This window comes from Thalassophryne amazonica, chromosome 5, assembly GCF_902500255.1.
Source record: "Thalassophryne amazonica chromosome 5, fThaAma1.1, whole genome shotgun sequence".
In the NCBI taxonomy this organism is placed as follows: Eukaryota; Metazoa; Chordata; class Actinopteri; order Batrachoidiformes; family Batrachoididae; genus Thalassophryne; species Thalassophryne amazonica.
The window spans coordinates 58,601,935-58,745,526 of record NC_047107.1 but is presented as its reverse complement, the minus strand read 5'-3'; the positions used below and the strand labels follow the sequence as shown (position 1 = coordinate 58,745,526).

The 143,592-nt window shown below is 41.6% G+C and overlaps 7 protein-coding genes and 1 long non-coding RNA gene across 13 annotated transcripts; 5 read left to right on the top strand and 3 right to left on the bottom strand.

Moving 5' to 3' along the window:
• Positions 1–7,336: 7,336 nt before the first annotated feature.
• On the bottom strand, positions 7,337–9,555 carry LOC117510606. Its single transcript, XM_034170395.1, has 3 exons — positions 9,030–9,555; positions 8,722–8,727; positions 7,337–8,526 (listed from the first exon to the last, which is right to left on the bottom strand). The coding sequence occupies exon 3, from the start codon at positions 8,477–8,479 to the stop codon at positions 7,355–7,357; it is 1,125 nt and encodes a 374-aa protein (XP_034026286.1). The 5' UTR covers positions 8,480–8,526; positions 8,722–8,727; positions 9,030–9,555; the 3' UTR covers positions 7,337–7,354.
• Positions 9,556–24,342: 14,787 nt separating this feature from the next.
• Positions 24,343–37,888, top strand: LOC117510605 (Rieske domain-containing protein-like). Of its 3 annotated transcripts, none has more exons than XM_034170394.1 (4): positions 24,343–24,386; positions 34,848–35,080; positions 35,248–35,282; positions 37,304–37,887. In XM_034170394.1, exons 2-4 carry the CDS (start codon positions 34,876–34,878, stop codon positions 37,589–37,591), a joined length of 528 nt encoding a protein of 175 aa, XP_034026285.1. In that variant the 5' UTR covers positions 24,343–24,386; positions 34,848–34,875; the 3' UTR covers positions 37,592–37,887. The 3 variants fall into 3 exon arrangements, with proteins under 3 accessions (XP_034026285.1, XP_034026283.1, XP_034026284.1); XM_034170392.1 differs by lacking the exon at positions 24,343–24,386 and adding an exon at positions 25,096–25,221 and having other exon boundaries at positions 37,304–37,888; XM_034170393.1 differs by lacking the exon at positions 24,343–24,386 and adding an exon at positions 34,132–34,774.
• A 2,340-nt stretch (positions 37,889–40,228) lies between these two features.
• Positions 40,229–42,695, top strand: LOC117510604 (general transcription factor IIH subunit 3-like). The gene is made up of 5 exons (XM_034170391.1): positions 40,229–40,293; positions 40,361–40,440; positions 42,070–42,176; positions 42,255–42,397; positions 42,574–42,695. Exons 1-5 carry the CDS (start codon positions 40,284–40,286, stop codon positions 42,669–42,671), a joined length of 438 nt encoding a protein of 145 aa, XP_034026282.1. The 5' UTR covers positions 40,229–40,283; the 3' UTR covers positions 42,672–42,695.
• A 10,740-nt stretch (positions 42,696–53,435) lies between these two features.
• Positions 53,436–67,331, top strand: LOC117510603 (Rieske domain-containing protein-like). Of its 3 annotated transcripts, none has more exons than XM_034170390.1 (4): positions 53,436–53,476; positions 63,982–64,214; positions 64,383–64,417; positions 66,448–67,328. In XM_034170390.1, the coding sequence occupies exons 2-4, from the start codon at positions 64,010–64,012 to the stop codon at positions 66,733–66,735; spliced, it is 528 nt and encodes a 175-aa protein (XP_034026281.1). In that variant the 5' UTR covers positions 53,436–53,476; positions 63,982–64,009; the 3' UTR covers positions 66,736–67,328. The 3 variants fall into 3 exon arrangements, with proteins under 3 accessions (XP_034026281.1, XP_034026279.1, XP_034026280.1); XM_034170388.1 differs by lacking the exon at positions 53,436–53,476 and adding an exon at positions 54,158–54,311 and having other exon boundaries at positions 66,448–67,331; XM_034170389.1 differs by lacking the exon at positions 53,436–53,476 and adding an exon at positions 63,139–63,908.
• A 1,897-nt stretch (positions 67,332–69,228) lies between these two features.
• Positions 69,229–81,891, top strand: gtf2h3 (general transcription factor IIH, polypeptide 3). Its single transcript, XM_034170386.1, has 13 exons — positions 69,229–69,452; positions 69,520–69,599; positions 71,245–71,351; positions 71,430–71,572; positions 71,751–71,813; positions 76,274–76,303; positions 76,411–76,439; positions 76,528–76,602; positions 76,695–76,748; positions 81,190–81,258; positions 81,340–81,475; positions 81,556–81,592; positions 81,679–81,891. Exons 1-13 carry the CDS (start codon positions 69,443–69,445, stop codon positions 81,743–81,745), a joined length of 900 nt encoding a protein of 299 aa, XP_034026277.1. The 5' UTR covers positions 69,229–69,442; the 3' UTR covers positions 81,746–81,891.
• Positions 81,892–88,451: 6,560 nt separating this feature from the next.
• Positions 88,452–92,067, top strand: LOC117510601. The gene is made up of 3 exons (XR_004560761.1): positions 88,452–88,463; positions 90,252–90,255; positions 91,635–92,067. It is a non-coding gene; the product is annotated as an uncharacterized LOC117510601 (long non-coding RNA).
• Positions 88,819–92,017, bottom strand: psmd9 (proteasome 26S subunit, non-ATPase 9). Its single transcript, XM_034170385.1, has 6 exons — positions 91,879–92,017; positions 91,685–91,784; positions 89,535–89,728; positions 89,352–89,453; positions 89,162–89,250; positions 88,819–88,981 (listed from the first exon to the last, which is right to left on the bottom strand). The coding sequence occupies exons 1-6, from the start codon at positions 91,993–91,995 to the stop codon at positions 88,954–88,956; spliced, it is 630 nt and encodes a 209-aa protein (XP_034026276.1). The 5' UTR covers positions 91,996–92,017; the 3' UTR covers positions 88,819–88,953.
• Positions 92,068–94,352: 2,285 nt separating the features above from the next.
• On the bottom strand, positions 94,353–136,288 carry LOC117510598 (rab5 GDP/GTP exchange factor-like). Of its 2 annotated transcripts, XM_034170384.1 has the most exons (10): positions 136,278–136,288; positions 122,183–122,205; positions 117,201–117,403; positions 116,331–116,458; positions 103,778–103,929; positions 103,576–103,645; positions 103,350–103,485; positions 103,165–103,259; positions 102,807–103,063; positions 94,353–94,762 (listed from the first exon to the last, which is right to left on the bottom strand). In XM_034170384.1, the coding sequence occupies exons 3-10, from the start codon at positions 117,356–117,358 to the stop codon at positions 94,355–94,357; spliced, it is 1,404 nt and encodes a 467-aa protein (XP_034026275.1). In that variant the 5' UTR covers positions 117,359–117,403; positions 122,183–122,205; positions 136,278–136,288; the 3' UTR covers positions 94,353–94,354. The 2 variants fall into 2 exon arrangements, with proteins under 2 accessions (XP_034026275.1, XP_034026274.1); XM_034170383.1 differs by lacking the exon at positions 136,278–136,288 and having other exon boundaries at positions 122,183–122,370.
• Positions 136,289–143,592: the final 7,304 nt, after the last annotated feature.

Here is a 143,592-nt window from a genome sequence, read left to right as displayed (position 1 = left end):
TTTATCCCGAATTTTAGAGCAAAATGATAGATTTGATATCGGCCTATAATTTTTCAATACACTAGGGTCAAGATTAGATTTCTTAAGTAATGGTTTAATCACTGCAGATTTGAAACATTTAGGAACAGATCAGAAGTTAATGAGAAATTAACAATTTCCAGCACAGCCAGCCCAAGAATGTCAAACAGCTTTGTTGGTATCGAATCAAATAAGCAGGTTGTGCTTTTTGTAGACGTTACGAGTTTCGGCAGCACGCCTAAGTAACACCTTAGTGGTAACACCCACCTCAATAGCAGTGTGTAGTGGCTAGGTTAAGGCATGCTGGGATATGGTCAACCTAATGTCTTCCATTTTCTTCTCGAAGTAATCCAAGAAGTACTGTGCTGAAAAGGGAGAGCGACTTACAGGTGGCTGTCCATCAATAAGTATTGCCACCTTGTCCAACAAGAACTTTGAGTTATGCTTGTTTTTAATCGATCAAATCAGAGTAATAGGCCGGCTTTGTGGCCAGTAGTGCATGCTTGTAGTCTAAAATAGCATCATGCCACGCAAGGTGGAATACTTCTAATTTAGAGCTATGCCATTTCCGTTCTAAACCTCTAGCCTTCCTCCTGAGGTCACGCAAGTAACCAATGAACCAAGGCAACTGTGCTTTAGGAAGGCATGGTTTTAACAGAGGTGGCGCAATCTTGTCAAGTGTAGTTTTGAGCACTGATTTTAACCTATCCACAAGACTGTCTACTAATTGGGCATTCTCCAAATGTGAAGCGAAGATACCAGGCAGTGTAGCCTCAAGTTCAGTCATAGTTGAGGAGTTAATGCGTTGCCGCAGTAATAGACAAGGTTATTGTTCTACTAAATGTGGCAGCAAAATTGTAAACCTAATAAGTGAGTGGTCGGGAACCACCGATGGAAGAGGTGTGATGTCAATATTCGTGACAGCAATACCACATGCGAGAACCAAATCCAGGGTATTTCCACTAATGTGCGTCGAGTCCTGAATGCATTGCTGGAATCTTAATGATGAAAATGATTTGGAGAGGGGACCAAAGGGCTTATTTATATGAATGTTAAAGTCACCAATAATCAAAATGTTATCTGCAGTAGTTGACAAGTTAGAGATGAATGCATCAAATTCATCTAAGAATTCAGAGTATGGGCCTGGGGTCCTATAAACAGTGACAAAATAGCACAACTAATTTCCATTCTTCTGACCCTGGCAATAGGTAGCATCACAAGCAGAGCAGAGAATCAGATGCTCAAATGAATTAAATAAAAGCAACACCCCCGCCTTGCTACACATCATGAGGGACGTGATTAAATGTCTATGCCGGTGGGCAGGCTTCATTTAAGGGAAGGACAGCTGTAGGTTTCAGCCAGGTTTCACATAACCCAATCATATCTAAGTGATGATCCATAATTAGATCATTAAGCAACAATGATTTTGAGGGCAGTGATCTGATGTTAATGAGACCCAAACTAAGGACCTCAGTGGGGTTGACAGTTGGACTGTTTGAATTTAGGGGTGATTCCAGAGTAACATATATAAGGTCCCTGGAAGTTGGTTTAGGTTTGAGACTTTCCAAGCGGACTGTAGGTAGTAGACACGAAATATTCAATATTGCTGGAACAGCCGGCGGACCATTCTCAAATGGTAAATGGACTGCATTTATATAGCGCTTTTCCATCTGCATCAGATGCTCAAAGCGCTTTACAAGTAATGCGTCAAATTCACCCCGATGTGAGGGTGCTGCCATACAAGGCACTCACTACACACCAGGAGCAACTAGGGGATTAAGGACCTTGTCCAAGGGCCCTTAGTGTCAGGATGTCAGTTTTTGTCTGGTTTTCTTTTCATGTTTTGGTTTATTTTTGTCATGTTCTTGTTGGGAAGGTGTCGTAACACGGACCCACAACAGGGGGCGCTAATGAATGGACAATGGATAAGGGAAGGAGTAACAATTTAATGTTGCACAAGAACACAACGTAATATAAACAAGGGTACTGCCAATCATACACAAGAGGACTGCGGGCAGGCTCGAAGATAGGAGACCTCGGATGAACGAAGAGCCGGGACCCACACCGCTTCTACCACCAACGGCCTGAAGAACACCGAAGCCGCCAAGCCCTGAGTCCCCAGGTGGTCTCTGTCCTCCGTTGTCGGCCCTGGTACTGCTGGCAGACAGAAACAGAAGGTGGTGAGTGTGAATCCTCACACCCAGCAACCTTGATTAATGAGTCGTCTTGGAGGGAGAACCTCCACCTCCAATCATACACACGTGCAGCTCCGGTTTACCACTTATTGGTTTTGGGATGTGAGGCGAAGTCGTCGCAGTCACACCAAAACACCAAAAATTCCAGATAAGGAATATCACCAGGAAAAACAGCTGCAAAACAGATCAGATTATTATTCGCAATAATTACAGCAAGAGGTTTACCTTGAATCGTAGGAGATTTCTCGGCGAGGAGGTGGAGTCGTCGCCCGGCCTTTATGGTGATGATGATGATGAGATGAATGAGTGACAGCTGGTGTTGAGGATGATTGACGGTTGTCACTCCCAGTGGTTCTGGCGCCCTCTTGTGCTTGAAGCCCGCACTCCAAGCAGGGCGCCATCCGGTGGTGGTGAACCAGCAGTACCTCCTCTTCAGCGGCCCACACAACAGTTCTGTTACTTTCTGGTTTGTTTATTCTCTTGCTGGGTTTTTCCTGCTTAGGGTTTTCTGGCTCTATCTTTCTTGTCTGTCTATCCTGGTTCTTGGTGGTGGGCATTTCCCTCTCTCTGGTCACACCCTCATTCTGGTGCATTCCACGCACACCTGCTTTCAATCTCCACCTCATCACCTGGGTGTATATAAGCTCCTCATTTTGCTCTGCTCCTTCGCCAGATTGATGTGCCTAGTGCCTTCTCTCCGGCTCTGTTTGTGTATTCTCAACCTGCTTGCCTCTTGTGTGTTTTGAGCACCTGCCTGTATTACCGACCACGCCGAAGCCTGATGTTCCATGTACTTCTGCTCTTGTTGGACTGCCTTTTTGTGTACCGGACCCGTTTACTGCTTCAGTAAACTGTTTTTACACTCAGAGCTCTGTTGTTGAGTCCTGCATTTGTGTCCAGCCTTCCCGTTTAGCCAGACCTGATATTTAATGATTTTCCGATGAGGCCGGGAGGCTCAATTTCAATGTCATCCAATGTCATAATGGGTATTAAGTTTGCAAAACATATCTGTGATCTGTGATTTTTAAGGACACGTCTGTGAAGCAGGCCACAGTCTCGATTTCCGGATTTTTTTTTTTTTAGACTATGTCTCTCACAGTGGACATGCACCTAAGATGAAAATTTCAGACCCCTCCATGATTTCTAAGTGGGAGAACTTGCAAAATTGCAGGGTGTTCAAATACTTATTTTCCTCACTGTGTATATATATATATATATATATATATATATATATATATATATATATATATGAGATTTGCTCAAAATGTGAAAAGAAAAAAGCTGACAAAATTTGGATGTATTATAGTAATATTTATTGGTAGCTCAACAGCTCCAAATGAGGATAATTGGCTCATAAACCGATTTTGATTACCAAGGCCACTGTTACTAGAGATGCGCACAGAAGTGCGGTCAGCCCAGAGCCCAATACAATGTGGACTCAGGGGTTGTCAGTGTGTGCGCGCTGTTTTGCATGTGGGCCTCACACATGCACACTCTGTAGCTCCCACAAACATTTTACCAGTTTCATGACTAATCTGTTTAACAGCGCACTGAATAAACTGTCCCTGCATGTCTCCACGTAATTTCCAGTCTCACTAATTTAGAAGATCTTCACTTAGCCTGGAAAAAGACTCTGTTGCTCTATAAAAAAGCCCTCCGTAAAGACAGGACATCTTACTACTCATCACTAGTTCAAGAAAATAAGAACAACTCCAGGTTTCTTTTCAGCACTGTAGCCAGGCTGACAAAGAGTCAGAGCTCTATTGAGCCGAGTATTCCTTTAACTTTAACTAGTAATGACTTCATGACTTTCTTTGCTAATAAAATTTTAACTATTAGAGAAAAAATTACTCATAGCCATCCCAAAGACATATCTTTATGTTCGACTGCTTTCAGTAATGCTGGTATTTGGTTAGACTCTTTCTCTCCGATTGTTCTATCTGAGTTATTTTCATTAGTCACTTCCTCCAAACCATCAACATGTTTCCCCATTCCCCAGGCTGCTCAAGGAAGTCCTACCATTAATTAATGCTTTGATCTTAAATATGATCAATCTATCTTTATTAGTTGGCTATGTACCACAGGCTTTTAAGGTGGCAGTAATTAAACCATTACTTAAAAAGCCATCACTTGACCCAGCTATCTTAGCTAATTATAGGCCAATCTCCAACCTTCCTTTTCTCTCAAAAATTCTTGAAAGAGTAGTTGTAAAACAGCTAACTGATCATCTGTGTTGTGTGGGCTGCCAGAAGAGGAGGTACTGCTGGCCCACCACCAGAAGGCGCCCTGCCTGAAGTGCGGGCTTCAGGCACGAGAGGGCGCTGCCGACTCAGGAACAAGCCGTGGTGACAGCTGTCACCGTGAGAGCTGTCACTAATCTATACATCTGGTATAAAAGCAGGAAGACACCTCCACCAAACTGCCGAGATATCATCTTCATCTGGAGGTACTGCTCTCAGCCTTTTTTTTTTTTTGTGAGATTTATAAATCTGTGATTGTGAGTGTTTGCAGGAGAACCGGTCGTTTTTGTGGAGGCTGTGCATGACGGCGCTCCTTTTCCTCTGAGACCACTGCAACGTGTTGAGTGAGAGGTGGAGGTGGCATTCCCACCATTGTTACTGGGTGTTCACACACCCACCCTTTGACTGTCTTTTGCTTTCTGCCAGCAGTACCAGATCCGACACGCCGGAGAGGTGGCCACCTGGGGACTCCGGGACTTGGCGGCTCCAGTATTCCTCGGGTTCAGGTGGCGGTGGAAATCGTGTGGTTCCGGTTCGTTTCCTGACGGGCGTCTCCTATCGTCGAGCCTGCCCACACGACACCTTTATTAATTGACTGTTGCACATTCTGATTCTGCTGTGTTTGGTTGTGACATTCACACCAGTAAAGTGTTATAATTTGACTTCTTCCATTGTCCGTTCATTTACGCCCCCTGTTGTGGGTCCGTGTCACTACACTTTCCCAACAATCTGCAGAGGAATGGTCTATTTGAAGAGTTTCAGTCAGGTTTCAGAATTCATCATAGTACAGAAACAGCATTAGTGAAGGTTACAAATGATCTTCTTATGGCCTCAGACAGTGGACTCATCTCTGTGCTTGTCCTGTTAGACCTCAGTGCTGCTTTTGATACTGTTGACCATAAAATTTTATTACAGAGATTAGAGCATGCCATAGGTATTAAAGGCACTGCGCTGCGGTGGTTTGAATCATATTTATCTAACAGATTACAATTTGTTCATGTAAATGGGGAGTCTTCTTCACAGACTAAGGTTAATTATGGAGTTCCACAAGGTTCTGTGCTAGGACCAATTTTATTCACTTTATACATGCTTCCCTTAGGCAGTATTATTAGACGGTATTGCTTAAATTTTCATTGTTACGCAGATGATACCCAGCTTTATCTATCCATGAAGCCAGAGGACACACACCAATTAGTTAAACTGCAGGAATGTCTTACAGACATAAAGACATGGATGACCTCTAATTTCCTGCTTTTAAACTCAGATAAAACTGAAGTTATTGTACTTGGCCCCACAAATCTTAGAAACATGGTGTCTAACCAGATCCTTACTGTGGATGGCATTACCCTGACCTCTAGTAATACTGTGAGAAATCTTGGAGTCATTTTTGATCAGGATATGTCATTCAAAGCGCATATTAAACAAATATGTAGGACTGCTTTTTTGCATTAACACATTATCTCTAAAATCAGAAAGGTCTTGTCTCAGAGTGATGCTGAAAAACTAATTCATGCATTTATTTCCTCTAGGCTGGACTATTGTAATTCATTATTATCAGGTTGTCCTAAAAGTTCCCTAAAAAGCCTTCAGTTAATTCAAAATGCTGCAGCTAGAGTACTGACGGGGACTAGAAGGAGAGAGCATATCTCACCCATATTGGCCTCTCTTCATTGGCTTCCTGTTAATTCTAGAATAGAATTTAAAATTCTTCTTCTTACTTATAAGGTTTTGAATAATCAGGTCCCATCTTATCTTAGGGACCTCGTAGTACCATATCACCCCAATAGAGCGCTTCGCTCTCAGACTGCAGGCTTACTTGTAGTTCCTGGGTTTGTAAGAGTAGAATGGGAGGCAGAGCCTTCAGCTTTCAGGCTCCTCTCCTGTGGAACCAGCTCCCAATTCAGATCAGGGAGACACACACCCTCTCTACTTTTAAGATTAGGCTTAAAACTTTCCTTTTTGCTAAAGCTTATAGTTAGGGCTGGATCAGGTGACCCTGAACCATCCCTTAGTTATGCTGCTATAGACGTAGACTGCTGGGGGGTTCCCATGATGCACTGTTTCTTTCTCTTTTTGCTCTGTATGCACCACTCTGCATTTAATCATTAGTGATCGATCTCTGCTCCCCTCCACAGCATGTCTTTTTCCTGGTTCTCTCCCTCAGCCCCAACCAGTCCCAGCAGAAGACTGCCCCTCCCTGAGCCTGGTTCTGCTGGAGGTTTCTTCCTGTTAAAAGGGAGTTTTTCCTTCCCACTGTAGCCAAGTGCTTGCTCACAGGGGGTCGTTTTGACCGTTGGGGTTTTACATAATTATTGTATGGCATTGCCTTACAATATAAAGCGCCTTGGGGCAACTGTTTGTTGTGATTTGGCGCTATATAAAAAAATTGATTGATTGATTGATTTATTGACAAATACTGAACACAGGGAGACAATTGGGGGCTTATTAAGAAGCTCTAGTTTCACCATCAAGAAACAAACAAAAAATAATAACAACAACTGCAACAAAAAACATACTGGAATGCGCACATTTCCAAATGTGTCCGTGCTGGTTTCATTCAGAACAATTATGCAAATGAACTATTTACTCGTCACACACGTGCCAGATGGGGCACGAAATGTGGGGTGATACGGCGGGGTGGGTGGGTCTGGGGGTCAGTCTGGGGGGGTCATGGTTAGGGGAAGGGTGCTTTTATATCAACCCATATAATTGCAAACACGTGGGTGTGTTAATTGCTCATCAGTGTGTGTCTGATGTGCACATCACTCTGATGACTTCTTGTTTTCACACAAACGGTTCGCAGCATCACCTCTACGTGTCAGCAGTGGACCAATAGCTGTAGAAATGTGCGTACGCCAGCCAAGATTTTTGCATAATGCGTCGCACATTTCCACGGTCATTTCACTTTTGATACATCTGAGCGTTAGCATGGAGACTGACGTACACCACGTTTTTGTTCGTACGCACGCTTTGTACATGAGGCCCCAGATCATGACCAAAACAAAAAAGCTTACAAAAACACTTACCTATTTCATAAAACTGGTGTGTGTCATACATTTCTTTCTTTGGCTCTGGACAATTATTAGCTGCTGTGATGTTGGAGGTGGGAATGTGGTAGTTCTTTGCTTCCGCAAGCTCTAAAAGAGAAAATTCTTCATTCTTTTCCTTTACAACATTTCTTTCCATCTCTGCATATGACAAGTGCTCTTCTTCCACTTCTGTTGTGTAATCTGCACCTGTTGCTTTTACAAGAAGACAGATGGAGGTGATACTCTGTTCCCCTTGGATGAAAGAACATGTGGCAGCTTCTTGGTCCACCTGAAGCAGGGAAACTCTGAGAGGATCCATGATGCTGTTGGTAGAATCTGAAACTATTTCAGCTTGAGGTGAAGCAGACATATTTGGATTGACCTCTGTGTTGCTGTGGACATGAGGCTGAGCTAGATTTTCAGAAGAATTTTTGAGAGTCAGCCGACATTTTACACCCATCCTGTGTGGCTGGAACAGTGGGGGAAGAAGCATTTGATACTTCTCTTTGACCTGCATTCTGAGTGAAACGTGGTCCCTTCTTTCTGGTGCTGCTTGACGACACCTCCTTAACAGGGATAACATTTTGTAGTGGTGGTGAGAGGATGTTGGAGGTGCAATTGCCATGTTTAAGAGATTATTGGCTTTTTGTGGGTTTAAGACAAAAATCCCTCTGTATGCATCTAGGACCTCTTCCAAACCATTATACAACACAGAAGGACCTGAGAGGTGAGGAGAATGTTGGAGAGAAGGACAGGGGGATAGAAATGTAGAGAAAGACAAAGATGCACAAATAGAGGATGAAGGCAAATGAGGTTTGGATGACATGGATGAGGAAGGCACAAACTGCTGCAACTGCTGGTGATACCTTCTCAGATGATGGTCCCTTTCTTTATACTTTTCCTCAGACACTGGTAAAGCCCTTGTCTTTGCTCTTTCCCCTTCACAGTGTGTTTCTGACCTGCTTTTCAACTGTCTGCTCCATTCTCTACATTTCATTCCTTCGCCTCTTGCCACTTCAAAAAGACTTTTCCATTTTTCTTTTTCTCCACTTTTGTCATGTATTGTGTTTGCCCTCTATTGTAAATGTGGGGTTTTGGTTTTGGATTTTGTTGCTTTTCTGGCTGGGGGTGCTTTGCTTGGGTTTTTCTGGTCTGTATGTCTCTTGGCTGCCTTCTCTGAGCTTGGTGGGGGGCGGTTCTTTGTGATTGGGTCACGCCTTGTTCTGGGTCTTTCTGCACCTTTTGCTGGGAGTATTTAAACACCACTGGTTGCACCGGGTTTTTGCCTGATCGTTGTGCCCTGTGCCATTGTTTCAAGCTCTGTACCTTGCTCTGTCTAAGTCCTGCTTCCACCTTGTGTTTTGACCACCTGCCTGTATTTTTTGACCACGCCTTTGACTGACGTTTTGGATCTGTTTGCTTTTCTTGGACTGCCTTACTGTGTACCGTACCCAGCTAAGCCTCTCAGTAAACGCTTCCTTGAACCAGAGCTACTAAGTGAGTCCTGCATTTGTCTCCTGCCTTCTTTGTCTGACACTCCTGATAACTTTCTCCTTGACATAGAGATGAATTACCTACACTGGGGATCTTCCAAGAGTGAAGGTCCTCATCTGTAGATTGTCCAATCACCAGTCCTGCCCTATCATTCTGGTCATTTTCATCAATTATTGAAGAAATCTCAATTTTGCCACATGTTTATCTTGTTTTCTTACATTTCTTTGCTCTTTTCTGTTTTCCTTATTACCCTTTCCCAGGAAAGGGTAATAAATCGAGTTGATTTGTGTAATTTGTTGAATTCCAATCCTTTCTTTTTCTCTTGCAGTTCCCTCAGTTGACCGACTTGTCCTGGGTGTGGAGGACAGAATCTTTCCTACCTCGGACAGCATAGCTGCAATTGGCCCAAAGGCCTGTGGCTGTTCATCCAGCTTTGGCTTTTTAGAGGGACTCTTTCCTCGTGCACCAACATTACTGACACCACACCTGCTGCTGTTGCATCTGAACTGGTTATGTTTAGGTGATTGCCTTTTCTTCCTCCTCTTGCACCTCCTTGTACCCTTAATTCCTTTACCCTGTAGAACATGTAAGCAGACATAACATTAAATCACAGTCCCTGATTATTACATCTGGACCCAGTGACACAACTACTGAAAGAGAAAGGCTTGGTACTTGTCCGTTTTTCATTTTTCTTTTTATTCAACACCTCTGTCTTTGTCTACCACTGATTCAGTAGTTGAAAATGAGTGTAAGAGGAAAAAACAAACTGTACAAAAATAAAACTGAATTTGGATGCAGTCACAGACCAGTTTCCTTATCATAACGATTTCAGTCATTTTCCTTGTTCCAAACAGCTAATAAATCTTTTCAGCTGCTTACATTGCATTCGATTACATTAGCTTCGGTAACGCCTAATCAGCTAACTGAAAGTTATCTTTTATGAAGCTAAACCGATAAACCACCCAAAAATTTATTGGAAGCTATAGCTAACCGATAACTTTCAGTATTGTCTCTGGTACACTTGCAACTACTAACAAGCAGATTTTGAATTTTAACACCACAATCGCTTCTGGTAGTGTCAAAGGTGATCACAAACTCAAACAATGAGTCAGCACTTGTGTCTTTGTGCACCCTGCCCATTGCTGGAAGCTCCTGTTTATTATGTATTTGCAGCAATGAAGCAGTTGAGAGGAGCTAACCTCAACTCTACAAAACAAGGTCATTATTCCTTAACAACATATAGCAGTCCCGCCATGGGGCAGAGGTTTTGGAAAATAAAGCTGTTTTGACTTATGGTTTTGATTTATAAATCAAATTAATCTGGATAGAATATAACTCCATTAATGTCAATTCTGTCATTTGTACAAAGTTAAAATACAACATGTATCTTTTAATTTTAAATAATGCACTAATTCTGAAGTTTTGTAACAAACACAGACAGATGCCAAAGGGATTATCGGTAAAATGAGCCTCCGCTAACACTGATTGGTTGACTCATTCATTCTATGTAAAAACCAACATGTTAATGTGAGGTGTGTGTTGGTGTTTACATATAAATGTGCTTTTGTAAAATATGCCATTTTTTATTTGTAAAAAATAAAAAATTGCAAAAGCCAAAAAGTCAAGTTGTGATTAGACAACCGTCTGATATAACCAGGGTCAAAATGCATAAAACACTGCCATCTACTGGCGCCCAGACGCTCAGACCCTAACCCATAATCCTTTGTGCGCCAGAGAGTTGCTGCAGTTTAAACAGCACAGAGTGAAAACACATGATGACAATTTTAAATTAACATTATACAACCAAAATGTACATTTTTATGCTTTTCATCCGCTGCAGCAACTCTCTGGCGCGCAAAGGATTATAGCATATCTCAATACTTAGGGCAAATACTGCCATGAACACTACTGGCCAGGAGATGGCAGTAGAGACCCTGAAAACTTGAAAACCACAGACTAAAGTGCTCATGTAACAGGACGCAGAAAATAAAAAGCAGAGACTTAACTAAGAACAGAACTCACCATGTGGCTAAAGTATAAAGGAAATACAACTAATGACTACAGTGAAAGGCAGAGTGCAAACACAATGAGAAAATAAAAAGCAAAGCCTAACTAGAACTTACTTGACACAATAATAGAATTAACAGATAATACAACAAATGATCAAAACAAAGCTGACAAGTGATACAACTAATGATTACATGTTGAAAAACATTGCGGCGGGGGGTGGGGTGGGGGTATGGCTAGAGTGCCTTTATTAGAGAGTGGCGACATGACGAGTCGAAAAAAAAAAACGGTCACGTGACTCGGTGGCATCTTGGGGCAAAAATAACATTGGCTGTTAATGTGTCTGCATGTAAATCCAGCTATCAATGAAAATCCCAGGTTTCTGTGCATTTGGATGCACAAATAGTCACAGCAAGGGCTTCAAGATGCACAGATTTCCTTCAGATCCAAACAGAAGAAAAATTTGGGAAAATAAAGTGTGGTAATGAAGCCGACATCATCATCAAAGCTTTGCGAGGTAGGTAAATTTATTGTTCAGTCCCATGTACAGTAAAACTCAACTAAACTGTCGTTGTATAAACCAGATATTCGCAGTCACCGGAGAAAAAAAAGTCCCAAAGTTTTTGTATTGTTTTTCATGTAGTAAACACCGTACATGATGGATTTTGTATAATGGATTCTTCACTCACATTGGATAAAATGTCCCGTCCAATCACAATGTATTTCCATTAAGAACTCCGAGCAGTCTGGACGTGCACATGTACAAATTAAAGTTTAGCTCTGACACTTGCCGATTTGCTTTTTCAAACGATTTTCAGACTCGGACCCACACAGCCTGATGTGCACCTGTTAACTCAAACACAAAAGGCTGTGATTTGACACTGCTTTTAATCCTTCATCTGCCATCATATTATATAGTGCGCATGCTGATAAATGGATCAGAAAATCCGCATCACATTTACAGCACGAAGTCGGTAAAGAGGAAACTGTACAGCTTACCTTTGATTAGGAGGTGATGATTGTAGAAAGAAAAGCTTGTTAAGGGTCAAATTAATCCAGAATAAAGCATAATCCAGCGACGGAGAACTTTAACACTGTCACACAGGTGATCGCATGACACAGAGTTAAAGAGCTGCAGCTGCATAAATCAGGCTTTAAATAATTAAATAAATCATCATAAATTGTAAATTTATGTAAATTTCATAGCTTAACTATTTTTATATTTATTTTGATAGCACCTGTACCTGGATGTGTTGCTGTATGTAGTTAAATGATTAAAAAAATGTTGAAAACATAAAAGGTTCATTCAGTAGTTCAGAGCAGTTACACCCAAAATGGCACCATGTTCTGAGTTGACGCCACTCTCCAATCAAGGCACTCTAGTTATGGTTAGAAGAAGGGAGAGGGTTAGTAATAGTAAAATAAACAAAACTGCGTCACGAAAATGTGACTTATTTTGTGACGGGAGCACGTAATAAAAGTTTTCGTCACTGATTATGTATGTATATAGTATATAAATAAAATCAGTAGTATAATGTGTGCTCTTACCTAAGTAAGTTTAATTTGTCTGAAAGGTGTATAGGACTGCGACTGATCAAGGCAGCGGATACATTCTTTGAGCTGAGGAAAGAAAACAAGTGAGAAAGCTGACAAAATCCTGCCATAACTATAGAAATGTGTGACTTTATTTGGTACTGTAAAATTTTCTTATAGTCAACAGACTTTGGTTGATGTCTGCACCCTCCATACGACTCTGCTTGTCTGGCTCTTTGGTATCTGATGCCCTCTCACTTCCTGCAAGGTCCACAAACCACATCCTACACACACACACACACACACACACACACACACACACACACACACACACACACACACACACACACACACACACCAATGGTTTTTGTGTTCAAATTATGAAAAATAACATTAAAGAACACATACACAATGCAGACAATACATAAATATTAGCATCATTTGGACAAAAAACTCTTTTCCTCAAACTTGACTGTGTTTCAGCAACCAGGGAATCTGTAAACACCTCACGAAGACACACACACACACTTCTAGTTGAGTTGTTCTAGATAAACAGCACTGAGTTTTTCTGCCACACAACAAACCTGGTGCTTTAATGAGCACGGTAAAAACTAAAAGGGAGCTAAATAAGCTACAAGAAGCATGCATTTCTGCATTAATTCACCTATTGACAAATAGGTGCCATCATAACTAAGTAATAGCTCCAAAATATGAAGTTTTCACAAACCCTCAATCCTCTTATGTGGGCCAGTGGAGGTAAATGTATAAAATAGCATGTCTATGTAATAAACAACATTTAGTAACACAACAATTCAGTAAAGAAAGTTAGCTATTGCCCATTACCTACCAAATGTCTGCTGGTTTGGACTTCGAATTTGAATCTGAAGTAAAGCATGGGAACGAGATGAAATTGGATTCACTCCACTCACTCCCTGTGTGCGTTCTTTTATACCTCATGAAATTACCTTTAATGTGATAAAAGCAACCAGAGGAGAAGGGGCAGAGGGAAGAAGGAAGAAAGGGATTGCAGTTGGTGTATTTCAAAACTAGTGTGGATCATAATTTTTCTCTTGGTTCATATTACAAATATTTTAGATGCTTCGACTCCTGCAGGTTCATCTGTGTACACCCCTCCCCCATTATTCCCTCTCAAACGTCTACAACACTCCATAATGACAACATGAAGTTTTTGAAATTTTTTCAAATTTATTAAAAATAAAAAACTAAGAAATCACATGTACATAAGTATTTAGAACCTTTGCTAAATACTGTGTTGATGCACCTCTGGTAGCAATTACAGCCTCAAGTCCTCTTGAATATGATGCCACAAGACTGATGTACCCCTCCCTGAGCCTGGTTCTGCTGGAGGTTTCTTCCTGTTAAAAGGGAGTTTTTCCTTCCCACTGTAGCCAAGTGCTTGCTCACAGGGGGTCGTTTTGACCGTTGGGGTTTTACATAATTATTGTATGGCCTTGCCTTACAATATAAAGCGCCTTGGGGCAACTGTTTGTTGTGATTTGGCGCTATATAAAAAAAAATGATTGATTGATTGATTGATCTTTGGGCAGGTTTGCCCATTCCTCTTTGCAGCACCTCTCAAGCTCCATCAGGTTGGATCGGGAGCATTGGTGCAAAGCCATTTCCAGATCTCTTCAGAGATGTTCAATCGGATTCAGGTCTGGGCTCTGGCTGGGCCACTCAAGGACTTTCACAGACTTGTCCTGAAGCCACTCCTTTGATATCTTGGCTGTGTGCTTAGGGTCATTATCCTGCTGACAGATGAACAGTCACCCCAGTATGAGGTCAAGAGCGCTCTGGAGCAGGTTTTCATCCAGGATGTCTCTGCACATTGCTGCAATCATCTTTCCCTCAATCCTGACTAGTCTCACAGTTCCTGCCACTGAAAAACATCTCCACAGCATGATGATGCCACCACCATGCTTCACTGCAGGGATGGAGACTGGTTTCCTCCAAGCATGACACCTGGTATTCACACCAAAGAGTTCTATCTTTGTCTCATCAGACCAGAGAATTTTGTTTCTCATTGTCTGAGAGTTCTTCAGGTGCCTTTTGGCAAACTCCAGGCAGGCTGCCATTTGCCCTTAACTAAGGAGTGGCTTCCATCTGGCCACTCTACAAGAAAGACCTGATTGGTGGATTGTGGCAGAGATGGTTGTCCTTCTGGCAGGTTCTCCTCTCACCCCAGAGGAATGCTGGAGCACTGACCAACCAACCATTGTGTTACCTCCTTCCAAACTCTGGCTCTTAACCGTACTAGAGAGACCTCTGGTTTATATGCTGAAAACCCTTACTTAGTTGTGGCTCATTGTAGCTGGCAACTGGCTTTATCGGTCCAGTTAACTCTGATGTATGGAGTGCAGACAGGCAGGCACATGTGTTGCAGTTTCTTACTTGAATTTGACCTTTATTCTCACTGTCGACAATACATGCATTTCACAGCATCAGGGTGGTAGCTAGCTATAACTTCTGAGCCAACTAGACACAAGCGAAGTGCGCAACGCATCTACGAATGAGTGGGTCAAACAGGGTCAAAAATTTCAGCTACCAAACACACACCGCTACCACTGAATTTTGTATACAGTAGCATTAGCGGACTGTGAGAGTTAAGGCTTACAGGGATTGTTTCAAAGGCTTTAAGCCTTAAGCGACGCATACAATAATGACAGGTACACACTGTGCTGTTTTCAAATGCTCAAACGGAATTTATAGGTTTGAAAGGTGGCTGAAAACACACGATTACAAGACTTCGCTGAGTCCACCCAAAGACGGAAAGAAGAATAAATGCGGTTGTAAACCTCCGTTCATTCTATAGTAGAGAAGAGAGCCTTGACGTCTTTCACGGGCATCCCTCCCAGTCACTGGTTCAGATATGTCGATGACACATGGGTTAAAATCAAGCAACAGGAGGTTATGGACTTTACAGAACACATCAACTCGGTGGACTCCAATATCAAGTTCACACCTGAGGATGCCAGAAACAACCATTTAGCCTTCTTGGACTGTGATGTTACGATTGGAGAGAACAGGCAGCTCCAGACAGGGGTTTACAGAAAACCCACTCACACTGACCAATATCTGCTCTTTGGCTCAAACCTCCCCCTTGAACACAAGCTCGGGGTGATCAGGACTCTTCAACACAGAGCCCTACAGGTGCCCACAACTGCAGAGGGAAGGGCTAAAGAACAACAACTTGTCCGGAAAGCCCTCACATTACATGGGTACCCACGATGGTCCCTGGACAAAGTGCAGAAGTCCCAAAGAACAAAGAGACCAGATAGACAGGAGACGGAGACAAGAAGAAGAGGAGTGTCTCTCCCTTATTTAGCAGGAGTAGGGGAAAAACTACAGAGGATCTTCAGACAGCACAAAATCCCAGTTTACTTTAAACCTGTTAACACCTTGAGACAGAAATTAGTTCACCCTAAGGACAGGATCCCTAGTTACAAACAGAGCAATGTAGTGTATTCTATCAGATGTCAGGAAAACTGTAACGAACAGTACATAGGTGAGACTAAGCAACCTTTACACAAAAGGCTATACCAGCACTGTAGAGAGGGTGCCAGTGGACCTCAGTCTGTAGTTCATCTCTACCTTAAAGACACTAACCACACGTTTGAGGACAAGGAAGTTAAAATCTTAGCCAGAGAGAAGAAATGGTTTGAGAGAAGTGTGAAGGAGGCAATCTATGTGAAACAGTTGAAACCCAGCCTCAACCGGGGAGGGGGTCTGAGACATGCTTTGTCCCCTGTTTACAATGGGGTACTCAGATCAAAGCAGTGTCAGTCTTTTGTTCATGGTAATGAGTCATTCACGCCATCAGGAGAGGCGGCAGTCCCATCGTTAGGAGGGACAGCTACCCTGTCATTAGGAGGGTGCTAAATGAGAACAATAGGTGCTAATTAAAGCAATTGTTTAGTCACTAGCCAACAGCAATCTGCCTCTTGGTAGGAGGGGTCTGGTTAGGTTTCAAACTCCAGCTTTTGTGGCTTCTGTTTGTTCTTCTCGACAAGGGTCAGACAGAAGTCAGACTACCAGATCAAGAATTTTAGCTGAGGAAGCTTCTGTGATTTGAAGCGAAACGTCCTCGCGTCAAGCAACCCAGTCCAGTCGAAGATTCAAGCTTCTCTACTATGGAAACCACCTGGACAACTGAGAGCCTTCACAGAAACATTCCATTCATTCTACACAATTTCCCCAGAGAGAAGAAAGATCCAGACGGACGTAAAAGATTTATTAAAATTGTAACTTTCTTGCACACATTTATTTTGTCAATATCCTGAAAACCGTGCCAAATTATGATGTGGTTGATGGCGCGGTTTTCGTGCATCGGCTTATGACTGTAATGTCACGCCATGAATGACATGGCATGTACACTCAACAAAAATATAAACGCAACACTTTTGGTTTTGCTCCCATTTTGTATGAGATGAACTCAAAGATCTAAACTTTTTCCACATACACAATATCACCATTTCCCTCAAATATTGTTCACAAACCAGTCTAAATCTGTGATAGTGAGCACTTCTCCTTTGCTGAGATAATCCATCCCACCTCACAGGTGTGCCATACCAAGATGCTGATTAGACACCATGATTAGTGCACAGGTGTGCCTTAGACTGCCCACAATAAAAGGCCACTCTGAAAGGTGCAGTTTTGTTTTATTGGGGGGGAGGGGGGATACCAGTCAGTATCTGGTGTGACCACCATTTGCCTCATGCACTGCAACACATCTCCTTCGCATAGAGTTGAAGAGAACACATCTCCAACGTGCCAATCGCCAGCGAATGTGAGCATTTGCCCACTCAAGTCGGTTACGACGACGAACTGGAGTCAGGTCGAGACCCCAATGAGGACGACGAGCATGCAGATGAGCTTCCCTGAGACGGTTTCTGACAGTATGTGCAGAAATTCTTTGGTTATGCAAACCGATTGTTTCAGCAGCTATCCGAGTGGCTGGTCTCAGACGATCTTGGAGGTGAACATGCTGGATGTGGAGGTCCTGGGCTGGTGTGGTTACACGTGGTCTGCGGTTGTGAGGCTGGTTGGATGTACTGCCAAATTCTCTGAAACGCCTTTGGAGACGGGTTATGGTAGAGAAATGAACATTCAATACACGAGCAACAGCTCTGGTTGACATTCCTGCTGTCAGCATGCCAATTGCACGCTCCTTCAAATCTTGCGACATCTGTGGCATTGTGCTGTGTGATAAAACTGCACCTTTCAGAGTGGCCTTTTTTTTTGTGGGCAGTCTAAGGCACACCTGTGCACTAATCATGGTGTCTAATCAGCATCTCACTATCACAGATTTAGACTGGTTTGTGAACAATATTTGAGGGAAATGGTGATATTGTGTATGTGGAAAAAGTTTTAGATCTTTGAGTTCATCTCATACAAAATGGGAGCAAAACCAGAAGTGTTGCGTTTATATTTTTGTTGAGTATAATATTGTAATATTGACATGTTCTATAAACGAACTGCATGCATGCACATCTCACTGTATGTCTGTCAACTTATCAAAACAAATGTGACACCAAAGAGGTTATATGTGAGATCCACCTTCCATGTAGTCATTACGAAACCGGTGGAGTAGCGATTTCTCATCCCTGCTTAGCAAATATTCTGCAATATCCACAGTTTCAGACCCCGGACTTCGTCTAACCATTTGTCAGCTGCCCTCAAGGGGTCAGAAATATGTTTGTCTCCAACTATCAACAAGGACTGGTGGTCATTTTCGACAGAAGCTCTCTTTTCCTCCTTTGTCAGCACCAACGGTAGTTTCTGTACCGACGCAGTATACACAAGGGCAGCCAGCTCTTCTTTCCGTTTCTATCTACTGCCGTACGCAGTCCTGGTTGTAATAGGCAATTCGCAGAGATTACAAAAATGCTTTAAATTGTCAACTTTCCAGCGGTTGAAATGCACTACGCTTTCCACCATCTTTGAATGTGGATTGGTAGCCGAAAAATTTAGAGTACCCATAATGCAGCGGAGATTGTCCATCAGGTTGGTGAGTTTCAGCCCTTGGTGTGGGTGTTCAGGCGTCTCTGTCCGCTACAGGGGTAATCTGTTTGCGGAATCTCTGTGATGCTGCGTTCGGACCATCCGCTCGCTTCCACGAGCTGCACTTTGTGCCAGAAGTTGGTTCACTGCGTGCCTCATTCATTAAATGGCTCATTTACCACTATGGGCTATTTTGTCCTGAACCCGAGAAATATCCCATGAGCCACAAAGGAAAATAAAATATTGTGAAAATACTATGTTTTGCTTCCTTGTGTTAGTCCAGCAGTTAAGGGATAGAATCGTGCACTTTTTTACAAAAGCGCCAAACTTTGTCCAGGGACTCTTTAGGTTATATTAAGTCACGTCAAAGTGGGAGACATTTGATTTTAGCCCTGTATCCTGCTTTTTTAAAAGGGTGTTTGCATGGTTATAATACAGTGTATATTTGCTATTCATATGACAATACGATCATATGGTTATTATGTACGGGGCCAGTGATCAAGATTGGACATTGTTAAGCTGGAGAGAATGGCTACTGCAACTAGTGCAAAGCTATACTGAGCTTATGTGATCATGTATCGTCTGTCGTGCGGCGTCATACGTCGTCATACGTTGTCATACGTTGTCGTACATCCTTATACATTAGCAGGGTGGTATGTTTCAAAATGGAAAGGGGTACAGGACTCATTTCAGGCCTGTAGGGATCTTTAACAGGTCTCTACCTCTGAGACATAAAATTAGGTCACTGTGATCTTCCTAGCATGAAAGCTGTAGAGAGTAGTTCATTAAAAATATTCATGAAACATTGTGCATATCTAGGAAGTTTGCCAACCACGTATTTACAATGTTTCAGTTTAAAATATGGTAATAATCATCTTAATACCAATAACATAAAATAATATGATAACAACAACACTAATAATAATAATGGTTATGGCCATAAAAACAAAATTGAATTCTTGTAATTAATAAAAAAGCATTTCTTTCCGTTCAAACACTGTTGTTATTTTAGAGTGTAAATATGTTAGAGTGCATGAGTAGCATCTTTCCTTTGCCCTACGCTCGCAAACAGCTATATTGCATAGGTATATTGATATTCACAATGAGTTAGACAATATTTAGTCACTTTCCCTAGATTAACACTTTTTCTAAGAGTGTAAGCACACTGAAGTACATTTGAAGCATCCCTACTTAGCCTTAATACATTTTTCATAACCTTCAAGTTTATATTATGAACTTAAAAAGACATTTGGATAAGAGTTTGTCATGAATTATATGCTGTAGAAGGCTGAAAATGGTTTTTCTCTTAAACCCAAGTTTTTAGATTGTAGACGTTTATGGATTCAGTGTCTCCCGATCTTATATACTTCAGGACACTATAAAGTACCTCTGATAAAGTTTTAGCGCTTTTTTATAAAAGTGCATGATTCCCTAAAATTTGTCCCTTAGCTGCCGGACTGTGTTGCGGCACCACGTGTGTGTGTGCGTGCGTGCATGTGCGCGCGACGCCACTTGTCCTCAAATAATACTTTTACGGTTTGTATTTGTGTATGTTACCTGTACGTATTTAATTAAAAGTTAAAAAATAGTGTGGAGAGTGAAAGACTGTTTAGCTCAGTGTTGTAGATAAAAACAAAAACAGGCTCACAGCTGATAAAGCAGAGAAGCTGGTTTTCATCAAAATAAATCTGCCCCTCACATTTTCAAAAAAGGCTTTTAGTGCTCACAGACATAAATAAAGTTAGTGATGGACAGTTTCAGTTCAGTTATTGGTGTATATTTTGTAGTGCTGAAGTCCACAGGTTACATTTCAGTGAGATGTCTGGCAGCTTCATGTTTGTTAAGAAACACAATTAATGTTAAAAGACAAGTTGTCGTAGTCAAAAAGTGATGTTACATGATTTAAGTGAAATGTCTGCAAATGAAAACAAAGCTAATGATATTGGTAGCAGTTACAGTCAAAAAGTAAGGAACAAATGATGAATAAAACATGTTTTCAAAGTCATCATAAAACTGTAATAATATCATTAAGTATTCGTATCGGTACTCGGTATCGACGAGTACCAAAATGTATGTACTCGTACTTGTACTTAGTCTGGAAAAAAGTAGTATCAGTCCATTCCTACTGTCAACTGTTGGACCTTATATGCAGACTGGTGTGTGCCTTTCCAAATCATGTCCAATCAACTGAATTTATCCCAGGTGGACTCCAATTAAGCTGTAGAAACATCTCAAGGGTGATCAGTGGAAACAGATGCACCTGAGCTCAATTTTGAGCTTCATGGCAAAGGTTGTGAATACTGATGGGCATGTGATTTCTTAGTTTTTTTTTTTTATCTGCAATTTGCTGTAACATAACAACATGCGGAAAATATGCACAATACATTAAATACATCTGTCAAACACAGCTAGACCCAACACACAACGTCAAGCTAAATACCTAAATGGAGTGGCTATACGCACAACCGATGGGTCAATAAAGTAAATTCGCGAGCATATACGCACAACCACAACCGACCAATGAGCGCGTTTGTAAGCTCACTTCTGATTCAACGCAGGGGGGAAAAAGGCGGATATTTTCTCGCTGGCTGGATTTGCACCCCGCGGAGGGGCTGTGATCTAAAGCGGTTCTGTTTGGCTCGTCACACCCAGGGAACTGTGTCAAACTAACACTGTCTTACAGCCAACAAGCAGCATTTTGTTCACAAACTGTTTCGTCATCATTAACAGGCTTCCATTCAAAATGCATATGAAGTTTGTCTGTTTTGATCCATTGCGGTGTTTTCGCAGTAATTAAAGACGACGCCGTTAAATGTGTCCAACATACACCGCAATAGAGCCTTAAAAAGTGGTGTAAAAAATGTAGTTTAGATGCACAAAACGTGTCAAATACACGATCATGGTTGGGCGAATAAGATAAGACATTATATTTATCTGCCCAACGGTTGGGAGAATAAGGTAAGACATTATATTTATCTTCTCAATGGTTAGGCGTATAGCCTTTGCCATAAATAATAACTTATTAACTGTAAATTTGTGGCTAGCTGCAAAGAAAGTTCTCTTGCACGCTTAAAAAAAATCGTCAGAAAACTTAACGAACGACGTTCCTTTCCTCTAAATAGAGCACCGATGCTCATAGCACTGGTATGGCTGTGATTGGTCCATCTGATACGTCGGCCGCTATTGGCTATCACGCCGCTCTGTGATTGGCTGTGGCGTAACTGTGGTACCAGTGCTGTTGTAAAAAAAAGGCTGCAGCCAATCAGAGAGCGGCGTATCTCAGCCAATCAGCAAAATGTCAGAATCCTGACTAAAAGTCACGTGACCATATAACCCGATACCGACTCCTTTGGAACCAATTTACGATGCTCATAAAAGCCATTAATTTTCCACAAAGCTGCTTGCTTGATTCGTATCAATGTTTCTGCACACAAATGTCTCCATAACAACCAAAACGGTTCAGATTAGGACCTTCTGTCTCGCCGTGGGTGAGAACAGTGTGAAGACAAAACCACGAAAAAAACAGGATTATTTATTTATTTATTTATTTTTTTTAATAAGGGCAGCAAAGTTAAAAGCCGGTAGAATAATGACAGACACAAAGTAATCCCTCATAATCTTAATGAGAAACTCACAGGCGAGAGGGTCCCAGTAAACACATAGATAGATAGATAGATAGATATTAGTTCATACATGATCTATCTGCAAACTATTCAAGCATTCCCATTTCAACAAAAAATTAATTTGACAACCCTTTATTAAAGAAAGTAAGGTCCACTATGGAAATAAGTATATCATATTCTTATTTATTTTTTATTGTTAATTATTTATGACAATTGTTTACTGTACAGATGTTTATTTTTATTTTAATTATGTTGCAATCCGAATTTATTGAAATGTGTATATCTGAACTGTGATGCTGTTATGAACAAAATTAATCAGTTCAATTGGACTTAAATGGATTATCAAGTTACAAAACGCATTAAAACATTTTTTAATTATTTGTAGGTATACTGAGCAGTACGTGACAACACAAAAACAGCAACAGTCACCGTTAACATAGGTACATATATATTACTTTGGCATGAAGGTTATCCAACAGGACAGCCCCATGTGGGGAGAAAAAGAATGTGAAATATGCAATTATAGTAAATGCATATTGGAATATTTAGAAAAATCAACCAAACCAAAGCAACCCTTATGTGGCTGAAATAAGTGAAAAGAAGGTGATCTTAGAGTGGACTACACGATAATGGGTATATGAAATAGGCACTGATACTGTGAAAAGATTTGCGATTGACATAATCACCCTTGTGCTCTCCCAGGGGTGCACTGACTGGGATTTGCGTGCAATCAATGGCTCCTATTACTCTTGGGAAACCTAGGAGAAATTGTCATTGATAAGCCCCACTTCGCCTAATTAATGGACTTGCATTAGACCTATTTTGATATTAGTAATTACCCGCGATTGCATAAAACCTTTCTTTGATTTGCATTGCGGATAAATGGCCAGGGAAAACGACAAATGCATCCAACAGTTTAGATAGAGCAAGTACTACCTTGCGGATCATATGACATACAGTATTCTTGCTCAGATGTTCAGCATCACCCATGGAATACATAAATTGTCCACTGGCAAAATATCTAAGCGCAAGGCACATTATCTGCTCGATCGTCAGGGCATTGCTACGATGGGTGATGTTACAGACTTCTGGCCCGATCAGCTGACAAAGAAGACAAATTCCCTCGGCAGAGAATCTATATCTTTCATAGATAATATCGTCCGGGTATGTCAGCGGATTCCAGGTAGGCCGGCATTGTCTTCGGAGTGACTGAAGGTGGATGGGCAGTACTTATAAAGGGAGTGGTTAAGCGAAAAACTCAAGCTAACCTAGAACATAACCTGCTCGGAGCAGGTTTGGCACGCAGCGTAAATTGCCATGGCAGCATACCTCGATCAAAACCTATCCACCTTTCGTAGTACGGGTTAACCGGAAAGTTACTCCACACGTCATCAACTTACTCCCGAAGTTACCCTGATAAGACAGTAACCCCGCTTCGTAGTGAAGCAGCAGGACCTTCGTGGCCGGGACGACGGTGGGGGATCGAACCCACGCGGCTCGCACCAAAAGACCGTTCCTCTACCAGGTCAGGCAAAGGGGAACTCCCCATTAGCCAAGCTAGCGGGAACGTCTTTTCAATTGGGACCCGGGACTTTCATCCCGCTACAGTAGTACAGGTCCCTGGTGACAGTGACCTTGTTGAACGGGTCCACTTCTTTGCACTTTAAGAACAAACTCTTCAGCCCAAATGAGACACTCACAAGGAATCAAACACCAATAGTTTCATAAATGGCTTCTCTGTGAATTGTCATTGAGAAGTGGTATGTAAAAAAAAAAAGAAATTACTTATTTTGAAAAAATGAATACCGTTGCCACCGCCATAAAACCTCGTAAACTTACGAGTAATAAGGTACACTCCCAACCACGTGATGGCGGTGCTGGATTATAAATTGTTATGACAAGCCCTCGTCGAATCCGTAAAAGAAGAGGAGACCGGTTGGAAAAAACAACACAAAAAAACCCAAAACAAATGATAGTACAGTCACTTGCCCAGTTCCGGATCACTGCTGTAGTTTTTGTGCCGCCGAATCTCGTAATCAGCACGAATAAGCTAATACTTGGTACCAATGGAAAGATTGATGTTTTGTCTACAAACGACCACAAGCTCGACCGGATCCAGCCGTCCTTTTGATCAGCAGAGGAATCAAAACATCCCGGTGTGCGCGCTTTTTCTGACTCACTCATTCCTGCAAGTTTTAAAGTAACGATCTCTAAAACGTAGCAAAGGTGAGTTAGCCGTTCGGTGTTTTTTGGTTCTAGAGTGGGAAAATACTTACTTGGGTAGAAAATGTCAGTGTGTTATGTCTTGCTGTTTAATTGCTGCGCGCATTTATCTCCGACGCGAAAATCTGCCAGTTCCGGATCACTGAAGCAGCAGCCTCGTGTCTGTAGTTGTGATCCATGTGGACTTTGGGGGTCATCTCAAAATGACGAATGGGCATGAATGTGGGGGCTTTTACTTTTTAATTCGGGAGAAATCTCACCTCCACACTTCATTTTTTTGCTCGTAAAAACGTATAACGGCGCTTTTCGAAACGAAGTAAATTATCATTTAATAAGTATTATTTCTATCACTTTGTGTTCAAAACACATTCTCGGGCACAGTGTGTATCATTCTGCATTAGAAGCGCTCCAGCCAGATGCCAAGAATGAAACCAAAGTGACGCAGTGTCGTGATCCGGAACCGGCAAAAGTGATCCGTTTCTGGCAGATGTTTGAACCACACATAATGTGGCTTCACACTTTAAGTAGAAGCGCTACTCCACCCAGAGTTTTTTCAGCTAAATAACATCCAATACCCAATACAGCAATACACAATTAAAGGACATTCAGTTGCATTATGGCTCCGTATAGCGGGACTTTAAAAAAGATGATCCGGAACTGGGCAACCGTCTGTAGCGTCTCTCTCATTGGCCAATATAACTCACGTGATCATTTAGCTACGTCGATTGGACGGAAGCAGACAGTCGGACGGATACGTGGCGGGGTTTTTGAGCGAACAGCGTCGTCCTTAGAGCTCAGTGTTTTGCTGTATGACAACACGGTTTCAGTTGCATAAGTGGTAGGAAATTTAGGAATTCTGATTACTGTAATTGGTTGCCTGTGGGGTAAGAGGGAAGTGGTTGTGGGGATATCCGCCGACGGCCTGTATAGGCCCGGTACTTCGGTGTGCCAACACCACTTTTCTTCTCTCTCGCCTGTGTGCTAGCGTTAGTGTATTTGATTACCTATGTCACGTTTAGGTCTTTGTGTTCATCATGCCTCCTCATCAGGGGTGGTGACAGGGACAAGTTAAAAGTATTAGGAAAACGGGAGAGATCAGATGTTTGGGCGATGCCAGGAATTTGCTATTGATCCGATACCAAGTAAATACAGGCCCAGTATCGCCGATATCGAGACCGATACTTTTTCATATTAAGCTTCATAGATCCAAAGGATCCAAAAAGACCTAGGATAGAATTTCGCCAAACACTGTACGTGACAACAAAATACTTTATCACAATCAACATTTTTGTTTAAAAAAAGGCTGGGCTATTCGCATGGCAGCTGTGTCCATAACTCTCATTTGGCTATTCGCACGGCAAGACTCTGGTACGTATATTCGCACGGCAAGACTCTGGTGGCAAAACTTGGAATTGCTTGTATAAAACAAACATACTGCATTCAAGCTGTCATAACTCATTAATATTTTTCGATTTGATTTTTTTATTTATTTTATTTTATCTTTATTCGGCCGTGTCCATAACTCTATCTCAACTGTGAAGGTCTTGCTCCTAATGCTGCAACTGTGGGGAAGTCATATGGCATCATCTAAAGTGTGTACTAATTTCATAAAAGCTAAGCAAATTCAAGAGGTCAAAGAGCAACACAAAATCTCATATGCTGATGCTGTAAAGAGGGTGGAAGGAGGGGTCCGTCCCGTTGCTGCAGCTGGCTGTGCTGTGAATGAACCTGTACTGCACCATACGTCCCCAGCCGTACCAGAACCCCAGAACTGTTTTGTGGTCCATAAGGAGGCTTTTCTGGCCTTTATGGTTGATATAATATATGGAGCTAGAGAGAGAAAAGGTCAAGATCTGATATTATCAAGTGTGTAACTGAGGCTGCTAACAGATTTTTGGGGCTCAAAAACTTTGCTCCCCAGACACTGCGTGAGTTCATGAAGACGAGTCGGGTGAGCCTAGTTGAAAGGGAAGTGGAAATGGAAGGGGATGATGTAGAAGATGGTGCCTTTTGATGTGTTTTCAATTAGGTTGTTTAAAGTAGACCTGCATTGAAATAAATGTCAGATTTCGGAAAGAAATAGCTGATATGTATTTATAAGACCCTTGTGAATGCAGTAAAGTAAATCTGTAAGCCCAAATTTGTAATTCAGCGGAGAAATCTCGTTTAAAAATGACAATTTGCAGCTAAAATTTAGCCCTCTGTGAAACAGCTTGTACAGCTGTATCATATTCCATGACGTCAGGGACAAGATGACGCGCTCCAGCCTTCAGTCCGATCCGCATTGAAATGATTTTATCTGTTAGTAATGTTACTTATACACGTCCTGGTTTCAACATCCAAAAGTAAGCTGCAATTAATGTGAGATACAGATCTGTGTGCTCAGATCAGCAACGACATCGACAGCGGGCGCCGTTCTTCCTCTCCCGCTCTCTGCCTCCACTGCGGCTTATTAAGTCTGCGGGCTCGATAACGAGCTCGTTAACCGCCGACGCGGGCCACTCACACCGCCCGTGTCTGCTTTGCAGCCGGTGTTGTGCTAGATTCAGCGCACAACACCGGCTCACCTATCTGTCTACTGAATGGAGCTGCAGCACACTTGGCACAAGTCCTGAGACTACGCTCGCTGTTTTAATGCGAAGTGGCCGGTACACCCTGTTGCTGCAAGGCAGACTTCTTGCGGCCAAATCCACAGCACCGCACGTCTCGGCAATCGGAGCCCCAGAGCTCCATGGACGCTGAGAGAGGTTTATATATTTTTAATGGACTGGGATTCTTTGCGGGTCTCGCCTCCATATCCTGCGATGGTACCGGAGGCGAAAGACAGTAGATTTTCATTGTGACACCACTCAATCAAATGGGCGTATGAAAAGTCCCCCAAAATAATTTCAAGCACAAATAAAGAATGTTGTACTCACCAAACGTGCCGCAAGACAATATGAAGTTTTTAAAAAAGTAGATCCTTCTGTATAAGACAAGGAAAAAGGTGCAGATGCAAACTGACGTAAACCCACAAATACAATTGGCGCAATGCATGCTGGGAGAGGGTCTTGTCCGTGACGTCTCGGCAGCGTCCATGATGAGAGGACAATTTGCGGAGGGCTAAATGTTAGCTGTAAATTTGTCATTTTCAAATGAAGATTTCTCCGTTGAATGCAGATCTGGGCTTGCAGATTTACTTACTACATTCAGAAGGATCTCGTGTAAATGTAAGTCATTTTTTGTTCAAAAAATCTGACTGCCATTTTTTTCAGTGCAGGTCTCTTTTAATCTCTTTCTTATGGTTTGTATTTGCAGTGGAATGCAGGAAGCCTCACTGCAAATGGACAGGAATTCAAGAAATTATTAGGGACTGTCAGTCAAAGCCGGATTTTATTTGTGTCCAAGAAACATGGCTCAAGCCTAACCTTGATTTTTGTTATACCAGGTTATGTGTGCCTCCATAAGGACAGACCTGATAGGATTGGTGGTGGATGTGCCACATTTATCAGAACAGGTATCCAGTACAAATGCTATGAGCGGGAGGGGTCATTTGAGTGTCAGATAATTAAAATTTGGTCTAATGGAGGTTGGTTGTCTTTGGTTAATTGTTACAATCCATGTAACACCGTTGATTTTAGCAGAGGTTGAGGATATTTTAGCAGAACTGGTTCATCTGTGGTGTGGGTGGGGAATTTTAATGCCCACAACCCATTGTGGGGAAGTCAGGAAAGGATTCAAATGGGGCTGTAATCGAAGATTTTCTCGAGGTTGCAAACTTAGTAATTATGAACATGAGTGCACCAACTCGATTAGATATCATTCAGGCAAGGATCATGTCTGGATCTTGCGTTTACCTCACTAAGGCTGGCACAGGCGGGAGTTGGGAAGTGTTGGAGGACTCACTGGAAAGTGACCACTTTCCCTGTCCTCAGCCGGTTCAGTGGGTCAGTGTCAGTGGATCTGGGGAAAGAATTGCCAGGTTTAATTTTTCCTCTGGCTAACTGGGCTCGAATTCAGTGAGGGTACAGCGGCAAGTGTAGAAGGCATTGATAGTGATGGTTCAGTGGATGAGTTGTGTGATTCCTTAATGATTATGAAGTTGGCATCGGAAATAATCCCTGTAGGAAAATTTTGGAAATCGTGCTATCGTTCCTTGGTGGAATAAGGAGTGTGATAGGGCAGTGAGAAAAAAGAAAACAGGCTTTTGCTAGGGTGCGGAAGTACCCCCCACACTGGAAAATGTTGTTGAATTTAAGTGGTGTCGAGCAATGGCAGGAAACAATAAAAGCAGAAAAGAAAAATATGCTGTAGACAGTGTTGTAGCCACCCTTGGTCCAGACACCCCCTGTTCAGCAGTTGTGGGGCAGGATCTACCGATGTCTGGAAAGTATGTGAGCTCAGCCATGCCAGTTCTTAGTGATGGGCATAAGGAAGCACTTAATTGTACAAGAAAAGGCAGACTTGTGTGTTAAGACCTTTCAGGATGTTCATAAACTCAAGGTATCTAGGAGAAGACATGCTTAGGCTAAGGGAGGTGCTGCTGGTGGAGAACAGGTTTAATTAGCAGGAATACCGAGACGGATAGCCCGTATAATTTATATTTGTCTTATAGAGAGTTGAAGATACTATTCATGCTGGTGCTAACACCACTCCAGGGCAAGATGGAATTTGCTATAAGCTGTTGCAGCATCTGGATGAAGGGACAATGCATGGAAATTTTAGCACTGTTTAATTATATCTGGGAGGAAGGACATTTGCCAAAAGCTTGGAAGCGTGCTATTGTGGTCCTGATACTGAAACCAGGAAAGGATCCGTCCTCTATCCTCGTCTTACAGGCCAGTAGCATTGACATCTGTGTTGTGTAAGGTGATGGAGAGGATGGTAACCAAATAGACTTGTGTATTTTCTTGATACCCTTGGTTTTTATTAATTACCAGAATGGGTTTAGAGGAGGGAGGAGCACTATCGATTCAGTGGCAGTATTAGAAAGAGATTTAGGAGAGCTATTATAAATAAGGAGGCTGTACTTGCTGTTTTCTTAGATATAGAAAAAGCTTATGATAGTATGTGGAGGGAAGGATTACTTATAAACTAATGATGCAGGGGTCCGTGGGAGATGGTTTCATTGGATTAAGAATTTTCTAAGTGGTCGATCAATTCAGGTAATTGTGGGAAGTGTGCTTTCAGAGCCAGCAGGAATAGATAGCAGTACTCCACAAGGGGCAGTTATAAGTCCCATCTTATTTAATGTTATGATTAATGGTATCTTTGAAAATGTTGATAGTAGGTTTGGCAAATCTCTCTTTGCTGATGATGGCGCCATCTGGAGGAGTGGGAGGAATTTTAAATGTGTTTTCTCAAACACAAAAAGCCTTGGACCAAGTTGTGCAGTGGGCAAATAAGTCGGGGCTTAAGTTGTCCGTTGAAAAAGTAAATTTATGATTTTTGGGTTAAAAATAAAGATTCCATCCGAGAGCCTCTGCATGTACGGCTCATCGATTGAAAAGGTTAAAGTTTTCAAATTTTTAGCGGTGTGGTTTGATGAAAAGCTGATCTGGAAAACACATATAGGGAAAGTAAAAAACAAGTGTGAGAAGGTAATTAACATCATGAGAAGTCTGTCAGGCAGTGGATTGGGGAGCAGAGAGATGCACCTTATTGCAAATTATAGGGCCATGATTAGGTCCATTTTGGATTATGGGTGTGTAGTTTTTGGGAGTGCTTCCAAAACAATATTGTGCTATCTGGACCGTGTCCAAGCCAGAGTCTTGAGAGTCTGTTGTGGGGCCTTCAGGACTACACCTGTTCCAGCTCTGCTTGTGGAGATGGGAGAGAGCCCTCTACAGTTAAGAAGGGGAAAAACTGGGGGTGCATTATTGGGTTAGGGTCACTGGGTCCAGCAGTAGCTTAGCGGCTAATGTCTCCTGGATGAGTGCGGGGAGTTCAGCAGGAAGCAGGAAAAAAGCAGGGTTTATTAGCCATATTGTGAAGGTAGCAGGCACTATGGGGCTTCAAAAGGACACTGTTGTGAGGTTAACGTGGGCCGTCAGTGCCATTCTGGCGCTTGCCTGAGCCCGAGGTAAATGTTGAGCTGATGGGCATGAATAAAGGAGCTGCTGCTTGGCACCTTGAAGTGTATTTACGTGAGCAGGAGGATTCTATTCTAATTTACACCGATGTGTCTGAAGGACGACAATCACAAAAACCTGGCTTTGCGATGTTCATTGCTGAACCACAAGTTATAGAGTGTGCATGTGACTGATAACCTTTCTGTGTTCTCTGCTGAGCTTCTTGCGATCTTGTGGGCGGTGCGGTGGATAGAAGAGCATCGGTCCACACACTCCATTATCCTCTCTGATTCTGCAGCTGCATTATTGGCCTTTAGACATAGGACATCTGAGGCGTGCCCTGATATACTGTTTGAGATTTTGTGCTGTCTCTGACAAACTGAGAACAGGGACTCTAGTGTCCTGTTTGTTTGGGTCCCTGGGCATTCTGGTGTTGTAGGAAATGAGATAGCTGACGCATTGGCCAAGAATCACTTTGCAGAGGCACTACTGACTTTCACCTTGCACTGGGGAAGCACGAATGTTATAGTATATGCAGCAGATATCTCCAAAATCAGTGGCAGGAAGAATGGAGGGGGAGCACAGGGGTAGACTTATTTTTCTTCGAAGCCATATTATGTGTGGTGCAAATATTTGCCAGATCACGACACTCTGTGTCACTCTGGGGACATTCCTGGCATCTGGCTGGAGCCTAGCACTGGTACCACAGTCTTATACAAAGAGACTGGTAGCGTGTTTTTGAAAACATGGCTGTGATTGGTCCATCTGATACGTCGGCCGCTATCGGCTATCACGCCATGCTCTGTGATTGGCTGTGGTGTAACCGCTGAAAATGTAAGTTGGTTCCACTCCTCCAGAGACTGTGATACCATAAGTTGGTTCCACTCCTCCAGCCAATGCAAAGGAGTTGGTATCGGGTTGTGTGGTCACGTGACTTTTAGTCAGGATTCTGACATTTTTCTGATTGGCTGAGACATGCCGCTCTCTGATTGGCTGCAGCCTTTGTTTACAACGTAGCACTGGTACCACAGTCTCTGGAGGAGTGGAACCAACTTACATTTTCGGCGGTTACGCCACAGCCAATCACAGAGTGTGGCGTGATAGCCAATAGCGGCCGACATATCAGATGGACCAATCACAGCCATGTTTTCAGAAACACGCTACCAGTCTCTTTGTATAAGACTGTGGTACCAGTGCTAGTGGTACCAGTGCTATGTTGTAAACAAAGGCTGCAGCCAATCAGAGAGCGGCATGTCTCAGCCAATCAGCAAACTGTCAGAATCCTGACTAAAAGTCACGTGACCAAATAACCTGATACCGACTCCTTTGCATTGGCTGGAGGAGTGGAACCAACTTAGCTGGAGCCCTTCTAATGCAGAATGATACGCACTGTGCCTGAGAATGTGTTTTTAACACAAAATGATTATAAATTATACTTATTAAATGAGACTTGACTTGTTTCGAAAGGCACTGTTATGCGTTTTTACAAGCAAAAAATTAAGTGTTTTTAAATACCTTCAAACCTGCATTATTTGGTCCATATATGGTCAGTAAAAAGTTGCTAATTGAAATAAGTTTGAGATTCCTCTGCTGATCACAAAGATGGCTGGATCCAGTCGAGCTTGTGGTTGTTTGTAGACAAAACATCAGTCTTTCCACTGGTACCAAGTATTAGCTTATTCACACTGATTACAAGAAACACGGCGCAAATACTACAGCAGTGATCCGGAACCGGCAGTGATCCAGAACTGGGCAAATGACTGTACAAAAACATTGGGACTTTTTTGTCTGGTGACTGCAAATATCTGGTTTATACGACGATGGTTTAGATGAGTTTTACTGTACAGTAGTGTTCAGAATAATAGTGCTATGTGACTAAAAGATTAATCCAGGTTTTGAGTATATTTCTTATTGTTACATGGGAAAACAAGGTACCAGTAGATTCAGTAGATTCTCACAAATCCAACAAGACCAAGCATAAATGATATGCACACTCTTAAGGCTATGAAATTGGGCTGTTAGTAAAAAAAAAAAAAAAGTAGAAAAGGGGGTGTTCACAATAATAGTAGCATCTACTGTTGACGCTACAAACTCAAACTATTATGTTCAAACTGCTTTTTAGCAATCCTGTGAATCACTAAACTAGTATTTAGTTGTATAACCACAGTTTTTCATGATTTCTTCACATCTGCGAGGCATTAATTTTGTTGGTTTGGAACCAGATTTTGCTCGTTTATAGTGTGCTTGGGGTCATTGTCTTGTTGAAACACCCATTTCAAGGGCATGTCCTCTTCAGCATAAGGCAACATGACCTCTTCAAGTATTTAACATATCCAAACTGATCCATGATGCCTGGTATGCGATATATAGCCCACACCATAGTAGGAGAAACATGCCCATATCATGATACTTGCACCACCATGCTTCACTGTCTTCACTGTGAACTGTGGCTTGAATTCAGAGTTTGGGGGTTGTTTCACAAAACTGTCTGCGGGCCCTTGGACCCAAAAAGAACAATTTTACTCTAATCAGTCCACAAAATATTCCTCCATTTCTCTTAGGTCAGTTGATGTGTTCTTTGGCAAATTGTAACCTCTTCTGCACATGTCTTTTATTTAACAGAGGGACTTTGCGGGGGATTCTTGCAAATAAATTAGCTTCACACAGGCGTCTTCTAACTGTCACAGCACTTACAGGTAACTCCAGACTGTCTTTGATCATCCTGGAGCTGATCAGTGGGTGAGCCTTTGCCATTGTGGTTATTCTTTTATCCATTTTGATGGTTGTTTTCTGTTTTCTTCCACGCGTCTTCATCGCGTTTTCTTCCACGCGTTTTTGCCCATTTTAAAGCATTGGAGATCATTGTAGATGAACAGCCTATAATTTTTGGGCCTGCGTTTAAGTTTTCCCCTCTCCAATCAACTTTTTAATCAAACTATGCTGTTTTTCTGAACAATGTCTTGAACGTCCCATTTTCCTCAGGCTTTCAAAGAGAAAGCATGTTCAACAGATGCTGGCTTCATCCTTAATAGGGGACACCTGATTCACACCTGTTTGTTCCACAAAATTGCCGAACTCACTGACTGAATGCCACACTACTGTTATTGTGAACACCCCTTTTTCTACTTTTTTTTTACTAATAGCCCAATTTCATAGCCTTAAGAGTGTGCATATCATGAATGCTTGGTCTTGTTGGATTTGTGTGAATTACTGAACCTACTGGTACCTTGTTTCCCATGTAACAATAAGAAATATACTCAAAACCTGGATTAATCTTTTTAGTCACATAGCATTACATTATTCTGAACATACTGGTACATGGGACTGAAACAATAAATTTACTTCTCAAAATTTGAAAGTCTTTCCATCCCACACAGCGACTTTATTTTTCCAGTTTTTTTTTCTGTTTAGATCTGCAAGGGACTCTGTACATCTCTGAAGCCTTGCTGTGGACTCTTTGTGCATCCAAATGCACAGCAACCGGCAATTACAGCGAATAATAACTAACATAGCTGGATTTACATGCAGACACATTAACTAGCCACGTATTTTTTGCCCCAAGATGGTACATGACTTACGTGAACGATTTTTTTTTTTCTGAACTCGTCTGTCGTTACTCTCTTTAATAAAGGGACACAAATCAGACTGCGCCACCGGTGTGTCTTGCTGCTTTCGAAAAGTTCTACTAGTTGCACCAATGCATAGTAGAATATGGTACCTTCCTGTATGCAAATTATCAAAAAATGCTAGCGGCAATTATCGGTACCATTTCCAGTTTTGTAGCCCATATCCCTTGAAGCAGTGGTGTCCAAAGTTCCAGAAAGGGCCAAGAGGATGCAGGTTTTCTTTACAGCCACTGACTCCACCAGGTGATTTCACTGATTAACATCACTTTGAGCAGATGGGATGAGTTCATCAGTGAAATCACCTGCTCCCCCATACTGTATATAGCCCTGTTACAATAAAATGTGCAATTCATTTTCCAGAAAATGTTTTAATACTATAATGTTTGATGTTTAAGATGTAATTTACAGAACTTGGTTCGGTGAGATGTCAAATGAAAGTTGAGCTTTTCAGACCTCGTCCCATGTCCTACAAGAACCAAACAAATTCATTATACACTGTAATATCAAATAATTCTTGAAGAATCGTATATCCTAAGAATTGTGAAGTGTATCAAATCTGCGCTGAGTAATTGTGATAATATCGAATTGGGAGATAATTGTATCATCAGATAAAGATCTCACAATTTGTGCACATACTCTGTTGATTGAGGCAAAAGTCAACCGGACATACTTCAAGTTAGAAGACACTCTTTGTAGTGTTATTGGGAGAGAAAAGGTAATTAACTCCTGAATCTGGAGCATTTAAATGTCTTGTATTTCTGTTTTTTACTTATACTTATCTGTTGCAGGAAATTGCTGGACGAAGTCTCCTGTAATATGTCTCCTGAGGAGGACACGTCTCGGATGTCCACTTCTTTCTCATGCCCTTCTCCCTCCTTCCTTCCACCTGACTCCCACTTCATTGGGAAAAAGGAGGAAATTATACAGGCCAGACGTGTGACAAAGCTGGTGAATGGATGCAGAGACGTGCTGGTCCTGTACCACCAGGGACGGCTACATGCCATGGACATGCGCTGTTACCGTAAGCTCTGTCTTCATGCTCTGTATCAACTTACTGGACTGCACAGATAAGCTGTGACATTCCAGATCTTTTTTTAAGTGTGACATTTCTGCGTTGCTCCACTAAATATTTGATCAAGTACAGAAGAAAATCTGTTGCTGATGCTCTCTTTTTCACCGACTGTGTAGATTCAGGTGGTGTATTAGAGCATGGAGACATTGAGGTGAGATGGCATCTGTTGTCTGTGTAAAATAGGATTAGATTGCAAAAAGAAAAATATTGGCTGTAGGTACACAGCCAAAATTGTGAAGATTCTCTAACAAACAGTAACCTTTTTAAATGATCACATTTTATTATGTTACAGCCTTATTCCAAAATGGATGAAATTCATTTTTTCCCTCAAAATTCTACACACAATACCCCATAATGACAATGTGAAAAAAGCTTATTTGAGATTTTTGCAAATTTATTAAAAAAAAAAACTAAGAAATCACATGTACATAAATATTCACAGCCTTTGCCATAAAGCTCAAATTGAGCTTAGGTGTATCCTGTTTCCACTGATCATCCTTGAGATGTTTCTACAGCTTAATTGGAGCCTACCTGGAGTAGACTGAGTTGATTGGACATGACTTGGAAAAGCACACACCTGTCTACATATAAGGTCCCGCAGTTGACAGTGGATGTCAGAGCACAAACCAAGCATGAAGTCAAAGGAATTGTCTACATATAAGGTCCCGCAGTTGACAGTGGATGTCAGAGCACAAACCAAGCATGAAGTCAAAGGAATTGTCTACATATAAGGTCCCGCAGTTGACAGTGGATGTCAGAGCACAAACCAAGCATGAAGTCAAAGGAATTGTCTGTAGACTTCAGAGACAGGATTGTCTCAAGGCACAAGTGCGGGCAAGCATGCAGAAACATTTCTGCTGCTTTGAATGTCGCAATGAGCACAGTGGCCTCAGTCATCAGTAAATAGAATCAGTTTGGATCCAGTAGGACTCTTTGTAGAGCTGGCCACCCATCTAAACTGACCGATCGGGGGAGAAGGGGTGACCAAGAACCCAATGGTCATTCTGTCAGTGCTCCAGCATTCCTCTGTGGAGAGGACAATGATCTCTGCAGCAATCCACCAATCAGGAATGTATGGCTCGTGGCCAGATGGAAGACATTCCTTAGTAAAAGCCACATGGCAGCCCGCATGGAGTTTACTAAAAGGCACCTGAAGGACTCTTGGACCGTCAGAAAAAAATTCTCTAGTCTGATGAGACAAAGCTTGAACTCTTTGGCTTGAATAGCAGATAGTCATGTTTGGAGGAAACCAGATACCATCACTACAGTAAAGCATGGTGGTGGCAGCGTCATGCTGTGGGGATGTTTTTCAGTGGCAGGAAGTGGGAGACTAGTCAGGATTTATGGGAAAGATGAATGCAGCAATATACAAAGACATCCTGGATGAAAACCTGCTCCAGAGCGCTCTTGACCTCAGACTGGGGAGATGGTTCATCTTTCAGCAGCATAATGACCCTAAGCACACAGCCAAGATATCAAAGGAGTGGCTTCAGGACAACTCTTTGAATGTCCTTGAGTGGCCCAGCCAGAGCCCAGACCAGAATCCAATTAAACATCTCTGTAGAGATCTGAAAATGGCTGTGCACCGATGCTCCCCATCCAACCTGATGGAGCTTGAGAGGTGCTGCATAGAGGAATGGGCAAAACTGCCCAAAGATCGGTTTGTAACATCATTCAAGAAGACTTGAGGCTGTAATTTCTGCCAAAGTTTCATCAACAAAGTATTGAGCAAAGGGTGTGAATATTTATATACACGTAATTTCTTAGTTTTTTTATTATTATTTTTTAATAAATTTGCAAAAAAAAAAAAAAAAAAAAACATTATTATGGGTTGTTGTAAGTAGAATTTCGAGGGGGGAAAAATGAATTTCATCCATTTTTGAATAAGGTCGTAACATACGAAAAATTGGATCAAGTGCTGTGAATACTTTCTGGATGCACTGTATACTTTTTACTTACAAAATGTAAAGACCTATTAAAAAAACCCTGTCATAGGACTTTATTTGCTCTGCACAATTATATGTTGTTGAAATTAGGTGTATGGATTTGAAAGCTGAATTTTTTAAAAAGTAAGTATTATATACATTTTTAAATAATTATTTAGAAGATTAAATATATATATTTTAACTGCTCCTCTTTCGTGTCATTAACTTGATGCTGTGCTGCTGTCAGGAGTTTGATGGACGGCTTTGCATTGTGTGTCCGTGGCACAAGTACAAGATCACGCTGGCAGAAGGGGAGGCGCTTTACCAAGCTGTGGACAATCCTGGGGCCAAACCCCTGCAAACTCACTGGCGCTCCAAAGGGGTCAAACAGAGAATTCACAGGGTCACTGAGGTCAGCGGGGATGTGTATGTAACACTGAACAGTTCCACTGAGGTCATCGAATCTGATACATACCAGACTGAGAAGTATAGGACTGCCTTTCTCAGTCCCCAGCTACAACGTACGATGAAGTAACATAGGACTGGTCTGTGATTAATATTTTTAAACTGAGCTATACAGACATTTGTGTGTGACTGTGCGTCATTTCTTCTTGGATTTGAGTTTGCTTCCTGTCTTCAGCAGAATTTTGATATGTGTAGTTTTGTGCTTTGTTTTGACTGGTGGCTTGTTCACTCTTACAAAATCAGACAATAGAGCATTGATTCAAGCAAGTCAGTTTGATATCATTTAGTAAATTAATACAGGATGCTTCTCAGTACACAGTAGCAAAAATAAATTGTAATCACCACATAATTACTTAACTAAAAACACTGCTTATTTTTGTCTGAGAATATTTTATTTTTTAACATATTTTGTATCTCAGCCTCTGTCATTTTACAAATAAACAAATTATGATCACAGAGGAAAGGAAGACTTGTCATAACACTCTTAGTTGATTAGGTTTTGGAACTTGCACTCACTCATCTTCAGCCACTTATCCGGGATTGGGTCACGGTGGTTTTGGAAGTCATTGCTTCAAATTTACGTATTTAAAAAAAACAACTTTATTTTAATGAGTATTGTAACTCGTACATACGAGGTCTATTAGAAAAGTATCCGACCTTATTTTTTTAAAAAAAATCATATGGATTTGAATCACGTGTGATTGCGTCAGACATTTGCTGAAAGGAAAGAAAATCAGGCAACACTTTGAAAACAACATGGAATGTGCTTTGAAAAAAACAGCATCACTGAAATATGCTTACAGTTAAGAAAACACTTTATTAATCGCTTGAGTGGAAATTACAACAGGACAAAAGGATAGAGAGTGTGGTACGGAAAAATAAATATAATAATGCGGTATCTAGTCCTGTAGAGATAAAGATGATGTCTGTAAAACAATAATGGATGTTTCTGTAATTTGAGGACCACGGTAATGAAAATACACTCAGGGCCAAACAATACTACCTTAGTTCATTTTGCTTCAGATGTTTTACGCCTCAGCCCACCTGCAGCGCTGTAACCACATTTGCTGTACATCCATGCTACTTATGTCCGTCACTTGCAACAAATTTTCTGCAAACTCAGTTAACAAATTAATTCCACATTTTTGGGGATTTATTTATTTCAGGTTTGTATTAAAACCTATTGATTTCAGGATTAGAAGGATAAGTTCCATGGATGATTCCTTTTTATCCAGTAAAGTGTTTATGAGCATAACAACTGATGCTGTACCTACCTACATTACATAGACTGATGCCAAGAACCTTGTTGCTTTTTGGGTCAGACAATTAGTTCTCATGACTGAAAGGTTTTATTTTTTTCTCTCTTTTTTTGCATTAAAATAAACTTTGTAAGCAACAAATATTTAACATGGGCTGATGTGTAAGTTGTTTGCTCTATTAACCCTTTATTTCCCCTCCAGTGAGTTACTAAATTTTATGGTATCCTCAGGAGCTGTGCTTTGCTGAGGTAAAAGTTAGCATTTATAAGGTAACTCTTGCTTTGGATCATAACACAATTAACACACCAGTCAGTTTTTCTGTCCACTGATATTCACGAAAGACCATTTATTTATAAGACATTTATAAGTGTAGTTAATTCATATGAATAACAAATTAAACCTAATCTTAATAAACATTATGCAACAAAAGTGAGTACGGCACCTCTCTCTGCAATATCACTTAAATGTCTAATGGTTCAAAACTGTATCACTGCACAATAACTGTCTCATTTGACAGGTAGAGTTTTTCAATTAAAAATAAATACATTAGGCTATACTGAAACTACAGGCCCCAAAAGAGAAACTCGTGCAATGGATTGCCATCAGAGTGTTTGTTGTTATTATTATTATGGCTTTTGCGACTGATACAATACTGTGCACAGAACATTAATTGCTATTACTATGTCATCCATTGTTATTTAAACTACCCAGTGTCACAGGTTCATGCACAAACCTAAGTTTTGAGGTTTGTCACAGTAACTCAACTGCAGCAATTTGTTGTTAGATGCCATCCTGTGAAAAAGCAATATGGTATCAGCCATATATATTTTTAAAGACAGATTAGTGTGGGTTGTAAGACCATTTACAAGTTACTGAATCTATCTCAGATTTTATTTAAATCAATCAGCAATCAATAGAATGTGTGTTACTATGAGTTACGTTTAGAGCAGGTTCACTTCAAAGACAGTGACAGAACAAAGGTTAGTGAGGGAACCCTCCAAGACACATGACATGACTGGAGGAGGTCAACTTTTGTCTGTTGCCTTACCACAAACAACTTCAAAGTGAGCGGGACAAAGGAAGCCGTGCTGAAAAAATGTGGCAGTTTGTCAGAGGGCACAGAGTTGATTTGAGCCCAGATTTAATCCGTTTTTATTGTTTGCCTTATAAAAAATATCTTCATCCAGTTTCAAAACTATTCATGCATACTCCAGCCCAGGCGGTGGCGACAACGCGCCAGTAAAGTTGTTTTCAAACTGCGAATTGGCGGAAAAAGGAAGAGTGGCGGCTTGTTAGATGTTTGCTAACTGAAGAGCTAATTGTTGTTTCCCGATAGCAGTAGCTGTGTGCGCTGTATTGAAGGTTAGACATTTAATAAGAGCATATGGCGATCTCCAGTTAGTACCGTTTATAAAGCGATGTCCGCGAGCGTGCTGAGTGACTTAAGTCCAAAGGTTGAAGCTCCGAGATGACTTTGGTCTGTGGTTTATAGATCCAGCTGTGATGGCATCAGGTAATCTGAACTGCTGCTTCATCGAGTCATTGTGTGAGCACGAGTTTAATAAGTTGGTTGTTTGCAGAGGAGGAATTCAGTCTGCTGGTCATCGTGGTGGACGTCAATCCGATGTGGTGGGGACAGCAAGCTCAGCGCGAGCCCCAGGTACGTCAGCACAAACCATGCATTTCTGTTTGTTCATAGTTTAAAATGCGTTGATGCAACAAGGGTTTGGATTTGGGTCTCATATCACTTTTATGGCATGCATGAACATTTGCCCAGCACAGGGTGGCGACCACTGAGACCTGAACCGAGATTTGAGCTCATTCAGCGGGTACTAATCGGCACTCACTCATCTTCAATCGTTTACTCTAATGGGGCATCGCAGTGATTTGAAGCCCTGTGGGATATTATGGGATTTGACCACTTCCGAGGACAGCTTGCCAGTGCGCAACACAAAGACATGAAAAGATGGTGTACGGTTTTGTTTTTGGCTGCAATCACTGAAGTACTCGGGAAAAGTGCAGGTTTTTGGTTCCCAGTGGAGAAGGGAAGACAAGGCAAATGGAGAGGTTGTGTCTGTAAGTTTTATCAAGATTTAATGTGAATAATGATAATGGGGCTGTCCCCAGATGTACAATATTTGCATCATATGCTTTTATTTAAACCCTTTATTGCCCGCCCTCAAACGAGACTACGTTGCTCAGTTAAGGGTTGCGGGGGGAGCCTATCCTAGCAGTCCTATGGCATGAAGCGGGGTTCGCCCTGGACAGGGCGCCATTCTGTCGCAGGGCTACATATAGAGAAACACATTCACACCGCACGCACAGCTATGGATATTTTTCTGTTTTCTTTATTCCACTATTACTGTCAACTTGTGACTGGTGGTCTAAGATGCAAAGTTTCTCCAGTCACAACCTCAGAAGCCTATAACTCCTTCAGAGTTGTCATGGGAGTCTTGGTGGCTTCCCTCTCTGGTCTTCTCCTTGTAAGGTCACAGCAGCACGGTGGATTAGTGGTTACCACTCTTGCCTCACAGCAAGAATGTCATGGGATCAATTCCCACCTGTGGCCTTTCTTGTGGAGTTTGCAGTTCTCTCCGTGCTTCCATGGGTTCCCACCGGGTGCTCCACCTTCCTCCCACACTAAAGACATGCAGGTTAGAGGAATTGTAAACTTTATAATTATCCTGGTCACCCTTGTAAAAGATATCTCGATCTCAATGAGACTGACCTGGTGAAGGAGTGCCTGCTCCAGACAGATTTGCCATACTGTGTGTGTGTGTGTGTGTGTGTGTGTGTGTGTGTGTGTGTGTGTGTGTGTGTGTGTGTGTGGTGTGTGTGTGTGTTCTGTGCGGTTTGTGAACTTGGGAGGGGGGATTCACCTCTCCTGAATCTGACTACCATTTCTGGAAGCACTTTATATTGTTTGTTCATCACTGTACTTATCTTCTATATTTTTATGAGATATCACATTCAAAATTCAGCAGAGGTTAATGCAGTAAAATACAATTTTCTTAATAAAGTGGAGAACAACAGCATTCAAATGTACACAAGCTGAAGTTTGTTTCCTCTTAAAGTTTAATTAATTGCTGTATTTGAAGCCTCTTTCCAATTAAGACTCCTCCAAGTCAGTTCTGCACATGAACATTTTGAGGTTTTAAATTAACTTAAAATGAAAGCCCACTGGTGTCTGAATGTTGGCATCCTGTGTGTCTGTACAAATTCTGGTACCTGAAATGTTTGTGGTAGACTCTAACACCATCCACTATCTCTCCCCACCTCCCAAATTCAGTTCACTCTATCCAAATGTTTGGATGCTGTCATGGTGATGGCTAACTCCCATATGGCCATGACCAGGACAAACAAACTGGCTGTCATTGCTAGTCACTGTCAGGACAGGTAATGTGTTCATACAGTTGGCACATTTAAACATTGACTGTCTCACTGAATGTGCTGTTGTCTCCTTTATGGTGTCAGTTATTTTTTGTATCCCTGTAAGAGCTGGAAAGCTGAGGAGGCTAGTGCTGATGATGTCTCCTCTACTAATGATGGAAAATATGAACTCCTATCAGTTACCAATAATGTAATGGCTGAGCAGATCAGGAACATTTTGTCCAAAAGTAAGTACATTTCTATTTCTAAATGTATTTTTATTCTCTGCTTGAAAATGTTGCTTTCACATTTAGGGCTCACCTTCACTGACTCTGTATTACAACAAATTTTACATGTAACTGTTCTTGCAGTTAATTTTTTTCTTATGGCCTTACACAGTCTCTTTATTGGCTTGTGATTACAGCTGAGGTGAAGGCAAGTTCTACAGACACTTTGTTAGCTGGATCCCTTGCCAAAGGTCTTTGTTGTATCCTTTCGTTAACTCTTTTCTTATCATTGTGATCCATGTCTCATGTCCATCCTTGGGGGGGTGCCTGGAAGAAAACATTACATCTGGCTAAATCAACCTGTGAAATTGTGGCAATTCTCAGAGTTGGAAAATTACAGGTTGTGTCTGGCATACTTCCTCCCTTTTCAGTATCAAACAGTGGATTTCTGTGTTGGTGTAATGACGTGCAGCAGTGTTTTAATTCTAACAGTCTATCACAACATATTAGAGTTGAAAGCAAATAAGAAAAATAATGAGTTCTTAGTGCAGACTGCCAGCTATGAAGATAAATCCTTCAAATCTGGTGAAGTGTAGGGATTGCAATTAAGTGTTTGAACAGAGCTCCAAAGGAATATAATAGTTAAAATAAAATCTAGATCTTTTACCTGCTCGGTTGTGAGTGTAACCGCTGTGAAATGGTGCACTAGCCAGTGGTCAAAGTGTTTTTGGTCCTTTTTAAAAATGAGTGATCACACCCAAAAGGTGCTGTCATTTGTGTGTCATTGATCCAATTTGGTGTCCTTACCGTCAGGCTGGTCATCTGTACTAAAAGTCCATTTTCATTATTTGCTTTAGTCTCCCAATATGCTATGATGCAACTTTGTCAGTGTCCAAATATAGTGGAGCTGTGCACGCTGACAGGTGCTGAATCAATTATCATATTTAAAGACCTCATAATATACACCATGTCAACAAGCTAATACAGGTCACATGATGGGATTTCACAAAAATAGAATTAGGGATTGAAATCAAGAACTTGTTTTTTTTTTTTTTTGTTTTTTTTTATCCATTAGGATTGTTTGCCTCACACGTTATTACTTCCTCTCATCAATGTCAGTGCACAGTTCTACAATGCAAAGGTGTACACGTGAATGTCAGATGTGACATCATCATGTCAAACTCTGCATCTCCCAATAAGGAAAATGGCTCCATTGACACTGAAAACCTGTTTAGGCCAACATTTTCCACACAGAAAATTGATCAGGAATCCAAAAGAATAGGACCAATAAGCAGAATCAACAATGGCATTGATACAGATAAAAATGTATCATTTCCCATCCTTGGGTAGAAATCCAGGACAACAGAAATAGTGGGGCTCAACCAGTCCTATGTACAACCCCTGGCAAAAATTATGGAATCACCGGCCTCGGAGGATGTTCATTCAGTTGTTTAATTTTGTAGAAAAAAAGCAGATCACAGACATGACACAAAACTAAAGTCATTTCAAATGGCAACTTTCTGGCTTTAAGAAACACTATAAGAAATCAGGAAAAAATTGTGGCAGTCAGTAACGGTTTTTTTAGACCAAGTGGAGGGAAAAAATATGGAATCACTCAATTCGAGGAAAAATTATGGAATCATGAACCTTTATTCTCACTGTCGACAATACATGCATTTCACAGCATCAGGGTGGTAGCTAGCTATAACTCTGAGCCAACTAGACACAAGCGAAGTGCGCAATGCATCTACGAATGAGTGGGTCAAACAGGGTCAAAAATTTCAGCTACCAAACACACACCGCTACCACTGAATTTTGTATACAGTAGCATTAGCGGACTGTGAGAGTTAAGGCTTACAGGGATTGTTTCAAAGGCTTTAAGCCTTAAGCGACGCATACAATAATGACAGGTACACACTGTGCTGTTTTCAAATGCTCAAACGGAATTTATAGGTTTGAAAGGTGGCTGAAAACACACGATTACAAGACTTCGCTGAGTCCACCCAAAGACGGAAAGAAGAATAAATGCGGTTGTAAACCTCCGTTCATTCTATAGTAGAGAAGAGAGCCTTGACGTCTTTCACGGGCATCCCTCCCAGTCACTGGTTCAGATATGTCGATGACACATGGGTTAAAATCAAGCAACAGGAGGTTATGGACTTTACAGAACACATCAACTCGGTGGACTCCAATATCAAGTTCACACCTGAGGATGCCAGAAACAACCATTTAGCCTTCTTGGACTGTGATGTTACGATTGGAGAGAACAGGCAGCTCCAGACAGGGGTTTACAGAAAACCCACTCACACTGAAATATCTGCTCTTTGGCTCAAACCTCCCCTTGAACACAAGCTCGGGGTGATCAGGACTCTTCAACACAGAGCCCTACAGGTGCCCACAACTGCAGAGGGAAGGGCTAAAGAACAACAACTTGTCCGGAAAGCCCTCACATTACATGGGTACCCACGATGGTCCCTGGACAAAGTGCAGAAGTCCCAAAGAACAAAGAGACCAGATAGACAGGAGACGGAGACAAGAAGAAGAGGAGTGTCTCTCCCTTATTTAGCAGGAGTAGGGGAAAAACTACAGAGGATCTTCAGACAGCACAAAATCCCAGTTTACTTTAAACCTGTTAACACCTTGAGACAGAAATTAGTTCACCCTAAGGACAGGATCCCTAGTTACAAACAGAGCAATGTAGTGTATTCTATCAGATGTCAGGAAAACTGTAACGAACAGTACATAGGTGAGACTAAGCAACCTTTACACAAAAGGCTATACCAGCACTGTAGAGAGGGTGCCAGTGGACCTCAGTCTGTAGTTCATCTCTACCTTAAAGACACTAACCACACGTTTGAGGACAAGGAAGTTAAAATCTTAGCCAGAGAGAAGAAATGGTTTGAGAGAAGTGTGAAGGAGGCAATCTATGTGAAACAGTTGAAACCCAGCCTCAACCGGGGAGGGGGTCTGAGACATGCTTTGTCCCCTGTTTACAATGGGGTACTCAGATCAAAGCAGTGTCAGTCTTTTGTTCATGGTAATGAGTCATTCACGCCATCAGGAGAGGCGGCAGTCCCATCGTTAGGAGGGACAGCTACCCTGTCATTAGGAGGGTGCTAAATGAGAACAATAGGTGCTAATTAAAGCAATTGTTTAGTCACTAGCCAACAGCAATCTGCCTCTTGGTAGGAGGGGTCTGGTTAGGTTTCAAACTCCAGCTTTTGTGGCTTCTGTTTGTTCTTCTCGACAAGGGTCAGACAGAAGTCAGACTACCAGATCAAGAATTTTAGCTGAGGAAGCTTCTGTGATTTGAAGCGAAACGTCCTCGCGTCAAGCAACCCAGTCCAGTCGAAGATTCAAGCTTCTCTACTATGGAAACCACCTGGACAACTGAGAGCCTTCACAGAACATTCCATTCATTCTACACAATTTCCCCAGAGAGAAGAAAGATCCAGACGGACGTAAAAGATTTATTAAAATTGTAACTTTCTTGCACACATTTATTTTGTCAATATCCTGAAACCGTGCCAAATTATGATGTGGTTGATGGCGCGGTTTTCGTGCATCGGCTTATGACTGTAATGTCACGCCATGAATGACATGGCATGTACACTCAACAAAAATATAAACGCAACACTTTTGGTTTTGCTCCCATTTTGTATGAGATGAACTCAAAGATCTAAAACTTTTTCCACATACACAATATCACCATTTCCCTCAAATATTGTTCACAAACCAGTCTAAATCTGTGATAGTGAGCACTTCTCCTTTGCTGAGATAATCCATCCCACCTCACAGGTGTGCCATACCAAGATGCTGATTAGACACCATGATTAGTGCACAGGTGTGCCTTAGACTGCCCACAATAAAAGGCCACTCTGAAAGGTGCAGTTTTGTTTTATTGGGGGGGAGGGGGGATACCAGTCAGTATCTGGTGTGACCACCATTTGCCTCATGCACTGCAACACATCTCCTTCGCATAGAGTTGAAGAGAACACATCTCCAACGTGCCAATCGCCAGCGAATGTGAGCATTTGCCCACTCAAGTCGGTTACGACGACGAACTGGAGTCAGGTCGAGACCCCAATGAGGACGACGAGCATGCAGATGAGCTTCCCTGAGACGGTTTCTGACAGTATGTGCAGAAATTCTTTGGTTATGCAAACCGATTGTTTCAGCAGCTATCCGAGTGGCTGGTCTCAGACGATCTTGGAGGTGAACATGCTGGATGTGGAGGTCCTGGGCTGTGTGGTTACACGGGGTCTGCGGTTGTGAGGCTGGTTGGATGTACTGCCAAATTAGCGCTGAAACGCCTTTGGAGACGGGTTATGGTAGAGAAATGAACATTCAATACACGAGCAACAGCTCTGGTTGACATTCCTGCTGGTCAGCATGCCCAATTGCACGCCTCCGTCAAATCTTGCGACATCTGTGGCATTGTGCTGTGAGTGATAAACTGCACCTTCAGAGTGGCCTTTTTTTTTGTGGGCAGTCTAGGCACACCTGTGCACTAATCATGGTGTCTCATCAGCATCTCACTATCACAGATTTAGACTGGTTTGTGAACAATATTTGAGGGAAATGGTGATATTGTGTATGTGGAAAAAGTTTTAGATCTTTGAGTTCATCTCATACAAAATGGGAGCAAAACCAGAAGTGTTGCGTTTATATTTTTGTTGAGTCTAAATATTGTAATATTGACATGTTCTATAAACGAACTGCATGCATGCAATCTCACTGTATGTCTGTCAACTTATCAAAACAAATGTGACACCAAAGAGGTTATATGTGAGATCCACCTTCCATGTAGTCATTACGAAACCGGTGGAGTAGCGATTTCTCATCCCTGCTTAGCAAATATTCTGCAATATCCACAGTTTCAGACCCCGGACTTCGTCTAACCATTTGTCAGCTGCCCTCAAGGGGTCAGAAATATGTTTGTCTCCAACTATCAACAAGGACTGGTGGTCATTTTCGACAGAAGCTCTCTTTTCCTCCTTTGTCAGCACCAACGGTAGTTTCTGTACCGACGCAGTATACACAAGGGCAGCCAGCTCTTCTTTCCGTTTCTATCTACTGCCGTACGCAGTCCTGGTTGTAATAGGCAATTCGCAGAGATTACAAAAATGCTTTAAATTGTCAACTTTCCAGCGGTTGAAATGCACTACGCTTTCCACCATCTTTGAATGTGGATTGGTAGCCGAAAAATTTAGAGTACCCATAATGCAGCGGAGATTGTCCATCAGGTTGGTGAGTTTCAGCCCTTGGTGTGGGTGTTCAGGCGTCTCTGTCCGCTACAGGGGTAATCTGTTTGCGGAATCTCTGTGATGCTGCGTTCGGACCATCCGCTCGCTTCCACGAGCTGCACTTTGTGCCAGAAGTTGGTTCACTGCGTGCCTCATTCATTAAATGGCTCATTTACCACTATGGGCTATTTTGTCTGAACCCGAGGAAATATCCCATGAGCCACAAAGGAAAATAAAATATTGTGAAAAATACTATGTTTTGCTTCCTTGTGTTAGTCCAGCAGTTAAGGGATAGAATCGTGCACTTTTTTACAAAAGCGCCAAACTTTGTCCAGGGACTCTTTAGGTTATATTAAGTCACGTCAAAGTGGGAGACATTTGATTTTAGCCCTGTATCCTGCTTTTTTTAAAAGGGTGTTTGCATGGTTATAATACAGTGTATATTTTGCTATTCATATGACAATACGATCATATGGTTATTATGTACGGGGCCAGTGATCAAGATTGGACATTGTTAAGCTGGAGAGAATGGCTACTGCAACTAGTGCAAAGCTATACTGAGCTTATGTGATCATGTATCGTCTGTCGTGCGGCGTCATACGTCGTCATACGTTGTCATACGTTGTCGTACATCCTTATACATTAGCAGGGTGGTATGTTTCAAAATGGAAAGGGGTACAGGACTCATTTCAGGCCTGTAGGGATCTTTAACAGGTCTCTACCTCTGAGACATAAAATTAGGTCACTGTGATCTTCCTAGCATGAAAGCTGTAGAGAGTAGTTCATTAAAAATATTCATGAAACATTTGTGCATATCTAGGAAGTTTGCCAACCACGTATTTACAATGTTTCAGTTTAAAAATATGGTAATAATCATCTTAATACCAATAACATAAAATAATAATGATAACAACAACAATAATAATAATAATGGTTATGGCCATAAAAACAAAATTGAATTCTTGTAATTAATAAAAAAGCATTTCTTTCCGTTCAAACACTGTTGTTATTTTAGAGTGTAAATATGTTAGAGTGCATGAGTAGCATCTTTCCTTTGCCCTACGCTCGCAAACAGCTATATTGCATAGGTATATTGATATTCACAATGAGTTAGACAATAGTTAGTCACTTTCCCTAGATTAACACTTTTCTAAGAGTGTAAGCACACTGAAGTACATTTGAAGCATCCCTACTTAGCCTTAATACATTTTTCATAACCTTCAAGTTTATATTATGAACTTAAAAAGACTATTGGATAAGAGTTGTCAGGAATATATGCTGTAGAAGGCTGAAAATGGTTTTTCTCTTAACCCAAGTTTTTAGATTGTAGACGTTTATGGATTCAGTGTCCTCCCGATCTTATATACTTCAGGACACTATAAAGTACCTCTGATAAAGTTTTAGCGCTTTTTTATAAAAGTGCATGATTCCCCTAAAATTTGTCCCTTAGCTGCCGGACTGTGTTGCGGCACCACGTGTGTGTGTGCGTGCGTGCATGTGCGCGCGACGCCACTTGTCCTCAAATAATACTTTTTACGGTTTGTATTTGTGTATGTTACCTGTACGTATTTAATTAAAAGTTAAAAAATATGTGGAGAGTGAAAGACTGTTAGCTCAGTGTTGTAGATAAAAACAAAACAGGCTCACAGCTGATAAAGCAGAGAAGCTGGTTTTCATCAAAATAAATCTGCCCCTCACATTTTCAAAAAAGGCTTTTAGTGCTCACAGACATAAATAAAGTTAGTGATGGACAGTTTCAGTTCAGTTATTGGTGTATATTTTGTAGTGCTGAAGTCCACAGGTTACATTTCAGTGAGATGTCTGGCAGCTTCATGTTTCTTAACAAACACAATTAATGTTTAAAAGGACAAGTTGTCGTAGTCAAAAAGTGATGTTACATGATTTAAGTGAAATGTCTGCAAATGAAAACAAAGCTAATGATATTGGTAGCAGTTACAGTCAAAAAGTAAGGAACAAATGATGAATAAAACATGTTTTTCAAAGTCATCATAAAACTGTAATAATATCATTAAGTATTCGTATCGGTACTCGGTATCGACGAGTACCAAATGTATGTACTCGTACTTGTACTTAGTCTGGAAAAAAAGTAGTATCAGTCCATTCCTACTGTCAAACTGTTGGACCTTATATGCAGACTGGTGTGTGCCTTTCCAAATCATGTCCAATCAACTGAATTTATCCCAGGGTGGACTCCAATTAAGCTGTAGAAACATCTCAAGGGTGATCAGTGGAAACAGATGCACCTGAGCTCAATTTTGAGCTTCATGGCAAAGGTTGTGAATACTGATGGGCATGTGATTTCTTAGTTTTTTTTTTTATCTGCAATTTGCTGTAACATAACAACATGCGGAAAATATGCACAATACATTAAATACATCTGTCAAACACAGCTAGACCCACACACAAGTCAAGCTAAATACCTAAAATGGAGTGGCTATACGCACAACCGATGGGTCAATAAAGTAAATTCGCGAGCATATACTGCACAACCACAACCGCCAATGAGCGCGTTGTAAGCTCACTTCTGATTCAACGCAGGGGGGAAAAAGGCGGATATTTTCTCGCTGGCTGGATTTGCACCCCGCGGAGGGGCTGTGATCTAAGCGGTTTCTGTTTGGCTCGTCACACCCAGGGAACTGTGTCAAACTAACACTGTCTTACAGCCAACAAGCAGCATTTTGTTCACAAACTGTTTCGTCATCATTAACAGGCTTCCGATTTCAAAATGCATATGAAGTTTGTCTGTTTTGATCCATTGCGGTGTTTCGCAGTAATAAAGACGACGCCATTAAATGTGGTCCAACATACACCGCAATAGAGCCTTAAAAAGTGTGTAAAAAATGTAGTTTAGATGCACAAAACGTGTCAAATACACGATCATGGTTGGGCGAATAAGATAAGACATTATATTTATCTGACCAACGGTTGGGAGAATAAGGTAAGACATTATATTTATCTTCTCAATGGTTAAGGCGTATAGCCTTTGCCATAAATAATAACTTATTTAACTGTAAATTGTGGCTAGCTGCAAAGAAAGTTCTCTTGCACGCTTAAAAAAAATCGTCAGAAAACTTAACGAACGACGTTCCTTTCCTCTAAATAGAGCACCGATGCTCATAGCACTGTATGGCTGTGATTGGTCCATCTGATACGTCTGCCGCTATTGGCTATCACGCCGCTCTGTGATTGGCTGTGGCGTAACTGTGGTACCAGTGCTGTTGTAAAAAAAAGGCTGCAGCCCAATCAGAGAGCGGCGTATCTCAGCCAATCAGCAAAATGTCAGAATCCTGACTAAAAGTCACGGGACCATATAACCCGATACCGACTCCTTTGGAACCAATTTACGATGCTCATAAAAAGCCATTAATTTTCCACAAAAGCTGCTTGCTTGATTCGTATCAATGGTTTCTGCACACAAATGTCTCCATAACAACCAAACGGTTCAGATTAGGACCTTCTGTCTCGCCGTGGGTGAGAACAGTGTGAAGACAAAACCACGAAAAAAACAGGATTATTTATTTATTTATTTATTTTTTTTAATAAGGGCAGCAAAGTTAAAAGCCGGTAGAATAATGACAGACACAAAGTAATCCCTCATAATCTTAATGAGAAACTCACAGGCGAGAGGGTCCCAGTAAACACATAGATAGATAGATAGATAGATATTAGTTCATACATGATCTATCTGCAAACTATTCAAGCATTCCCATTTCAACAAAAAATTAATTTGACAACCCTTTATTAAAGAAAGTAAGGTCCACTATGGAAATAAGTATATCATATTCTTATTTATTTTTTATTGTTAATTATTTATGACAATTGTTTACTGTACAGATGTTTATTTTTATTTTAATTATGTTGCAATCCGAATTTATTGAAATGTGTATATCTGAACTGTGATGCTGTTATGAACAAAATTAATCAGTTCAATTGGACTTAAATGGATTATCAAGTTACAAAACGCATTAAAACATTTTTTAATTATTTGTAGGTATACTGAGCAGTACGTGACAACACAAAAACAGCAACAGTCACCGTTAACATAGGTACATATATATTACTTTGGCATGAAGGTTATCCAACAGGTACAGCCCCATGTGGGAGAAAAAGAATGTGAAATATGCAATTATAGTAAATGCATATTGGATATTTAGAAAAATCAACCAAACCAAAGCAACCTTATGTGGCTGAAATAAGTGAAAAGAAGGTGATCTTAGAGTGGACTACACGATTAATGGGTATATGAAATAGGCACTGATACTGTGAAAAGATTTGCGGATTGACATAATCACCTTGTGCTCTCCCAGGGGTGCACTGACTGGGATTTGCGTGCAATCAATGGCTCCTATTATCTTGGGAAACCTAGGAGAAATTGTCATTGATAAGCCCCACTTCGCCTAATTAATGACTTGCATTAGACCTATTTTGATATAGTAATTACCCGCGATTGCATAAAACCTTTCTTTGATTTGCATTGTCGGATATAACATGGCCAGGGAAAACGACAAATGCAATCCAACAGTTTAGATAGAGCAAGTACTACCTTGCGGATCATATGACATACAGTATTCTTGCTCAGATGTTCAGCATCACCCATGGAATACATAAATTGTCCACTGGCAAATATCTAAGCGCAAGGCCACATTATCTGCTCGACTCGTCAGGGCATTGCTACGATGGGTGATGTTACAGACTTCTGGCCCGATCAGCTGACAAAGAAGACAATTCCCTCGGCAGAAGAATCTATATCTTTCATAGGATAATATCGTCCGGGTATGTCAGCGGATTCCAGGTAGGCCGGCATTGTCTTCGGAGTGACTGAAGGTGGATGGGCAGTACTTATAAAGGGAGTGGTTAAGCGAAAAACTCAAGCTAACCTAGAACATAACCTGCTCGGAGCAGGTTTGGCACGCAGCGTAAATTGCCATGGCAGCATACCTCGATCAAAACCTATCCACCTTTCGTAGTACGGGTTAACCGGAAAGTTACTCCACACGTCATCAACTTACTCCCGAAGTTACCCTGATAAGACAGTAACCCCGCTTCGTAGTGAAGCAGCAGGACCTTCGTGGCCGGGACGACGGTGGGGGATCGAACCCACGCGGCTCGCACCAAAAGACCGTTCCTCTACCAGGTCAGCAAGGGGAACTCCCATTAGCCAAGCTAGCGGGAACGTCTTTTCAATTGGGACCCGGGACTTTCATCCAGCTACAGTAGTACAGGTCCCTGGTGACAGTGACCTTGTTGAACGGGTCCACTTCTTTGCACTTTAAGAACAAACTCTTCAGCCCAAATGAGGACACTCACAAGGAATCAAACACCCAATAGTTAATAAATGGCTTCTCTGTGAATTGTCATTGAGAAGTGGTATGTAAAAAAAAAAAGAAATTACTTATTTTGAAAAAATGAATACCGTTGCCACCGCCATAAAACCTCGTAAACTTACGAGTAATAAGGTACACTCCCAACCACGTGATGGCGGTGCTGGATTATAAATTGTTATGACAAGCCCTCGTCGAATCCGTAAAAGAAGAGGAGACCGGTTGGAAAAAACAACACAAAAAAACCCAAAACAAATGATAGTACAGTCACTTGCCCAGTTCCGGATCACTGCTGTAGTTTTTGTGCCGCCGAATCTCGTAATCAGCACGAATAAGCTAATACTTGGTACCAATGGAAAGATTGATGTTTTGTCTACAAACGACCACAAGCTCGACCGGATCCAGCCGTCCTTTTGATCAGCAGAGGAATCAAAACATCCCGGTGTGCGCGCTTTTTCTGACTCACTCATTCCTGCAAGTTTTAAAGTAACGATCTCTAAAACGTAGCAAAGGTGAGTTAGCCGTTCGGTGTTTTTTGGTTCTAGAGTGGGAAAATACTTACTTGGGTAGAAAATGTCAGTGTGTTATGTCTTGCTGTTTAATTGCTGCGCGCATTTATCTCCGACGCGAAAATCTGCCAGTTCCGGATCACTGAAGCAGCAGCCTCGTGTCTGTAGTTGTGATCCATGTGGACTTTGGGGGTCATCTCAAAATGACGAATGGGCATGAATGTGGGGGCTTTTACTTTTTAATTCGGGAGAAATCTCACCTCCACACTTCATTTTTTTGCTCGTAAAAACGTATAACGGCGCTTTTCGAAACGAAGTAAATTATCATTTAATAAGTATTATTTCTATCACTTTGTGTTCAAAACACATTCTCGGGCACAGTGTGTATCATTCTGCATTAGAAGCGCTCCAGCCAGATGCCAAGAATGAAACCAAAGTGACGCAGTGTCGTGATCCGGAACCGGCAAAAGTGATCCGTTTCTGGCAGATGTTTGAACCACACATAATGTGGCTTCACACTTTAAGTAGAAGCGCTACTCCACCCAGAGTTTTTCAGCTAAATAACATCCAAATACCCAATACAGCAATACACAATTAAAGGACATTCAGTTGCATTATGGCTCCGTATAGCGGGACTTTAAAAAAGATGATCCGGAACTGGGCAACCGTCTGTAGCGTCTCTCTCATTGGCCAATATAACTCACGTGATCATTTAGCTACGTCGATTGGACGGAAGCAGACAGTCGGACGGATACGTGGCGGGGTTTTTGAGCGAACAGCGTCGTCCTTAGAGCTCAGTGTTTTGCTGTATGACAACACGGTTTCAGTTGCATAAGTGGTAGGAAATTTAGGAATTCTGATTACTGTAATTGGTTGCCTGTGGGGTAAGAGGGAAGTGGTTGTGGGGATATCCGCCGACGGCCTGTATAGGCCCGGTACTTCGGTGTGCCAACACCACTTTTCTTCTCTCTCGCCTGTGTGCTAGCGTTAGTGTATTTGATTACCTATGTCACGTTTAGGTCTTTGTGTTCATCATGCCCTCCTCATCAGGGGTGGTGACAGGGACAAGTTAAAAGTATTAGGAAAACGGGAGAGATCAGATGTTTGGGCGATGCCAGGAATTTTGCTATTGATCCGATACCAAGTAAATACAGGCCCAGTATCGCCGATATCGAGACCGATACTTTTTCATATTTAAGCTTCATAGATCCAAAGGATCCAAAAGACCTAGGATAGAATTTCGCCAAACACTGTACGTGACAACAAAATACTTTATCACAATCAACATTTTTGTTTAAAAAAAGGCTGTGGCTATTCGCATGGCAGCTGTGTCCATAACTCTCATTTGGCTATTCGCACGGCAAGACTCTGGTACGTATATTCGCACGGCAAGACTCTGGTGGCAAAACTTGGAATTGCTTGTATAAACAAACATACTGCATTCAAGCTGTCATAACTCATTTAATATTTTTCGATTTTGATTTTTTTATTTTATTTTATTTTATCTTTTATTCGGCCGTGTCCATAACTCTATCTCAAACTGTGAAGGTCTTGCTCCTAAATGCTGCAACTGTGGGGGAAGTCATATGGCATCATCTAAAGTGTGTACTAATTTCATAAAAGCTAAGCAAATTCAAGAGGTCAAAGAGCAACACAAAATCTCATATGCTGATGCTGTAAAGAGGGTGGAAGGAGGGGTCCGTCCCGTTGCTGCAGCTGGCTGTGCTGTGAATGAACCTGTACTGCACCATACGTCCCCAGCCGTACCAGAACCCCAGAACTGTTTTGTGGTCCATAAGGAGGCTTTTCTGGCCTTTATGGTTGATATAATATATGGAGCTAGAGAGAGAAAAGGTCAAGATCTGATATTATCAAGTGTGTAACTGAGGCTGCTAACAGATTTTTGGGGCTCAAAAACTTTGCTCCCCAGACACTGCGTGAGTTCATGAAGACGAGTCGGGTGAGCCTAGTTGAAAGGGAAGTGGAAATGGAAGGGGATGATGTAGAAGATGGTGCCTTTTTGATGTGTTTCAATTAGGTTGTTTAAAGTAGACCTGCATTGAAATAAATGTCAGATTTCGGAAAGAAATAGCTGATATGTATTTATAAGACCCTTGTGAATGCAGTAAAGTAAATCTGTAAGCCCAAATTTGTAATTCAGCGGAGAAATCTTCGTTTAAAAATGACAAATTTGCAGCTAAAATTTAGCCCTCTGTGAAAACAGCTTGTACAGCTGTATCATTTCCATGACGTCAGGGACAAGATGACGCGCTCCAGCCTTCAGTCCGATCCCGCATTGAAATTGATTTTATCTGTTAGTAATGTTACTTATACACGTCCTGGTTTCAACATCCAAAAGTAAGCTGCAATTAATGTGAGATACAGATCTGTGTGCTCAGATCAGCAACGACATCGACAGCGGGCGCCGTTCTTCCTCTCCCGCTCTCTGCCTCCACTGCGCTTATTAAGTCTGCGGGCTCGATAACGAGCTCGTTAACCGCCGACGCGGGCCACTCACACCGCCCGTGTCTGCTTTGCAGCCGGTGTTGTGCTAGATTCAGCGCACAACACCGGCATCACCTCTCTGTCTACTGAATGGAGCTGCAGCACACTTGGCACAAGTCCTGAGACTACGCTCGCTGTTTTAATGCGAAGTGGCCGGTACACCTGTTGCTGCAAGGACAGACTTCTTGCGGCAAAATCCACAGCACCGCACGTCTCGGCAATCGGAGCCCCAGAGCTCCATGGACGCTGAGAGAGGTTTATATATTTTTAATGACTGGGATTCTTTGCGGGTCTCGCCTCCATATCCTGCGATGGTACCGGAGGCGAAAGACAGTAGATTTTCATTGTGACACCACTCAATCAAATGGGCGTATGAAAAAGTCCCCCAAAATAATTTTCAAGCACAAATAAAAGAAATGTGTACTCACCAAACGTGCCGCAAGACAATATGAAGTTTTTAAAAAAGTAGATCCTTCTGTATAAGACAAGAAAAAGGTGCAGATGCAAACTGACGTAAACCCACAAATTACAATTGGCGCAATGCATGCTGGGAGAGGGTCTTGTCCGTGACGTCTCGGCAGCGTCCATGATGAGAGGGACAATTTGCGGAGGGCTAAATGTTAGCTGTAAATTTGTCATTTTCAAATGAAGATTTCTCCGTTGAATGACAGATCTGGGCTTGCAGATTTACTTTACTACATTCAGAAGGATCTCGTGTAAATGTAAGTCATTTTTTGTTCAAAAAATCTGACTGCATTTTTTTCAGTGCAGGTCTCTTTTAATCTCTTTCTTATGGTTTGTATTTTGCAGTGGAATGCAGGAAGCCTCACTGCAAATGGACAGGAATTCAAGAAATTTATTAGGGACTGTCAGTCAAAGCCGGATTTTATTTGTGTCCAAGAAACATGGCTCAAGCCTAACCTTGATTTTTGTTATACCAGGTTATGTGTGCCTCCATAAGGACAGACCTGATAGGATTGGTGGTGGATGTGCCACATTTTATCAGAACAGGTATCCAGTACAAATGCTATGAGCGGGAGGGGTCATTTGAGTGTCAGATAATTAAAATTTGGTCTAATGGAGGTTGGTTGTCTTTGGTTAATTGTTACAATCCATGTAAACCGTTGATTTTAGCAGAGGTTGAGGATATTTTTAGCAGAACTGGTTCATCTGTGGTGTGGGTGGGGAATTTTAATGCCCACAACCCATTGTGGGGAAGTCAGGAAAAGGATTCAAATGGGGCTGTAATCGAAGATTTTCTCGAGGTTGCAAACTTAGTAATTATGAACATGAGTGCACCAACTCGATTAGATATTCATTCAGGAAAGGATCATGTCTGGATCTTGCGTTTACCTCAACTAAGGCTGGCACAGGCAGGGAGTTGGGAAGTGTTGGAGGACTCACTGGAAAGTGACCACTTTCCTGTCCTCAGCCGGTTCAGTGGGTCAGTGTCAGTGGATCTTGGGGAAAGAATTGCCAGGTTTAATTTTTCTCTGGCTAACTGGGCTCGATTCAGTGAGGGTACAGCGGCAAGTGTAGAAGGCATTGATAGTGATGGTTCAGTGGATGAGTTGTGTGATTCCTTAATGATTATGAAGTTGGCATCGGAAATAATTCCCTGTAGGAAAAATTTTGGAAATCGTGCTATCGTTCCTTGGTGGAATAAGGAGTGTGATAGGGCAGTGAGAAAAAGAAAACAGGCTTTTGCTAGGGTGCGGAAGTACCCCCACACTGGAAAATGTTGTTGAATTTAAGTGGTGTCGAGCAATGGCAAGGAAAACAATAAAAGCAGAAAAGAAAAAATGCTGTAGACAGTGTTGTAGCACCCTTGGTCCAGACACCCCTGTTCAGCAGTTGTGGGGCAGGATCTACCGGATGTCTGGAAAGTATGTGAGCTCAGCCATGCCAGTTCTTAGTGATGGGCATAAGGAAGCACTTAATTGTAAAGAAAAGGCAGACTTGTGTGTTAAGACCTTTTCAGGATGTTCATAACTCAAGGTATCTAGGAGAAGACATGCTTAGGCTAAGGGAGGTGCTGCTGGTGGAGAACAGGTTTAAATTAGCAGGAATACCTGAGACGGATAGCCCGTATAATTTATATTTGTCTTATAGAGAGTTGGAAGATACTATTCATGCTGGTGCTAACACCACTCCAGGGCAAGATGGAATTTGCTATAAGCTGTTGCAGCATCTGGATGAAGGGACAATGCATGAAATTTTAGCACTGTTTAATTATATCTGGGAGGAAGGACATTTGCCAAAAGCTTGGAAGCGTGCTATTGTGGTCCTGATACTGAAACCAGGAAAGGATCCGTCCTCTTCCTCGTCTTACAGGCCAGTAGCATTGACATCTGTGTTGTGTAAGGTGATGGAGAGGATGGTAACCAATAGACTTGTGTATTTTCTTGATACCCTTGGTTTTTTATTAATTACCAGAATGGGTTTAGAGGAGGGAGGAGCACTATCGATTCAGTGGCAGTATTAGAAAGAGATATTAGGAGAGCTATTATAAATAAGGAGGCTGTACTTGCTGTTTTCTTAGATATAGAAAAAGCTTATGATAGTATGTGGAGGGAAGGATTACTTATAAAACTACATGATGCAGGGGTCCGTGGGAGATGGTTTCATTGGATTAAGAATTTTCTAAGTGGTCGATCAATTCAGGTAATTGTGGGAAGTGTGCTTTCAGAGCCAGCAGGAATAGATAGCAGTACTCCACAAGGGGCAGTTATAAGTCCCATCTTATTTAATGTTATGATTAATGGTATCTTTGAAAATGTTGATAGTAGGTTTGGCAAATCTCTCTTTGCTGATGATGGCGCCATCTGGAGGAGTGGGAGGAATTTTAAATGTGTTTTCTCAAACACAAAAAGCCTTGGACCAAGTTGTGCAGTGGGCAAATAAGTCGGGGCTTAAGTTGTCCGTTGAAAAAAGTAAATTTATGATTTTTGGGTTAAAAATAAAGATTCCATCCGAGAGCCTCTGCATGTACGGCTCATCGATTGAAAAGGTTAAAGTTTTCAAATTTTTAGCGGTGTGGTTTGATGAAAAGCTGATCTGGAAAACACATATAGGGAAAGTAAAAAACAAGTGTGAGAAGGTAATTAACATCATGAGAAGTCTGTCAGGCAGTGGATGGGGAGCAGAGAGATGCACCTTATTGCAAATTTATAGGGCCATGATTAGGTCCATTTTGGATTATGGGTGTGTAGTTTTTGGGAGTGCTTCCAAAACAATATTGTGCTATCTGGACCGTGTCCAAGCCAGAGTCTTGAGAGTCTGTTGTGGGGCCTTCAGGACTACACCTGTTCCAGCTCTGCTTGTGGAGATGGGAGAGAGCCCTCTACAGTTAAGAAGGGGAAAAACTGGGGGTGCATTATTGGGTTAGGGTCACTGGGTCCAGCAGTAGCTTAGCGGCTAAATGTCTCCTGGATGAGTGCGGGGAGTTCAGCAGGAAGCAGGAAAAAAGCAGGGTTTATTAGCCATATTGTGAAGGTAGCAGGCACTATGGGGCTTCAAAAGGACACTGTTGTGAGGTTAACGTGGCCGTCAGTGCCATTCTGGCGCTTGCCTGAGCCCGAGGTAAATGTTGAGCTGATGGGCATGAATAAAGGAGCTGCTGCTTGGCACCTTGAAGTGTATTTACGTGAGCAGGAGGATTCTATTCTAATTTACACCGATGTGTCTGAAGGACGACAATCACAAAAACCTGGCTTTGCGATGTTCATTGCTGAACCACAAGTTATAGAGTGTGCATGTGACTGATAACCTTTCTGTGTTCTCTGCTGAGCTTCTTGCGATCTTGTGGGCGGTGCGGTGGATAGAAGAGCATCGGTCCACACACTCCATTATCCTCTCTGATTCTGCAGCTGCATTATTGGCCTTTAGACATAGGACATCTGAGGCGTGCCCTGATATACTGTTTGAGATTTTGTGCTGTCTCTGACAAACTGAGAACAGGGACTCTAGTGTCCTGTTTGTTTGGGTCCCTGGGCATTCTGGTGTTGTAGGAAATGAGATAGCTGACGCATTGGCCAAAGAATCACTTTGCAGAGGCACTACTGACTTTCACCTTGCACTGGGGAAGCACGAATGTTATAGTATATGCAGCAGATATCTCCAAAATCAGTGGCAGGAAGAATGGAGGGGGAGCACAGGGGTAGACTTTATTTTTCTTCGAAGCCATATTATGTGTGGTGCAAATATTTGCCAGATCACGACACTCTGTGTCACTCTGGGGACATTCCTGGCATCTGGCTGGAGCCTAGCACTGGTACCACAGTCTTATACAAAGAGACTGGTAGCGTGTTTTTGAAAACATGGCTGTGATTGGTCCATCTGATACGTCGGCCGCTATCGGCTATCACGCCATGCTCTGTGATTGGCTGTGGTGTAACCGCTGAAAATGTAAGTTGGTTCCACTCCTCCAGAGACTGTGATACCATAAGTTGGTTCCACTCCTCCAGCCAATGCAAAGGAGTTGGTATCGGGTTGTGTGGTCACGTGACTTTTAGTCAGGATTCTGACATTTTTCTGATTGGCTGAGACATGCCGCTCTCTGATTGGCTGCAGCCTTTGTTTACAACGTAGCACTGGTACCACAGTCTCTGGAGGAGTGGAACCAACTTACATTTTCGGCGGTTACGCCACAGCCAATCACAGAGTGTGGCGTGATAGCCAATAGCGGCCGACATATCAGATGGACCAATCACAGCCATGTTTTCAGAAACACGCTACCAGTCTCTTTGTATAAGACTGTGGTACCAGTGCTAGTGGTACCAGTGCTATGTTGTAAACAAAGGCTGCAGCCAATCAGAGAGCGGCATGTCTCAGCCAATCAGCAAACTGTCAGAATCCTGACTAAAAGTCACGTGACCAAATAACCTGATACCGACTCCTTTGCATTGGCTGGAGGAGTGGAACCAACTTAGCTGGAGCCCTTCTAATGCAGAATGATACGCACTGTGCCTGAGAATGTGTTTTTAACACAAAATGATTATAAATTATACTTATTAAATGAGACTTGACTTTGTTTCGAAAGGCACTGTTATGCGTTTTTACAAGCAAAAAATTAAGTGTTTTTAAATACCTTCAAACCTGCATTATTTGGTCCATATATGGTCAGTAAAAAGTTGCTAAATTGAAATAAGTTTGAGATTCCTCTGCTGATCACAAAGATGGCTGGATCCAGTCGAGCTTGTGGTTGTTTGTAGACAAAACATCAGTCTTTCCACTGGTACCAAGTATTAGCTTATTCACACTGATTACAAGAAACACGGCGCAAATACTACAGCAGTGATCCGGAACCGGCAGTGATCCAGAACTGGGCAAATGACTGTACAAAAACATTGGGACTTTTTTGTCTGGTGACTGCAAATATCTGGTTTATACGACGATGGTTTAGATGAGTTTTACTGTACAGTAGTGTTCAGAATAATAGTGCTATGTGACTAAAAAGATTAATCCAGGTTTTGAGTATATTTCTTATTGTTACATGGGAAACAAGGTACCAGTAGATTCAGTAGATTCTCACAAATCCAACAAGACCAAGCATAAATGATATGCACACTCTTAAGGCTATGAAATTGGGCTGTTAGTAAAAAAAAAAAAAAAGTAGAAAAGGGGGTGTTCACAATAATAGTAGCATCTACTGTTGACGCTACAAACTCAAAACTATTATGTTCAAACTGCTTTTTTAGCAATCCTGTGAATCACTAAACTAGTATTTAGTTGTATAACCACAGTTTTTCATGATTTCTTCACATCTGCGAGGCATTAATTTTGTTGGTTTGGAACCAAGATTTTGCTCGTTTACTAGTGTGCTTGGGGTCATTGTCTTGTTGAAACACCCATTTCAAGGGCATGTCCTCTTCAGCATAAGGCAACATGACCTCTTCAAGTATTTAACATATCCAAACTGATCCATGATGCCTGGTATGCGATATATAGGCCCAACACCATAGTAGGAGAAACATGCCCATATCATGATACTTGCACCACCATGCTTCACTGTCTTCACTGTGAACTGTGGCTTGAATTCAGAGTTTGGGGGTTGTTTCACAAACTGTCTGCGGCCCTTGGACCCAAAAAGAACAATTTTACTCTAATCAGTCCACAAAATATTCCTCCATTTCTCTTTAGGTCAGTTGATGTGTTCTTTGGCAAATTGTAACCTCTTCTGCACATGTCTTTTATTTAACAGAGGGACTTTGCGGGGGATTCTTGCAAATAAATTAGCTTCACACAGGCGTCTTCTAACTGTCACAGCACTTACAGGTAACTCCAGACTGTCTTTGATCATCCTGGAGCTGATCAGTGGGTGAGCCTTTGCCATTGTGGTTATTCTTTTATCCATTTTGATGGTTGTTTTCTGTTTTCTTCCACGCGTCTTCATCGCGTTTTCTTCCACGCGTTTTTGCCCATTTTAAAGCATTGGAGATCATTGTAGATGAACAGCCTATAATTTTTTGGGCCTGCGTTTAAGTTTTCCCCTCTCCAATCAACTTTTTAATCAAACTATGCTGTTTTTCTGAACAATGTCTTGAACGTCCCATTTTCCTCAGGCTTTCAAAGAGAAAAGCATGTTCAACAGATGCTGGCTTCATCCTTAAATAGGGGACACCTGATTCACACCTGTTTGTTCCACAAAATTGCCGAACTCACTGACTGAATGCCACACTACTGTTATTGTGAACACCCCTTTTTCTACTTTTTTTTTACTAATAGCCCAATTTCATAGCCTTAAGAGTGTGCATATCATGAATGCTTGGTCTTGTTGGATTTGTGAGAATCTACTGAACCTACTGGTACCTTGTTTCCCATGTAACAATAAGAAATATACTCAAAACCTGGATTAATCTTTTTAGTCACATAGCATTACTATTATTCTGAACACTACTGTACATGGGACTGAAACAATAAATTTACTTCTCAAAATTTGAAGTCTCTTCCATCCCACACAGCTGACTTTATTTTTCCAAGTTTTTTTTTCTGTTTAGATCTGAAGGGAATCTGTACATCTTGAAGCCCTTGCTGTGACTATTTGTGCATCCAAATGCACAGCAACCCGGCATTTACAGCGAATAAATAAATAACATAGCTGGATTTACATGCAGACACATTAATAGCCAACGCTATTTTTGCCCCAAGATGGTACCATGACTTACGTGAACGATTTTTTTTTTCTGAACTCGTCATGTCGTTACTCTCTTTAATAAAGGGACACAAATCAGACTGCGACACCGGTGTGATTCTGCTGCTTTCGAAAAGTTCTACTAGTTGCACCAATGCATAGTAGAATATGGTACCTTCCTGTATGCAAATTATCAAAAAATGCTAGCGGCAATTATCGGTACCATTTCCAGTTTTGTAGCCCATATCCCTTGAAGCAGTGGTGTCCAAAGTTCCAGAAAGGGCCAAGAGGATGCAGGTTTTCTTTACAGCCACTGACTCCACCAGGTGATTTCACTGATTAACATCACTTTGAGCAGATGGGATGAGTTCATCAGTGAAATCACCTGCTCCCCCATACTGTATATAGCCCTGTTACAATAAAATGTGCAATTCATTTTCCAGAAAATGTTTTAATACTATAATGTTTGATGTTTAAGATGTAATTTACAGAACTTGGTTCGGTGAGATGTCAAATGAAAGTTGAGCTTTTCAGACCTCGTCCCATGTCCTACAAGAACCAAACAAATTCATTATACACTGTAATATCAAATAATTCTTGAAGAATCGTATATCCTAAGAATTGTGAAGTGTATCAAATCTGCGCTGAGTAATTGTGATAATATCGAATTGGGAGATAATTGTATCATCAGATAAAGATCTCACAATTTGTGCACATACTCTGTTGATTGAGGCAAAAGTCAACCGGACATACTTCAAGTTAGAAGACACTCTTTGTAGTGTTATTGGGAGAGAAAAGGTAATTAACTCCTGAATCTGGAGCATTTAAATGTCTTGTATTTCTGTTTTTTACTTATACTTATCTGTTGCAGGAAATTGCTGGACGAAGTCTCCTGTAATATGTCTCCTGAGGAGGACACGTCTCGGATGTCCACTTCTTTCTCATGCCCTTCTCCCTCCTTCCTTCCACCTGACTCCCACTTCATTGGGAAAAAGGAGGAAATTATACAGGCCAGACGTGTGACAAAGCTGGTGAATGGATGCAGAGACGTGCTGGTCCTGTACCACCAGGGACGGCTACATGCCATGGACATGCGCTGTTACCGTAAGCTCTGTCTTCATGCTCTGTATCAACTTACTGGACTGCACAGATAAGCTGTGACATTCCAGATCTTTTTTTAAGTGTGACATTTCTGCGTTGCTCCACTAAATATTTGATCAAGTACAGAAGAAAATCTGTTGCTGATGCTCTTCTTTTTCACCGACTGTGTAGATTCAGGTGGTGTATTAGAGCATGGAGACATTGAGGTGAGATGGCATCTGTTGTCTGTGTAAAATAGGATTAGATTGCAAAAAGAAAAATATTGGCTGTAGGTACACAGCCAAAATTGTGAAGATTCTCTAACAAACAGTAACCTTTTTAAATGATCACATTTTATTATGTTACAGCCTTATTCCAAAATGGATGAAATTCATTTTTTCCCTCAAAATTCTACACACAATACCCCATAATGACAATGTGAAAAAAGCTTATTTGAGATTTTTGCAAATTTATTAAAAATAAAAAACTAAGAAATCACATGTACATAAATATTCACAGCCTTTGCCATAAAGCTCAAAATTGAGCTTAGGTGTATCCTGTTTCCACTGATCATCCTTGAGATGTTTCTACAGCTTAATTGGAGCCTACCTGGAGTAGACTGAGTTGATTGGACATGACTTGGAAAAGCACACACCTGTCTACATATAAGGTCCCGCAGTTGACAGTGGATGTCAGAGCACAAACCAAGCATGAAGTCAAAGGAATTGTCTACATATAAGGTCCCGCAGTTGACAGTGGATGTCAGAGCACAAACCAAGCATGAAGTCAAAGGAATTGTCTACATATAAGGTCCCGCAGTTGACAGTGGATGTCAGAGCACAAACCAAGCATGAAGTCAAAGGAATTGTCTGTAGACTTCAGAGACAGGATTGTCTCAAGGCACAAGTGCGGGCAAGCATGCAGAAACATTTCTGCTGCTTTGAATGTCGCAATGAGCACAGTGGCCTCAGTCATCAGTAAATAGAATCAGTTTGGATCCAGTAGGACTCTTTGTAGAGCTGGCCACCCATCTAAACTGACCGATCGGGGGAGAAGGGGTGACCAAGAACCCAATGGTCATTCTGTCAGTGCTCCAGCATTCCTCTGTGGAGAGGACAATGATCTCTGCAGCAATCCACCAATCAGGAATGTATGGCTCGTGGCCAGATGGAAGACATTCCTTAGTAAAAGCCACATGGCAGCCCGCATGGAGTTTACTAAAAGGCACCTGAAGGACTCTTGGACCGTCAGAAACAAAATTCTCTAGTCTGATGAGACAAAGCTTGAACTCTTTGGCTTGAATAGCAGATAGTCATGTTTGGAGGAAACCAGATACCATCACTACAGTAAAGCATGGTGGTGGCAGCGTCATGCTGTGGGGATGTTTTTCAGTGGCAGGAAGTGGGAGACTAGTCAGGATTTATGGGAAAGATGAATGCAGCAATATACAAAGACATCCTGGATGAAAACCTGCTCCAGAGCGCTCTTGACCTCAGACTGGGGAGATGGTTCATCTTTCAGCAGCATAATGACCCTAAGCACACAGCCAAGATATCAAAGGAGTGGCTTCAGGACAACTCTTTGAATGTCCTTGAGTGGCCCAGCCAGAGCCCAGACCAGAATCCAATTAAACATCTCTGTAGAGATCTGAAAATGGCTGTGCACCGATGCTCCCCATCCAACCTGATGGAGCTTGAGAGGTGCTGCATAGAGGAATGGGCAAAACTGCCCAAAGATCGGTTTGTAACATCATATTCAAGAAGACTTGAGGCTGTAATTTCTGCCAAAGTTTCATCAACAAAGTATTGAGCAAAGGGTGTGAATATTTATATACACGTAATTTCTTAGTTTTTTTTATTATTATTATTTTTAATAAATTTGCAAAAAAAAAAAAAAAAAAAAACATTATTATGGGTTGTTGTAAGTAGAATTTCGAGGGGAAAAATGAATTTCATCCATTTTTGAATAAGGTCGTAACATACGAAAAATTGGATCAAGTGCTGTGAATACTTTCTGGATGCACTGTATACTTTTTACTTACAAAATGTAAAGACCTATTAAAAAAACCCTGTCATAGGACTTTATTTGCTCTGCACAATATATTTATGTTGTTGAAATTAGGTGTATGGATTTGAAAGCTGAATTTTTTAAAAAGTAAGTATTATATACATTTTTAAATAATTATTTAGAAGATTAAATATATATATTTTAACTGCTCCTCTTTCGTGTCATTAACTTGATGCTGTGCTGCTGTCAGGAGTTTGATGGACGGCTTTGCATTGTGTGTCCGTGGCACAAGTACAAGATCACGCTGGCAGAAGGGGAGGCGCTTTACCAAGCTGTGGACAATCCTGGGGCCAAACCCCTGCAAACTCACTGGCGCTCCAAAGGGGTCAAACAGAGAATTCACAGGGTCACTGAGGTCAGCGGGGATGTGTATGTAACACTGAACAGTTCCACTGAGGTCATCGAATCTGATACATACCAGACTGAGAAGTATAGGACTGCCTTTCTCAGTCCCCAGCTACAACGTACGATGAAGTAACATAGGACTGGTCTGTGATTAATATATTTTTAAACTGAGCTATACAGACATTTGTGTGTGACTGTGCGTCATTTCTTCTTGGATTTGAGTTTGCTTCCTGTCTTCAGCAGAATTTTGATATGTGTAGTTTTGTGCTTTGTTTTTGACTGGTGGCTTGTTCACTCTTACAAAATCAGACAATAGAGCATTGATTCAAGCAAGTCAGTTTGATATCATTTAGTAAATTAATACAGGATGCTTCTCAGTACACAGTAGCAAAAATAAATTGTAATCACCACATAATTACTTAACTATAAAAACACTGCTTATTTTTGTCTGAGAATATTTTATTTTTTTAACATATTTTGTATCTCAGCCTCTGTCATTTTACAAATAAACAAATTATGATCACAGAGGAAAGGAAGACTTGTCATAACACTCTTAGTTGATTAGGTTTTGGAACTTGCACTCACTCATCTTCAGCCACTTATCCGGGATTGGGTCACGGTGGTTTTGGAAGTCATTGCTTCAAATTTACGTATTTAAAAAAAACAACTTTATTTTAATGAGTATTGTAACTCGTACATACGAGGTCTATTAGAAAAGTATCCGACCTTATTTTTTTAAAAAAAATCATATGGATTTGAATCACGTGTGATTGCGTCAGACATTTGCTGAAAGGAAAGAAAATCAGGCAACACTTTGAAAACAACATGGAATGTGCTTTGAAAAAAACAGCATCACTGAAATATGCTTACAGTTAAGAAACCACTTTATTAATCGCTTGAGTGGAAATTACAACAGGACAAAAGGATAGAGAGTGTGGTACGGAAAAATAAATATAATAATGCGGTATCTAGTCCTGTAGAGATAAAGATGATGTCTGTAAAACAATAATGGATGTTTCTGTAATTTGAGGACCACGGTAATGAAAATACACTCAGGGCCAAACAATACTACCTTAGTTCATTTTGCTTCAGATGTTTTACGCCTCAGCCCACCTGCAGCGCTGTAACCACATTTGCTGTACATCCATGCATCTACTTATGTCCGTCACTTGCAACAAATTTTCTGCAAACTCAGTTAACAAATTAATTCCACATTTTTGGGGATTTATTTATTTCAGGTTTGTATTAAAACCTATTGATTTCAGGATTAGAAGGATAAGTTCCATGGATGATTCCTTTTTATCCAGTAAAGTGTTTATGAGCATAACAACTGATGCTGTACCTACCTACATTACATAGACTGATGCCAAGAACCTTGTTGCTTTTTGGGTCAGACAATTAGTTCTCATGACTGAAAGGTTTTATTTCTTTTCTCTCTTTTTTTTGCATTAAAATATAACTTTGTAAGCAACAAATATTTAACATGGGCTGATGTGTAAGTTGTTTGCTCTATTAACCCTTTATTTCCCCTCCAGTGAGTTACTAAATTTTATGGTATCCTCAGGAGCTGTGCTTTGCTGAGGTAAAAGTTAGCATTTATAAGGTAACTCTTGCTTTGGATCATAACACAATTAACACACCAGTCAGTTTTTCTGTCCACTGATATTCACGAAAGACCATTTATTTATAAGACATTTATAAGTGTAGTTAATTCATATGAATAACAAATTAAACCTAATCTTAATAAACATTATGCAACAAAAGTGAGTACGGCACCTCTCTCTGCAATATCACTTAAATGTCTAATGGTTCAAAACTGTATCACTGCACAATAACTGTCTCATTTGACAGGTAGAGTTTTTCAATTAAAAATAAATACATTAGGCTATACTGAAACTACAGGCCCCAAAAGAGAAACTCGTGCAATGGATTGCCATCAGAGTGTTTGTTGTTATTATTATTATGGCTTTTGCGACTGATACAATACTGTGCACAGAACATTAATTGCTATTACTATGTCATCCATTGTTATTTAAACTACCCAGTGTCACAGGTTCATGCACAAACCTAAGTTTTGAGGTTTGTCACAGTAACTCAACTGCAGCAATTTGTTGTTAGATGCCATCCTGTGAAAAAGCAATATGGTATCAGCCATATATATTTTTAAAGACAGATTAGTGTGGGTTGTAAGACCATTTACAAGTTACTGAATCTATCTCAGATTTTATTTAAATCAATCAGCAATCAATAGAATGTGTGTTACTATGAGTTACGTTTAGAGCAGGTTCACTTCAAAGACAGTGACAGAACAAAGGTTAGTGAGGGAACCCTCCAAGACACATGACATGACTGGAGGAGGTCAACTTTTGTCTGTTGCCTTACCACAAACAACTTCAAAGTGAGCGGGACAAAGGAAGCCGTGCTGAAAAAAATGTGGCAGTTTGTCAGAGGGCACAGAGTTGATTTGAGCCCAGATTTAATCCGTTTTTATTGTTTGCCTTATAAAAAATATCTTCATCCAGTTTCAAAACTATTCATGCATACTCCAGCCCAGGCGGTGGCGACAACGCGCCAGTAAAGTTGTTTTCAAACTGCGAATTGGCGGAAAAAGGAAGAGTGGCGGCTTGTTAGATGTTTGCTAACTGAAGAGCTAATTGTTGTTTCCCGATAGCAGTAGCTGTGTGCGCTGTATTGAAGGTTAGACATTTAATAAGAGCATATGGCGATCTCCAGTTAGTACCGTTTATAAAGCGATGTCCGCGAGCGTGCTGAGTGACTTTTAAGTCCAAAGGTTGAAGCTCCGAGATGACTTTGGTCTGTGGTTTATAGATCCAGCTGTGATGGCATCAGGTAATCTGAACTGCTGCTTCATCGAGTCATTGTGTGAGCACGAGTTTAATAAGTTGGTTGTTTGCAGAGGAGGAATTCAGTCTGCTGGTCATCGTGGTGGACGTCAATCCGATGTGGTGGGGACAGCAAGCTCAGCGCGAGCCCCAGGTACGTCAGCACAAACCATGCATTTCTGTTTGTTCATAGTTTAAAATGCGTTGATGCAACAAGGGTTTGGATTTGGGTCTCATATCACTTTTATGGCATGCATGAACATTTGCCCAGCACAGGGTGGCGACCACTGAGACCTGAACCGAGATTTGAGCTCATTCAGCGGGTACTAATCGGCACTCACTCATCTTCAATCGTTTACTCTAATGGGGCATCGCAGTGATTTGAAGCCCTGTGGGATATTATGGGATTTGACCACTTCCGAGGACAGCTTGCCAGTGCGCAACACAAAGACATGAAAAGATGGTGTACGGTTTTGTTTTTGGCTGCAATCACTGAAGTACTCGGGAAAAGTGCAGGTTTTTTGGTTCCCAGTGGAGAAGGGAAGACAAGGCAAATGGAGAGGTTGTGTCTGTAAGTTTTATCAAGATTTAATGTGAATAATGATAATGGGGCTGTCCCCAGATGTACAATATTTGCATCATATGCTCTTTTATTTAAACCCTTTATTGCCCGCCCTCAAACGAGACTACGTTGCTCAGTTAAGGGTTGCGGGGCGGGAGCCTATCCTAGCAGTCCTATGGCATGAAGCGGGGTTCGCCCTGGACAGGGCGCCATTCTGTCGCAGGGCTACATATAGAGAAACACATTCACACCCGCACGCACAGCTATGGATATTTTTCTGTTTTCTTTATTCCACTATTACTGTCAACTTGTGACTGGTGGTCTAAGATGCAAAGTTTCTCCAGTCACAACCTCAGAAGCCTATAACTCCTTCAGAGTTGTCATGGGAGTCTTGGTGGCTTCCCTCTCTGGTCTTCTCCTTGTAAGGTCACAGCAGCACGGTGGATTAGTGGTTACCACTCTTGCCTCACAGCAAGAATGTCATGGGATCAATTCCCACCTGTGGCCTTTCTTGTGGAGTTTGCAGTTCTCTCCGTGCTTCCATGGGTTCCCACCGGGTGCTCCACCTTCCTCCCACACTAAAGACATGCAGGTTAGAGGAATTGTAAACTTTATAATTATCCTGGTCACCCTTGTAAAAGATATCTCGATCTCAATGAGACTGACCTGGTGAAGGAGTGCCTGCTCCAGACAGATTTGCCATACTGTGTGTGTGTGTGTGTGTGTGTGTGTGTGTGTGTGTGTGTGTGTGTGTGTGTGTGTGTGTGTGTGTGTGTGTGTGTGTGTGTTCTGTGCGGTTTGTGAACTTGGGCGAGGGGGGATTCACCTCTCCTGAATCTGACTACCATTTCTGGAAGCACTTTATATTGTTTGTTCATCACTGTACTTATCTTCTATATTTTTATGAGATATCACATTCAAAATTCAGCAGAGGTTAATGCAGTAAAATACAATTTTCTTAATAAAGTGGAGAACAACAGCATTCAAATGTACACAAGCTGAAGTTTGTTTCCTCTTAAAGTTTAATTAATTGCTGTATTTGAAGCCTCTTTCCAATTAAGACTCCTCCAAGTCAGTTCTGCACATGAACATTTTGAGGTTTTAAATTAACTTAAAATGAAAGCCCACTGGTGTCTGAATGTTGGCATCCTGTGTGTCTGTACAAATTCTGGTACCTGAAATGTTATGTGGTAGACTCTAACACCATCCACTATCTCTCCCCACCTCCCAAATTCAGTTCACTCTATCCAAATGTTTGGATGCTGTCATGGTGATGGCTAACTCCCATATGGCCATGACCAGGACAAACAAACTGGCTGTCATTGCTAGTCACTGTCAGGACAGGTAATGTGTTCATACAGTTGGCACATTTAAACATTGACTGTCTCACTGAATGTGCTGTTGTCTCCTTTATGGTGTCAGTTATTTTTTGTATCCCTGTAAGAGCTGGAAAGCTGAGGAGGCTAGTGCTGATGATGTCTCCTCTACTAATGATGGAAAATATGAACTCCTATCAGTTACCAATAATGTAATGGCTGAGCAGATCAGGAACATTTTGTCCAAAAGTAAGTACATTTCTATTTCTAAATGTATTTTTATTCTCTGCTTGAAAATGTTGCTTTCACATTTAGGGCTCACCTTCACTGACTCTGTATTACAACAAATTTTACATGTAACTGTTCTTGCAGTTAATTTATTTTTCTTATGGCCTTACACAGTCTCTTTATTGGCTTGTGATTACAGCTGAGGTGAAGGCAAGTTCTACAGACACTTTGTTAGCTGGATCCCTTGCCAAAGGTCTTTGTTGTATCCTTTCGTTAACTCTTTTCTTATCATTGTGATCCATGTCTCATGTCCATCCTTGGGGGGGTGCCTGGAAGAAAACATTACATCTGGCTGATAAATCAACCTGTGAAATTGTGGCAATTCTCAGAGTTGGAAAATTACAGGTTGTGTCTGGCATACTTCCTCCCTTTTCAGTATCAAACAGTGGATTTCTGTGTTGGTGTAATGACGTGCAGCAGTGTTTTAATTCTAACAGTCTATCACAACATATTAGAGTTGAAAGCAAATAAGAAAAATAATGAGTTCTTAGTGCAGACTGCCAGCTATGAAGATAAATCCTTCAAATCTGGTGAAGTGTAGGGATTGCAATTAAGTGTTTGAACAGAGCTCCAAAGGAATATAATAGTTAAAATAAAATCTAGATCTTTTACCTGCTCGGTTGTGAGTGTAACCGCTGTGAAATGGTGCACTAGCCAGTGGTCAAAGTGTTTTTGGTCCTTTTTAAAAATGAGTGATCACACCCAAAAGGTGCTGTCATTTGTGTGTCATTGATCCAATTTGGTGTCCTTACCGTCAGGCTGGTCATCTGTACTAAAAGTCCATTTTCATTATTTGCTTTAGTCTCCCAATATGCTATGATGCAACTTTGTCAGTGTCCAAATATATGTGGAGCTGTGCACGCTGACAGGTGCTGAATCAATTATCATATTTAAAGACCTCATAATATACACCATGTCAACAAGCTAATACAGGTCACATGATGGGATTTCACAAAAATAGAATTAGGGATTGAAATCAAGAACTTGTTTTTTTTTTTTTTGTTTTTTTTTATCCATTAGGATTGTTTGCCTCACACGTTATTACTTCCTCTCATCAATGTCAGTGCACAGTTCTACAATGCAAAGGTGTACACGTGAATGTCAGATGTGACATCATCATGTCAAACTCTGCATCTCCCAATAAGGAAAATGGCTCCATTGACACTGAAAACCTGTTTAGGCCAACATTTTCCACACAGAAAATTGATCAGGAATCCAAAAGAATAGGACCAATAAGCAGAATCAACAATGGCATTGATACAGATAAAAATGTATCATTTCCCATCCTTGGGTAGAAATCCAGGACAACAGAAATAGTGGGGCTCAACCAGTCCTATGTACAACCCCTGGCAAAAATTATGGAATCACCGGCCTCGGAGGATGTTCATTCAGTTGTTTAATTTTGTAGAAAAAAAGCAGATCACAGACATGACACAAAACTAAAGTCATTTCAAATGGCAACTTTCTGGCTTTAAGAAACACTATAAGAAATCAGGAAAAAAAATTGTGGCAGTCAGTAACGGTTACTTTTTTAGACCAAGTGGAGGGAAAAAATATGGAATCACTCAATTCTGAGGAAAAATTATGGAATCATGAAAAACAAAAGAACACTCCAACACATCACTAGTATTTTGTTGCACCACCTCTGGCTTTTCTAACAGCTTGCAGTCTCTGAGGCATGGACTTAATGAGTGACAAACAGTACTCTTCATCAATCTGGCTCCAACTTTCTCTGATTGCTGTTGCCAGATCAGCTTTGCAGGTTGGAGCCTTGTCATGGACCATTTTCTTCATCTTCCACCAAAGATTTTCAATTGGATTAAGATCCGGACTATTTGCAGGCCATGACATTGACCCTATGTGTCTTTTTGCAAGGAATGTTTTCACAGTTTTTGCTCTATGGCAAGATGCATTATCATCTTGAAAAATGATTTCATCATCCCCAAACATCCTTTCAATTGATGGGATAAGAAAAGTATCCAAAATATCAACGTAAACTTGTGCATTTATTGATGATGTAATGACAGCCATCTCCCCAGTGCCTTTACCTGACATGCAGCCCCATATCGTCAATGACTGTGGAAATTTACATGTTTTCTTCAGGTAGTCATCTTTATAAATCTCATTGGAACAGCACCAAACAAAAGTTCCAGCATCATCACCTTGCCCAATGCAGATTTGAGATTCATCACTGAATATGACTTCCATCCACAGTCCACGATTGCTTTTCCTTAGCCCATTGTAACCTTGTTTTTTTCTGTTTAGGCATTAATGATGGCTTTCGTTTAGCTTTTCTGTATGTAAATCCCATTTCCTTTAGGTGGTTTCTTACAGTTCGGTCACAGACGTTGACTCCAGTTTCCTCCCATTCGTTCCTCATTTGTTTTGTTGTGCATTTTCGATTTTCGCTGACTGTGAACAACCAACATCTTTTGCAACATTGCGTGATGATTTACCCTCTTTTAAGAGTTTGATAATCCTCTCCTTTATTTCAATTGACATCTCTCGTGTTGGAGCCATGATTCATGTCAGTCCACTTGGTGCAACAGCTTTCCAAGGTGTGATCACTCCTTTTTAGATGCAGACTAACGAGCAGATCTGATTTGATGCAGGTGTTAGTTTTGGGGATGAAAATTTACAGGGTGATTCCATAATTTATTCCTCAGAATTGAGTGAGTCCTTATTTTTTTTTTCCCTCTGCTTGGTCTAAAAAAGTAACCATTACTGACTGCCACAATTTTTTTTTTTTTCCTGATTTCTTATAGTGTTTCTTAAAGCCAGAAAGTTGCCATTTGAAATGACTTTTGTGTCATGTCTGTGATCTGCTTTTTTCTACAAAATTAAACAACTGAATGAACATCCTCCGAGGCCGGTGATTCCATAATTTTTGCCAAGGGTTGTAGTCAGTCCATCCTGGATTAATATTCATGTTGGCCAAGCCAGGTTGAGGAGGTGCAACTAGGTCAAGCCAGGTGCATGCAATCTGTTTAGAAGCACATTTAGAGCCATGGGCCATGCACATTTTTGGTACCATTTAAATGGACTAAACAACACTTATAATTCAGACTCTGTACAATTGGCCAACAAAAAACAGGTATGGTGACAGCTATAGCCAGGTTGGGGTCAACATTTAATTAATCATGATCCAATCATACTGAAATGTATACCATATTGAAGACTCCAAAAAAAGTTTAGTTTTAGGTATCTGTGACTGAATGCTATAAGGTTAAAAACAAAACCACAAAAAAAAATTATTTTTTTTTTTACACGGGTCAGTTTCAGTCTGTATTGGAGTCAAATGTTGGTGTTGCCCCCAATTTCCATTTAAAGTGGTGCACATTATTGGTTGAGCTAATAGGGTTAAGGCCCTGTCACACCTTGATGATTTAGCCAGCGTATACTTATTTCCCCGATTCCACTGAGTAGGTGAGGTCGGTACTGCACGGTATGGTACGGGTCAGAACAGTTAAATCGGGCTTGGTTTGCATTTCCACCGCAGGCAGAACTCTTTTCTTTGGCTGGTGGAACAGTTTAATATTGACGAGCAAAATTCTACTCACAACACACGATGACAGCATAAAAAAATTATTTTGAGATTTTTGCAAATTTATTAAAAAAATAAAAACTAATAAATCACATGTATTCACACCCTTTGCTCAATACTTTGTTGATGCACCTTTGGCAGCAGTTACAGCCATATAATGTATGTTTTTCAATACGATTGGAGCGTCTTTTTTTTTTTTTTTTTTTTTTTTTTTCAATTTTAATTTTGAAAAATGGCTGCCATGGATGACCTATTGAAAATTCACAATGGCCCAATAACCAGTTTTATTTGAAATACCTTTTGCTTCATGTGCACCAAAGTCTGTGTTTTTAATTACAAAATACACAGTTATGAAAAATTTAGCTAAGATGCACCATTACAACCAATAATTTGCATAGCTTTTTAACAAAATTGAAAAACACTTTACCTTTTGACTCTGTACAATCTGATATTGACTTTTATCACTACTTTTGTTGCTTTTATCCTCTAACTCCATTCAGTTATATACAGTCCAAACTATACCTTTTTGGAATTTTTCTGATCAGATAAATAATTGATTGGAACATTTGTTGATGCTGACTCCATGCAGTCGTTCATTGACCTCTACCTGGGTGTAACTACCACTCTCAGATGGCCAACATACATTTTTGTGAAGGCCGTGGTACACTAAGGCTGGATTTAATTGTTATTCAGTCCCCTTAGGGTGGTACAGATGAGGTCAAAATTGGCTTTGGGCTCATGGACTAATTCATAGACATAAAGTCAATCAGACTGTGCCACGTCATCCTGTGAGTCCCTTCAGGCTCAAATTTTGTTTTTAGCAGAATAATTTCTGTACATGTAGAATTGTGGGACTCCTGGGATGTTTAACGTAAAACTGTATTCAAACATATCAGTTAAAGGTATATTAAAAAAATTTTCAAAGTATGATCCTTTTAAACTTTAGTATTGTGTCCATTTGCTTTGCAGCTCTCAAAAAACTTTTTAGAATCCCTTTATTTGAGTGTTCATCTGAGTATTGATCCATTTTTCGATGTCTTTGTCCAATCGAACATGCTGTCGAGAAATGATTTGGAGGTAGTATTCTTAAAGCTTTTCTTTAAGCACTTCATATTCAGATATTCACAGGATCACAAAGGAGCTGGAAGGTATTTTATTTTTTAAACAAGCAAGCTTTATTCATTTATTATTTTTCCACAGGGTGTTTTTCATTTCGGTGTCTAAATGTTTGCTTTTTCTTCTTTTTCCTTATTAGTTGGACAAGAGATGAAATCAAGAATATTGGTGAGCCATAAATGATGTAATTTCATGTGCCCTTCCCCGCCCCCAACCTAAAAGTGAGCACTGATTCTCTCTCCCCCCACCTGACTAGGTGATAAAAGCTGCACAGGACTGTGCTCTGCAGTACATGAGCTTCATGAATGTGATTTTTGCTGCCCAGAAGCAGGTAAAATGGTTTTTATTTCTGATTATAGCATTTTATTTTTACTGACACTATCATTGAAAATGTTAAGTTGCTGTTTTTGTATTCTAAATTAGAATATCCTGATAGATGCCTGTGTGTTGGACACTGACTCAGGGCTTCTACAGCAGGTAAGTTATCCATGCTGCCACTAATTTGGTCTGTGAGTCAACTTCCAGAAAAGTGCCAAACAAGCAGTGGTGGGCACAGCTAACGAAAAAGTTAGCTTCGATAACCGCTATTCAGCTATCTGAAAAGTTATCTTTTATAAAGTTAAAGCGATAAACCACCAAAAAAAAAATGTATCGGAAGCTACAGCTAGCTGATAACTTTCATTATTGTTTCCAGTACACTCTCAGCTACAAACAAGCAGATTTTGAGTTTAAACACCAACGCTTCTGATAGAATCAAAGGCGATCACAAACCCAAACATAGCCAATGAATCAGCACTTCTGTCTTTGTGTGCCCTGCCCACTGCTGTAGGGAAGCGTCACTTACATTCACGGCATACGGTGGTGCAGACGTCTTGTAAAGGAAAGCAGGTTTGACTTATGGTTTTGATTTATACAACTCCAATTCCAGTGAAGTTGGGATGTTGTGTAAAATGTAAATAAAAACAGAATACAATGATTTGCAAATCCTCTTCAACTTATATTAAATTTAATACACCACAGAGACAAGATATTAATGTTCAAACTGATAAACTTTGTTTTTGTGCAAATATTTGCTCATTTTGAAATGGATGCCTGCAACATGTTTCAAAAAAGCTGGGACAGTGGTATGTTTACCACTGTGTTACATCACCTTTCCTTCTAACAACACTCAGCATTTGGGAACTGAGGACAGAAATTGTTGAAACTTTGTAGGTGGAATTCTTTCCCATTCTTATTGATGTACGACGAGTTGTTCAACAGTCCGAGGTCTCTGTTGTCGTATTTTGCACTTCATAATGCGCCGCACATTTTCAATGGAGTCTGGACTGCAGGCAGGCCAGTCTAGTACCTGCACATTTTTACTATGAAGCCACGCTGTTGTAACACGTGCAGAATGTGGCTTGGCATTGTCTTACTGAAATAAGCAGGGACGACCCTGAAAAAGATGTTGCTTGGATGGCAGCATGTGTTGCTCCAAAACCTGGATTACCTTTCAGCACAGATGTGTAAGTTGCCCATGCCATGGGCACTAACACACCTCCATACCATCACAGATGCTGGCTTTTGAACTTTGCGCTGGTAACAATCTGGATGCTCTTTTTCCTCTTTTGTCTGGAGGACACGACGTCCATGATGTCCAAAAACAATTTGAAATGTGAACTCATCAGACCACAGCACACTTTTCCACTTTGCGTCTGTCCATTTCAAATGAGCTCGGGCCCAGAGAAGGCGGCGGCATTTCTGGATGTTGTTAATGTATGGCTTTCGCTTTGCATGGTAGAGTTTTAACTTGCACTTGTAGATGTAGCGATGAACTGTGTTAACTGGCAATGGTTTTCTGAAGTGTTCCTGAGCCCACGCGGTAAGTTCCTTTACACAATGATTCTGTGGCGGCATCTGCAATAGTTTTGGTAACACTCTGACATCATTGTAAAGTCCATCTCCAGTTTATTGACACAACAACTCAGAAACAGCAAAGACATCTTGTAACTCACCAAATTTAAAAGACAGGATAAAACTAGGATTTGGTTAACTTCAATATCCCAGGCCCAGCTCAATACAAACATTTTACTTTGTTTTACTCATGTATACAGTGCATCTGGAAAATATTCACAGTGCTTCACTTCCTCCACATTTTATGTTACAGCCTTATTCCATTAAGAAGTAATTTACTTGTTCTCTCAAAATTCTACTTGCAACACCCTATAATGACAACATGAAAAAATTGTTTTTGTTTTTTAATTTTTGCAAACTTATTTAAAAAAAAAAATAAGAAATCACATGTACGAGGTCTGTCCAAAAAGTAACGGACGTGTGATTCAAATCCATATAGTTTTTGAAAAAAAAAAGGTCAGAAAAATAAAAAGGTCCATTACTTTTTGGACAGCCCTCGTACATAAGTATTCACACCCTTTGCTCAGTACTTTCTTGCTGCACCTTTGGCAGCAATTACTGCCTCAAGTCTTCTTGAACATGATGCCACAATCTTGGCATACCTATCTTTAGGCAGTTTTGCCCATTCCTCTTTGCAGCACCTCTCACGCTCCATCAGGTTGGATGGGGAGTGTCAGTGCACAAACATTTTCATATCTCTTCAGAGATGTTCAATCAGATTCAGGTCTGGGCTCTGGCTGGGCCACTCAAGGACATTCACAGAGTTGTCCTGAAGCCACTCCTTTGATATTTTGGCTGTGTGCTTAGGGTCATTGTCCTGCTGAAAGATGAACCGTCACCCCAGTGTGAGGTCAAGAGCGCTCTGGAGCAGGTTTTCATCCAGGATATGTCTGTACATTGCTGCATTCATCTTTTCCTCAGTCCTGACTAGTCTCCCAGTTCCTGCTGCTGAAAACATTCCCACAGCATGATGCTGCCACCACCATGCTTCACTGTAAGGATGGTGCCTGGTGAGACGGGCGGCCAGCTCTAGGAAGCTGGTGGATCCGAACTTCTTCTGTTTACCGTGCTGTGCTCATTGGGACCTTCAAAGCAGCAGAAATGTTTCTGTACCCTTCCCCAGATTTGTGGCTTGATCAAATCCTGTCTCTGAGGTCTACCGATAATTCCTTTGACTTCATGCTTGCTTTGTGCTCTGACATGCGCTATCAACTGTGGAACCTTGTATGTTGACAGGTGTGTGTCTTTCCAAATCAGGTCCAATCAACTTACCTCAGGTGGACTACAGTTAAGCTGTAGAAACATCTCAAGGATGATCAGTGGAAACAGGATGCACCTGAGTTCACTTTTGAGCTTCATGGCAAAGGCTATGAATACTTATGTATGTGATTTCTTAATTTTGTATTATTATTATTATTATTTTTAATAAATTTCAGGGCTGTGAAATGAAAATTATGAAATCCGAGGAAAAATTTGCAGGGGTGGATCCCGGGTCTCGGGCCTGTGGGGCCCCAGAAACCAAATTAATTTTGTATCTAATGATACATTTTCAGCATCTCCTGGAAGACAAAAAAATCTCAAAAGAAGTGCATATTTAAATGATCCTAGATTCAACCTTTCATTTAAACTGTCAATGATAATGTTGAAATAACAGAATATGATGTGGAAGTAGGACCTGGAATGACTTTTAATGGTAACCTAATAATGCATTAACTCAGAAGAGTTAAACTACATGAAATTCATGAAGACTGAAAAGACTGTTAAAGCATTTCAAAAGCCACAGCTAAAGCTTGGAGAATATTTTGAAAATCATTGTAAAATATCAGTAACATACCTTATAGTAAAAAAGTCACATTGTTGTTTAAATTCCTGTAAATCCAGTCTTTTTTCCCATGAAAAAAGTCTACATTAATAAAAACTCATTTATATTCTTGTGTAAATTCATGTAAATCCATTCAAAGCCACAATGTCTCTTTTACAATGAAAGGAGGTCTAGATTAATAATAATAATAATAATAGAGTCACATAATCTTGTCTAAAATCCTGTTTGAACAGCACAATGTTTATTTTCCAGGGAGAGAAAAATTCTTACCGTGTTTCTTAATGGCACAGTTCGCTTTTCCTGTTTATCTTTCAGATGTGTTCATGAAACCAGCGACAAATTCCACGGATTCTTGTCCTTATCAGACATTTTCAAACTGTCTTTCGCGCCATCTTCACTCTGTCTGATGTTGCTTCGTGACACAGACATGCTGCAAAATTATTATTTGAAAAACTTGAGCACTCTGAAAGTTTGCGATGTCCACGTGCTACATTTAGCTTATGCATCTTGCAGGAGCCAGACAGCGTTGCCGCAGCAACCAACCAGTCCCGCTTTGACAGCTGTTGTAACAGCTTTGAGTGGCCTTTTTCCCTCTGTGAAGTTCCATGGATCCGAGGACACCAATTTGTATCTGTAACAGATCGGTGTCCACAGAAAACTTGCATGATGTCGTAAAAAAGGAAATGCTTTGTGAAAGGCATTTTAAAATCTCAGTGACAATTACTGAGTACTGAGTAGAAGTTTGAGAGGAAAAAATGAATTTCAGCCATTTTGGAATAAGGCTGTAACAAAACAAAATTTAGAAAAAGTGAAGTGCTGTGAATATATCATGGATGCATTGTAATAACCGATAGACATGTTTACCACCTGCTGTGGATGCTGACTCAGTGATGGATTAGGAGCACGTGTGGTTGTCAGATCATTTCTGCACATAAATTTACTTAATCAGATAAGTAAATATTACTTTGTGTCACAGTGGTTACTAAAGCTGAATAAAATAGTTATACCGCCAGACAACCCTGCAGAAAGAATTATGTATGAATGAAGCTAAAGCAGACACTTCTTCCTCTTTCTACAAATACAGGATGAGTTACATGGTGCTTGAAAGAAGCTTGTCATTTTCGTTTGAGTTTATTTTGCTTTACAAATCATTTTTGTTATAACTTGCCAGATTTTTCACATGAAGCTGTTTTCCCCTTGTAGGCCTGTGACATAACTGGAGGCCTGTACCTGAAGATCCCACAGAAGGTTGCTCTGGCTCAGTACCTTTTGGTGAGGGTTCAGTCCATATTTCTGACTAGACAGTTGATCTAGTGTTTTGGCACATGTAAACAGCTGCTGTGTGTTGTACAGTGGGTGTTCCTGCCTGATTGCGAGCAGCGCTCTCAGCTGGTGCTGCCACCACCTGTGCATGTGGACTATAGAGCTGCATGTTTTTGCCATCGCAGCCTCATTGAAATCGGTTACGTCTGCTCAGTTTGTCTGTCGAGTAAGTAAGATTCCTATGAAACAAACTACAGTATGACAAATATGTTCTTGTATTATTGAAGCACTCATCTTTTCTTCCAGTATTCTGCAGCTTCAGTCCCATCTGCACAACTTGCGAGTGAGTTATTTGAAAGATCTGTAACTTTATTATGAACACTGTTGCTGTATATCACTGATTTAAAATGATTTTGTTTGTTTTTGTAGGACTGCCTTCAAAATCCAACTGCCGCAGATTGTAAAACCCAAAAAGAAGAAAGTCAAGCCCTTTTGATTTTGACTGATACCAAAATAGGGAATTTAATACTGCCATATCATTTTTTATACTGCATATTGTATAGTTTGTTTGTGGTTTAGATTTATAACGAACATGTCGGAGGCAGCACAGCCAAATAAAAATGACTGCCATTGGCTCTTTGGCTATATTGTGGCTTTTTGATTAGTTAAGTGATCTCACATTGTCATGCAAATTTTTTTTTTTTTTTTTTTTTTTTTTTTTTTTTTTTTGAGTTAAGTTCAAGATCAAACACCTGAATCTAAATTTAATATAGTTTAATAATTTATTTATTAAACTATACGGAAATGGCGTAGTTCCAAACTAGAGGTGTTTCATCTTGAGTTGCGTGAAGCTATTTTAGATTATAAGCATGCTTTATTGGCTACGAAGCAGGCCTATTACTCTGAATTGATAAACAAAAATAAGCATAACTCAAAGTTCTTGTTTGATACGGTGGAATTTCTTATTCATGAACAGCCACCTGTTGGCCATTCTCCTTTTTCAGCACAGGACTTTCTGGACTATTTCGAAAAGAAAATAGAAGATATTAGGTTAAGCACATCTCAGCATACTTTGGCCCAATCATTGTATTCAGCTACTGAGCTGGGGACTACTACTGAGGTGCTACCTAGATTCACAGAATTTAACAGTATCTCACAAGGTGTGCTGACGAAACTCGTGATGTCTACTAGAAGCACAACTTGTTTATTTGATCCTATACCAACAAAATTGTTTAAGGATCTTTGGCCCATTCTTGGGCCGATTGTGCTGGAAATTGTTAACCTTTCTTTAAACTCTGGATCTGTTCCAAATTGTTTTAAATGCAGTGGTTAAACCACTACTCAAGAAATCTAATCTTGATCCTGGTGAATTGAAAAATTATAGGCCTATATCAAATCTGTCATTCTGCTCTAAAATTCTGGAAAAGGTGGTTTCACGGCAGCTTGTGGACTATCTTACTGAGAATGACCTTTTCCCTTACCAAAAAATAGTACTGATAAGTATATAAAAAGTAAACTAGAAGTATACTTGAAACATACTTGCATATACTACTTTTTGGTAAGGGGAGCCACTGCAGTCTGCTTTTAGAAGACATCACTCCACAGAAACAGCACTTAACGATCTTCTGCGAGCAATGGACTCGGATACTACTATAGCATTGGTGTTGTTGGATCTCAGTGCTGCGTTTGACACCATTGATCATCATATTCTACTTCATAGGCTAGAAAACTTTGGGGATTACTGGAACTGCTCTTGTGTGGCTGACGTCTTATCTGTCTGGTCGTTCCCATTGTGTTTTGTGCAGTGACACTACCTCTGACTTTAAGGGCATGAAGTTCGGGGTTCCGCAGGGATCCGTTCTGGGTCCCCTGCTTTTTTCCCTGTATATGGCACCCCTTGGGAACATTTTGCGGCGTTTCGGGGTTGCTTTTCATTGTTATGCTGATGATACTCAGCTGTATATGCCGATAGCTGCTGGAAATCCTGTCCACATAAAATCTTTACAGGACTGTCTTGCAGCAGTGAGAAGTTGGATGTCTAGCAACTTTCTGCTTTTGAACTCTGATAAGACTGAAATGATGGTTCTTGGCCCAGCAAGACATCGGCACCAATTTGATCAGCTGGCGCTTAGCCTAGGTTCATGTGTTATACATCACAAAGTGAGGAACCTTGGGGTAATCTTTGATCCTACATTGTCCTTTGACCTCCATATTAGGGACATTACGAGGACTGCTTTCTTTCATCTGAGAAATATAGCAAAGATTCACCCCATCCTGTCTATGGCTGATGCTGAGACTCTGATTCACGCATTTGTCTCTTCTAGATTGGATTATTGTAGTGCTTTATTCTCTGGCCTGCCGCAGTCTAGCATTCGAGGACTTCAGTTGGTGCAGAATGCTGCTGCCAGAATTTTGACACAAAGGAGAAGGTTTGACCACATTACTCCCATTCTGGCATCCCTTCATTGGCTACCGGTTTCTGCCAGATTGGATTTTAAAGTTTTATTGTTAGTTTATAAGATTGTTCATGGACTGGCGCCTTCCTACTTGGCGGACTTGGTTAAGCCCTACGTACCTGCGAGGCCTTTGCGTTCGCAGGGTGCAGGGCTTCTGTGTGTTCTGAGGATGAACAAAAAGTCTGTGGGGTATAGAGCCTTCTCCTACCGTGGTCCAGCTCTTTGGAATGATCTACCTGCTGTTATTCGGCAGTCTGACACGGTGGGGATTTTTAAATCAAGACTGAAGACCCACTTTTTTAGACTGTGTTATTAGTTTTTTAATCTGTTTGTGTTTGCTTTGTAATTTCTTTTTATTCTACTGTGTTTTATCTTTTAACTGTGCTTTTCTTGCTTTAAATTTTGATTTTAGATTAGTGTTGTGAATTATGTGAAGCGCCTTGGGGCAACTTTGTTGTGATTTGGCGCTATATAAATTAATAAATTATTATTATTAAATTATTTGTTAGGGACCAAATACGTAGCTAATGTACATGAAAAACTGTGGCTGGATTATATTCTGCATTTTTCTTGTTATTCAAATTTGGGCCAAGAAACTCAAGGTCATGCATTCTGCCTAAATGTAAGTATTTTATAAATGATTAAATGGAATTTGTGTTATGTAGTATTTATATAATAAAACAAAACTTTAAAAAAGTCTTCACCATTCTGAAGATTTGGCAGCCACCTTTTTCCCCTTTTGAAACCAGTCGGTTACGGTGACCTTGTGGTCAATTTCAAGATCAGAGCGAGATATTCAAGATATTGTCACTGCCACTGTTTTTAGCACAATTGGCCAATTTTATTCGTATTTAGTATAAGGGTGTACTTGGGTGATCCCTGGCACCAGTCAATTAGGGTGACCTTGTGGTCAATTTGAAGGTCACAGAAAGATATTAAGATAGTCATTGCCATCCTTGTTACCACAACATCTCAAGAACCAGTTGACCAATTTCATTCATATTAAGCAGAGGAGTGTGCTTGGGTGATCCCCGACAATTTGTATTGCTGATTGATTTCCCAGTTGTGTGTACAATTTAGTTTCTTGCTGATGGAACACTTTACAATAACTATACACTAATTAATGCAGTAATAAGCATAAATTAACTAAATTGAGACAGTTCTGTTATTCAGGGTGTGTTTGTGTTAACTAAAGGTATTATCTGATCATTTTAAAGATAATGAATGCAAATGATTAAACATCAGTTGATGTGTAATTAAGTGTTAATACTTATCAGTGTGCCTAACGTGATCTGATGTACCCTGATTGAACTGATACTGAAACTGAAATTGAAACTGATACTGGATTCTTGACATTCCTTTTCTCTCAAAAATTCTTGAAAGGGTAGTTGTAAAACAGCTAACTGATCATCTGCAGAGGAATGGTCTATTTGAAGAGTTTCAGTCAGGTTTTAGAATTCATCATAGTACAGAAACAGCATTAGTGAAGGTTACAAATGATCTTCTTATGGCCTCGGACAGTAGACTCATCTCTGTGCTTGTTCTGTTAGACCTCAGTGCTGCTTTTGATACAGTTGACCATAAAATTTTATTACAGAGATTAGAGCATGCCATAGGTATTAAAGGCACTGCGCTGCGGTGGTTTGAATCATATTTGTCTAATAGATTACAATTTGTTCATGTAAATGGGGAATCTTCTTCACAGACTAAAGTTAATTATGGAGTTCCACAAGGTTCTGTGCTAGGACCAATTTTATTCACTTTATACATGCTTCCCTTAGGCAGTATTATTAGACGGTATTGCTTAAATTTTCATTGTTACGCAGATGATACCCAGCTTTATCTATCCATGAAGCCAGAGGACACACACCAATTAGCTAAACTGCAGGATTGTCTTACAGACATAAAGACATGGATGACCTCTAATTTCCTGCTTTTAAACTCAGATAAAACTGAAGTTATTGTACTTGGCCCCACAAATCTTAGAAACATGGTGTCTAACCAGATCCTTACTCTGGATGGCATTACCCTGACCTCTAGTAATACTGTGAGAAATCTTGGAGTCATTTTTGATCAGGATATGTCATTCAAAGCGCATATTAAACAAATATGTAGGACTGCTTTTTTGCATTTACGCAATATCTCTAAAATCAGAAAGGTCTTGTCTCAGAGTGATGCTGAAAAACTAATTCATGCATTTATTTCCTCTAGGCTGGACTATTGTAATTCATTATTATCAGGTTGTCCTAAAAGTTCCCTAAAAAGCCTTCAGTTAATTCAAAATGCTGCAGCTAGAGTACTGACGGGGACTAGAAGGAGAGAGCATATCTCACCCATATTGGCCTCTCTTCATTGGCTTCCTGTTAATTCTAGAATAGAATTTAAAATTCTTCTTCTTACTTATAAGGTTTTGTATAATCAGGTCCCATCTTATGTTAGGGACCTCGTAGTACCATATCACCCCAATAGAGTGTTTCGCTCTCAGACTGCAGGCTTACTTGTAGTTCCTAGGGTTTGTAAGAGTAGAATGGGAGGCAGAGCCTTCAGCTTTCAGGCTCCTCTCCTGTGGAACCAGCTCCCAATTCAGATCAGGGAGACAGACACCCTCTCTACTTTTAAGATTAGGCTTAAAACTTTCCTTTTTGCTAAAGCTTATAGTTAGGGCTGGATCAGGTAACCCTGAACCATCCCTTAGTTATGCTGCTATAGACGTAGACTGCTGGGGGGTTCCCATGATGCACTGTTTCTTTCTCTTTTTGCTGTGTATGCACCACTCTGCATTTAATCATTAGTGATCGATCTCTGCTCCCCTCCACAGCATGTCTTTTTCCTGGTTCTCTCCCTCAGCCCCAACCAGTCCCAGCAGAAGACTGCCCCTCCCTGAGCCTGGTTCTGCTGGCGGTTTCTTCCTGTTAAAAGGGAGTTTTTCCTTCCCATTGTAGCCAAGTGCTTGCTCACAGGGGGTCGTTTTGACCATTGGGGTTTTACATAATTATTGTATGGCCTTGCCTTACAATATAAAGCGCCTTGGGGCAACTGTTTGTGATTTGGCGCTATATAAAAAATTGATTGATTGATTCATGGGAGGAATGCAAAGACAGTGGTAGTTCATGGAAAAACAGCTCGACAAGGTGAGTTCCATTTCTTTGATCACTTCTCAATATCAAGAACTACAGTATTTTTAAAAATCGATCTGTAGAAGTGTAAACCATTGTGATTTGTGTGATTTTTAAGATGGGTGGTTGAAGTCCATAACAGCGAAAAACTGACTCGGTGTGAAGAAAAAAAAAAAAATCTTAATGGACTGTAATACAACTCCAGTTCCAATGAAGTTGGGACGTTGTGTAAAATGTAAATAAAAACAATACAATGATTTTCAAATCCTCTTCAACCTATATTCAGTTGAATACACCACAAAGGCAAGATATTTAATGTTCAAGCTGATAAATTTTATTGTTTTTGTGCAAATATTTGCTCATTTTGAAATGGATGCCTGCAACATATTTCAAAAAAGCTGGGACAGTGGTATGTTTACCACTGTGTTACAGCACCTTTCACTCAATAAGCGTTTGGGAACTGAGGACACTAATTGTTGAAGCTTTGTAGGTGGAATTCTTTCCCATTCTTGCTTGATGTACGACTTCAGTTGTTCAACAGTCCGGGGTCTCCGTTGTATTTTGCACTTCATAATGCGCCACTCATTTTCAATGGGTGACAGGTCTGGACTGCAGGCAGGCCAGTCTGGTACCCGCACTCTTTTACTACAAAGCCACGCAGTTGTAACACGTGCAGAATGTGGCTTGGCATTGTCTTGCTGAAATAAGCAGGGACGTCCCTAAACAAGCCGTTGCTTGGATGGCAGCATGTGTTGCTCCAAAACCTGGATGTACCTTTCAGAATTGTTGGTGCCATCACAGATGTGTAAGTTGCCCATGCCATGGGCACTAACACCCCCATACCATAACAGATGCTGGCTTTTGAACTTTGCAGTGGTAACAATCTGGATGGTCGTTTTCCTTTTGTTCAGAGGACACAACGTCCATGATTTCCAAAAATAGTTTGAAATGTGGACTCAGACCATAGCACATTTTCCACTTTGCATCTGTTCATTTCAAATGAGCTCAGGCCCATAGAAGGCAGTGGTGTTTCTGAATGTTGTTGATGTATGGCTTTAACTTTGCATGGTAGAGTTTTAACTTGCACTTGTAGATGTAGCGACGAACTGTGTTAACTGCGAGTAACAATGGTCGTAACAATGGTTTCCCGAAGTGTTCCTGAGCCCACACGGTAAGATCCTTTACACAATGATGTTGGTTTTTAAATGCAGTGCCGCCGGAGGGATCGAAGGTCAAGGGCATTCAATGTTGGTTTTCGGCCTTGCCACTTACATGTAGAAAGTTCTCCAGCATCTCTGAATCTTCTGATTATATTATGGACTGTAGATGCTGGAATCCCTAAACTCCTTGAAATTGAACTTTGAGAAACACTGTTCTTAAACTGTTGGACTATTTTTTTTTTTCTTTTTTTTTCATGCAGTTGTTCACAAAGTGGTGATCCTCACCCCATCTTTGCTTGTGAATGACTGAGCCTTTTGGGGATGCTCCTTTTATACCCAATCATGACACCCACTTGTTTCCAATTAGGTGTTCTTTGAGCATTCATCAACTTTCCCAGTCTTTTGTTGCCCCTGTCACAACTTTTTTGAAATGTGTTGCAGGCATCCATTTCAAAATGACCAAATATTTGCACAAAAACAAAGTTTCAGTTTGAACATTAAATATCTTGTCTTAGTGGTATATTCAGTTGACTATAGGTTGAAGAGGATTGGCAAGTCATGGTATTCTGTTATTTACATTTTACACAACGTCCCAACTTTATTGGAATTGGGGTTGTATTAACTGATCTAGTGAGTCTGCAATAGAACTGAAGGAAAAATTGTTAAATGCTACTGCAGTAATACTATAAACTAACAGAAAAGTGATGAAACCTCTTTAATACTAGATATTAAGTCCAGCTGCTTTCAGTTGAGTGGAAAAAGATGCAGCAAAATGTTGCCTCACTGAGCTTTAGTTTAATCAGTAAAGTGTCTCTCTTCAACGGAAATGATTCAAAATCAGCTTTTGAAACAAGGTTTTTATTTTAACATTTATTTTTCTGTGTGTATGTTCCAGATCATTTCTAGAACCCAGCCAGAGGACAAAGCCTTTGAATACAGTCTTCCACTGCAGAATCCAGTACATCATCATAATCAACGATTGATTGGAACAATGTTGCATCTAAGAGAGAAAATACAGATTATATTTTTTTTTACTGTTTTGACATGGCAGTCATAGAAATCAGAACTCATGTCATGCAAACATGCATCTAAATTACTTTTCACTAGTAGTAATTATGTTTGGGTTAATACTTGGTTAACATTGTCTGAACGCTGTCATGGATCTTGCTGTGGTACTCACCCCAATAGACCTCTCCCTGACCATCGCTGAGGAGTCAGGCTCAACTGAACTCGCTGGCCATCACGGACCACAGTGACACATAATGGTTTCTGTGCACCACAAAAATAGTTTGATCAGCCAACACAATGTTGTCATCAAAGACGGAATGGGGGGGAAAAAAAACATTCTGTGGAGTACTTAAGTATCTTACCCCTTCACTGTGTTGTACCACAGAAGCGATATTATGGAGATTCTGAAAGTTGTCAGTGTTCACAGAACCAAACTGAATGACTTCATCGCCAAATCTGAGACCCTTGGAAAGAAACATCAAATAATGTAACCACAGGAACTCCACCAAAACATTAATGATCTGTCATACGTTAAATAGACTAACAGCTACACAGGCAGGTGAGCCCTGTGTCACAGCATCCACCCGTGCAAATGGAGAGGGCAGCGTGATCTGCTGCTCCATTGCCTCCTCCTGGGCTTCTGCCTCATCCCGTTCCCGCTTGGCTTTCTCCCGAGCATGCAGTTTGTGCAAGGCCTCTTCAATCTGTGCCATGATGGCCTTGTGATCATTCTGTAGACCTGACAGTTATAGAGAAAACATGACCATTAGATACTGTTTTTTTTATATATATATATATATATATATATATATAAAAACACTGGATGAGTCATACTGGGCAAAAACCTATAGCCAAATGGCCTCTGGCCTATGTATGGCTACGATCACGGAGAAACTGGGGACAGCTGACATTTGCTGTTTGGTATGCTTGTGCATTTTGTTTCAGTGATGAACACTGCAGAAACAAAGGTGATAGTACAAATATTTTTGGAGAAATTAGCGATTTTAGCTAACCAGCAAACAATAGACATTGTGCTGCAATTCACCAGGGAGTTCAGGGTTTTAATGTTAGTGTGGTTTGTGTTCATTTAACAGTGTTGTTAGCATTATTGATTTGTGTTTTGTAGTCCAACTGGTTTAGTCAAGTGTCATATGTCGCCGGTCCCACGCGTGAAAAGTGTATTGCTTTTGATGTCTTCCTCCACCATCTGTTTGTGCGTGTCTAAAAATAGAAGCACCTGCTTGCAGCAGAATATGAAAAAGACAAGTTGTGCATGATTGCGTGGGTATAACTTCGATCACGGACAAACTGGGAAGAGCTGGCATTTGCCATTTGGCATGCTTATGTATTTTGGGTCAAAGATGAATGCTGCAAAAACAGAACATTGATAGGACAAAAATTGTTGGAGAAACTATGGATACCGGTTAACATTGGTAATTACATTCTGGACTAACATGCCATTCGGGGGGGGGGGGGTAATCTTTATCTTAAAAGCAGGACTGCGTGCGTGTGTGCATGATTTTATTTAAATAAGTTTAAATACATGGATGACAAGTGAAAACACTTATTTCCACTGTCCATTTAAAAATCAAATGACAATAATTACAAGAACCTAAACAATTCATAAATACATTAAGGCAGTCAATTAACATTAAAAATTAGGTAATTAACAGGAAATAAAAATGTTCTAAAAAATGTTGAGGTCTAAAGTTCTAATCATTAGAAACTGCATAATTTATTACCACACTTGAAAAATGTCACCTATTTTAGCATCACTTCCCAGTCTATAGCCAGTGGATGGCCACGAGAAACACACTCGTTAGTTTTTAATTTACCTTTTACAGCTAAATATGTTTGGAGTTTCAAATTAAACATCTTATGGGTTGCTGCGGACTTTACACTGAGCGCCCTCTGGTGGCCATTTCTGGTCAATGAAAACATTGTCGACCTCAATACAAATACATGTAAATTGGTCACTTTTCAAAGGGGTCAGACTCGTCAATAAAGTCAATTTAATGTACAATTTGTCATTTCAGGTCAGCTTGGCGTATGAATCTCATCATTTCAGGTAGTGAGAGTTGTCAGCTGGCTGTTAGAAGCAAGTTACAGACAAAACAAAACCAGCTGATTTCAATATAGACAATCAATGCAGCCCGAGCTTGTTTTCATCGGCCGGCCAGTCGCATGAGTACGAATTCTCGCCTTCGGATTGGCCACTTCGCCGGAAGTGACATGGCTCCGCGGCAACCCATAGGTAGAAATGATCCTTTCATAAGCAAAATCTAAACCTGAACGGGCTCATTTAATTATTATTTTTAAAGAAAGGGCCCATTTTAGACTTCAGTGACATATGTTGCCAATGTACTTACTCAGAGGGTCAGGTTTACCGTTTGCTTGTTTGTAGTGGCTTGGAGCCACTTACTGGATGTTGTGATACAGTGCTGCATAAATGAAAATAACAGGAGACCTGCCCAATGAGCTGGTCTACATGCAACGTGACACAGTAATGGAAAAACACCAGGTTTCAGTTACAGATTTTAGGATGAATCCTTTCAGCGTCGGTGTTGTATTAATATCTAGTTTTAAGACACTTGATGAAACACATTACCTTGCTGATGAGCCACGTAATGTGACCCCTTTGACAGACTGAAACCAACTGGCAGCTGCTGATACAAGTGTGTAATAAATGACTTACATGAAATGTTGTGTCTGGCTGTCCTTATCTGGTACAAGTTGATATCTGCTCGAGGGAAACCTTCTGCGTCAACCAAAGCTCCTTCAACTCCTACACCTTGCTGTATTTAAAACAGTTAGCTAAGTGTTTAACTCCATTCACTGTGCTTTTTGGCTGGACTTGATAATATAATTCAGCTGATCATGCTGACTTACGTCTTCCAGAACGTCGTAATAAGCTTTTATCTGTTCCTCAATATCGTCTTTTTTTTTTATTAGGTTTTTCACATCATCCATTGATGTTTCTAAATTTGACGAGTTTTCCTCTGTCATCTTCCCCTTCTTTAGTCTTAATGCCGGTTGGCAAACCAACTTATAGGTGCATTACCGCCACCTACTGCACTGGAGTGTGGATAAGACATTCGCAGAGAGAGAGAGAAAAAAAAAAAAGCTATATAGTACTCGTATTCTCCCCATCCATCCTGTAATTCGAAGATATTCTAATAAAAGATTGCATACTTCCTATGTTGAGATCCCTAACAATGATGTGTGTGAATGCAAGGCATTAGCTTTTGATTATAGATGGAAAAGCACTATATAAATGCAGTTTATTTACGTTAATTTGCAGTTACCGTTTTACCTTTCAGGTGCCAGTTTCTCCGCCCCAAATGAGTGGTCTTTAAAAACGTAGCAAATCTTACGCCAATGAAAAAAGCTGTTAATGACATTTTTTCCAAGCAATGTGCAGGTGTGATGAGATCATTGGTTGGAAAATCCCCTGGCTTTGTGAGTTCAACTCTGGGTCATCACACCTTGTGAGGTTACCTGACTGGAAATTTACCCTTCCTTTAAAACCCAAAATATCATTTCTTACTGATATGTTTGATTTTAATTCAATTTTCCTTTTCTTTAAAATTAAGTACTTTAGTCAAACTACACCTACAGTCGTAAGTCCCTTTGGCTGCTCCCTTGTTTGCACTCGGGGTCGCCACAGCAAATCCAAGGTGGATCTGCATGTTGTATTGGCACAGATTTTACGCCGGACACCCTTCCTGACGCAACTCCACATTACATGGAGAAATGTGCACTGAAACCAAGCACATTAACCACTTGGCCACCACCCCAGATAGATATTAGGGCATGGAAGACTCCATTAAGTTTTTGAGGTGATCAGGATCTGGATTCTGGATAAAGATGTCATTTTAGATAGGCTTTGAAGGATTACATCATAACTACTTCACAGATTCTTACCAAATTTAGACCACAGATAGATATTAGGGCACGGAAGACTCCACTGAAATTTGGACGTGATCCAGATTGGCGGACGTCAGAAACCTTTGACTGCTTGTTTACAATTTGAAATGACTGAGGTTTACATTTCCAGACTGTTTTATTTACATTTGTGTGAGCAATTCAATTTATGCAGCATTTCATAAGTGTGGTTTGTGTGTGTGTGTGGGGGGGGGGGGGGGGGGGTCAGGAAGAAGTCAGTAAAATAATTTAAATTTTGATCAACAGTTTTATTATTAGTTTGACAGCACTGCTTTATCAATTTAGACACCTTGCAATGAGCTCACATTGGAAAAAAGTTCGAGGGTCTGATTAATGTGCACCTACTGAAAAGTAAATAGTTTTCCATAAGGTATTATCTCCAAAAACAGCTACGAATAAAAAGCACAGAAAAGAGGTTAAAGCCTACTTTAATATCGGAAATAACCCTTGATCATAATATAAATAAAGTTGTTTCAGAAACTTTAGTAGCTGTAAACAATGCATGGGCACAGAGAGAAAATTGATCACAGTTCTGCACTCACTCCACCTACCAATTCATGCAGTGCTCTTAGCTGCCGTCCAACATATGTATTCTGTTTCACAGTGCTCTACAAGTAGATTATATATATATATATATATATACACACACACACAGTTTTAAATAAGCAACCTTAAAGTGGCATCCCTAAGTTGTATGTACCCTGAGTGTTTGTGTGTGTAAACTGGAATGTTCTTCAAATGACCTTCACCTTAGAAGCACCCAAGTGAGAATCCTTCATTTGTATACTAACTCAAATAACTGCGCCTTATCAAATTTCCTTCATTTTTAGAGCTAGTGTGTAGGATTTAGTGTCATCTAGTGGCGATATTGCAGATTACATTATGCCTTCACCACTCGTGATTTCACATTTTTTTGCTTCCTTGGCTACGAGGATTCATGCTATCTTGCCTTCTCTTCTGATAATCAATATGTATGATCCTCCATTCCACCAAAATGATCAGTAGATAGTGTACAAGGGAGCAACCACTGATTAATCTTTTCTTCAGTCTTCTGGCTGTACTGTGAAATGCAAATTGTGGAGTAAACGTGTCCTTTTTGGGCTACTGTATCAACACGGCAGTGCAACATGGCAGCTTCTATGGCTGCTCCCATGTAGATATGAAAGACTTACTCTAAGCTCATGAAATCTATTGATTCATTATTGCAGGTAATTATACACTAATGAGTACACGGTCATTAATGCTATATTACATTTCTGCTAAATCCCACACATTGTAGCTTTAACAGGTTGACATTTGTCTAGTTTTCTGCGCTTTGTTGTGCAAATGCAGCACTGACAGATTTTTTTTCTGTGCAAGGATTAGTGCTTGACAATTAAAAAGGGTGACGTATCATACTAGTCTATTTGTCCTTCTGCAGTTAGCAGTCTGTATCTTTTGCACCTGCATTCTGATCCATAAGCAACAGCATCTTCTGGTCTTTGACATCATCTCCCTGTGCTTCAAGAGATGAGGTTGAAAACGACTGCAACAGCTTTGCTTGAGCCGATACCTCCTTCTGTACCTCAAAGAACTGGGCTGTAGCTTCATCAAGTTGTGAATGAACTGCTTCCACCCACTTTTGTAATTGCACGTTGAGGGCACCTACTCCTTGGTTCAGCTTTTCCTGTCGCCCTTTAAGTTCTTCTAACAGCTGTTGTGTGTCATTTGTAGTCTGTTGTCTCTCATGAGGTGGAGCTCGATGATGCAACATATAGCTGTCAAACTCTTCTGGACTGAGGTTGAGTGCTGGTCCATCCAGCTTTTCAATGAAAGCAACTGCACAAGACTGTTAAAAAATAAAAAGACACACAAGTGATCAACAAAACTCACTGTAAGGCCGTTATTAGGGTGGGAGTTTCTAAAGTAAGGGTGAAGAGCCAAAATGTAAATATTTTATGAATGTGACTTGTAGGGGAGCAATGAATAAAGAGAGCTCTGATTAAAATAAATAAATAAATAATAGCAAGATGTAGAAAATCCGGAGCCCGCGACCCGACTCCGGATAAAGCGGAAGAAAACGGAATGGATGGATGGATGTAGAAAACAAAATGAATGTACAGTACCAGTCTAAACACATACAAGTGTGTCTAAACTTTTGACTGGTAGTGTACAACAACAACAACATGTACGGATCTCTTACAAGAGAGGAAATGAAAACAAGTGATTCTTATCTCACAGGCTACATCATTCAAAACTTTAAAAGAAATGTAAGGGATTTGTCAGCTTCACCATTAGTGTAAAAAGCCTTTAGTTTGAGTCTAAAAAGCTCTGACAATTAATATTAAACAATAAAATCAACTTTTTCTTTTAAACAAGCAGTGACTTCAGAAATCAAAATGACAAGCAAGCTCATTTCATTCACACTACATGTAACTTCAAAAGGACACATACGGTATGTAGACAGATGCAGAGAAGATGCATCCGCTTTGGCTGGCATTCATACAAAACCCTTTCCACAGGGTTGTGTAGACTTGTAACTGTTATTTGAGTTTTAGGACATAACTGCTGTTAATCTGAAAATAAACATTTCATTTGTTTTATTTAGTGTATTTCTGCACACAAACTGTCTCTCTCACAGAGCCCATTCATGCTGTACCTGTCGCAAGCATCTCCCTTGCTGTTTTTAGGTGGTGGGTAAATATGTAACCCTTTGTGCAAGGTTTATGTGGCGGTATGAATGTGCTATTTGAATTTTACAATGCAACTGCTATAAACAGGAAGTCAGCGCATACGTCTGCCAAAGACCACATATTCCCCACCGTTACAATACCCACTTACACTTGAATTTAGCATCAACCAATGTTTCTGAAGAATTTATATGCTCATAAAATTTGATCAAGATCCATTCATACCTTTTTGAGTTCAACATTTCTATATATCCAACAAATTTCCTGAATCCCAGATCCAGAATATGTTCTGGATCAATTCAGAAAAGTACATAAACCTTTTCCAAACATATTATTCATCTGCTCACAAAATTTCATCAACATGCTCTCACAACTTTTTTGAGTTACATCTTACTATGTGCCAAATATTCTTCTGGGTCTCTGTTCCAGAATATGTTTCCGAACACATCAATAAACTGAATCACTTATTACACATTATCGATCATTTCAACAAATTTCTTGAAATCCGCTCGTGTTTTGAGATAAACAAACAAACAAACTCTGGTGTAAACATTGCCTCCTTGGCAGAGGTAAATATCAGGAAATAATTCAATTTTCAACTTCAATTTTTCATTTATATAGCCCCAAATCACAACAAAGTTGCCTCAAGACTCTTCACACAAGTAAGGTCTAACCTTACCAACCCCCAGAGCAAACACACAGCAAATAATAGTTTGATTCTCTGGTTTACTACATTCTTCTGAGTGGTAACTGCCTCTCTCACTGCCAACCTGCTTCTAATCTATCATCCATCCTTCATCAGCTAAACAACATTTTACACGGACCAAAAAACATTAACTTTATGTATTGATCTGATGCATAAACGTTCATCACATTTTAAGGAGGTTGGCCTCAATACAGTGCATCCGAAAAGAATTCATAGCACTTCACTTTTCCCACATTTTGTTAGGTTACAGCTTTATTCCAAAATGGATTAAATTAATTTTTCCTCACAATTCTACACACAATACGCCATAAAGACAATGTGAAATGTGTTTTTTTTCTTTGCAATTACAAAGAAACTGCAATTTATTAAAAATAAAAAACTAAATTAACATTTACCTAAGTATTCACAGCCTTTGACATGAAGCTCAAAATTGAGCTCAGGTGCATCCCGTTTCCACTGATCATCCTTGAGATGTTTTGACAGCTTCACTGGAGTCCACCTGGGGTAAATTCAGTTGAGTGGAGATGATTTGGAAAAAAAAAAATCACACACACCTGTTTACATATAAGCTCCCAAAGTTGACAGTGCATGTCAGAGCACAAAGCAAGCATGAAGTTAAAGAAACTGTCTGTAGAAGTCCGGAAATGGGAGAAGTTCAGATCAAGCAGGGCTATCCCTAAAGCTGGCCAGGGTAGAAGGGCCTTAGTCAGAAAGGTGACCAAGGGCAACCACCCCTGCAGCAATCCACCAATCAGGCCTGTATGGTACAGTGGCCAGTTAGAAGCCACTCCTTAATAAAAGGCACATGGCAGCCCACCTGGAGTTTGCCAAAAGGCACCTGAAGGACTCTCAGACCATGAGAAACAAAATTCTCTGGTTTGATGAGGCAAAGATTGAAGTCTTTGGTGTGAATGCCAGGCGTCATGTCTGGAGAACCAGGCATCATCCCTACAGTGAAGCATGGTGGTGGCAGCATCATGCTGTGGGGATGTTTTTCAGCAGCAGGAACTGGGAGACTAGTCAGGATTGAGGGAAAGATGAATGTAGCAATGTACAGAGAGATCCTGGATGAAAACTTGCTCCAGAGCGCTCTTGACCTCAGACTGGGGTGATTATTCATCTTTCAGCAGGACAATGACCCTAAGCACACAGCCAAGATATCAAAGATGTGGCTTCAGGACAACTCTGTGAATGTCCTTGAGTGGCCAAGCCAGAGCCCAGACCTGAATTTGATTGAACATCTCTGGAAAGATCTGAAAATGGCTGTGCACCAATGCTCCCCATCCAACCTGATGGAGCTTGAGAGATGCTGCAAAGAGGAATGGGCAAAACTGCTCAAACATAGGTGTGCCAAGCTTATGGCATCATATTCAAGAAGACTTGAGGCTGTAATTGCTGGCAAAGGTGCATCAACAAAGTACTGAGCAAAGGGTGTGAGTACTTATGTAGATGTGATTTCTTAGTTTTTATTTTTATAAATTTACAAAAGTTGTCATTATGGGGTGTTGTAAGTAGAAGTTTGAGGGGGAAAAATCAAATCAAATCAATCAATTTTATTTATATAGCGCCAAATCACAACAAACAGCTGCCCCAAGGCGCTTTATATTGTAAGGCAAGGCCATACAATAATTACGGAAAAACCCCAACGGTCAAAACGACCCCCTGTGAGCAAGCACTTGGCGACAGTGGGAAGGAAAAACTCCCTTTTAACAGGAAGAAACCTCCAGCAGAACCAGGCTCAGGGAGGGGCAGTCTTCTGCTGGGACTGGTTGGGGCTAAGGGAGAGAACCAGGAAAAAGACATGCTGTGGAGGGGAGCAGAGATCAATCACTAATGATTAAATGCAGAGTGGTGCATACAGAGCAAAAAGAGAAAGAAACACTCAGTGCATCATGGGAACCCCCCAGCAGTCTAAGTCTATAGCAGCATAACTAAGGGATGGTTCAGTCACCTGATCCAGCCCTAACTATAAGCTTTAGCAAAAAGGAAAGTTTTAAGCCTAATCTTAAAAGTAGAGAGGGTGTCTGTCTCCCTGATCTGAACTGGGAGCTGGTTCCAGAGGAGAGGAGCCTGAAAGCTGAAGGCTCTGCCTCCCATTCTACTCTTACAAACCCTAGGAACTACAAGTAAGCCTGCAGTCTGAGAGCGAAGCGCTCTATTGGGGTGATATGGTACTATGAGGTCCCTAAGATACGATGGGACCTGATTATTCAAACCTTATAAGTAAGAAGAAGAATTTTAAATTCTATTCTAGAATTAACAGGAAGCCAATGAAGAGAGGCCAATATGGGTGAGATATGCTCTCTCCTAGTCCCTGTCAGTACTCTAGCTGCAGCATTTTGAATTAACTGAAGGCTTTTCAGGGAACTTTTAGGACAACCTGATAATAATGAATTACAATAGTCCAGCCTAGAGGAAATAAATGCATGAATTAGTTTTTCAGCGTCACTCTGACACAAGACCTTTCTAATTTTAGAGATATTGCGCAAATTCAAAAAAGCAGTCCTACATATTTGTTTAATATGCGCATTGAATGACATATCCTGATCAAAAATGACTCCAAGATTTCTCACAGTATTACTAGAGGTCAGGGTAATGCCATCAAGAGTAAGGATCTGGTTAGACACCATGTTTCTAAGATTTGTGGGGCCAAGTACAATAACTTCAGTTTTATCTGAGTTTAAAAGCAGGAAATTAGAGGTCATCCATGTCTTTATGTCTGTAAGACAATCCTGCAGTTTAGCTAATTGGTGTGTCCCCTCTGGCTTCATGGATAGATAAAGCTGGGTATCATCTGCGTAACAATAAAAATTTAAGCAATGCTGTCTAATAATACTGCCTAAGGGAAACATGTATAAAGTGAATAAAATTGGTCCTAGCACAGAACCTTGTGGAACTCCATAATTAACCTTAGTCTGTGAAGAAGATTCCCCATTTACATGAACAAATTGTAATCTATTAGATAAATATGATTCAAACCACCGCAGCGCAGTGCCTTTAATAACTATGGCATGCTCTAATCTCTGTAATAAAATTTTATGGTCAACAGCATCAAAAGCAGCACTGAGGTCTAAGAGAACAAGCACAGAGATGAGTCCACTGTCTGAGGCCATAAGAAGATCATTTGTAACCTTCACTAATGCTGTTTCTGTACTATGATGAATTCTAAAACCTGACTGAAACTCTTCAAATAGACCATTCCTCTGCAGATGATCAGTTAGCTGTTTTACAACTACCCTTTCAAGAATTTTGAGAGAAAAGGAAGGTTGGAGATTGGCCTATAATTAGCTAAGATGGCTGGGTCAAGTGATGGCTTTTTAAGTAATGGTTTAATTACTGCCACCTTAAAAGCCTGTGGTACATAGCCAACTAATAAAGATAGATTGATCATATTTAAGATCGAAGCATTAATTAATGGTAGGGCTTCCTTGAGCAGCCTGGTAGGAATGGGGTCTAATAGACATGTTGATGGTTTGGAGGAAGTAACCAATGAAAATAACTCAGACAGAACAATCGGAGAGAAAGAGTCTAACCAAATACCGGCATCACTGAAAGCAGCCAAAGATAACGATATGTCTTTGGGATAGTTATGAGTAATTTTTTCTCTAAGAATTTTATTAGCAAAGAAAGTCATGAAGTCATTACTAGTTAAAGGAATACTCGGCTCAATAGAGCTCTGACTCTTTGTCAGCCTGGCTACAGTGCTGAAAAGAAACCTGGGGTTGTTCTTATTTTCTTCAATTAGTGATGAGTAGTAAGATGTCCTAGCTTTACGGAGGGCTTTTTTATAGAGCAACAGACTCTTTTTCCAGGCTAAGTGAAGATCTTCTAAATTAGTGAGACGCCATTTCCTCTCCAACTTACGGGTTATCTGCTTTAAGCTACGAGTTTGTGAGTTATACCACGGAGTCAGGCACTTCTGATTTAAGGCTCTCTTTTTCAGAGGAGCTACAGCATCCAAAGTTGTCTTCAATGAGGATGTAAAACTATTGATGAGATACTCTATCTCACTCACAGAGTTTAGGTAGCTACTCTGCACTGTGTTGGTATATGGCATTAGAGAACATAAAGAAGGAATCATATCCTTAAACCTAGTTACTGCACTTTCTGAAAGACTTCTAGTGTAATGAAACTTATTCCCCACTGCTGGGTAGTCCATCAGAGTAAATGTAAATGTTATTAAGAAATTATCAGACAGAAGGGAGTTTTCATGGAATACTGTTAAGTCTTCAATTTCCATACCATAAGTCAGAACAAGATCTAAGATATGATTAAAGTGGTGGGTGGACTCATTTACATTTTGAGCAAAGCCAATTGAGTCTAATAATAGATTAAATGCAGTGTTGAGGCTGTCATTCTCAGCATCTGTGTGGATGTTAAAATCGCCCACTATAATTATCTTATCTAAGCTAAGCACTAAGTCAGACAAAAGGTCTGAAAATTCACAGAGAAACTCACAGTAACGACCAGGTGGACGATAGATAATAACAAATAAAACTAGTTTCTGGGACTTCCAATTTGGATGGACAAGACTAAGAGTCAAGCTTTCAAATGAATTAAAGCTCTGTCTGGGTTTTGGATTAATTAATAAGCTGGAATGGAAGATTGCTGCTAATCGTCTGCCTCGGCCCGTGCTACGAGCGTTCTGGCAGTTAGTGTGACTCGGGGGTGTTGACTCATTTAATCTAACATATTCATCCTGCTGTAACCAGGTTTCTGTAAGGCAGAATAAATCAATATGTTGATCAATTATTATATCATTTACTAACAGGGACTTAGAAGAGAGAGACCTAATGTTTAATAGACCACATTTAACTGTTTTAGTCTGTGGTGCAGTTGAAGGTGCTATATTATTTTTTCTTTTTGAATTTTTATGCTTAAATAGATTTTTGCTGGTTATTGGTGGTCTGGGAGCAGGCACCGTCTCTACGGGGATGGGGTAATGAGGGGATGGCAGGGGGAGAAAAGCTGCAGAGAGGTGTGTAAGACTACAACTCTGCTTCCTGGTCCCAACCCTGGATAGTCACGGTTTGGAGGATTTAAGAAAATTGGCCAGATTTCTAGAAATGAGAGCTGCTCCATCCAAAGTGGGATGGGTGCTGTCTCTCCTAACAAGACCAGGTTTTCCCCAGAAGCTTTGCCAATTATCTATGCAGCCCACCTCATTTTTGGACACCACTCAGACAGCCAGCAATTCAAGGAGAACATGCGGCTAAACATGTCACTCCCGGTCCGATTGGGGAGGGGCCCAGAGAAAACTACAGAGTCTGACATTGTTTTTGCAAAGTTACACACCGATTCAATGTTAATTTTAGTGACCTCCGATTGGCGTAACCGGGTGTCATTACTGCCGACGTGAATTACAATCTTACCAAATTTACGCTTAGCCTTAGCCAGCAGTTTTAAATTTCCTTCAATGTCGCCTGCTCTGGCCCCCGGAAGACAATTGACTATGGCTGCTGGTGTCGCTAACTTCACATTTCTCAAAACAGAGTCGCCAATAACCAGAGTTTGATCCTCGGCGGGTGTGTCGCCGAGTGGGGAAAAACGGTTAGAAATGTGAACGGGTTGGCGGTGTACACGGGGCTTCTGTTTAGGCCTACGCTTCCTCCTCACAGTCACCCAGTCGGCCTGCTTTCCCGGCTGCTCGGGATCTGCTGGAAGGGAACTAACGGCGGCTAAGCTACCTTGGTCCGCACCGACTACAGGGGCCTGGCTAGCTGTAGAAGTTTCCACAGTGCGGAGCCGAGTCTCCAATTCGCCCAGCCTGGCCTCCAAAGCTACGAATAAGCTACACTTATTACAAGTACCATTACTGCTAAAGGAGGCCGAGGAATAACTAAACATTTCACACCCAGAGCAGAAAAGTGCGGGAGAGACAGGAGAAGCCGCCATGCTAAACCGGCTAAGAGCTAGTAGCTGCGCTAAGCTAGCGGATTCCTAAAAACACACAAAGTGAATAATGTGTAAATAATTTAGAGGTGATTCAGCAGAGGGAGTGCTTTAGTTAAGGCACGCGAAGATTACACTGTGAAACAAATCGTTATCTAGATCAATCTAACTGCGCAGATTAAACAGCTAACAGATACAGCAAAACACCGCTGTGCTCCAGAACAGGAAGTGATACAATACCGCAGTAAGAGCCAACCACCAGTAGAGGCAAGCAAGAGCCGACCAAAAATGAATATTGTATTTTGGAATAAGGCTATAAAATAAAATGTGGAAAAAGTAAACCACTGTGAATACTTTCAGGATGCACTGTTATGTGCCCTTTTAATTCAGTAATTTACAAGCACTTGTTTTTAAGTTGTCCTGTCAACAACCTGGAGGAGATGGACTCATCTATCGACACATTTTACAGGGTACGTACGTAAGGTTTCAAAGCATATTAAGTGTGATGTTGTCAATAGTGGGGGATTTAAAAAAAAAAAAAAAGAATCAAAGCATTCATGTAAGACAGTAAAGTAAAAATGTAACTACTCTTTCAATAAACTAACCAAATTTGTGAAATAATAGCCACTCTCTCCTGCCATCAGACTGTGAGGGAGACCAAAGCGAATCACATATTGCATGTTGGAGTGTAGGCGAGGTGGATTTGCCTTCAGCACTACATAAACCAGTCCTGACAAGAAGTCATCAGCATTAGCTGGTTCATGTCTCGAGGCTGAGAGTGCCTCAAAGACATGCTGGCTGCATTTGGTCACGCATGTCAGTTTGTCCTGAGGTGCTCGTTTGGCATCCATCTCAATGATAGCTGTTAAAAAAGAGGGTAGAATAAAAACATTTCAGACCTTTCAACAAGAGATAAATTTGTTACATTAGTTATTGAGATTGTTTAATTAATTTGGGTGATACTTGTTATAGCAGGGAGAAAGGGGTCGCCTGTGACTGCAGTGTTTTTGTCAGGAAAAGGTACACTGAGCATCTGTGGAGTGACCCAGTTTAAAGAACTGCAAAATGAAGAAGTCAGTCAGTGTCCATTTAAATTTCACATTGTACATGCAACATCACAAAAAAACTATTCAGATTTAAAAGATTACCGGATCCTTTTCTGGAGGCTCAGGTCCTTCTGTTCATCATCACAACTGTCATGGCAGAAAACCCACTTGTGCAGCCGGGTCATAATTAACTTCTCTACATGCTCCATGATCTGAGTGACAACAGCCTCGGGAAAATCTGAAAATGAAATGATCATCTTAAGCCTTATTTGATATTCATATGTATACATGATAAACAACTTGAGGTCTACTGCACTAAACTACGCACCGCTAAAATATTCGGCAAAAGATTGATAGAAATCCTGCACGTGGTCAGATTGCTTTTGTACTGGCAGATGCTGCAAGAGAAGAAGAATGTTTAATCAAGAGAAGAATAATGTTTAATCAGAGTGTGCAAACACAAAAGGGGTGTAGTTACTGTACCAGCTTATGAGTAAGCCTGTAAAATTTATAAACTGTTGGACAATTACATGGTAAGCTTCCATTGTATTGAGGAATGCTGTACAGCGGGATTGTAAACGCTGAGAAGGAGGACTCCGAAGTAGCTTTAGGAAGCCAGTGAAGTCACCCGGCTCAAGACTCTGGTAGGCCTTTAATGCATTTGATTGGCATTCAGAAGACTCTAAGAGGACCGCACATGGATGACATTCCAAAGAAAAGAAGAAAAAAATGTGTTAAATGAAGTTAAAATAACAGAAAACAAGAATATAGGGGACTCAAAATTGTCCTAGTAATTATTACCCTGTCAAAGACATGATCTCTGAGTGTCTTTCTAATTTACTTGATGCAACTGTGAAAGTGAGTAAAGCTACGAAGTCACAAGCTTTCCACATGTAGTTGAGTTACTAAATGTTCCTCCACATAAGCTAAGCAGCATGTATGGACTCATGCACAAAGCTGAATGGAGTAAAAGTTGAAGCTATTGTCAACATCAGATACCAGTAATGTTACAGCTTCAGAGGAAATTCTGACTCACTATTTAAAGACAAAGTTTGACATTTTTCAACTTGGGCTTTATTTTTTAGATATTTTGGGGGTCCTCTTTTCCTTTGAGAATGAGTGAATTCAATCGGCACATTATCTAACTACAGTAGTCTTCAGAAAAATAGTAGTGCTATGTGACTAAAAAGATTAATCCAGGTTTTGAGTATATTTCTTGTTACATGGGTAACAAGGTACCAGTAGATTCAGTAGATTCTCACAAATCCAACAAGAACAAGCATTCATGATATGCACACTCTCGAGGCTATGAAATTGGGCTATTATAAAAAAAAAGTAGAAAAGGGGGTGTTCAAAATCAATCAATCAATCAATCAATTTTTTTATATAGCGCCAAATCAATGTCGCCTGCTCTGGCCCCCGGAAGACAATTGACTATGGTTGCTGGTGTCGCTAACTTCACATTTCTCAAAACAGAGTCGCCAATAACCAGAGTTTGATCCTCGGCGGGTGTGTCGTCGAGTGGGGAAAAACGGTTAGAAATGTGAACGGGTTGGTGGTGTACACGGGGCTTCTGTTTAGGGCTACGCTTCCTCCTCACAGTCACCCAGTCGGCCTGCTTTCCCGGCTGCTCGGGATCTGCCAGGGGGTAACTAACGGCGGCTAAGCTACCTTGGTCCGCACCGACTACAGGGGCCTGGCTAGCTGAAGAATTTTCCACGGTGCGGAGCCGAGTCTCCAATTCGCCCAGCCTGGCCTCCAAAGCTACGAATAAGCTACACTTATTACAAGTACCATTACTGCTAAAGGAGGCCGAGGAATAACTAAACATTTCACACCCAGAGCAGAAAAGTGCGGGAGAGACAGGAGAAGCCGCCATGCTAAATCGGCTAAGAGCTAGTAGCTACGCTAAGCTAGCGGATTCCTAAAAACACGCAAAGTGAATAATGTGTAAATAATTTAGAGGTGATTCAGCAGAGGGAGTGCTTTAGTTAAGGCACGGAAAGATTACACTGGGAAACAAATCGTAATCTAGATAACTAGATCAATCTAACTGCGCAGATTAAACAGCTAACAGATACAGAAAAACACAGCTGTGCTCCGGAACAGGAAGTGATACAATACCGCAGTGAGAGCCAACCACCAGTAGAGTAGTAGCATCTGCTGTTGACGCTACAAACTCAAAGCTATCATGTTCAAACTGCTTTTTTAGCAATCCTGTGAATCACTAAACTAGTATTTAGTTGTATAACCACAGTTTTTCACGATTTCTTCACATCTGCGAGGCATTAATTTTGTTGGTTTGGAACCAAGATTTTGCTCGTTTCCTAGTGTGCTTGGGGTCATTGTCTTGTTGAAACACCCATTTCAAGGGCATGTCCTCTTCAGCCTAAGGCAACATCAAATCAAATCAAATCAATTTTATTTATATAGCACCAAATCACAACAAACAGTTGCCCCAAGGCGCTTTATACTGTAAGGCAAGGCCATACAATAATTACGGAAAAACCCCAACGGTCAAAACGACCCCCTGTGAGCAAGCACTTGGCGACAGTGGGAAGGAAAAACTCCCTTTTAACAGGAAGAAACCTCCAGCAGAACCAGGCTCAGGGAGGGGCAGTCTTCTGCTGGGACTGGTTGGGGCTGAGGGAGAGAACCAGGAAAAAGACATGCTGTGGAGGGGAGCAGAGATCAATCACTAATGATTAAATGCAGAGTGGTGCATACAGAGCAAAAAGAGAAAGAAACACTCAGTGCATCATGGGAACCCCCCAGCAGTCTAAGTCTATAGCAGCATAACTAAGGGATGGTTCAGGGTCACCTGATCCAGCCCTAACTATAAGCTTTAGCAAAAAGGAAAGTTTTAAGCCTAATCTTAAAAGGAGAGAGGGTGTCTGTCTCCCTGATCTGAATTGGGAGCTGGTTCCACAGGAGAGGAGCCTGAAAGCTGAAGGCTCTGCCTCCCATTCTACTCTTACAAACCCTAGGAACTACAAGTAAGCCTGCAGTCTGAGAGCAAAGCGCTCTATTGGGGTGATATGGTACTATGAGGTCCCTAAGATAAGATGGGACCTGATTATTCAAAACCTTATAAGTAAGAAGAAGAATTTTAAATTCTATTCTAGAATTAACAGGAAGCCAATGAAGAGAGGCCGATAAGGGTGAGATATGCTCTCTCCTTCTAGTCCCTGTCAGTACTCTAGCTGCAGCATTTTGAATTAACTGAAGGCTTTTCAAGGAACTTTTAGGACAACCTGATAATAATGAATTACAATAGTCCAGCCTAGAGGAAATAAATGCATGAATTAGTTTTTCAGCATCATTCTGAGACAAGACCTTTCTAATTTTAGAGATACTGCGCAAATGCAAAAAAGCAGTCCTACATATTTGTTTAATATGCGCATTGAATGACATATCCTGATCAAAAATGACTCCAAGATTTCTCACAGTATTACTAGAGGTCAGGGTAATGCCATCCAGAGTAAGGATCTGGCTAGACACCATGTTTCTAAAATTTGTGGGGCCAAGTACAATAACTTCAGTTTTATCTGAGTTTAAAAGCAGGAAATTAGAGGTCATCCATGTCTTTATGTCTGTAAGACAATCCTGCAGTTTAGCTAATTGGTGTGTGTCCTCTGGCTTCATGGATAGATAAAGCTGGGTATCATCTGCGTAACAATAAAAATTTAAGCAATGCTGTCTAATAATACTGCCTAAGGGAAACATGTATAAAGTGAATAAAATTGGTCCTAGCACAGAACTTTGTGGAACTCCATAATTAACCTTAGTCTGTGAAGAAGATTCCCCATTTACATGAATAAATTGTAATCTATTAGATAAATATGATTCAAACCACCGCAGCGCAGTGCCTTTAATACCTATGGCATGCTCTAATCTCTGTAATAAAATTTTATGGTCAACAGTATCAAAAGCAGCACTGAGGTCTAATAGAACAAGCACAGAGATGAGTCCACTGTCTGAGGCCATAAGAAGATCATTTGTAACCTTCACTAATGCTGTTTCTGTACTATGATGAATTCTAAAACCTGACAAACTCTTCAAATAGACCATTCCTGTGCAGATGATCAGTTAGCTGTTTTACAACTACCCTTTCAAGAATTTTTGAGAGAAAAGGAAGGTTGGAGATTGGCCTATAATTAGCTAAGATAGCTGGGTCAAGTGATGGCTTTTTAAGTAATGGTTTAATTACTGCCACCTTAAAAGCCTGTGGTACATAGCCAACTAACAAAGATAGATTGATCATATTTAAGATCAAAGCATTAAATAATGGTAGGGCTTCCTTGAGCAGCCTGGTACGAATGGGGTCTAATAAACATGTTGATGGTTTGGATGAAGTAACTAATGAAAATAACTCAGACAGGACAATCGGAGAGAAAGAGTCTAACCAAATACCGGCATCACTGAAAGCAGCCAAAGATAACGATACGTCTTTGGGATGGTTATGAGTAATTTTTTCTCTAATAGTTAAAATTTTGTTAGCAAAGAAAGTCATCAAGTCATTACTAGTTAAAGTTAATGGAATACTCAGCTCAATAGAGCTCTGACTCTTTGTCAGCCTGGCTACAGTGCTGAAAAGAAACCTGGGGTTGTTCTTATTTTCTTCAATTAGTGATGAGTAGAAGGTGTCCTAGCTTTACGGAGGGCTTTTTTATAGAGCAACAGACTCTTTTTCCAGGCTAAGTGAAGATCTTCTAAATCAGTGAGACGCCATTTCCTCTCCAACTTACGGGTTATCTGCTTTAAGCTACGAGTTTGTGAGTTATACCACGGAGTCAGGCACTTCTGATTTAAAGCTCTCTTTTTCAGAGGAGCTACAGCATCCAAAGTTGTCTTCAATGAGGATGTAAATCTATTGACGAGATACTCTATCTCACTTACAGAGTTTAGGTAGCTACTCTGCACTGTGTTGGTATATGGCGTTAGAGAACATAAAGAAGGAATCATATCCTTAAACCTAGTTACAGCGCTTTCTGAAAGACTTCTAGTGTAATGAAACTTATTCCCCACTGCTGGGTAGTCCATCAGAGTAAATGTAAATGTTATTAAGAAATGATCAGACAGAAGGGAGTTTTCAGGGAATACTGTTAAGTCTTCTATTTCCATACCATAAGTCAGAACAAGATCTAAGATATGATTAAAGTGGTGGGTGGACTCATTTACATTTTGAGCAAAGCCAATAGAGTCTAATAATAGATTAAATGCAGTGTTGAGGCTGTCATTCTTAGCATCTGTGTGGATGTTAAAATCGCCCACTATAATTATCTTATCTGAGCTAAGCACTAAATCAGACAAAAGGTCTGAAAATTCACAGAGAAACTCAAAGTAACGACCAGGTGGACGATAGATAATAACAAATAAAACTGGTTTTTGGGACTTCCAATTTGGATGGACAAGACTAAGAGTCAAGCTTTCAAATGAATTAAAGCTCTGTCTGGGTTTTTGATTAATTAATAAGCTGGAATGGAAGATTGCTGCTATTCGTCCGCCTCGGCCCGTGCTACGAGCATTCTGACAGTTAGTGTGACTCAGGGGTGTTGACTCATTTAAACTAACATATTCATCCTGCTGTAACCAGGTTTCTGTAAGGCAGAATAAATCAATATGTTGATCAATTATTATATCATTTACCAACAGGGACTTAGACGAGAGAGACCTAATGTTTAATAGACCACATTTAACTGTTTTAGTCTGTGGTGCAGTTGAAGGTGCTATATTATTTTTTCTTTTTGAATTTTTATGCTTAAATAGATTTTTGCTGGTTATTGGTGGTCTGGGAGCAGACACCGTCTCTACGGGGATGGGGTAATGAGGGGATGGCAGGGGGAGAGAAGCTGCAGAGAGGTGTGTAAGACTACAACTCTGCTTCCTGGTCCCAACCCTGGATAGTCTCGGTTTGGAGGATTTAAGAAATTTGGCCAGATTTCTAGAAATGGGAGCTGCTCCATCCAAAGTGGGATGGATGCCGTCTCTCCTAACAAGACCAGGTTTTCCCCAGAAGCTTTGCCAATTATCTATGAAGCCCACCTCATTTTTTGGACACCACTCAGACAGCCAGCAATTCAAGGAGAACATGCGGCTAAACATGTCACTCCCGGTCCGATTGGGGAGGGGCCCAGAGAAAACTACAGAGTCTGACATTGTTTTTGCAAAGTTACACACCGATTCAATGTTAATTTTAGTGACCTCCGATTGGCGTAACCGGGTGTCATTACTGCCGACGTGAATTACAATCTTACCAAATTTACGCTTAGCCTTAGCCAGCAGTTTTAAATTTCCTTCAATGTCACCTGCTCTGGCCCCCGGAAGACAATTGACTATGGTTGCTGGTGTCGCTAACTTCACATTTCTCAAAACAGAGTCGGCAATAACCAGAGTTTGATCCTCGGCGGGTGTGTCGTCGAGTGGGGAAAAACGGTTAGAAATGTGAACGGGTTGGTGGTGTACACGGGGCTTCTGTTTAGAACTACGCTTCCTCCTCACAGTCACCCAGTCGGCCTGCTGTCCCGGCTGCTCGGGATCTGCCAGAGGGGAACTAACGGCGGCTAAGCTACCTTGGTCCGCACCGACTACAGGGGCCTGGCTAGCTGTAGAATTTTCCACGGTGCGGAGCCGAGTCTCCAATTCGCCCAGCCTGGCCTCCAAAGCTATGAATAAGCTACACTTATTACAAGTACCGTTACTGCTAAAGGAGGCCGAGGAATAACTAAACATTTCACACCCAGGAAGTGATACAATACCGCAGTGAGAGCCAACCACCAGTAGAGGCAAGCAAGCCTCTACATGACCTCTTCAAGTATTTTTGACATATCCAAACTGATCCATGAATCCTGGTATGCCATATATAGGCCCAACACCATAGTAGGAGAAACATGCCCATATCATGATGCTTGCACCACCATGCTTCACTGTCTTCACTGTGAACTGTGGCTTGAATTCAGAGTTTGGGGGTCGTCTCACAAACTGTCTGCGGCCCTTGGACCCAAAAAGAACAATTTTACTCTCATCAGTCCACAAAATATTAATCCATTTCTTTTTAGGCCAGTTGATGTGTTCTTTTGCAAATTGTAACCTCTTCTGCACATGTCTTTTATTTAACAGAGGGACTTTGCTGGGGATTCTTGCAAATAAATTAGCTTCACACAGGCGTCTTCAGGAATGGTTGTTTTCCATTTTCTTCCACGTGTCTCTGGTTTTTTTGTCCATTTTAAAGCATTGGAGATCATTGCAGATGAACAGCCTATAATTTGTTTTGCATCTGCATATAAGTTTTCCCCTCTCCAATCAACTTTTTATTCAAACTACGCTGTTCTTCTGAACAATGTCTTGAACATCCCATTTTCCTCAGGCTTTCAAAGAGAAAAGCATGTTCAACAGGTGCTGGCTTCATCCTTAAATAGGGGACACCTGATTCACACCTGTTTGTTCCACAAAACTGACGAACTCACTGACTGAATGCCACACTACTATTATTGTGAACACCCCCTTTTTCTACTTTTTTTTTACTAATAGCCCAATTTCATAGCCTTAAGAGTGTGCATATCATGAATGCTTGATCTTGTTGGATTTGTGAGAATCTACTGAATCTACTGGTACCTTGTTTCCCATGTAACAATAAGAAATATACTCAAAACCTGGATTAATCTTTTTAGTCACATAGCACTACTATTATTCTGAACACTACTGTATCTGCCTATCTAACTTGACCAGGATATGGCTGTATCCTACTTAAAGGCCCGGTCACACAGCACTTAAAGCGCAATGAAGCTCAAACGAAACAAGAAATCTGGACTTTCACTGGCATTGTTTCACTTCGCGCAGCTTCGTTCCTGCAGCTGGTGCTTTTTTAAGAGCAGCTGACTGAGAAAATAAACCATAGGGGCCCAAAACATGGAAAGTGGCATTTCACGGATTTTAATGGAACTGGCTGTGTGAACAGTACCTGGCTAGTGTAAAACTTCCCCAAAATATTTGGCCATAATATTAAGTGGTTGTCATGGAAACCATTGTGTTTTTTTTTTTAAACCAAATGCACCTCCAAGTCAGCAAGTTGATGTGACCAAAAATGGCATTTTTGAGTACATAGAAAAAGTCATAAAAAACACTTTTTAAACAATGTTTTAACACTTGTTTGTGAAGTAGCATAACTCTCCTTGGTGTTTTAAACATACTGTGTCTTTTGAACAGAAATTTGAGAAATTATGAATTAAAAAAAAAAAACAAGTCCTATGTGGAGCTATCAAATTAGTTAAAAACATGCTTCACTAAAAATTAAATTGTCGGCGATCGGACCTAATCTGTGACCTCATATTCAGTAGATATTGAGAAAAATAGTGTATCTTCCCATGCCTGTTAAAAAATTCAATTGCATCTGATGGAAAATGCACCAATGGGGGGCCGAAACCTGTGAATTTACTGCCATTTTCAGTGTGATATTTGTCGTTCAAACGGTTCAAGGAAACTTTAACCACTGTGTGTTTTGATGATCTTTTCTGGTGGTTGAACAACAACAGCATGTGCACAACTGTCAGATCAGCTCGAAGTGAAAATAGGACAGAGTAAGTATTTTTTTGTGGTTTTTTAATTGTTTCGATCAGTATTGTATTGGAAAGTTTCATAATTTTTTTTAATTTATATTTTGATTTTATTTTAATGACATATACATCAGATATAAATTACAAAAGAGGTGGTCACACACAAAACAAAAAAAAAAAGAAAAAGAAAGGGAAAAAACCCATCATTTTAAAAAATGTCTTATTGGCTCCCATTTACAATTATTTGACACAGAATCTTGCTTGTAATGTTCTTGGATAAATAGTAATAGGCTCTGCATACTGATTACCTATTGACAACATTTTGTGTTGTAAATATATTTTTTTATAATAAATAAAAGATTGATTAGTTCCAAGTGTTCTCCACTAATTTTTCCTAGCATTACATTGCATTTATTCATATATGGTCTTATATATGGTAAAACCTTTATACAAAATCTTTCCACAGGTCATTTACATGTATACAATCATAGAATAGATGTTCCATAGTTTCAATGTGGCTTCCACAGAAGTAGCATGTGTCTAACTGTTTTTTGCCATATTTCACTAGTATTTCATTAGTCACAATAGGTCTGTGCAAAAATTTATATTGGAAGGATCTCAGTTGGCTATTTTCAGTACAGGATCTCAACTTTGTAAAACATTGTTTCCAGTGATCTTCACTTACTACAATTTCTAGTTCCCTGGACCATTTATCAACTCTAGAATGGCTTGCATTTCTGGCATTAATTGTATTCCAATATACAATTCATAATTTATACACCAGGAGGAGATTAGTGCAAACAATGCTGCCCCCTCTGCTGTATACTGTTTGATGTAATCAACACTGGACCCTGTCGAGGCTGCTGACTGTGTGGCTGCAGGAGCAGAAGGTGGACTGCCATCACTTGTGGAGAGTGTTACCAACGCCCTACAGTAATGTTCACCCTGCCAGAGTCTACACGTTGCGCTCTGTTTTGATTGTACATTGTGTCATGGACCCTGTGTCCAGTTGTCAATCTTTGTGTGTATGATATATATTGTTGCAGCACCAGGTTTTTTTCCTTACCAAGTCTGTGTCACCTGGTGGTGGTGACTTGTCCTTGACTGTGTTATTGTGACCTACATTTGGTTGTAGTGACTTGCAAGTGTCCATTTGTCAATAGTTTGTAGTTACATGTGAGTTATCAGTTATCACTTGGTATTACTGACTTGTGTATGTTAATTTGAAACTTGTGGTTCTCACATTTTGGGAGATTGTTTCAAGAATTTCATTACTTCAGTTTCTTCAAAATTGGCTTTTGGGCGAAATATGGTTACATCTATAGGACACGTATCAGCATTGAAGTAAAACTGCAATAACGTTTTAGTGTGTTTTTATACTCTCCAGAGATTACTATTTACATCGGATATGATGGCAGGATGACTGGATTGTCCTCACATTCTAAGAGATTATATGAAGTTAACCATTTTCACAGTTTTTTGTCAAATTTCTTTTCCATGGTAATGAAATGAAATTTATATGACACACATGGGCATTGGAAGAAAATTGCTATAACTTTTTTTCAAATGTGTTATCATGGTCTACAGGGGTCACTCTATAAATTACATGATGACAAGATGATAGGTTGATCCTCACATTCTGAAAGATCACATTTGCTCAAATTTCCGTTTTAGCCAAATATGGTGAGATGTATATGACACATATTGGGATTGAAACAAAATTGCAATAACTTTTTAATATGCTATCATGGTCTACAGGGGTCACTCTATAAATGACATATGATGACAAAATGATAGGTTGATCCTCACGTTCTGGAAGATCATATCAAAATAGCCATTTACATTGTTTCTTCAAAATTTACCAATACTTGAATCTGGGCAAAGACTGAATTGTTCACAAATTTTCCCTTGGTCCGATGCCATTGGATTTTTCCCCATAAATGTGTAGCTCACGAATCTATCTTTCATATTTATGTTAGCGAAATGGCCTACCATGGTCCAAACAATGGCAGTCGCGCAAGGAAAATTGACAATATTTTGAATTTTTCAAACTTGTAAAATCTGAATAGAGGTCACGTTATAAAATGCAAATATTTTCTTTTCACTTTACGGGCATGTATGTATGTTGCACCTCATTTGAAAATATACAGCATGCACATTTCAGGGACGTGTACCATTCATGTATAGGTCTAGGAAATCTTTTTCTAATTTGCACATGAAAAGTGCTGAAAATGCAACCATCTGAGTGGCCACAATGGCTAATTAAGCCCCTTTTTCAGCATAGCTCATTTCCATGGCAACCAAATTAAATGTTTCAAAAATACTTTGGAAAATGCTATTTTTCACCTAAATAAGCATGTGTGAAGAGCTTTGTCAAATCCGCCAACCCCGACTTTCCACCCTACTGCTGATTTTCTCAGTCAGCTGCTCTTAAACTGTTGAAAAATTTGAACAAATGCTGCTGAAAACCTCAATTTGTCTGCATTTTGTTTTGCTGTCGTTCTTGGTGTTTTTTGTATCGTTTGCGTAGTTTTTGTAACGTTAGCGTTTAGTTTGACTTCGTTCAACCAGCCGAATGTTTTCACACAGCATATAAGCCGGTTTGTGAGGGGGTTGGACACGTGCTTCTGTTTGCAGCTGAGCGCCGTCCCAGCACCAAGTCCTGGAACGCAGAGATGCAGACACACACTGCTCCAGCAGTGGCTCCAGGTGCGTATCATTTAAAGTGTCGAGATCAGTGTTAGCTTCGGTTTTGTTTTGTTCCTCTTTCATCTCTTTTGCACTCTTGATTCGAAGGCTATTCGGTAATAAAGCTTGTTCACCCACCTTTTCTGAATGATTTGTGACTTTTTTTTTTTTACTTTTTTCCCCTTTGTTCAGGAATCATCGTATGCTGTGTGACCAGGCCTTTAGTCAGATTGCAAACCTCAGTCTGTATGGGATCTTAGAATGCAAACACCACGGAGGGCTAACGGGCTAATTAATGTTATTGGACAGGACAATGAGAAGTAGAGTAAACTGCTTCTTGATGCCACTGAACATGGACACTTCGGCTGCAGACGTAAATGTGGGCATATTTACCTCATTAAATGTAAATAAACTTATATATAGAGTTCGCCGCTTACCTTAGCTGAGCTGTCCTTCCCTGGTGCTGCTAATCCCTCTGTGTATACTAGCGCCGAGGGAGGACAGCTAGGCTGAAAAAACTCTATAATCTGCCGTTTTAAAAAATGTATTTACATTTATTGAGATAAAAATGAGCTGGACATTTTTTAATGACATTATCACCTGTTCAGTGGCAACCATAAGTGCTTTACTCCAAGTGTTTCTTATTATCATATCCAATAACATTAATTAACCAGTTAACCTGTGGTAGTGTGCTTGCATTATAAATCAATAATGAGCCAATCAAATTAATTTGTGTCCCAAGCAAAAAAAAAAAAAAAAAAAAAAAAAAATCACCCCCCACCCCAACATCTAAAAGTAGAGCCTAGACTGAAAGATGTCAAACTTCCCCTTTAACACCACATATAGTTTCGGTTTCAATCACTGCTGAAAAATACGGTGCTGTGGGAAGTAATGAAGGATATAAATAGAAATTACCTAATGTAACTCTGGTTCTGATATTAATCTTCTATCAGGCTTTTCTATGTGATATTAAAACAAGAAAACGTCTACAGCTTTGTTGAACTAATGTTCTTGTTGCTGTTTTTTAACACTCTATGTGGTCTGTTTCATCATCTACTGAAAAATAAAAAAATATAAATGGTGCCACATTTTGCCAAACTAACTGAGATGAACAGATGTTACCTGACTGATAATATTCTCAGCCTTCTATCACGCTCTTCTATAATGTTCAAGATTTTAATGAGCGAACACACCTGCAGAGACTCTGGTACATTAATTGCATTCTTGTTGGAGATGATTAACATTGTATATAGTACAGTTTCATCCTCTGCTGGGAAAAAAGGGTGCTGCCAGTGGAGAAGGGAACTAAAGTAGGATATAAATACAATTTCACTGAAGTATTCTGATTCTGATATAATCCTTCTATCAAGCTTTTCCCTGTGATGATAAAGATGATGTTGACAGAAAATTCCTGTGACACTGTGTAGCAGCAATGAGGGGAATACAAAGATCACACAGCCTGTCTGACTGGATTTTCTGAATATACCTGTTGCCCTTAGTATCCTGCTTTGGAGTACATATAAAACAAGGGCCATCAATCCTGTTCCTGGAGAGCACCTGCCCTGCATGTTTTCTAACCATTCCTGTTTCACTCCCAGGCAATTAACTCAGGTGTACTCAGAGAAAAAAAAGTGCTGGAAAACACGAGTTAAAAAAAAAAAAAAAAAATCAGGTGTGACTTGAGTAGGTAGACATGGAAAACAAGCAGCAGGACAGGTGCTTCCCGGGAACAGGCTTGATTGATGACCCCTGATGTAAAGTATGAAGAGGGTACTCCAAGGACATTTCTTTTTTTTTTTCCCCAGTTACAAGTGCTTTAGTGGTTTGGAGTTGATACAGTTACCTTCACGTTTTGGAGGTGAAGGACTACCCCAGAAAAGTCTCCTCATTGTGTATATTCGGCGGCCTTTCTCCATATTTTTCTTCTCCTCAAATTTAGAGAAGGTGACAGGAGTTCCATCTTTGCTTGATCTGCAAAAAACCCCAACATTAAACATTCAAACATAAACTTAGTTCCCTGTCAACAAGATTATCCAAAAACTACTAGTTGAGTTTTCTGAGACGGTGGTGTATACAGGCCAAGAAAAAAAACAAAAAAACAAAACAAAAAAAAACACACATTGCATCATGGACCAGATCCAGATCAATAGGCGAATCCAGGAATTGTTTTGCCCACTTCCTTTAACTTTGCAGAAATTGGGCAATTTTTTTTCTTCCTTATTTGTCATTTTCATTAATTCCTTAATACATATTTCATGGACATTTAGGGAAAAATGTTGCCATATTAATCGTGATAATACCTATGAATGCAGAGAATTTAGTGGAGATCCATAGAAAAGTCTGGATCTTAATTTTTGTAATTTAACACTGAACTGTAACACCTTCAGCTTGAAACAATTCTCACAGAAGAGTGGTCGGGTGGGCTTTGTGGAGTTCTGCTGCAAGGCCAAAATTAATTCTACATTAATTTACTTGTTGTCTCTCCATAGATAGCAGGTGGTATTAAGATTAATTCCATTAAATAATACATTATGTGGTTTAAGTTTGAATAATATAAGTCCCAAATATCTTTTCTGTCAGCCACTGCTGTCTTCCTGCTTTTTGGCTTCAACACCTGAAAAGCTGCAATGCTTTTGAGGTGTTGTGGCAATACACGTCAAGATGATAATATATAATATGAAAATTAAAATGCACTTGCAAGTTGCTCATTTACCTTGTATTATGTCTTTGCTCTCCTGATGGACGTGTTCTCTCTCTCCAGCATTTGGAGCAGAACCCTTGCCATGCAGGGTTTCCATAATATCCACAGCTGTTCTTGCACAGCAGCTCTTCCTGAGAAACCCTGATTCCTCTTTGTTTATCTGTCCACATTGTACAGTTCTCTCTTGTTATTTTTTCTGTATACGTATTTACTTCCTGTTGAGCAAAATACATTTCAGCCATTAATAAGAAATATGAAGATTTTCAAAATTATACGTGTAGCTGCTGGAATTACGGTAAATTATGAGCAGAACTGGGGAGGGGTGATGGCAGAAATGGGTCAACTGTCACTTTCAACATTCCCATACTAAACACTGTAATGCTGTAATGTGACGATCCCAGAATGCGGCTATCCACTTTTAAGGTTTATTCATTTCTAAGCCATTACACAAAGTCAATAGTCACCTCTTAGATGATAACACGTCCCAAACAAATACCATATCATTCCTGTTAACATTTTATGAATTACTCTAGTATCAGCAAGGTTCTACAACTTCTTTTGAGATTGCAAAATAACCACAAGCAATACAACATGTTTGTGCGTTGAGGTCAACTCAATAGCATAACTAATAGCAGGCCCAGTAAAAATCCAGCAAAACCTTACATAATCTTAACCCTTAGCCAGGTTTCATAGCAGCGATGTTGACTTTAAGTAGCAATATTATAATTATAGAAACGGAATTGAGGTTTAATGACCGAAGTAAAATTTGTGAGTTGTTTTTGAAAATGTGTTCCTGCTTTCAATGTGAGGTTGTATGTAATAGTTTGGGCATCCCTGATGATTTCCATGATTTTCCTTTATAAATCATTGGTTGTTGGGATCAGAAATTTCAATTAAATATATCATTTAGCAGACAAAGTGATATTTGAGAAGTGAAATGAAGTTTATAAGATTTACAGAAAGTGTGCAATAATTCTTTAAAAAAAATTAGGCAGGTGCATAAATTTGGGCACCCCAACAGAAAAAAAATACATCAATATTTAGTAGATCCTCCTTTTGCAGAAATAACAGCCTCTAAATGCTTCCTATAGCTTCCAATGAGAGTCTGTATTCTGGTTGAAGGTATTTTGGACCATAGTTCTTTACAAAACATCTCAGGTTTGTTGGTTTCCAAGCATGGACAGCCCGCTTAAAATCACACCACTGATTTTCAATAATATTCAGGTCTGGGGACTGAGATGGCAATTTCAGAACACTGTACTTGTTCCTCTGCCTGAATGCCTTAGTAGATTTTGAACAGTATTTAGGGTGGTTGTCTTGTTGAAAGATCCAGCTCCGGCGCAACTTCAACTTTGACACTGATTCATGAACTGATATTGACTGGAATCCATGTGACCCCCAACTTGAACAAGATTCCTAGTACCTGTACTGGCCACACAGCCCCACAGCATGATGGAACCACTTCCAAATTTTACTGTAGGTAGCAAGTGTTTTTCTTGGGATGCTGTGTTCTTTTTCAGCCATGCATACCGCCCCTTGTTATGTCCAAATAACTCACTTTTAGTTTCATCAGTCCACAGCACATTATTCCAAAATGAAGCTGGCTTGTCCAAATGTGCTTTAGCATACCTCAAGCGACTCCATTTGTGGCGTGTATGCAGAAGAGGCTTCCTCTGCATTACAGCATCATACAGCATCTCTTTCTGCAAAGTGCGTTGTATAGTTGAACGATGCACAGAGACACTATCTGCAGCAAGATCATGTTGTAGGTCTTTGGAGCAGGTCTGTGGATTAACTATCACTGTTCTCACCATCTTTCGCTTCAGCTTATCTGAGATTTTCTTGGCCTGCCACTTCGGGTCTTAACTAGTACTGTGCCTGTGGTTTGCCATTTCCTCACTATGTTCCTCACAGTGGAAACTGACAGCTGAAATCTCTGCGATAGCTTTTTGTATCCTTCCCCTAAACCATGATGTTGAACAATCTTTGTTTTCAGGTCATTTGAGAGTTGTTTAGAGGCTCCCATGTTGCCACTCATTAGAAGAGATGCAAAGAGGGGAAAAATTTGGCCACCTTAAATACTCTTTCTCATGACTGGATTCACCTGTGTAAGGAGGTCAAGCGTCAATGAGCTTACCAAAACAATTTTGTGTTCCAATAATTAGTGCTAAATGTATTCAAATCAATAAAATCACAATGGTGCCCAAATTTATGCACCAGCCCAATTTTTTAAATAATTACTGCACACTTTCTGTAAATACTACAAACTTCATTTCACTTCTCAAATATCAGTGTGTTCGTGTGCTATATGATATATTTAACTGAAATTTCTGATCCAGAAAACCAATGATTTATAAAGAAAAATCATGAAAATTTTCAGGGGTGCCTAAACCTTTGCATACAACTGTATCTTCCTGAAAAATGTGGGCTTGCTACAGCACCCCTTATGTAAATATTTTAACTATTAAACTCAGATTTTTAACAGAATACATTTTGAATTTTGTAGGAATGTAGTCCAGCAAGCCAGTCCATTGCCAAGTTACTTCCTAGGCATGGCTGGTACCCCTTTACAGGTGGGTACACTGAGACAAGGCAGATCACGTGTCTTGTTCAAGGACACAAACAAATAGGCTGTCTTTTTGACCCGATACCAACAAAACTGGTTAAGGACCTGTGGCCTACTTAGTGTAGCGGATAACTGGAAAAAATCTGTTAAATGGTGATGCAAGCAACAAATTTGGCACAAATACACCTTAGATATTACCCTTTTGAAAAGGCAGGGTGTCAACTTGAATTTTCAATAGGCAGTCAGTTAGGGGTCAATTGAAGAATTACACAGGGGTCAAAATGAAAAGATGCTCCAATAATATGGAAAGTATACCACTTTATTTGTCTGATCACAGAGATTCCAAAAAGGTATTAGTTTGGACTATCTGTGACTGAATGTTATGGAGTTATGGGGTTAAAACAACAAAATTGGTGACAAAGGTCAATTTCAGTTTGTACAGGGGACAAAAGTTAAAGTTGCTGTAATTTTGGAAAACATTAATGCAAATTATATGTTGAGTTAATAGGGTTTTAAAAAGGGATCATTTGCATCATGTGTCATGCCTAGTTATGTTACGAGGTAACTGAACAAAAATATGAATGCAACACTTGTTTTTGCTCACTGAACTCAAAGATCTAAAACACTTCCTATATACAAAAAGACCAATTTCTTTCAAATACTATGTACAATCTGTTATTGAGCACTTCTTTGCTGAGATAATCCGTCCCACCACGCAGGTGTGGCATATCAAGATGCTGATTAGACAGCATGATTTTGCACAGGTACGCTTTAGGCTGGTCACAATAAAAGAAAAATGTAGTCAGTTTACATTGGGTAATTTGAACTAATAAGCCATTTGTGATAATCGACTCCAACATCCTGACATATTCTGGAATGATACAGCCTAACAACTTGACTTTTTTTAAATAAAGTTATTTTGGAAAATAATCAAATTAAACAAAATATCCAGAAGTTTAAATCATGCATATATCCTGCCTGTAAAACAAGATCACACATTATGAGTGTACTAGGCATGTGGAGATTAATCAATATAATATCTAGAAACAAACGTGCGCGAGCCGAGGGCATCAATTCATTCAGTGTGCATCGATTAATTTGACGGTTGAATCGTGTTGCATCGCTCGCTGCCTACTTGCCTCAATTTTTTTCCGATGCACACTGAATGCACCGTGGACGGAAGCCAGAAAGCTTAACGATTTTCTTATTGGTCCTTCAGTTTGGGACACCGAAGCGGCCGTTGTTTTTGAGGGTGTGTATTGGGAAATGATCATTTCTCTACATTGATTGCAGACTGTGGCGGGGCAGCTTGAAGCAACGAAGCAGCGCTTCAACTCACTGTTCGCTGGTTCTCTGCTTCGCTACCAGTGGCAGGTCCACAATTTCTTCATTAACCCCTCTCAAAGCCATTTTAAGATGTCAATCGTGAGTTGCTTTGTGTGGATTAAAGTCACGAACTCTTGTCCTATTGCGGGCAAGAAATGTCCCACGTTCCACACCGGAGTTTTATGCAATTGTTCTCTGACGTGAGCACCAGCCGGTGCATATACTGAAGTTCTCCATCAGATAACGGAAACAATAATAATAACAATAATATCCTCTGTTTTGTGGGACTAAGTGCACAGCTCCAAAGAGCTGTGCAGATTTCCCCCCCACCGCCCCAAATGAGATGTCCTCTGTTCTTTATGAAACATTAATCTTGATGTGCAGCCAGCTGGCTGAAGAGCTCAGCTCAGAGGCTATGGGGCTACATTTGTGTCATTTATATCTGAAAGGAAATGCTTTTGACAAAAAACTACAGATTTTGTTTTCTATTTCTGTCCAGAGATCAAGGATCCATCATGTACATCAAGGATCCAGTGATCACGTACAGATTTTATTGATTTTTATTTATGTCCAGAAATCAAGGATCCGGTGACCAATTTCATATTTATTTACTTTAAGACTCAATAAAATGCTGTTGGCATAGAAAACCTGTAAAGCCTACCTTTAGTACATAGAAAACTTCACAAGAATTATTATGAGAATCGATAAAGAATCGATAATGGCATCGATAGATAAAATCTTATCAATACCCATCATTAATCGTATTGCATTGTGAGGAATTGAATTACCATCAAATACATATCAAATCGCATAGAATCAGGAACAAGGGTGAATCATATGGCATCGTATATATCGCTGGTAGCGTATCGATATGCGTATCGAATAGTTGTCAGTGATGAGATTCACATGCCGAGACTGTACGTGTTACATTTGGCTGCTGTCAGCTGAGTTAGCTAAACAGCTAATGACAGCTGACGTAAGTTAACCTATTTCGGTTTAAGTAGCAAAGTCATTCATATCGGAGTATCGGAGTTTAGTATCGCAGCTTTAATGAATGACAAATAAGTCGTCATGCTCACGGTTTATGAAAAAGTTAACATACCTGTCAGTTGGTGAAAATTTTCACTTTGTTGGGTGACAGATTCATCATCAACGGCGGTACGAACAACCCTGCGAACAATATATGAAAGAGAGTTTTCGAAAAAGAAATTAAATAACTCTGTAAAACATTTTAATGGCAACGTAACGAACGTAATAAGAGGTGCGAAATCACAGACTATGATTTCCGGTTCAAGTTGTTTTCGGGTTTTCCCAACCCGGAAACAACATGAACCGGAAATCTTTTTTTCTACCAGAGAGAAATTTCTACACTTGTTTCTTAAAAAAAAACAAAAAAAAAAAACAAAACGATTAAAGTTAAATCCCCAGAGGTGATGTCTTCATTTGTTTTCACTGATTAAAAGTGCAAACAGCATTAAGTATAACAGATGAAAGGGAGAAACACAACACGTCAAGATATTTTACAATCAGTCATTTTACCGCCATTGCTACTTTATTCATGTATGTGTGAGAAATGTCATATTTTTAAATAAGAGCTTACAATTACATTTTAAACACCAATATGTTCATGTAAAATGCTTTTATTTTGAAGTCAACGGCATTTGTGGTAACTAGGCAACAAGACATGGAAGATCATTTTTTTCCCAAGGCCAAAATATGGCATTGCGAAGACTTGGCATCAGTTTGTCCGTCTGTCTGTGCTCAGCATAAGTCCAGTCATATAGACTCCAGGACCTGACGGTGTCTCCCTCACGTCTGAGAGCATATGTGCTGATCAGCTGGCATATACCGGACCGGGATTTTGAACAGATCTCTGGAACTGTGCAAGGTTATCTCCTGCTTCAAATACTCCGCTATTATCCCAGTCCCAAAGAAACACAACAGGACTAAATGACTACAGGCCCGTCGCCCTGACATCTGTAGTTATGAAGTCTTTTTAACGGCTGGTGTTGAGCCACCCGAAGGACATCATAGGACCCCTGCTGGACCTCCTGCAGTTTGCATACCAGGCAAACAGGTCAGTTGAGGACACAGTCAATATATGATTGCGTTACAGCCTGCAGCACCTGGACTCTGCAGAGACATACGTGAGGATCCTGTTTGTGAACTTCACCTTGGCATTCAACACCATCATCCCAGACAATCTCCACAAAAAACACTCTCCAACCTCTTTGTGCCAGCTCCCATCTGTCAGTGGATCTCAGCTTCCTGAGGGACAGGACGCAGCAGGTGAGGCTGGGGAGCATCCAGCACACGGACAATTAGCACGGGTGCCCCTCAGGGCTGTGTACTCTCCCCACTGCTCTTCTCCCTCCACACCAGGGGTATTGAACTCACTCCAGAAGCTGTTTGGTTTTCTTTCCAACCACCCACTCCATCAGGTGATTTCACTGATTAACTGAATGCATCTGCTCAAAGTGATGTTAATCAGTGAAATCTGTGGTTCTTTCCACAGGCCATCACACTAATGAACAATTTAACCTGCCATAAAACTCACTAATTCATCTACCTCATGTAAAACTACAACCCCAGTTCCAATGAAGCTGGGACGTTGTGTGAAATAAAAATAAAAACAGAATACAATGATTTGCAAATCCTTCTCAACCTATATTCAATTGAATACACCACAAAGACAAGATATTTAATGTTCAAACTGATACACTTTTTTGTTTTTGTGCAAATATTTGCTCATTTTGAAATGGATGTCTGCAACACATTTCAAAAAAGCTGGGACAGGGGCAACAAAAGACTGGGAAAGTTGATGAATGCTCAAAGAACACCTGTTTGGAACATTCCACAGGTGAACAGGTTAATGAGAATCAGGTGAGTGTCATGATTGGGTATAAAAGGAGCATCCCCAAAAGTCGTTCACAAGCAAAGATGGGGCAAGGATCACCTCTTTGTGAACAACTGCATGAAAAACTAGTCCAACAGTTTAAGAACAATGTTTCTCAGTGTTCAATTGCAAGGAATTTAGGGATTCCATCATCGACAGTCCATAATATAATCAGAAGATTCAGAGAATCTGGAGAACTTTCTACATGTGAGCGGCAAGGCCGAAAACCAACACTGAATGCCTGTGACCTTCGATCCCTCAGGTGACACTGCATTAAAAATGCGTGGGCCCAGGAACACTTCAGAAAACCATTGTCATTTAACACAGTTCGTCGCTACATCTACAAAGTGCAAGTTAAAACTCTACCATGCAAAGCAAAAGCCATACATCAACAACATCTAGAAACACTGCTGCCTTCTCTGGGCCCAAGTTCATTTGAAATGGACAGACGCAAAGTGGAAAAGTGTGCTGTGGTCTGATGAGTCCACATTTCAAATTGTTTTTTGAAATCATGGTCGTCGTGTCCTCCAGACAAAAGAGGAAAAAGACCATCCAGACTGTTACCAGTGCAAAGTTGTAAGTTGCCCATGACATGGGCAACTTACACATCTGTGATGGCATCATCAATGCTGAAAGGTACATCCAGGTTTTGGAGCAACACATACTGCCATCCAAGCAATGCCTTTTTTGATTTTGATTTGAAATGTTTGTTTCGAATATCAAGGCACAAAAATAAGTAACAATAATATATATATATATATATATATATATATATATATATATATATATATCTACACACACCAATGGATATACAAAAAGGAGTGAGAAGAAGTTTTTTTTTTTTCAGGGACGTCCCTGCTTATTTCAGCAAGACAATACCAAGCCACATGTTACAACAGCGTGGCTTCATAGTAAAAGAGTGTGGGTACTAGACTGGCCTGCCTGCAGTCCAGACATGTCCCCCACTGAAAATGTGTGGCACATTATGAAGAATGGGAAAGAATTCCACCTACAAAGCTTCAACAGTTAGTGTCCTCAGTTCCCAAACGCTTATTGAGTGTTGTTAGAAGGAAAGGTGATGTAACACAGTGGTAAACATACCACTGTCCCAGCTTTTTTGAAACGTGTTGCAGGCATCCATTTCAAAATGAGTAAATATTTGCACAAAAACAATAAAGTTTATCTGTTTGATCATTAAATACCTTGTCTTTGTGGTGTACTCAATTGAATATAGGTTGAAGAGGATTTGCAGATCATTGTATTCTGTTTTTATTTACATTTTACACAACGTCCCAACTTCATTGGAATTGGGGTTGTACATCTGCAGTCCCTTGACAGGTCACAATTAAAACATAAATAATAAAACATGCCCTCCTGTGGGTTCACCACCTGCAGAGGGGGCCATGGGGGTCGGGTGCAGAGAGGATTGGGTGGCGGTCGAGGGCGGGTGGCCCGGCGGCCCGGTCCATGCTCACAGCCCCTGGCTGTTGGGATGTGGAATGTCACCTCCCTAGCGGGGAAGGAGCCTGAGCTTGTGCTGGAGGTTGAGAGATACCGACTAGAGATAGTCGGGCTCACCTCCACGCACAGCTTGGGCTCTGGTACCCAACTCCTGGAGAGGGGCTGGACGCTTCATTTTTCTGGCGTTGCCCACGGGGAGAGGCAGAGAGCTGGGGTCGCATTGCTTATTGCTCCCCAGCTCAGTCGCCATGTGTTGGAGTTCACTCCGGTGAACAAGAGGGTCGCGTCCCTATGTCTTTGGGTCGGGGACAGGTCTCTCACCGTTGTCTCAGCCTATGGGCCAAGCAGCAGTGCAGAGTACCCGACCTTCCTGGAGTCCGTGGGAGGGGTACTAGATAGCGCTCCGACTGGGGACTCCATTGTTCTCCTGGGGGATTTCAACGCGCACGTGGGCGGCGACAGTGAGACCTGGAGGGGGTGATCGGGAAGTATGGTCTCCCCGATCTGAACCCGAGTGGTGTTCAGTTGTTGGACTTCTGTGCTAGTCACAGTTTGTCCATCACGAACACCATGTTCGAGCACAAGGGTGTCCAAAGGGTGTCCATACGTGCACGTGGCACCAGGACACCCTGAGCCAGAGGTCGATGATCGAGTTTGTAGTCATATCATCTGACCTTTGGCCACGTGTCTCGGACACTCGAGTGAAGAGAGGGGCAGAGCTGTCGACCGATCACCACCTGGTGGTGAGTTGGATCCGCTGGGAGGGGAGGAAGCCGGTCAGACCTGGCAGGCCCAAACGTATCATGAGGGTCTGCTGGGAATGACTGGCGGAACCCTCTGTCAGCGAGGTATTCAACTCCCACCTCCGGGAGAGCTTCTCCCAGATCCCGGGGGAGGTTGGAGACATGGAGTCCGAGTGGACCATGTTCTCCACCTCCATTGTCGATGTGGCTGCTCGTAGCTGTGGTCGCAAGGTCTCTGGTGCCTGTCGCGGCGGCAATCCCCGAACCCAGTGGTGGACACCGAAAGTAAGGGATGCTGTCAAGCTGAAGAAGGAGTCTTACTTATCTTTGTTGGTAGGTGGGACCGCAGAGGCAGCTGACAGGTACCGGCAGGAGTTCGGGGAGGCTATGGAGGAGGACTATCGATCGGCCTCGAAGAGATTCTGGCAAACCGTCCGACGCCTCTGGAGGCGGAAGCAGCTCTCCACCAGCACTGTTTACGGTGCGGGTGGGGAGCTGTTGACCCTGACTGGGGATGTTGTTGGGCGGTGGAAAGAGGAAGCAGAGACTGGGGACTCAGAGGCAGACTCATCCATTACCCAGGCTGAAGTCACCAAGGTGGTTAGAAAGCTCCTCGGTGGCAAGGCTCCTGGGGTGGATGAAATCCATCCTGAGTACCTTAAGTCTCTGGATGTTGTGGGACTGTCTTGGCTGACACGCCTCTGCAACATCGCATGGCGATCGGGGACAGTGCCTCTGGGTTGGCAGACCGCGGTGGTGGTCCCTCTGTTTGAAAGGGGGGAACCGGAGGGTGTGTTTCAACTATAGGGGGATCACACTCCTCAGCCTCCCCGGTAAGGTCTATTCCAGAGTACTGGAGAGGAGAATTCAACCGATGGTCGAACCTTGGATTCAGGAGTAGCAGTGTGGTTTTCGTCCTGGTCGCGGCACACTGGACCAGCTCTACACACTCCATCGGGTGCTCGAGGGTTCATGGGAGTTTGCCCAACCAGTCCACATGTGTTTTGTGGATCTGGAGATGGCGTTCGACCGTGTCCCTCGGGGCACCCTGTGGGGAGTGCTGCGGGAGTACGGGGTCTGGGGTCCTTTGCTAAGGGCTATCCGGTCCCTGTACGACCGCAGCAGGAGCTTGGTTCGCATTGCCGGTAGTAAGTCAAACCTGTTTCCAGTACACGTTGGCCTCCGCCAGGGCTGCCCTTTGTCACCGGTTCTGTTCATTATTTTTATGGACAGAATTTCTAGGCGCAGCCAGGGTGTAGAGGGGGTCTGGTTTGGGAACCACAGAATCTCGTCTCTGCTGTTTGCGGACGATGTGGTTCTGTTGGCTTCGTCAAATCAGGACCTTCAGCGTGCACTGGGGCGGTTTGCAGCCGAGTGTGAAGCGTCCGGGATGAAAATCAGCACCTCCAAATCTGAGGCCATGGTTCTCGATCGGAAAAAGGTGCTTTGCCCTCTTCAGGTCGGTGGAGTGTCCTTGCCTCAAGTGGAGGAGTTTAAGTATCTCGGGGTCTTGTTCACGAGTGAGGGACGATGGAGCGTGAGATCGACAGATGGATCGGTGCAGCATCTGCAGTGATGCGGTCGCTGTATCGGACCGTCGTGGTGAAGAGAGAGCTGAGCAGGGGGGCAAAGCTCTCGATTTACCGATCGATCTACGTTCCGATCCTCACCTATGGTCATGAGATTTGGCTCATGACCGAAAGAACAAGATTGCGAGTACAAGCGGCCAAGATGAGTTTCCGCCGCAGGGTGGCTGGGCACTCCCTTAGAGATAGGGTGAGGAGCTCGGTCACTCGGGAGGAGCTTGGAGTCGAGCCGCTGCTCCTCCACGTCGAAAGGAGTCAGTTGAGGTGGCTCGGGCATCTTTTCCGGATGCCCCCTGGACGCCTCGCTGGAGAGGTGTTCCGGGCACGTCCCATTGGGAGGAGGCCCTGGGGAAAACCCAGGACACGCTGGAGGGACTATATCTCTCGGCTGGCTTGGGAACGCCTTGGGGATCCCCCGGAGGAGCTGGGGGAGGTGTGTGTGGATCGGGAGGTTTGGGCGGCTTTGCTTGAGCTGCTGCCCCTGCGACCCGACTCCGGATAAAGCGGAAGAAAATGGATGGATGGATGGATAATAAAACATCACAAAAACATTAGCTCAAAGCTGCAGAGCTGTAAATCACCCACACAGACATATGCACTCACATACACACAGTCACATTTTACACAATATTTCTAAAATCAATGTTTACAGCGTTGAGTGTCTCAAAACTAAGCAGATGAAGCTTTTCTAGAATCCTGCAGTGGTGATATTGCATAGATTTTTTTTATCTAGAATTTTTGTTTGTTTATAGAGATTACAGTGGTTTAATAGTTATTGAGTTCGTTCACCACAAAAAACTACGGAGTGAAAAGGAAAACAGTGAAATTGGAAGACCACTGAACAGTTGAGGTAGACTGTTGGAAATCCTCATCTTTTCATACACATATTTACACATTACACATATTACACATATTTATGCATCTATATCTGTATTTTTAATTGTGTTCCAGGGAAATCAGTTAGTTGTAGTTTTCCTTGAGGGTGTTCCAGGGAAATCGGGTGATTTTTGTGTACCTTGACGGTGTTCCAGGGAAATCTGTTAATTGTTGTGTCCTGATGACGATCTTACCATGATGGAGAAACAGGTATTTATAAGGAAAGACTGTAACACTGGTTCTTTAAGGATGGGTGTTATCACTGACGGTTTTGGCCGTAAGCCGTCTGGAGGCATCTGCAGTATTTGCTGGGATGTGTCTAACTGAAATAGAAATGGTCAGCTGAAGAGTTAGACAAATTTCTGTTGCGATTTTTCGCTGGACTGAGGAAAGCAGGTTGCAGTTTGCACACGAAGTCAATGCATGGCATCAGGTACAGACTACATTGTCAGGATTGTTTTTGAACTATCTGACTGTTTTTGCAAGTTCACTGAGAACAATTTTGGATTGGATTGGACTGCTGTTTAAAGTTCACTTTGGACTGTTTGGAACCTCAGGAAAATGTTAGTCCCTTTTCTCTTGTTTATAAATTAATAAAATATCAAATGACAAGGATCTACGAGGTCTGTCAATAAAGTATAGGTCCTTTTTATTTTTTTCAAAAACTATATGGATTTCATTCATATGTTTTTACGTCAGACATGCTTGAACCCTCGTGCGTATGCGTGAGTTTTTCCACGCCTGTCGGTGACGTCATTCGCCTGTGAGCACTCCTTGTGGGAGGAGTCATCCAGCCCCTCGTCGGAATTCCTTTGTCTGAGAAGTTGCTGAGAGACTGGCGCTTTGTTTGATCAAAATTTTTTCTAAACCTGTGAGGCACATCGAAGTGGACACGGTTTGAAAAATTAAGCTGGTTTTCGGTGAAAATTTTAACAGCTGATGAGAGATTTTGAGGTGATACTGTCACTTTAAGGACTTCCCACGCAGTGGGACGTCGCGCAGCGCTCCGAGGCGCCATCGTCAGCCTGTTTCAAGATGAAAACCTTCACATTTCAGGCTCTATTGATCCAGGACGTCGTGAGAGAACAGAGAAGTTTCAGAAGAAGTCGGTTTCAGCATTTTATCCGGATATTCCACTGTTAAAGGAGATTTTTTTAATGAAAGACGTGCGGACGGATTGCAGTGTCGGCTCGCAGCCGCCGCGACGCTCCGCCACAGGAAAAACACCTCTGTTGGAAGCCTTAAGGACAAGTTGGAACATGCCTAACTGTTAAACAATTTCTCAGATACTCACTCCACTGAAAGCCATCAAAAGCCGCCTGGATTTTACAAATGGTTATCAACACGGAGGTGTTTTTCCTGTGCCGCCGCACCGCGCCGGCTGCGTCCCAACGCGCGGACCCGTCCGCACGTCTTTCATTAAAAAAAATCTCCTTTAACAGTGGAATATCTGGATAACATTCTGAAACCGACTTCTTCTGAAACTTCTCTGTTCTCTCACGACGTCCTGGATCAATAGAGCCTGAAATGTGGAGGTTTTCAGCTTGAAACAGGCTGACGACGGCACCTGGGAGCGCTGCGGGACGTCCCGCTGCGTGGGAAGTCCTTAAAGCGACAGTATCACCTCAAAATCTCTCATCAGCCGTTAAAACTTTCACCGAAAACCAGCTTAATTTTTCGAACCGTGTCCACTTCGATGTGCCTCACAGGTTTAGAAAAAATTTTGATCAAACAAAGTGCCAGTCTCTCAGCAACTTCTCAGACAAAGGAATTCTGACAAGGGGCTGGACGACTCCTCCCACAAGGAGTGCTCACAGGCGGATGACGTCACCGACAGGCGTGGAAAAACTCACGCATGCGCAGGAGGGTTCAAGCATGTCTGACGTAAAAACATATGAATGAAATCCATATAGTTTTTGAAAAAAATAAAAAGGACCTATACTTTATTGACAGCCCTCGTATTTTGGGTGTTATACAAAACAAATAATGAATGTTTTTTTCATTCCTGCAATGGAAAGAATATTTCATTTGGTGAAAGATGGAATGTTCCATCTTTTACCTCAAGACAGCATGGTGGCTTAGTGGTTAGCACTGTTGCCTCAGAGCAAGAAGGTTATGGGTTTGATTCCCACCTGTGGCTTTCTGTGTTGAGTTTGAAATGTTCTCCCTGTGTCTGGGTTCCTTCTGGGTGCTCTGGCTTCTTCCCACAACCAAAGACATTGCGGTTTTGTGCATTGGAAACTTCAAATTGTCCAGGTCTCCCTTGTAAAAGAGCTCTCGATTTCCATGCGGCTAACCTGGTTCAATTAAATTAAATATTATTACCATTGCACTCATAAGCATATTTTTTGTATAATATTAAATATACGTTGTTGACAAAAACAAAGTAATTTGAATGAACTGAAAACCAAACATATATAGAGAAGCTGTATATGAAGTGTTTTGCTGTTACTGGATTATAAAACTAGTTGGTTTTTCATTTCACAAGTCACTTAAATTCTGAAGACTTTCAGGAATGACCAACTTTTGAAATATTTACATCCTGTTTCAGAGCACTGTTCATTGTTCTTGTTCATAATATAGAAATACAACCACACGTAAGGAAGAGATTCAGTATATAAAACTTTGTTTTAGTGCAGAACTGACAGCAAACATTCTCAAAGTTTCCAGCAGTTTATTGGAAGCAATGCTGATTAATGTGAGGATTATGTTTCATGTTCTTGATTGTAATTTTTTGTTGTTGCTGTTTCCAGGATTCAGCCATTCTGCCTGTTGCTGTGCAAGTACTGCTCACTCGTCTTCTGGTAAGAAACAGATTGTACACTATTTTTCAACAAATACACAGCTGATTTTTTTTTTTTTTTTTTTTTTTTAATATAATTGTTTTGTCAATGCTGTTGACGCTGTCTTGACCAAATGTTGGTTCAGTTCTTTGGTCAGTTTTTGAGGCTGTAATCTGATGCAATTTCATTAGGTTCTCTTATATTGTAGCATATTTTTAGTTGGTAAAATAAAACAGTCAGAAGAAAACGTGAATATTCAAGTTAAGTATTCAAGCCATAGATCTTTGCAATAAATATTCTAAGTGGTTGAACCACATTATGTAAGCAAACTAAGCCACGGCAGATTTCACTGACTGCACCTCCCTATGAAACCGAGATGGAATTGATGAGTTGGTGCACAGAATACATATACACACACACACACACACAAAAAAAAATTAACGCGCATTACCAGTCAAACGTTTGGACACACTTTCGAAAGGGAAAATCTAGTGTTCATTGTTGCTGAAGTCTTGTGTCAAAAATGTTTCAACAAAAAAGTTACAAATAATAAACATAATACTTTGAAGAAAGTCAGAATCTGATTTCAGACTCAGATCAGGCTGTCCTGAAAGAAAACTCAGTCACAACATATGAATCAAAATTTGTAAACCAGCTCAGTAAGTGGATCCAGACTAACTCAGAAGACTGTAAGAGTCGCCTTATTTCAGGTCAAAATTATGTTTGATGTTTGGCAGCACTTGTGTGAAATGACAGCTTGTAAAGTGAAGTACAAAATATACAAGTTTGGATTTTTTTTACTGCTGTGACATTAAATTATCATTAACTATTAAGATGAAGACAAGACCTTGACTTTATTTGTCTTGTGACCGTCCCAGGAGTTGTTGCCCATCAAGCAGAGACATCCTGCCAAACTCGGTTCTTTCTTCGACGCCGACAGTCTGACCCCCGAGCTGAAACAGGCCTTGGAAAGGTGGTTCGCTGAGCGCATCAGGGTAGGTGCATCTAGAAGTTGTATCGATACGAGAGCTGATATTCAACATTCAGTTCCAACCACAAGAGATTTTCAGTTAGATTTTTTTTCTTTTACACAAATCTTTGTCATTAAATTGTGATGAACGTTTTACAGGCAGATGGAACTTATAATTTTAATCTTTTTGTTTTGTGTGTGTCCATTTGCATTTTGTATCTTCATCAGGAGTACGATGAGATTAGGCTGTGTGACCAGCGGTGCTCCACAGGCTATGGACGACCCACAGCCGACAGGATGGCCGACTTTGCCCTGGAGTCTCTAGGTTGGTAAAAACCCTCCATGTGTTAGTCACGTGACTTTATTCATCAGAATTTGGCTGCAGGTTTGATTCTCTTTGTGGCCACCAATGCTACAAATGTGTGTTCGGGCTGCATGTATTGATTATTTTTAGTTAAATGTCATGTGATAACTTTGCTGGACTCATTTGACACGACTTTCTGATTCAGAGAAAACGTTAAACGGGATTCATATTGTGGTCAGACGTTTACATACACATAGAAGGAGGACTAGCTAAGAATTCTTCATCACAACCTCAAACCATCAGCCAGATGTTTGGAACATGGACACAATTGGGTGTTCCAAAAGGAGAATGACATCAAGCACACATCAAAGCTGGCTGTGGAACAGATAAAGCAGACTAATGTTCAGCTTTAGGACTGGCCATGACTAAATCCTGACCTCAACCCTATTAAAAAGGTCTGATCTTTCCCTAAAACAAAGGTCTATGCCATGAAACCAACAAATTATAACTTGGGCACCAAATTCTACTTTAGAATTTTTTTCTCATTAAGGATGTATGTTGTACAGTCATTACATCCCAGAAAATGAACAGTTCAGAGAAATCATTGAAAGCTCTATATTTTAATGTCATTCATGATTCAACTATGTTTCGCTGATTTTTCTGTATCCTGTTGAATGATTTTGTTTGTTAATTAAGAGTTCATTTCCAGCTTTTGTTTGCCAAAGTTTATGTAGTTTCTTCTTTGGTGAAGGTTATTTTGCTTTTGCTTGAATCACTGGTTGTTTTATTCTTGGTAGGTTCCAGTGTGGTCCAAAGCCGAAGTTCTCAGACGTACCAAGGTGGTTCAGGCTGTGGGCATCTCTTTGGTTTACTTCGGCAGTGCAGCTCACAGAGTCCAAGCGTTGTTATCCAGGTATGTTTTTTACCAAAATCATTTTGTTTTTCCTTTGGTTATTTGTTGCCACGAACTCTCTTCTTCTGTCTGAAGATATTGTCGGTAAAGATTATCGATTGTTTATTGTTGGGTCTGGTTCTTACTCTGTTATTTCAGGGCCACTCGGTGCTGTTCCCAGGGAGGTATTGGCCATTCCAGGGTACAAAGGAACACTTCTCCCTTTCACACCCCGTCAAAATGAGTCATGTGACACTGGACCACGTGCCGCGCAACAATTCCCCCAGTCGGCACATCGACTCTGCACCTAAAGACTTCAAAATCTATGTAAGTGTTCACAAACTAGAAAAAACAAATGTGCAACTACACACGACTAATTTATTTACTGAGAGAATTGTTGAATTGTTGTTTCCCTGCTCATAGATATGCTGTTAATGTGTTAACAAACACAGTGTTAACTGAACTGTTGGAATCATGTTTAATTCAGATATTTTGAAATGTTGATATCAGATCAAAGAAACTTTGACTGCTAACAAAATCTGAAAAATTGTAGCCGTTGAATTTGCTTCAGTATTTAAAAAAATGTATAGATGGAACATTAGGAACTGTTTTACATTAATTGTTTTTAATATTACAATGAATTGCAATTCAGTAGTTGATTGATAATTATTTTATGTTTAATCCATCCCTGAGCATATGCAACATAGTTAATTGCGACTCTTTTCGACAAAAGGAAAAACCATGTTGTGTGGGCCGCTGAAGAGGAGGTACTGCTGGCCCACCACCAGATGGCGCCCTGCCATGCGGGCACCTTTTTGCCCTGAAGAGGGTGCACTGGTCTGTTGGCCTCTTTTTGGCACCTCCAGGTGCACCGTTAGGTTGTCAGCTGTTTTTCATCATCATCATCATCATCACCATAAAAGCCTGGGAGAGACACTATAACTCTGCCGAGTTATCAGCTTACCCGACAGGTAAACTCCCTCAGCCGTTTTGTGCCGTTTGCACATTTATTGTTACTAAAGTCTGTTGCAGTGTGATTTATACTTTCAGCTTGTACCTGGGTTGTGGAAGTTTGGAGGAGTTGGCGTTCTCCACTCCTCACTTCACATTTTTAAGTATAATCTTTGACACTGTACTTTCTCACGTTCCTCAGTACTCTGGGAATTATTGGATTTTTCCTTTTGGAGGAACCTGTGTTTTTTGTTGACTGTTTGCTGGGTGTACACTCACCCATCTAATCTGTCTCTGCTCCTGCCAGCAGTACCGTGCCGACAGCCTTGAGCGGTGGTCACCTGGGGTACCAGGACTGGGCGGTTCTGGTGTATTGCGGACCTCCGGCTGGCGGTGGAACTACGTGGGTTCTGGCTCTTCTCTGGATAGGCATCTCCTACCCTCGGGTCTGCCCACGTGTCACTTTTGTATTGAATTGGACTCTGCATTTTTGGAACTGTGTTGCACAATTTGCATAATAAATTGTGATTTATTCGTATCCTATTGACCGCTCATTTATGCCCCCTAACGTGGGTCCGTGCATTCACTTTCTCAACAAACCAATCGGTTTTAAACTGTAAACAACCTCAGAACACAGTAAGGTGCTTTAATTGTGAATGGGTAATGCTTATGTTCGTGATATCAGGGGCCTAAGCTAACATTAAATTTTACTTTATTTTTATCAGTTTTACGTAAATACAATAAAATGACCAAAATCACGTACTGGGAGATCACTTCACTAATCTGTAGTGTTTTTCATTTTTCAGTTCTTGTCGATATGCTCATTAGCATTGCAGTTATCTTAAGTGGTACATTCTCAACTTTGGTTCCATTCATTTTTCTCACATCTTCTCACTTGGTCTTTCTCAGGGGATGGTCAGCGAGGAGGAAGAAGGGACTCTGCTGGGGAAATTCACCTACAATCTGGACGGTGATCCGACCCAGACCTTTGAGCTTCCTGTGAGTTCAGAGAAACTGATATTGTTTTGACTGCAGTATTTTATCTGTCGGCTTTAATTTTAATCCTCTGATTTTTACTACAAGGCAGCAGCCTGCTGTCCTGCAGAACTTCACACATTCTAACAGTATGAACTTTGTTCTCCTTCTCTGCCTGCAGAAACCCAGTGAGGTTCAGCATTTTGTGGAGCTGCGTGTCCTCAGCAACTGGGGTCAAGCTGAGTACACGTGTCTTTATCGCTTCCGGGTCCATGGAACGATGGCCTCCACGTAATCATTCAAGTGGCCACAATGTACATGTGTAAATAAACAAATATGTAAATAAAGAAATGTGTAAATAAACTAATGTGGATCTTTATTCTTTGTCGTTTTTTATATCTAAAGTAAGAATTGAAAAACTGCATTAATGTGGTATCACACCACATGATGTTTCAAGCACTGAGCACCGCCCTGAACTGAGGAGAATTATATTAACTTTATTTTAGTTTAAAATTCCTCAAATGTGCTTGGGACAGTCACACCACCTGAGCTTTGTCATGTTTGGCTGAAAAATGTGAAAAAGTGGATGATTAATTACATAAACACTGTATGTTTACATAAACCTGCATTTTGGAACAGATGGTTTTGAATAAATTCATTCATTAATTTTTTGTGTATTTGACACACAGAACGACAAAAAGTCCATCTCACGAGTCACAACAACCACCTATGTACGAGGTCTATTAGAAAAGTATCCTACCTTTTTTGTTGTGTGGGCCGCCAGAAGAGGAGGTACTGCTGGCCCACCACCAGAAGGCGCCCTGCCTGAAGTGCGGGCTTCAGGCACGAGAGGGCGCTGCCGCCTCAGGAACAAGCCGTGGTGACAGCTGTCACCCATCATCTGTGACAGCTGTCACTAATCCATACATCTGGTATAAAAGCAGGAAGACACCTCCACCAAACTGCTGAGATATCATCTTCATTTGGAGGTACTACTCTCAGCCTTTTTTTTGAGATTTATAAATCTGTGATTGTGAGTGTTTGTGGAGGTGGCATTCCCACCATTGTTGCTGGGTGTTCACACACCCACCCTTTGACTGTCTTTTGCTTTCTGCCAGCAGTACCAGATCCGACACGCCGGAGAGGTGGCCACCTGGGGACTCCGGGACTTGGCGGCTCCGGTATTCCTCGGGTTCAGGTGGCGGTGGAAATCGTGTGGTTCCGGTTCGTTTCCTGACGGGCGTCTCCTATCGTCGAGCCTGCCCACACGACACCTTTATTAATTGACTGTTGCACATTCTGATTCTGCTGTGTTTGGTTGTGATATTCACACCAGTAAAGTGTTATAATTTGACTTCTTCCATTGTCCGTTCATTTACGCCCCCTGTTGTGGGTCCGTGTCACTACACTTTCCCAACAGGATATCTCGGCCAGCGTCATGGACTCCGAGGGGCGTCACCAGGCTGTTGAACAACCAATGGGAAAGCAGGGAGCGCAGGCATCTGCAGGAGGCGTGATTGGTGAGCTACAGCATATTCTCACCGCCTTTACGGCTCGAATGGATCAAATAGCCGAGCAAAACATCCTCCTGAACCGCAGGGTGGAGGCTCTCTCCGCGCAAGTGGCGGCGAGCGCTCAGGGCGCTGCTGCAGCTCCTCCTCCTGTCGATCCTGTGCTAGATATTAACGTTCCAGTGGTGGTCCAACAACCCCTCCCACCATCCCCTGAAGCATACATAAGCCCTCCTGAGCCGTACAGAGGTTGTGTGGAGACGTGCGCGGACTTTCTTATGCAGTGTTCGCTCGTCTTCGCACAACGTCCCGTCATGTACGCGTCAGACACAAGCAAAATATCTTATGTGATCACTCTGCTTCGGGGAGAGGCACGCGCTTGGGCTACGGCGCTTTGGGAGCAAAATTCACGGCTCCTTCAAACATACACTGGGTTTGTGAGGGAGTTCAGAACTGTGTTTGATCACCCTAACAGGGGATAGACCGCTTCAACCGTGCTGCTGTCGATGAGACAGGGACGCCGGAGCGCAGCCGCTTATGCAGTCGACTTCCGCATCGCGGCTGCAAGGTCCGGCTGGAATAACGCTGCGCTCCGCGCCGCCTTTGTAAATGGACTGTCGTCAGTCCTAAAGGAGCACCTAGTGGCCAAGGATGAACCGCGGGAATTAGATGGGCTTATTGATCTCGTTATACGGTTAGACAATCGGTTGGAGGAACGCCTTCGGGAACGAGACGAAGGACGTGGCCGGGCGCGCCGTCCCTCTTCCTTCCGGGTCCGAGAAAGGTCCGCCCTTCCCACGCTCCCTGGCATCTACGTCCCGTGGGGCGACAGCTCCCCCTGCTGACGAAGCTATGGACACGAGCAGGGCCACATTTAGACCACCTAATAGACAGAGGAGGTTTCCACGCGGGGCGTGTTTTGTTTGTGGCTCAATGGAGCATCAATTGAGCGATTGCCCCGAACGGTTAAACACCAACGCCCGCCCCTAGAGACTGGGCTTAGGGTGGGCCAAAAAATTCACGTGGGACACACACATATTGCCGCACGACTCCCAGTTACAATCCTTAGTGGGGATTTAACCCTTCAGGCCCCAGCACTGGTAGACACAGGGTCATAAGGGAATCTGTTAGACAGCAGATGGGCCAGGGAGGTAGGGCTCCCTCTGGTGGCGCTACCTACACCATTGCAGGTGCGAGCACTAGATGGCACCCTACTCCCTTTACTCACACACAAGACACCACCAGTAACTCTGGTAGTGTCAGGGAATCATAGGGAGGAGATTGAGTTTTTGTGACTCCTTCTACCTCCCGTGTGATTCTGGGGTTCCCCTGGATGTTGAAACACAATCCCCGGATTGATTGGCCGTCCGGGGTGGTGGTACAGTGGAGCGAAACCTGCCATCGGAGGTGTTTGGGATCCTCGGTTCCTCCCGGTTCCCAGGATAAGGAGCAGGTCCAAGTACCCCCCAATCTGTCGGCGGTGCCGGTTGAGTACCACGATCTTGCTGACGTTTTTAGCAAGGATCGGGTACTCACTCTTCCCCCGCACCGTCCATATGATTGTGCCATCAATTTGTTGCCAGGCGTGGAGTTCCCGTCCAGCAGGCTGTACAACCTCTCCCGACCTGAGCGCGAATCGATGGAGACCTACATCCGGGACTCCTTAGCTGCCGGGCTGATCCGTAACTCCACCTCTCCGATGGGAGCGGGTTTCTTTTTTGTGGGAAAAAAAGATGGCGGTCTTCGTCCATGCATTGATTATCGGGGGCTGAACGAGATCACGGTTCGCAACCGATACCCGTTGCCTTTGTTGGATTCAGTGTTCACCCCCCTGCATGGAGCCAAAATCTTCACAAAGTTGGATCTTAGGAACGCATACCACCTAGTTCGGATCCGGAAGGGAGACGAATGGAAGACGGCATTTAACACCCCGTTAGGTCATTTTGAGTACCTGGTCATGCCGTTCGGCCTCACTAACGCCCCCGCGACGTTCCAAGCTTTGGTTAATGACGTCTTGCGGGACTTCCTGCACCGATTCGTCTTCGTATATCTGGATGATATACTCATCTTTTCTCCGGACCCTGAGACCCATGTACGGCATGTACGTCAGGTCCTGCAGCGGTTGTTGGAGAACCGGTTGTTTGTGAAGGGTGAGAAGTGTGAGTTTCACCGCACTTCTTTGTCCTTCCTGGGGTTTATCATCTCCTCCGACTCCGTCACCCCAGATCCGGCCAAGGTCGCAGCGGTGAGAGACTGGCCCCAACCTACAAGCCGTAGGAAGCTGCAACAGTTCCTCGGCTTTGCAAATTTCTACAGGAGGTTCATTAAGGGGTTTAGTCAGGTTGTTAGCCCCCTGACGGCCCTGACCTCACCAAAAGTTCCCTTCACCTGGTCGGATCGGTGCGAAGCCGCGTTTAGGGAGTTGAAACGCGGGTTCTCGACTGCACCGGTCTTGGTGCAGCCCGATCCTGGTCGCCAGTTTGTGGTTGAAGTGGACGCCTCTGACTCAGGGATAGGAGCCGTGCTATCCCAGAGCGGAGAAACCGATAAGGTTCTTCACCCGTGTGCCTATTTTTCCCGCAGGTTGACCCCAGCAGAGCGAAACTATGACGTGGGCAATCGAGAGCTCCTTGCGGTGAAAGAGGCCCTTGAGGAGTGGAGACACCTGCTGGAGGGAGCGTCTGTGCCTTTCACGGTTTTCACTGACCACCGGAACCTGGAGTATATCAGGACCGCCAAGCGACTGAACCCCAGGCAAGCCCGCTGGGCACTGTTTTTCGGCCGTTTTGACTTCCGGATCACCTACCGCCCCGGGACCAAAAACCAAAGATCGGATGCCCTGTCCCGGGTGCATGAACAGGAAGTCAAGACCGAGCTGTCGGATCCACCGGAACCCATTCTCCCAGAGTCCACTATCGTGGCTGCTCTGACCTGGGACGTGGAGAAGACTGTCCGGGAGGCCCTGGCACGGAGCCCGGATCCTGGAACAGGACCGAAGAACAGACTATACATCCCACCAGAGGCCAGGGCTGCCGTCCTGGACTTCTGTCACGGGTCCAAACTCTCCTGCCACCCAGGGGTGCGTAGGACCGTGGCAGTAGTCCGGCAGCGCTTCTGGTGGGCGTCCCTGGAGACTGATGTCCGGGCTTACATCCAGGCCTGCACCACCTGCGCCAGGGGCAAGGCTGACCACCAGAAGGCACAGGGACTTCTACAGCCACTTCCTGTGCCTCACCGCCCCTGGTCTCACATCGGTCTGGATTTTGTCACGGGCCTCCCACCGCCCCGGGGACACACCACCATACTCACGATAGTGGACCGTTTCTCCAAGGCGGCCCACTTCGTGGCCCTCCCGAAGCTCCCGTCGGCCCAGGAGACGGCGGATCTCCTCGTCCACCATGTTGTCCGGCTGCATGGGATACCAACAGACATCGTTTTGGATCGCGGTTCCCAGTTCTCCTCGCAGGTGTGGAGAAGTTTCTGCCGGGAACTGGGGGCCACTGTAAGCCTCTCGTCTGGGTATCACCCGCAGACTAACGGACAGGTCGAACGGGCCAACCAGGAGTTGGAGCAGGCCCTCAGGTGCACGACCTCCGCACACCCGACGGCTTGGAGTGAACATCTGGCCTGGATCGAGTACGCTCATAACAGCCAGGTGTCCTCTGCCACCGGCCTCTCCCCGTTCGAGGTATGTCTGGGGTACCAGCCCCCTTTGTTTCCTTTGGTGGAGGGAGAGGTCGGTGTGCCCTCGGTCCAGGCCCACCTGCGGAGATGCCGTCGGGTGTGGCGCACCGCCCGTTCGGCCTTGTTGAGGGCCCGGACGAGGGCTAAAGCCCATGCAGACCGTTGACGATCCCCGGCCCCTACTTACCAGCCCGGGCAGGAGGTGTGGCTTTCCACCAAGGACATTCCTCTCCAGGTCGAGTCCCCCAAATTGAAGGACCGTTTCATTGGACCCTTCCCCATCCTCAAGGTCCTCAGTCCTACCGCAGTGAGGCTCCAACTCCCGGCCTCACTGCGGATCCATCCGGTCTTTCATGTCTCGAGGATTAAACCGCATCACACCTCGCCCCTCTGTGCACCCAGTCCAGCGCCGCCTCCTGCCCGTATTATCGACGGGGAGCCGGCTTGGACAGTTCGCCGGCTCTTGGACGTCCGCCGCATGGGCCGGGTTTTCCAGTATTTGGTGGACTGGGAGGGGTATGGGCCCGAAGAACGCTCCTGGGTGAAGAGGAGCTTCATCCTGGACCCGGCCCTCCTGGCCGATTTCTATCGTCGCCACCCGGACAAGCCTGGTCGGGCGCCAGGAGGTGCCCGTTGAGGGGGGGGTCCTGTTGTGTGGGCCGCCAGAAGAGGAGGTACTGCTGGCCCACCACCAGAAGGCGCACTGCCTGAAGTGCGGGCTTCAGGCACGAGAGGGCGCTGCCGCCTCAGGAACAAGCCGTGGTGACAGCTGTCACCCATCATCTGTGACAGCTGTCACTAATCCATACATCTGGTATAAAAGCAGGAAGACACCTCCACCAAACTGCCGAGATATCATCTTCATTTGGAGGTACTACTCTTAGCCTTTTTTTGAGATTTATAAATCTGTGATTGTGAGTGTTTGCAGGAGAACCGGTCGTTTTGGTGGAGGCTGTGCATGACGGCGCTCCTTTTCCTCTGAGACCACTGCAGCGTGTTGAGTGAGAGGTGGAGGTGGCATTCCCACCATTGTTGCTGGGTGTTCACACACCCACCCTTTGACTGTCTTTTGCTTTCTGCCAGCAGTACCAGATCCGACATGCCGGAGAGGTGGCCACCTGGGGACTCCAGGACTTGGCGGCTCCGGTATTCCTCGGGTTCAGGTGGCGGTGGAAATCGTGTGGTTCTGGTTCGTTTCCTGACGGGCGTCTCCTATCGTCGAGCCTGCCCACACGACACCTTTATTAATTGACTGTTGCACATTCTGATTCTGCTGTGTTTGGTTGTGACATTCACACCAGTAAAGTGTTATAATTTGACTTCTTCCATTGTCCGTTCATTTACGCCCCCTGTTGTGGGTCCGTGTCACTACACTTTCCCAACATTTTTATTTTTTTCAAAAACTATATGGATTTGAATCATGTGCGATTACATCAGCCAACCTTGAACCCTCGTGCGCATGCATGAGTTTTTTTCACGCCTGTCGGTTACGTCATTTGCCTGTGGGCAGGCTTTGAGTGAGGAGTGGTCCACCCCTCCCGTCAGAATCCCTTTGTCTGACAACTTCCTGAGAGACTGGCGCTTTGCTTGATCAAAATTTTTTCAGAAGCTGTGAGGCACATCGAAGTGGACACCATTCGAGAAATTCAGCTGGTTTTCGGTGAACATTTTAACGGCTGATGAGAGATTATGGAGTGTTACTGTCTCTTTAAGGACTTCCCACGGAGCGGGACGTCGCGCAGCGCTCCGAGGCGCCGTTGTCAGCCTGTTTCGAGCTGAAAACCTCCAAATTTAAGCCTCTGTTGACCCAGGACGTCGTGAGAGAACAGAGAACTTTCAGAAGAGGTTGGGATCAGCAGTTTATCCGGACATTCCACTGTTAAAGGAGATTTTGTAATGAAAGACGTGCGGATGGGACAGGAATAACACCTCCGTGTTGATAACCATTTGTAAAAACCAGGCGGCTTTTGATGGCTTTCAGTTGAGTGAGTATCTGAGAAATTGTTTAACAGCTGGACATGTTCCAACTTGTCCTTAAGGCTTCCAACGGAGGTGCTTTCCTGTGGCGGCGCACCGCGCCGGCTGCCTACCAATGCGCCAATCCGTCCTGAGTACCTTAAGTCTCTGGATGTTGTGGGACTGTCTTGGCTGACACGCCTTGGCAACATCGTGTAGCGGTCGGGGACAGTGCCTCTGGAAAGGCAGACCGGGGTGGTGGTCCCTCTGTTTAAGGAGGGGGACCGGAGGGTGTGTTCCAACTACAAGGGGATCACACTCCTCAGCCTCTCCGGTAAGGTCTATTCCAGAGTACTGGAGAGGAGAATTCAACCGATAGTCGAACCTCAGATTCAGGAGGAGCAGTGTGGTTTTTGTCCTGGTCGCGGCACACTGGACCAGCTCTACACGCTCCATCGGGTGCTCGAGGGTTCATGGGAGTTTGCCCAACCAGTCCACATGTGCTTTGTGGATCTGTAGAAGGCGTTCGACCGTGTCCCTCTGGGCACCCTGTGGGGGGTGCTCCGGGAGTACGGGGTCCAGGGTCCTTTGCTAAGGGCTATCCGGTCCCTGTACGACCGCAGCAGGAGCTTGGTTCGCATTGCCGGTAGTAAGTCAAACCTGTTTCCAGTGCACGCTGGCCTCCGCCAGGGCTGCCCTTTGTCACCAGTTCTGTTCATTATCTTTATGGACAGAATTTCTAGGCGCAGCCAGGGTGTAGAGGGGGTCTGGTTTGGGAAACACAGAATCCTGTCTCTGCTGATTGCGGACGATGTGGTTCTGTTGGCTTTGTCAAATCAGGACCTACAGCGTGCACTGGGGCAGTTTGCAGCCGAGTGTGAAGCGTCCGGGATGAAAATCAGCACCTCCAAATCCGAGGCCATG

Bases quoted from the DNA above. Each gene is read 5' to 3' on its own strand.
- LOC117510598 (XM_034170384.1), bottom strand. From the start codon at position 117,358: ATGTGGACAGATAAACAAAGAGGAATCAGGGTTTCTCAGGAAGAGCTG. The intron at 103,930-116,330 runs GTAACTGTATCA...CGGTCCTCTTAG, and splicing joins TTCACCTCCAAAACGTGAAG to AGTCTTCTGAATGCCAATCA. The intron at 103,486-103,575 runs GTGCGTAGTTTA...TTTCATTTTCAG, and splicing joins TTTTGCCGAATATTTTAGCG to ATTTTCCCGAGGCTGTTGTC.
- LOC117510603 (XM_034170388.1), top strand. From the start codon at position 54,283: ATGACAACACGGTTTCAGTTGCATAAGTG. The intron at 64,215-64,382 runs GTAAGCTCTGTC...CCGACTGTGTAG, and splicing joins CATGGACATGCGCTGTTACC to ATTCAGGTGGTGTATTAGAG. The intron at 64,418-66,447 runs GTGAGATGGCAT...TGCTGCTGTCAG, and splicing joins TAGAGCATGGAGACATTGAG to GAGTTTGATGGACGGCTTTG.
- gtf2h3 (XM_034170386.1), top strand. The intron at 76,749-81,189 runs GTAAGTTATCCA...TTCCCCTTGTAG, and splicing joins ACTCAGGGCTTCTACAGCAG to GCCTGTGACATAACTGGAGG. The intron at 81,259-81,339 runs GTGAGGGTTCAG...TGTGTTGTACAG, and splicing joins CTCTGGCTCAGTACCTTTTG to TGGGTGTTCCTGCCTGATTG.
- psmd9 (XM_034170385.1), bottom strand. From the start codon at position 91,995: ATGACAGAGGAAAACTCGTCAAATTTAGAAACATCAATGGATGATGTG. The intron at 89,454-89,534 runs GTTAGTCTATTT...TTTCTTTCCAAG, and splicing joins GCTCACCTGCCTGTGTAGCT to GGTCTCAGATTTGGCGATGA. The intron at 88,982-89,161 runs GTGAGTACCACA...TTTCTCTCTTAG, and splicing joins TCAGGGAGAGGTCTATTGGG to ATGCAACATTGTTCCAATCA.
- LOC117510604 (XM_034170391.1), top strand. The intron at 40,441-42,069 runs GTACGTCAGCAC...TCCCAAATTCAG, and splicing joins AAGCTCAGCGCGAGCCCCAG to TTCACTCTATCCAAATGTTT. The intron at 42,398-42,573 runs GTAAGTACATTT...TTGTGATTACAG, and splicing joins CAGGAACATTTTGTCCAAAA to CTGAGGTGAAGGCAAGTTCT.
- LOC117510605 (XM_034170392.1), top strand. From the start codon at position 25,193: ATGACAACACGGTTTCAGTTGCATAAGTG. The intron at 25,222-34,847 runs GTAGGAAATTTA...TATCTGTTGCAG, and splicing joins CGGTTTCAGTTGCATAAGTG to GAAATTGCTGGACGAAGTCT. The intron at 35,283-37,303 runs GTGAGATGGCAT...TGCTGCTGTCAG, and splicing joins TAGAGCATGGAGACATTGAG to GAGTTTGATGGACGGCTTTG.
- LOC117510606 (XM_034170395.1), bottom strand. From the start codon at position 8,479: ATGAAATGTAGAGAATGGAGCAGACAGTTGAAAAGCAGGTCAGAAACA.